Source organism: Diorhabda carinulata, chromosome X, assembly GCF_026250575.1.
Source record: "Diorhabda carinulata isolate Delta chromosome X, icDioCari1.1, whole genome shotgun sequence".
Classification (NCBI taxonomy): Eukaryota; Metazoa; Arthropoda; class Insecta; order Coleoptera; family Chrysomelidae; genus Diorhabda; species Diorhabda carinulata.
The window spans coordinates 53,579,268-53,721,662 of NC_079472.1; the positions used below are offsets into that span (position 1 = coordinate 53,579,268).

General features: G+C 32.2%; 5 protein-coding genes and 2 long non-coding RNA genes across 13 annotated transcripts; 4 read left to right on the plus strand and 3 right to left on the minus strand.

Moving 5' to 3' along the window:
- The first annotated feature begins 1,294 nt into the window (after positions 1-1,294).
- LOC130901991 (uncharacterized) lies at positions 1,295-47,078 on the plus strand. Of its 2 annotated transcripts, XM_057813756.1 has the most exons (15): positions 1,295-1,378; positions 1,432-1,565; positions 6,095-6,232; positions 8,007-8,065; positions 15,875-16,179; positions 17,232-17,421; positions 17,501-17,676; positions 21,303-21,471; positions 22,468-22,752; positions 22,864-23,007; positions 26,680-26,796; positions 29,888-30,055; positions 41,378-41,748; positions 44,783-44,981; positions 46,929-47,078. In XM_057813756.1, exons 2-15 carry the CDS (start codon positions 1,433-1,435, stop codon positions 47,040-47,042), a joined length of 2,568 nt encoding a protein of 855 aa, XP_057669739.1. In that variant the 5' UTR covers positions 1,295-1,378; position 1,432; the 3' UTR covers positions 47,043-47,078. The 2 variants fall into 2 exon arrangements, with proteins under 2 accessions (XP_057669739.1, XP_057669740.1); XM_057813757.1 differs by lacking the exons at positions 41,378-41,748; positions 44,783-44,981; positions 46,929-47,078 and adding exons at positions 33,217-33,482; positions 36,692-38,682.
- Positions 47,079-48,335: 1,257 nt separating this feature from the next.
- On the plus strand, positions 48,336-74,300 carry LOC130901995 (phosphatidylserine decarboxylase proenzyme, mitochondrial). 3 transcript variants are annotated; one of them, XM_057813764.1, is made up of 7 exons: positions 48,336-48,520; positions 64,168-64,289; positions 68,848-69,030; positions 70,112-70,350; positions 70,727-70,887; positions 72,479-72,648; positions 73,911-74,300. In XM_057813764.1, exons 1-7 carry the CDS (start codon positions 48,492-48,494, stop codon positions 74,222-74,224), a joined length of 1,218 nt encoding a protein of 405 aa, XP_057669747.1. In that variant the 5' UTR covers positions 48,336-48,491; the 3' UTR covers positions 74,225-74,300. The 3 variants fall into 3 exon arrangements, with proteins under 3 accessions (XP_057669747.1, XP_057669748.1, XP_057669749.1); XM_057813765.1 differs by lacking the exons at positions 48,336-48,520; positions 64,168-64,289 and adding an exon at positions 64,376-64,463; XM_057813766.1 differs by lacking the exons at positions 48,336-48,520; positions 64,168-64,289 and adding an exon at positions 64,411-64,589.
- Positions 73,625-75,066, minus strand: LOC130901997 (uncharacterized). Its single transcript, XR_009060347.1, has 3 exons — positions 74,849-75,066; positions 74,417-74,779; positions 73,625-73,814 (listed from the first exon to the last, which is right to left on the minus strand). It is a non-coding gene; the product is annotated as an uncharacterized LOC130901997 (long non-coding RNA).
- A 459-nt stretch (positions 75,067-75,525) lies between these two features.
- Positions 75,526-97,910, plus strand: LOC130901992 (helicase POLQ-like). Of its 4 annotated transcripts, XM_057813759.1 has the most exons (17): positions 75,632-76,037; positions 76,551-77,357; positions 79,026-79,204; positions 81,176-81,449; positions 83,198-83,403; positions 85,634-85,779; positions 87,674-87,798; positions 89,588-89,700; positions 89,761-89,915; positions 91,879-92,116; positions 92,452-92,572; positions 93,377-93,534; positions 95,539-95,634; positions 95,697-95,795; positions 95,858-96,046; positions 97,559-97,693; positions 97,747-97,910. In XM_057813759.1, exons 1-17 carry the CDS (start codon positions 75,656-75,658, stop codon positions 97,831-97,833), a joined length of 3,510 nt encoding a protein of 1,169 aa, XP_057669742.1. In that variant the 5' UTR covers positions 75,632-75,655; the 3' UTR covers positions 97,834-97,910. The 4 variants fall into 4 exon arrangements, with proteins under 4 accessions (XP_057669741.1, XP_057669743.1, XP_057669744.1 ...); XM_057813758.1 differs by having other exon boundaries at positions 75,526-76,037; positions 89,588-89,915; XM_057813760.1 differs by lacking the exon at positions 97,747-97,910 and having other exon boundaries at positions 75,551-76,037; positions 89,588-89,915; positions 97,564-97,685.
- A 236-nt stretch (positions 97,911-98,146) lies between these two features.
- LOC130901993 (ribosomal RNA-processing protein 8) lies at positions 98,147-103,952 on the minus strand. Its single transcript, XM_057813762.1, has 4 exons — positions 103,774-103,952; positions 99,282-100,510; positions 98,842-99,078; positions 98,147-98,379 (listed from the first exon to the last, which is right to left on the minus strand). Exons 1-4 carry the CDS (start codon positions 103,840-103,842, stop codon positions 98,169-98,171), a joined length of 1,746 nt encoding a protein of 581 aa, XP_057669745.1. The 5' UTR covers positions 103,843-103,952; the 3' UTR covers positions 98,147-98,168.
- Positions 102,386-103,667, minus strand: LOC130901996 (mitochondrial import inner membrane translocase subunit TIM50-C-like). Its single transcript, XM_057813767.1, has one exon. It carries the CDS (start codon positions 103,543-103,545, stop codon positions 102,508-102,510), a length of 1,038 nt encoding a protein of 345 aa, XP_057669750.1. The 5' UTR covers positions 103,546-103,667; the 3' UTR covers positions 102,386-102,507.
- Positions 103,953-109,354: 5,402 nt separating the features above from the next.
- Positions 109,355-113,994, plus strand: LOC130901998 (uncharacterized). Its single transcript, XR_009060348.1, has 3 exons — positions 109,355-109,636; positions 109,700-110,240; positions 113,637-113,994. It is a non-coding gene; the product is annotated as an uncharacterized LOC130901998 (long non-coding RNA).
- The last annotated feature ends 28,401 nt before the right edge of the window (positions 113,995-142,395 follow it).

The following is a 142,395-nucleotide window of genomic DNA, read 5'->3' on the forward strand; positions in this document are numbered from 1 at the left end:
TGTAAAACTTATAAAACAATAACAGTTACCAAAATCACATACTGATCTATTTCACCCTTTCACACTCATTCACATTTTTAGTTTTTCTTGGTTTTATATTTCATCCTCCACTTTCTACAAAGAGTGCCAACTCATCACCGATATCTCACATATGTTTATTTACTTTTTGGTCTTGTAAGTTCGACCAAGTAACTCATCAGAAGCTTCGTTTATAAAATTTTGTTCTTCTGGTGTACAAGTTTTTTCCACTTTAGATACAATTTTCTGTAATTGACGTTCATGAAACGCGCGTAATTTCAAATAATTCTCTACATTCAACAATTCTCGGACGTACCTCAGAATAGTATTCAACTCCTGGACACTGAAACAACGCGCCTAACAACTAAAACTCTAACCACTTTTAATCATTGTGAGCCACTTAGTACTCCTAACTTATTATTACTTTATAATACTCCTTTTTCCTTGCCTTAATATAGGCTCGTTTCTTTTCTTGCTCCTTTTCATGCTTTTATATTATCTTCTCTGTTTATTTCTTCATCTTATCTTTAACAGTTCTCTAATCTTATTAGAACATATCCCACATCTTCTTCCTTTTCTCCGGGGTAAGTTACCTCCCACCTTGCGATATGTAAGGTAATAGTTTACATCACAATGCTTTCTTTCTCTTCAGTGCGTCATGCACCTGATTAGCCCATGGGTCCATAATCCTTTGATTTCGATGTTCCGTCTACTCCGCCACCTTTGGAAAGTTTCCTCTCTCTTTTATTTGCAATTCTCGTTTTCTCTTTATGTCTGCGACTTTTCTTTCGATTAGAAAGTCAATAGAGACAATGTTTCATATTTAGTGCTGAAATATGCCAATAGAGTATATGTTCTGTAAACGATAACTTAATGTTTTTACTGCTGTACTAATCTTGAAAATTTTTGTGTATATTTTCATATTTATTTTTGGGTTTTTTTTTATAATAAATTTTGTGTGATTATCTACTTGTCTTATTTCTGAAGGTGTACATAATCATTCACCTTCACTATATGAATTCACCGATATTAACTTAATTTGGAAACATCAAAAAGTAAAATTATTCTGCTCAATAACAACAACGGAATGCTATTCAAAGCTAGAGCCATCTTGATATTCAGTTCGAGAGTAATTTAAGAAACTTTTATAGAAATTCGAATTCAAATTTACACTGAAATGAACTAACGCTCAAAAATACATGCTAGTTATTGGTGGTTTCTAATCTGAATCATCATTTTATTGGACTAAAAAGATGACACGAATTCAATGTTATGTCATAAATTTTCTATACAAACCGTCACTTCATTGATAAAAATTATAGGTACAAATTATGAAGTAGAATAAAAAGATTTTTTTCTTGTAAGTACAAATTTTTCGTATTGAATTTTTTGTATTAATTTTGTATGTTGCAGTATGATGTACGATCCTTTTATGATAGAAGAAAAACCCAAGCTTCATGAATGGAATACTTTACCTCCGCGAACCAAAACTGTAGAATGTGATTTCAAAATAGATAAATACATAAGGAAGGCTCAAGTCAAAAAAGGTAAAGTAACAATCTATTGCAGATAAAAAATTATTTTTAACTTTATGTTTCTTCGCTCACTCACTAATAAGTATGAAGATATCGGAATTTGAGGGTTCAAATACGAAAATTTTAGCATGTAAAATTCAAAATTTAAAGCTGTATTCAAGTTGAGGAAGAACAATACGTGAAAATATAAAGGATACAGAAATAAAAGATTGATAAATTGATAAATTTTTATCAGGAAATTAACATGATGATACATGACACTGTTTAACTTCTACAAAATGGAATATAATAGATAATAAGACGGTAAAAAGTCATAAGGTTGTCGAATTGTCCCTACAAACAGCCATCAGTTCATATCATAATCCCATCTGAAGTAAATGTTGAAATAATCAAATTGCATAAGTCTGCTTGAAGCAAGTCAAAAAATGATTTTTAATGGAAACAAGCAGTAATTATTATGAATAGCAAATACCATTTGAAAAAGTATATAGGACAAATATTTAAGTAGCAAACTTCCCAAAGAAATAAAAACTTCAAGAGAAGTATGACGACAGGAAAAGTTGCAGATTTTCCAAATGAATTGAATCATTGTAAAAATGGACGTAAGCAAATTGGATCCGTTTTTCTCATACATATTGAACACACTACCTCTACACAAACACGTCTGAGAAGATTTTTGATAATCAATTTATAGTCTTCATATGTTGAAATTAAACTAGAAATTTGTCATTTAAATTCCAATAGCGACTCGACAACTTTTTTTCAAAATAAAATGAAAACCATTTGAGATATTTCAAAAACTTTATTATCGGGTTGAAGTACATTCAAAACATTTATAAATGAAACTTGACTTCGCTCATATGACCACGCGGGCCCGTTTGCAGCGGTTGAATCGTTGGACCCAATTTTCCATGACTCGGCCACACATTTCGGCCGAAACGGCTGCTATTTCGCGTTCAATGTTATTTTGAGCTATTCCAACGTCGTCGGCTTATTAGCATAGACCAATGACTTGATGTAGCCCCAAAGAAAAAATGTAGAGGCGTTAAATCGCACGAACGAGGTGGCTAATCGACTGGTCCATTTCTTGAAATAACACGCTCATCAAACTTGGTCTTCAATAAATCGATTGTAAAGTGTACTGTGTGGCTTGTGACGCCGTCCTTTTCAAATCACATGCTGTCCAAGTCCATATATTCCAATTCGGCTCAAAAATAATCGGAAACCACGGAGCTATAACCATTACCATTCACAGTAACGTGGCGACCACTATCGTCGACGAAAAGATATGGTCCTATGATGCCGCCGGCATGCAAACAGCACCAAACAGTTACCTTTTGTAGATGAAGTGGTTTTTCATTAAGCATATGTGGATTTTCACCCGCCTAATACCGTATATTTTGTTTATTGACAAACCCATTGAGCCAGAAATGAGCTTCGTCACTGAAGATGATTTTTCGATAAAATTGATGATCTCGGCGCATCTTTTCCAGAGCCCAATAGGAGAACGTACGTCGCTTCGAATGGTCCATCGGCTTAAATTCTTGAGTGAGCCTGCTCTTGTATGGTTGTAAAGTAAGATCCTTACGTAAAACTCGCCATAAAGTGGTCTTGGCGATGCCTAACTCTTAAGAACGCCGTGGAATTGACTGATTTAGATCATTTGCTACGGACGTTTCAACGGCAGCGATATTTTTGACACTTCGACCAACCCGTAGTCTCACTGGCAAGGCAACATCACACAACGAATATGTAGACTCAAATTTTTTCACTAAACTTGTTACTGTCTGTCAACTAGATCGAGAATTACGACCGAAAATCGGAGTTAACGCTCTTAAAGTAGAGGCCACCGAATTTCTATAGGAAATTTTTAAGATTTGCAGACGTTTTTCGTTCGTGTACTTCACCATGATGAAAAGGTTATGTTTACTGAATAAACTGACAGTGACAGTTCGATGTTAAGTGAAAAGGTGCGTTCACAAACTAAATTCAAAATTGTCAACTCCCTATTGGAAAACCCCGTACATATAATCGTTCTTTGATTGAGCACTATCTTCAAATTTAAATAGAATAAAATGTATGTGAGATATAATCGAAATTTTTTATTCATTTGAAATGCTTATAAATGTGTGTATGTATGGAGTATTACATTTTCAAATATCTTTGCATCTTTGCTTGGCAAGTATCCAAAATATCCAAATTATATAGGTTATGTTGGTTTTGCGGACCATTGACTGTGACTTAAGAAAACTAGCCAAGGAAAAGTGACTGACACGTGGCTAAGTTCTGATAGAACCTCATGTTATCAGTTTCAAATAATTCAATTCAGGCTAAAAGTAGTTTCTTATCATTGACCTATAACGCTTGTCTTGACGGTTATGGTATAACTTATGCCTGGCATCTAAAATGCGCTTATGACAAAATTATCATCGAACAATTAGCTTTTCCAAATGTATTGGAAGCTCCCATTGACATATTTATCTGTGGCCGAATCCATTGAATGTTATACGCGTGCAGTCCCAATTATGAAAAGTATTCATATAAGCGTTACAAGCTAAAGCTACAGGATATCATGAAGCTTTGGATTTAAAAAATTAATGTTTTGGAATAGTTATTATTTTTCATTAATTGAGACAAATTCGAATTCAACATGCATAGTTAAGACGGGATCAATGTCTATCATCTATCGTTACCAACATTTCTATGTCATGCTGAGTACTTTTGGCACCAGTTAGATATATTAACACAGAAATTTTCTACATATGTAGGACAATTAATTAAGTTTCAGTTTACCTTAGGTTTCTGAAGACAAAATCTTGGTTATCGAAACGCGTGTCAAATGTAATATTGTGAGTGTTGGTGCGTCAGTAGAAATACGAACATGAACATATCTATTTGAGCCACATAATCAAACATGATACCAACTAATGAATAATGGTTGTTATCGACATACCTAGGAAATCAGATATATATCGCAATGTTACTTATATCCATATATTACAGATACGAGAGCTGATAAATTTACTCCTCCCCTTCTTGAGTTTGAAATAGTTGACCCCAACGTAAATTCACAAAGATGTGCCTGATACATTAGATGAAGCTGCAGTATCATTTGGCATAGTGAAATGGTGGATCGAGAGTTCAAATGAGGGAGGCAATCGTGTACAGACGAATATGCAAGTGCAATCTCGCGTTGCCGAATCGACTATTGACAAATTGTTGAATATAGAGGTACTTTGGGTTCCACGAAATATTAACAGATGCATACAAGTGAACTCAAGAAGACAATTGAAAAACTTTAAAATGCAAACTGTAGCAGAAGAGATCATGCTAACCGTATTACGAACTGCTGAAAGCGTAATTTTACTAGATTATCTGCATGTAGGGAACCACGATTATACTAATTTAGTTCAATGATTACGTGAAGCGATAAAAGAAAAATCCGGAGTAAGTTGCACCAGGTGTCCTCTTGTATCGGGATAACTCACTCAGTCGCAGAGCCGCTATTGCAACAGCAGCAATAGCGCAAGTAAACCTTGAACTTTTTGTTGAAGGTTTACAAACTGATTCCAATACTGTGTGCATGTGAAACGATTTTATTCAGATAATGAAGTCACATATGCTATTACACGGGTACCAACAGTTCGAGACTTTAGAACAAAATAAGAATAAAATCTTTGGTCAGAAGCGGAGCAAAGAAATTAGTCCTCATATATTTGAGCTAATGTTACAGAAGAAGTCGATATACCAAAAAAGATCGAATGGGTGAATCAAAGTTGATGATTGTTTTCTCTCAATATTGTGAACCTTTTCTGAGTTTCTAGGTCAAACTATTTATTCATACTACCTTCTTATTAAACTTCATGAAAAAATAATGGCCAAAATAACCCTCACTGTGAAACAACAAGTCATTGATAATGCGCTGGTTCATTCTGCAGTTTCTAATTAGTTCAGTATTAAAGGGAACAAGATATGTGTACGTAACAGCTACGAAAAGGAAAATGGTAGACATTTTGGTGGACCTGATAGAAAAAGACTGCAGTACTGTTTCCAAAGAAGACAATAATTAAAAAATTGAATGTATTTAAATTAAAAATAAAAACTTTTGTACCTCATATGAGCGAAACTATATGTCATAGACCACCATGAAGCTTTTAAAATAGAAGATAATCACTCATTATCACAAGATAGAACAAAACATATCGACAGCACAAAGAACACTAGAAGTGTAAGTTGTTTCCTACTACCAACCCTATTAAATCAGAGTTAGAAAAACATTTATGGCTGAAAATTTGGAGAGAATGAACTTTTTAGTAGCGAATCTCAAAATTTTATGTAGAAATTTTAGGTAAGTGAGACCTGAGTGAAAGCCTTTACAACAAAAAAGCTTGAGAAGGATATTCTATTTTATTTACTGTACTTAGTCCCCATACAAAAAATCGCGAGGGGCGACTCGAGTTTTCGTTAGCCTCCTTCATATGTTACTTCTTAAATTTAAGAATAATATCAAATCTCACATTTTTTTGATTTGGTTTTCATAGGTCCTTCCCCAATTACATGGACTGTCAGTGATATAGCTAAGGCCGGCTGCTTATTAAGTTGCCCTCCTCTAAAGACGAATTTTGAAGATGAGCAGGAAATGAGAAGAGTCTATACTTTGATTTACGATGTTTTTAGATGTAAGTTACTGTTTTGGATTTGAAATATAATAAAGTATTCAGTTTTTGTCGAGGTTATATGCGACGGTACAAGGAAGCCAATTATAAGTAGATTCAGGTACAATTTTCGGGAGAAATAGGAGAAATTAATTACATGGTTGGTACTGAGTAGTTTCAGCATGAATTTTCTGCCATTAAAATTATACAAATTTCAATTCAACTTCAACATAATTCATTTTTATTCAGACAAGAAATTTATAAAATAATTGATAATGGTACAAAGCCTTACTGAAGATATGAATCAAACAAAGCAAAATTTATCGAGTCCTTTCTACCCAGATATGAATCTCATTTTTTCCCGTTGGTTGAGTATTTCAATTTACATAACTTAGTATTTTCGTATCACATACTTTCATCGTCTATATTTGCAAAAACTGGCAGTGACAATTTTTCTTACGAACCATAATATTTGTTTGGATGACAGCCAGATAAGATTTGAAGTTAGATGTGGATAGAATTTTCTTTGAGTGAAAGTTTGATATTAATTTTGAAGAATGTGTGAAAGTAAAAACTACATATGATGGCTATATGAACTTATTAATTTCCGTTTGTTTTTAAAAATAAGTCGCGTTGTGATAGGAAGCGACTCTTCGAGTTATACACTGCAACTGACGTGAGGCTCCGATTTCTCAGTCGTCGCTGAGTTTCAAGTGAAAAAAGATCGATATTTCCATCAATCTTGAGCTGCGATATGTGGTTCGTTTTCCACAAGCCAACAAATACGGTATTGATGACATTTTTTTCTGGATTAGAGCAGTGAACACGGTGAACGCTGTATGAATGTCAGTGCCGTGTGACAATATTGGAGGAAATTCGTCGAAAATTGAAGGTAGTTATAAAATCAAATCGGTTTGTTACTGCAAGTTGACCGAGTTAATCAAGTGAATCAGAAGATAAGAAGGTTAACTATTAGTTTACATAGTTCACGGTTTCGTTTGTAGATAATTGTAACCAATCAGCTATGTGCGCGGTTGGTCCCAAAATTGTTGAGTGACAGCCACAAAATGAAGAAGAAGAACAATGAGGGAAACATTTCCTCATCAACTGTAGTTATAGGACACAAGACACGGGCCCTGTACCACAATCTAGAGACCTGAGAACAATCAAATACATGCACACGCTCTTACATACAAACAAAAAAAATTGAAGATTGTAATCAGCAAAAATGAATGTTTACGGACTTTTGAGACAAAAAAGATGCATTTTATTTTAATCTCACGGAATAAAGAACAACAATAGAACATATAGAGTCGTTTACTGTGAGGCCTTACATTGTCTCCGAAGAAGGATACAAAATGGTTGTAATCCAAGACAATGCACGACCGCTTAGTACCAAAGAACCTATCCAAACATTTTACCGTACGATTTTGTTCTAGCAGTAAGAGATTATCACCTCTTTTGAGAAAAGGACTACGTTTGGCTACAAATAGTTTCAAGTCAATGTAAGGATCTACCTCACTAGTGGCAGACATCTTAGCAAAGTGGTCTTACCATGAGTTAATCAATTTTTAAATTAGCTTTGTGAAAAAATAAGTATGACGGTACAAATATTTTGATGATAAACCAGTTCCTGAAACTTTTTACTAGTTACGGTTAGTTATAACTGATATTCAATAAATTATTTTCCATAATAATAATCTTTGACGATTAGGAACCTATCATCAGCATAGATTGAACAGTTGAAGACTTTTAACACGAAATGCCACCCTACCTTATAATGAATTTTATGTTCCAGATAAAAACGTTTTAACTCAAGCACTGAATGACGTGACTTTTTTTCAAACTTTCCCTAAGGTAAGAAATTTCTTATTATGTGATGCGTGACAAATATATGTAATTGGACTAATCTAAAGTAAAACCATAGGGACCTGTGTTTTTTGTTTACCTTGCCAACACGTTATTTCTTTCCAGTACAGACTATACATTTTTACGCGTTTCATTGTTATTTAGAGTATTAAACTAATATGTTTTTGTAATATTAAATAACGATATCCCTTGCACACCTCTAGAACCAAATAATCAACAGAACGAAGCTCAAGGCTACCATTCTACAGGGGGTTTTATAAACAGGTGATCCCGTCTCTAGGATAGATAGAAAATAGAGAAATATTTAGGGTTTGCTCAGTAAAATATTTTCGTAACGTCATCCGTATTCAAGATAAAGGGCGTTGAAGAAAAAAAACGTATACATATTTTTTACGATTTTGCCACAACTACTAGTAACATTATATTGAAATTTTATGCGAATATGTATGATACATCCAATGCATTTGCTTTTATGTCTGACTCTCATAGAGGGCGATAGTTACACGGTTCATACCAAGTAGTATTGAGGAACTTTTTCAATATTAGATTTATTAAGCAAAATTTCAAGTCCACTTAAACATCATTCCATTTTACAACAAAAAGGTATTCTTGATAAAATTCGATACTGCGTACAGTTTTCGGAATATTTTGATATCAAAAATATGAAGTAATAACCGATGCTGGTATAAAGAAGTGATAAAGCTAACAATTATTTTATTATTCATTAGTAAGCATTCAGCAGTTTCATTCAGTGCCATGAACGACGTTGTCGACAAACTGGGAATGTAAGACCTAAAAAAATAAATTCTAGTAGGCCAAAACAACAAAAACCATTATTAAAGAAAATACGATTCCAAATTTAGTTGATCAAAATATACCTAACAACTAGCGCAAGGAATGCGGCAAGACAAACAAATACTTGGAGGATACAGCTAGATCCTTATCATTACAGACAAGTTTAACACGTTGACTGCCAACTACAAAATAACTCATAATTAACCTCCCCGAGGAGATTTGTTTTACATAATTCAACTAAGGAATTGTTGAACTGTTTAAGAAAATCCTTCATTTTCTATACTTTTCAGTGATAATATTTGTATTCAAATTAGTATTTTTAATGATATAATATGATTAAATGAAATTGTGAAAATTTCATTGGCATTCAACGTGTTAAGAGTTTTTGCCAGACGATCTACCGGTTAAAATGGATATTTGTCAAACATTACAAGAAAGGACAGCCTTCAATCCAAATTTTTCCAAATGTATTCATTTTTTTCAATTCACATAATGCTTATTAATTAATAATTGCTAACCTTATCAATACTTTATACCAGCATCGGTTGACTTAGTTCATAATTTTCAAATCAAATTATTCCGAAAAGGGTCCTCAGTATCGAGTTATATTAAGAGTACCTTTTTGGTGTAAAATTAAATGAAATTTAAGTTCACTTGAAATTTGACTTAATAAATCTAATATTGAAAAATTTATGTTCAATACTACTTGATACGAACGGTGTAACTAGTGCCCTCTATAAGAGTCAATGAATTGGTTTGTATGTCAGCTTCCTAAACATATTCGTATAAAGTTTTGGTACAATGTTGAAAGTAGTTGCGACAAAATCGTAAAAAATGTTTGTTTCACAATGAAATTTATCTTTAATAGGGATGACGCAAACCCCAAATATTTTTTAGTTTTCTTTCTATCCTAGAGACGGGATCACCTTTTTTGTAACACCCTGTAGAATGGTAGGCTTGAGCTCCGTTCTGTTGATTATTTGGTGTTATTCTGACAGTAACTTTAATAATAGTAATTTATGCAATAAGTGCATAAAAGGGCACTTTTATCTCGCAATTCAATGAGTGATAAAAGGATACTTAATATTTTTTTTCTACAGCCCCATACAAAACTATAAGATTTAAGTAGAACTGTGGGATATTTTAATTGAGCCATCCTACGGAAAATTGAATTGAGGTAATTGTAGACAACGATATTGAGAAAAACTAACAACTAAATGATAAAATATTTTTGTTCCACTTCGCAATGTGAATATTGAAAATGAAATAGTTGTGTTGACTTATGTGAATTTTCGATCCAGCCACACTCGTGTTTGTTTTATTACCAGATAAACCTTCATTAAACAGTTTTATCATACTAGCGGTTTGCGAGCGCGCAACGAATGCATTGCGAACAAACCGCGGATGTGCCGCGAGGACGTCACGGACGCGTGGAAGAAATTCAACGTTTTCGTCGCGTGTTGGTTTTGTTACTTTGAAGACGCCGGAGACGAAAACGAAAGCATCGACGAATTTGGGAAGATTGATTATTAATCGAATGGAAGAATGCGACTGCTTTATGTTATTTTGCAAACTAATAAAAAATAATCCAAAAAATTTTTGTACTAACCTGCGAATGTCAAGACCTACATTTTATGAGTTGTTGCATTTATTACAAACTGACTTAAGACATGAAGTGACACTTAAAAAAGGCTCTTAATTACTAAAAGGTATGTTCTTAACACTAAATAAGTACACAGGAGATGCTTAAGTTGATTATACTTCGTTAATATTATTAATCTGTTAATTATAAGTTATCCACTAATTATCAATATAACGGTGGGTTTACAATAGCAATTATTTGACAATAAAAATTATAATATAAGATATATATATATATATATATATATATATATATATATATATATATATATATATATAATTATAAATTATATCTTCAGCGTTACTGTTTTCGTCATAAACACTTTGTGAAGAATTAATTGGCTGCAATTAATTATTCCGGGGTGGTTCTGGACTTATAAAATATCCTGGATAGTGTGGAGCATAGTTGTTAGACATATGCTAGTAATTTTCTCAAAACTCCCATGATCTCCATTTTGGCATCCATTTTATAGTCTGGAAGAATTGATTTTAAAACTTTAACCAGAGACAACGCAAAGTTGTATTCGGGTTAACTTTCGACACTTATATGTCCCCGTGTTTCGTTACGGACTGAAGTGGGGTAGAGCGTACGGGTTGGCGTTTGTAAGCGACAGTACAAAATGGCTTCCACGCTGCTGTTTACAGCGATCTCGTTGCGCGTCCACAACGGATTTGCTGCGAGTGCGCCGCATGATCGTTGCGCGCCCGCTTCGCTTTGAAGACGCTCGCAATACGCTAGTATGATAAGTGGTGAATATTTGTAATTGTCAAATTGGTCTCTTGATTCTTTTATGATGTAAAAGGTTGGTTGGAAAAATTGCTGTTATTAGTTCTTTGTAAAAATCGTGTGGCACAATTTATTTTTGTGTTGAGAGAATTGTTCTCATACTCTTCAGCAACAACTGGAAGCTATGCCGAAGTACGTCTAAACGTATGATCTGTATATTCTCCTGCATGAGGTAATCTTAAATATTGGGCAATTAACGATGGAAATTTCTATAAAAGTATTTATACCAATAATTTGTTTTGTACATTTTCCATTTCTTTACGATAGGAAGAAGTTGTTGCTGAATGCTTTTTCGGTCTCATATTAGCATATTTTTTATATAAATGTATTAAATTCATGTTTCTAAGTGTAAAACGCCGACTTGTGTGCTTTTTGAATCAGGAATCGTGAGGAATAGAAACTCCTCTTTGTTTTCAATGTCATTAATTTTAATTTTCTAAAACTCTTCGACAACATCGAGCTATTACTAGTATTAATGTAATCTAAGAATTAATAAATGAAGTAACAAAAAACTAATTAAATATTTTAAACATTAAATATTTGACGTCTGGAGCTTTCAATAAAAGCTTGTTTATTTCCTCTCTTGAGAATGTATTAGATTTTTTATGTTTGTACCCAACCAATTTTGGTTTCAGAAATGCTATTAATTTCGAATATTTACTTAAATCTACATTATTATCTATAATTAAGGTTGCTTTCAGTTTAGAATAGCTGGACTATAGTTTAGAGGACTTCAATTATTTAGACATTTCTTCAAAATAAGCTAATAGCAGGCGTTCTATAAAGTTGTGATTATTTTTCTGGTTCCGCCATTTCATAAAAGTGTTATATTGTTTTAGATAGTTTTCTCGGAATTTTCACTTTCCATCTTAACTATAATGATAACAAAAAGAACACAAAGTTCCTTCTTTTGAACATGTACGTTAAAGCTCATCTCCAAAATTTCCTATACGGGGACTTTAGCGAAGACGTATTGCTTTTCAAAAACCAGTATTTAATGACATTTTGATATTCAATTTATTTTATATTCACAAAAATCTTCACCACGACTAACAATTGTCAATCATAAAGTAAACATCTGAAATCTCTGAACGCATGCGCAAATATATTTCCCAACTTTTATTGATAAGTACTGACGTCTTCAGGTTAGGTCGGAAACTTTTCAGAAAACTTTTAAGTGTGAGGCTGAACAATAAAATATTATCTTCTTTCTACCTTAATACTTTTGAAATTTATTTTACCTTAGTTTATAACATAATATCTAAGTTCTCGGTAATAAAGCACATCTCTAGCGTCAAGAGCGATACTAATAAATATGTAAATAACTGTTATATACAGGATTTGTTATTATGGTATAAGGTACATTAATTTTTACGTTTTCTTCGTATAGCTTTTGATACAAGAAAATTTTCGGTTTCAGTCTGCAAAATGTTTCAAAAAGTTATTTGCATTTTATAAATTAGCTTTCATTTTTCGTCTATTCTAAATGCAAACATCTATCAAACTTTTGATTGATAATTTTTATACTTGAAAATAAAAAAAGTTACGACTGCTTTTGTCGCTCCAAAATAAACGACCTTGTTCGAAATTTCTCACGGCAAACATCGCATGATTAAATTGATGGGATCGTTTATAGTTTCTGTCAAAGTTAACGAGCAAAAGGCAAATAGTGCACTTTGAGGTGTTGGTATAAATACATTGAGTGCACGAATACATCTTAAAAGGTTTTAAAAGTTATACAAGGAATAAAAATGACGGTTATTTTACCCAGTTCAACAGACATTTTAGATCTCGCGATTTTGTAACTGTTCCTGCTTAATTTTCAGATCTAAGTCAGGAATAACTCAGATTTTGTCTATTTTTGAGATATATGATGATTAATTTGGTATATTTCACTATTACTTGTACAAAACTTCGATTTGCCTTGACATTTCAACAATACTAATTTTTTTGTTATATATCGATTTTTCTAATCCAAAGAAAAAAATTAAAATGCACTAGAAATAATAGGAATTGGGAATCATTGGAGTGATGAGTATTGCTTTGAAGCTCGTATGAATGGTACTTGGAGTAAAGTTGTCCATTAAAGATTCTCTGAAACTAAATGTCCTGCACCGTTATGGTGTAGAGTTCGATGTCGGCCAAAGATGTCGAGTGGTTATATTTCATACACGATATTATCGATACCGATAAATGTGTAACAATTCTTAAGAAATATTTGTTACCGGCGATGGAGGCAACTTTGAACTCACTAGAAGCTGCTCGTTAATAAGGCCAACAATATCGCACTGTTGGGATGGGACTGAGACTCTGACGTATTGTCCCATGGCATAAAGTAGAAAAGGATATACGCGCATTTCCTATAAGATGAGTAAAACAATTAAAACCCAGGCTTCAAGACATATGGCATATATTCACCACACAAAATTGTCAAAAATTTTCAAATTAAACGTCAAAAAAAATCCTCACAGTTTTCGAAGCTAAAAGTGATGTAACGAAATGGTAACGTTTAGCTAATATCTGTCTTCGCCTGAAATCTATTGATATATCAAGTTGGAATTTCTGGAACCATTGCTGATTTTCATACTGAACACACTGTTTACACTACCACTATACGAACACTCATATTTACACTGTCTGACGCGCGATTCGATATCCAAGTTATCATCTTCAGAGACTGAAGGTAAACTAAAAAGTTTTAGTTTCTGAAGACGATAACTTGATTATCGAAATGCGAGTCAGACAGTGTAGTTGTGAATGTGTGTTTTCGTATTGGGAATGTAGCAAAATTAAACACCAAAGTGTACTAACTTTAATATATTGCAAGCATTTGAATTATATATGTACATAGAATTAATTATAGAGATGAAGAAATCAATATTAAATTTTGAAAATAACAATTATATATAACCTATAAATTTATGTTGAATCTCACACTTTCAATTATTGTAACTTCATAATTAGATAAATAAAGAAGAAATCACGAGAGAGTAATCTCTGTGTGTTGCGGAAAATAGACATCGCGAGAAAAAGATATAATTGAAAAAAGTGACAAACATTGGAAAAAACTATAAAAACCGAAAAGATTTAGTTACAAAAATTAATAAAAAAGGCTCGGAAGTATTAGTTGTAATCGGAAAACCAAAGTTGAATAAAAAAAAAAATAAAATAAAACTCGAGTGTACAAGTAGTGTTCAGAGAACTAAACGGGAAATTCAAAACTTAATGATTAAAGGAATTGTGCGAGGACTCGAAGTTAGTACGAGGTGTCAATGCCAAATGGATTAATAAATGCAAAGTGAAACATATTGGTTCCAACTATTAACGTAAATATAAACATTTATCACTTAGATCGTCATACTAATTATTAGATATTGATAGGACAAATTTTTTTTTTATTTAAATTTACAAATTGTTAACTAAAGTAAATAATTTCTATAATCGAAGTAATATTCACATCCGACGATTAACGACAATTTGCAACAATTCTTTTAATATTTGATATAAGGGTGATTCCGTTCTAACTGTGATATTCAATGTCCTGTATTGTTTTTTTGTACTAGTCATTAATTAATAATCAATTAATAAAAATTTTGTGTTAATTGAATAATTCTTAAGATATTTAAACATTATTTTTATACAATATAACTTGCCACTTAAAGAAAACTTACACTACATCACTTGAATGTCAGTACCGTGTCATGTCCATTCCTAGAATTTACCGATAAATTATTAATTTTTTTTGTCGTAACAAATGATTTAAACTAATTACCTTATAAATTCTAATGTTTATGATCAAACTGAGGAAAATTGATGCACTTGTTGTTTAATATCTTAAGTTACCATGTCAGTACCGTGTCATGTCCATTCCTAGAATTTACCGATAAATTATTAATTTTTTTTGTCGTAACAAATGATTTAAACTAATTACCTTATAAATTCTAATGTTTATGATCAAACTGAGGAAAATTGATGCACTTGTTGTTCAATATCTTAAGTTACCATGTCAGTACCGTGGATAAATGAGTCAGTACCGTGGAACTCAAAATCCGACATTTGTGTCTTGCTCGTGATACTTTGAAGTTGTAGTAAATTCCTCTTAGAGTTTTATTTTTACAGTAAAATAGATGAATAATATGCATAAAAAAGTTAGAAAAGTTAAATTTTAAAATCTTGAAATTTTGAATACAAAAAATCACAGTTAGAACGGAATCACCCATAAATCATTATTTCGAATTAAAATAACTATTTGGGATCATCAATCAAAATTCGATTATCGAATTGTTCACATTATTGTAAAGACTCACGGAGAGAAAAAGTGTTATTTTTCAAACGTTTCAAATATCGCTACTTTGTTAATAAATACTAAGTACCTAAATATTTGGAATGCAGGAAAGTTATTGTTACTTATTTTTTTTTTCCAGCAAGCTAAGAATTATAGTTTGTAATTGTTGGCAAAACGATTGTTACAATTTTATTTTTTTAAATTTTTAGAGGCGTGTCATTTGAAACGTATCATTTTTGTTTAGTATTAGAACTAACAATAAAAATTTAATTTGTTGATATATTTCCAGCTATCAGAAAATGTACAGGTAGTGTGGTTACTTCTTTACGATCTTTATCATCGTTCATTTAACAAACGGGAAACCCAACTAGCCGCACTAGCTCATCAACTATTCGATGCGTACGGCTTAAGTTTTGCCGAAAACGCTTTATGGACGCAAAGAATTAAATTAGCAGCTGCTATAGCCAGATTAAGGATAAAAAATTCGGCACTCACTCTAGGTGAATTACTACCACCTCATCTTAAAGACGAAAAAGTTACCGAACAAGCTCAAAATAATCCAGTTACATGCTGGATAAATTTATATAAAACAAGGTACAGTATGAGAAATATCATTTTCCATTATTTACAATTCACATTATGACTATATATATTTTGACTTGTCGACCAGATTGTTTTGACAAGGGATCTCCATTTTCTTCTATTTTTGGCTATCTCTGTAGTCTCTTCTTATGTTAAGTTTATCTGTTGTAATTCTATCCTGATAGTTGTTCTCTATGTTCATACAGGTCTGCCTCTTTTCCTTTTTCCTGTTGGTTTATAATTAAACGATTTTCTGGTTGTTTGTTACTGGTTGCCATAGTATATGACCTATCCATCTCCATTTTTACTTCGAACTCGTTACGTCCTTTTTTTCTTCTTACCATATGTTTCAAAGGTGTTCATTAGGTATCCTATTTGGCTAAGCAATTTTGCAGACAACTGGTAGGCACCTACTAATAAACGTTCGATTTTTTTTAACATCTTTCGATTATACGCCCATTTTCGCCCCCAACAGATTCTAAATTGTTCTGGATTAGCCTATTAGTCTAATTCATACCATCTCTTCGAACTAGAAAACAACATAACATCTTAAATAATTTTTCTTTTCTACATTTACGATGTTACTTAATCAGTTATTAAAATGAAATCCGTGTTCACAAACGAGCATAAACATTCTTATACATTTTGTATAATAGAAACCATTGTCCAATTTCCATTTCGTTCACAAAATTCGAAGTTCATGGAGCTATCGAACAAAATGCCATTGTCAATTCCTTCTAAAAGCTTTAAGTGGTTCTATCAGCATAAGGTAAATCATCTTATCCCCACTCGTAGGTGCTGTAGATTTTCTATATTTCCATATCCTTGTACAAACAGGTCTGCGAACACACACGCTATTTAAAATCATCTCAAACCAAGCCCGTCTTTTGAAACAAATACTTTATTAGGGCCTACCAAATCAACTCAATCCAACATAAAAATCTTCTGAAGGTTAGGAAATGGCTACAAATACAGAAGCAGAAATGTCGTAAACGCGTTTCGATTCATAAACTCGTAACATTTATTTATAAATTTATTGATTTTACTATTGGAATTTATTGCAGGGACACCAAAGCATTGTGTGAGGAAATCGAAAAGTACTTTAATATAAAAATGATTTCGGATATCAGCAGATTGAATCAAAACAATTTCAAATGGGATCGCCACTGTCCTCACATCATAGTTTTTCATTCATCAATAAGAACTTTGTTAGCTAAAAGTAATTTTGTCAAAAATCATATTCTCATTGTACAAGTAAGTTTAAAATATGTTTATTATGTTATATTCCTATACTAAACTTGTGTTCCCATTATTTATTTGAAAACTATTTTAGGACAAATCATTTTGTTTGGGTCCAGCTACATTTAAAAAGTTAGTTACCGATCTAGAATTAACAGGTTGTGTGATACAAACACATATAAATTCTCCTCGAACAACAGCGTACTTAGCGTCTTTGTTAGCACAAAATGAAAAAATTAAGAAGTTGTTAGCTTTCAGTGCAGGTAGAAGGTAAATCAATTTTTGCAGTTCGATTATTATTTATTAAGTAGCCAAATCCAAATAAGTGTATGAAAATAGTAATCCATTCGTAATTATTTAAATATCATGTAGTAACATACTCAATTAGGAGTATTTAAAACGAAAAAATTACGTAAGAACGAAAATACGCCAGGAATGTCAAACAATTTTGGATTACTTCATGAATAATAGTGTAAGTTTTGCTTTTTAACACAAACATTTTGATTAAACGTGGCTTCATCTCCAAATAGAACATAGTCAAAAAATATTTCTATAGATTAACTTTTCGTAAAGCCCTCCTCCAAAATTCTTTATCAAAATAACATTAGGTACGAGGATATATTGAAAAATTCTTAGCCTACTATAGAACCAAATAAAATTTCAATGTCAAAATATTTCATTACTCAACATATTCTCCTCTTAATTGGAGACATTTATCACAGCGAACCTGCAACGTCTCTAGACCTTTCAAAAAAAATTTTTCTTCTTGCTCTGCAAACCAGACCTCCACAGCTTTTATTACCTCCTCGTTGGAAGAAAATTTACGACCTTTTAAATTTTTTTTCACTTGAGGAAAGAGATGATAGTCAGACGGAGCCAAATCTGGTAAATAAGGGAGGTGTTCTAGTAATTCAAACCCTAAATCACGAATTTTTTGCATGACAAAATGAGATTTGTGTGCAGCGGCGTTGTTCTGCAAAAACAAAACAACTTTGGATAGCTTTCAGCGCCTTTTCTCTTTAATTTTTTCCCATAGAGTGGTCAGTAATGTCGAATAGTAATCTCCAGTTATTGTTCTACCCTTATCCAAAAAATCAATCGTGATTACTCCATGGCAATCAAATTTTATCATATGCAGACGATATTGTATAATTAGCCAGGCCCCGAAAGAATTGCAGAAAGTCTATAGTAGATTGGTAAAGGAATCAAAAAGATTTGACCTCAGTGTGAATGGCGAAAAGACTAAATACATGTAAATGAGACGACACAGGAAGAATCAGGTGGAAAGCAGACCTTTCAGGACGGGAAACGAGAAATATTATTTTGAAAAAGTTGAGTCTCTGAACTATGTAGGTGTGTTGATTATGAATATGGATGAAAGAGCTAGAAAATCCTATAGCGAAGGGTAGTAGAATGATGGGGTCCTTGCAAATATTTTTAAATCGAAAGCTACCTACAAAGCAATAAAGATAAGTTTGTACAAAACAATGATTACACTGATTGGTCTGAATCGGTGTGAGTCCTGGGTGATACACACATCACTGCTAAAAAAATAGAAGTGTGGGAAAGGAATATTTGAATTTAAGCTCTACAATGAAATCTTCCCTATAAAGAACCGGGCTTTTTACAGTTGGAGGATGTAAAGTTACCCTTATTGAGAAAAAATTTCAGATTTGATGCATGTTTCGGGTAAAATGAAGTTTAAATGTATTATTTGTACATCTGTTGACATTATCAAACACGTTCATAATCAATCAGATTCATGCAATTGAAAAATAATGTCAACGATTCTTTTATAATTGAACATTATTCAAAAGTATATTTATATTGAATTTCCTCAGTATTTTTATGTTGCTTTCCAAATATTTCAACCCTTATGAAACCCACCTTCAGTGATCAAAAATTCCAAAATTGCAGTTAATTTTTTTTTTGCACAAATAATAGAAAAAAAAGATAAAAATATTTTTAAAATCCTTAAAATTTTTATTTAGAAAATAATACGAAAAACAATTTTGAATAAATATATTTTATCATCACAAATATCGTTCATGACAGCTGTTGTTTGATTGTACGCTCCACGTTTCTCTTTTTCCAATGTTCCAAAATTCGTGCTTCGAAACTTTGAAAAAAAAAAAAGCATTTTATAGGGGATTTCAAGCACATAAACGTTATATCAATTAAAACTTTTTTCAACCTCCGATTTTGAAAAGAATATAGCTTAAAGGGGTTTCATCAGCTACATTTGGTACGCAAATGCAAACTGTGAACTTCAATTTTTATGATACATAGATTTAAAAAAGCTTTGGCAAGAGAAACCGTACAATTGATATTTGAAACATTTTCTCGTAACATAAAAAGTTTTTTTAGGAAAAACTCCTTTTTTCAGGATTACGGAAAATGCAGTGTTTGATTTAAACAATTATTTTTTTCTAAAATAAGCATTCAAAACCGATCAAATCACATGGATCATATCAATAGTACATAAATAAAGATCATTACAAGTGGATTACGATTAATTCCAATTGGGGTGGTAATGGCGAGGGTATAATTAGTACATTTTTTCAATAAAGAAAAAAGAAGAAATCAGTCAACTCTTATGCAAAAGACTTTTGACAATGCTCATTTTAAAGGTTTTTCTATATGCTTTGAAAAAGATCTCTTGAAATTTTTTCAATTTATTTGAGGTTAAAGGTTCTTAATTTCGGTGTTCCCCAAAAATAGCCAGCCTTCAACGAGCAATAACTCAGTTATTACTGAATTTACAAAGGAGATTAAAAAACGTATATCTTTATTTCTATAATAGCTACATTTTTTATTTGATGATTTCGCTGATAACATGGAAACTTTTTAACTTCATTTAAATTCATGAAAAACGGTGAAAAATATATGATTTTTCAATGTAAATTGAGCAGTTTCAATCGTTAATAACTCTAAAAGTACCAGCTTTAGAAAAAAACTTTGTGGAATAAAAATTGCTTACACTTTTCAACCTTTCAGCACTTTCCATTGATCGAAGCAGTGCTGAAGTCTTCTTTGGTGAGTGCCTCACGACTCTGCCATTTTTTGCTTTACCGCTTCCATCGACTCAAATCGGGTCCTTTTAAAAGCAGATTTTATCTTCGGAAACAAAAAAAGTCGCACGGTGCGAAATCTAGTGAGTACGGCGGGTGTTCGAGCACTGGAGTGCGCGTACTGGTCAAATACTGTTATACAGATAGCGCGTTATGAGCAAGTGCGTTGTCCTGGTGCAAAATCTACGAATTATTCTTCCACAACTCGGGCCGTTTTTTACGAAATCGTTCCCGCAGTGTTGCCAAAACTGACAAATAATAAGTCTGGTTGATACTCTGACTCTTCAGTCATCACTATACCATTAATCTCGAAAAAAACGATTAACATTGCATTGAATTTTGATTTACTCTCTCGGCCTTCACTAAAGCGCTTACGCCACTAAAAAACACGCCCACGAGATAGCTGTATTAGTACAAATTGTTTATAAATCTAAAATTAGTAAATGTTGTCTCTATTATTTCAATTTTGTAAATATTCTATAATATAGTTATAACAGTCGTTCAGCTTAATTATTATTAAACATTAATAAAACAGTTTTATTATTTGTTTTCCAAAAAAGCTTTCATTTTATCTTATTGTTCGTCGAGTTTAAACTATTTTTATTCTGTGTAACTTTATTAACGTCTAACAAACAAAATATGAAATTTGTCAACTTTATCATCAAGACATAAAAACATTTTATAATTGAATTGGACATAGCGGAAGAAATTAAATTATTTTTAATATTTTAATAATATCACCAGTTTTGTTTAGATCATCTTACATAGTTCTGGTTACCTTTCATTCTGTTTAAAGCTGCTCACAAATGAATTTTTTTATTTTAGAAAAGAAGAGTATGAAAATTATTTCAATCAATTGGGTATGTCAAATATCAAATTATTTTCTGACAGACTCATTGATACTCCACCCGATGCAACATATATGGAAGAGGTAGTTGCTGTTTTCGCTACTCCTCCGAATAGTTACACAGCTGTTGTTGATCCTATAGATTTGGTAATTATTATCAATAAACTATTATATTTATTTAATATGAAACAACAATACAATAATAAATTAAATAATTTATTATGATTGAGGTTATTGCATATATTTAGTTTACTTCATCTCTTGAGAACCTCAAAAATTATGAAGATTATCTAAATCTTTATTATTAAATTCATACCTGTCTTTATTCTCACTATACTGTTCAGTTTCATTGTATTCATTCGCCCATGGTGTAAAGACAACCATATTTCTATTTATTTAAAAAAAATTTATGAATTAAATAAATCTCACCAAACGAAACCACTGTCTCTGGCAGGAATATTTCGAAGAAATTGTGTACATACAGCTTCGGCCAACGCTTCCTTTTCTGTACATATGCTTAAAAACCAAATAATATATAGCCAAATAAATCTAAATGTAATTCAGTACAGTAGGGTTCGGGAATGAAACGGGAAGATTTGTGGTGTAGGCTTGGAGCGCGTGGTGAAGGGATAGGGAAGACAGTCACAAGTCTGCCGGGACCCGAGTGGCTTGCCATTTAGTTTACAATGGAGGGTTGGGCGGGTGATCATCGCGGTTACGCAATTAAGGCTTATTATCAAAATGGCGAGAGTTTTGTGCAAACGCTTCGGGATTTTAGACGGCATTTTAATATACCGCGTAACCAATCTGTTCCTCGAGCAAACTGGATCGACGTCTAGAAAAAGATGGTAGTTCCAGAACGAACTCCTGAAAATATCGACAAGCAGTGTTAAGATGTCCACGTCGATCGACCGTCCGTCACACCACACGCCTTCGAATAAGTGACAGATCGGTGAGAAGTATCTTCGATATCACCCGTATAAAAATGGTTACTCTTTTATTTCCCATTAATGTATTAATAACTAAAAAAAATATCTTTTCAACAAATAAAATTATATACGAAATCTTCCCGTTTCATTGCCGAACCCTATGAAAGCAATAATAAAAAAAGGTTTTTTAATTATATACTGACACTTTTTTAAGGTGTGTAGTCGAGGAGGAGACCTCTCCATGTTAGAAATCCTCACTGAAACTGGTGATACGAAGGAAGCCAAAGAAAGAATCGCTAAAGTATTAGACGAACAACAAAAAACATTAAGATTCGCGATGTCCAGACCTCAAATACAATTTGTACTTTATGAAACGCATTCTGAGCTGGATGCAGAAAATAAATGTATGGTTGATAAGGCGTTAAATGAAATAAATGAAATAGCTAAATTACAACACGCAGCGTTACTAGGACAAGCAAAAACTATTCTATCGTCAGAAGTAAGTATGTTAAAAAATCTTTTCGCTAAACCACTGAACAATATATGAAAATACTATCTATTTAGATGAACCTGGAGGATAGTTGATAGGACTAGTATTACTCTTTTTCAGGACAAAGAAAATAAAGAAATTAATAATAACGAGAATACAAATGAGGAAGCTGAAGATCTGATAGAAGAAAAAGTACAAGAACCAAATGTTCTAGATAATATGCCAGAAGATGAAGGAGATGAATTTTTTTTAGACAAAATAAATGTATGTACATCTCAATTAACTTATCATAACAATCAATATTTGTTCTTTAATTTACGTTAAACCACAATAAGACCTTGTAATATTCTCCTTGTAATATGTAATATGACGGTTAAATATATCACTAAAGGCTGGTGTGGAGTGAGGTCTCTGAAATGTCAACTATAAGTATTTGCTTGGTAGGTGTGATGTATAATCGTCAGAGTTGAAATCTGTTTGCTTTGAAGGAGTTTCGCCACCAACCACTGCATTAAAAAAACTTTGTTTCTTCCAATAACGGTGTATGCAACACAGTGACATGGTCAATATTTTCTTTATTGAAGTTTTACGTTATTAGGAAGTGATTTATATTTGGGCAATTCTCATGAAATCTCAAAATTACCTATCAATAAAATAATGGAAAAGATTTAAATTAAGCCATCTTCATTTGCTCTTAAATTTGTACCATTTATCTTACTAGAAGTAGAAAATATTTTGGTTCCCAAAATAAATGAGTTTTGACGTTTTAAATGTGAGGGAATCGTATTAATCATTTTTTAAATATATTTAAAATTCGACTAGGTTCGACTAGATTAAAAAGTTCCACTAGGCAAAACTATACGAAAACCGTGTCGATTTAGTCTGAAAGTCATTAGCTCATCCCCTCACTTTTATTCAAAATGAGGAAATTACGGCATGAGAATGTCAAAATAAATCATAACCTAAAAAAATCTCTCAACATAACCTTTCGTTATCGGCTAGCTTTTGGCTACGATTTCTACCTCTAAAAACATACTTAACTACGCCATAAAAATTGAAATACTATATTTAACTTTTTATTCTTTCTTTACTGTGATGGAATGCATTTTTTTTAAAATTACAATGAAATCTTCTTCCAACAATTACTGTAACAAACTTGAAGTCAATTCGCCAGTCCGAACAAGTAACCGTGATACCAACTGTCAAAAACTAATGCGAGTATTATCAAAGTCCTCAAAAATATACCTACTTATCGACTGTTGGTAATGCTCTGAAGGAATGATTATTTTTCATGGTACAAATATTGAGTTAACATTATACAAGTATTTAATGACTTATGATACTAAATTCAGAGAAATTATGATAGTTTGTTGAAACAAGTCATAGTTCCAAGCAGATTTTTGAAAGAATGTTTAATAAACACATTAGACAATGTTCTAATCTGGATATTGGTAGTGAGAGAATGATTCTTCAGAGTACTATATATTTTTTATTCGCCACAAATGCCCGTACAATCTCAAAGTACATTTTAAGCCTTAATAATGTTCTGTCGAAAAAAAGGAACATCCTCCGTCGGTTAGCTTTATGCTGCTAGGACAGAAGTTTCAAAATTTCGTGAGGATTACCCATTTTACACTCTATTTTCAAACGCGTATTGACGAATTTTGACAGTTTTGTTAGATTTTATTGAAATTTAGTGAAAGAACAGTTCTCCGGGTCATTAACCCAACTGCACCTTATTTTATCAAACTTTTTACTGTAACACGGAATCTAAAGATTCCTGAGGTACTCGTACATCATCTCGAAAATGTCATTTCAAATATTCCATTTTAGTTAATTACTGATAAATTATTTTTATAAAACCTATTTGTCGTCCAGTAAATAATAGTAATTAAAACAACTCTATTTAAAGTAGAATTACTGCTCTACCTCCCAGAGGCTCTCGGCACGAGTGTTGGCGAGTGGAGGCAACCATTCACACTTTCGATTTATTCAGTTGCTCGCTACGTGTACTACAAAATGAAAGCGATTCAAATGACTGTGTTAGTTACTTTATGTGCCTACAAATATTTACTCACTTCACTTTATTGTTGTCCTTATAAGGATTTTTTTGATTCAAAGTGATAGGTTCAATTATTTAGTATAATTCCATAAAATCTGAGCAGAAATCATTACTCCACTCTACCATCATGGATAATCACACGCGTCCTTACTGTGCAACAGCCAACAAAAAAATGGTGAATTAGATCTTATATTTTATTGTCTCGTTTCGCCACATCACAACCTTTGACACTAAGGGGAGCAGTGGCTAAGTAAGGCGAGAGAACACGAACGCGTTGTATTCTTTTTCGCACTGGAACAAACACATAGACAACATAAGTCACGAGGAGATTGATGAGAATAAATGATTTCATCAAACATTTTACTGATAATGTAACTAATTTTCTCTGTGCCAATACAAAATAATCAAACATCCATTTTAGAGCCCATCTTGTAAATAATGCAATGTTGTCGCCTTTTCAAAGTTTCTTAAGTTGTTTTGATTAATTATTTTCCCAAAAGTTTAATAATCACTAATTGAATTGGTAAAAGGTTTTTTTTTCAATAATTCCTTAGTGGCTTTCTCAAAATATTACGAATTTATAGTTTATTCAAGGAGAACAATTGCATAGTAAACTTAGCATTTTCATTCACTTGAAATATACAGGGCCATTCACGGGAACCGGATGTATTTTAAAATGGGTTGTACACGGGCGCTCATGGTGGGAGTGACACGTGACTGGTATCTAACTTTTCCTTTATTCATAGCATTTACATTTCAGTCATTGAGATGGAGCCGTGGACGCTAGACCAACGCTTGTACGCGTATGACAGTTTTGTGCGAAATGACGAATCCGTAACTGCTGTTCAGTGAGATTTCCGCCGTCAGTTTAATATCCATCGGATTGTAAGTGTTCCTCCTCGTAACACAATATTGCGATGGGTAAACAACCTTCGAACAAGTGGTTCATAACTAAAGAAAAAACCACGGAGTCCCCAACGAACTGCTAGTACTTCGGAGAACATTGATATTGTTAATGAGTGACGAAGCCCATTTTCATCTGAATGGCTTCGTCAGCAAACAAAATTGTCGGTATTGGGCAGAAAGAAACCGACATCAGCTTCACGAGAGACCACTTCATAGCCCAAAGTCATATTTTTTTGAAGAAAATGACGCTGCCGTAACTGTAACAGCTGATGGTTACATTGCTATACGTTTTTTATCCCCGAATTACGAAACCTAGGAATTGATTTTCAAAATGTGATATTCCAGCAGGAAGGAACCAAGCGCACACAGCGAGGGCAACAATGGCTGTTCTCCGTGATATGTTCCCGGGTCGGATTGTTTCCAGATTCGGCGACATTCCTTGGTCCCTTCGTTCCCCCGACTTGAGTAGTTGGGATTTTTTTCTGTGTGGGTTTCTGAAATCGCGTATGAATAACAATAAACCTCGTACTTTGGAGGACCTAAAGATCGCAATTTGTCGACACGTCACCCAAATTGATGTAGACATGCTGCAAAGAATTGAGGCCAGTTTTTGTCAAAGGCTACTACAATGTATTGCCCAAAATGCTATGATATAACAAGTGTTTCTGAATCAATGAAACTTTTTTAAAGTAATAATTTTTTATGATTATTTTAAAAATATCCGATTCTTCTGAATGACATTTTAGTATACAGAGTCCTAAGGTTACCGCGTAACTAAGATTGAATGCTCATATCTTTTAAATTACCCCGTATAACATTAAAAAATATTCCTGTGCTGTATGTGTCGTAATTTTTATCTCAATAAAATTTCGCATCTCGTATGATAATTGAGTAATTAGACTAATGGGTACTCTGTATGTACGATCTTTCAATTTATGAAAAACAATTCGATAAATGTTTGTTTTTAGGTCCCCGATACAGATATATTCGACAATTGTCAATTACCGATACTTTGTCCGAGTGAATCTTGCAAAGGCTTTCAGAAAGAAGTTTGCGGTTGTTTTCTCGCTCTTTTGCAAAGAAAGGTAAGTATTATAAACTAAATAAATCAAAAGTATGACCATGGACTAACATATTAATTAATTAATTAATTAATTATCCCAATGTCATCAACAACTATTTCTTGAATGAGCCCCTTTTTTCTTCAATTTGCGTTAGTTTTTAACTTTGAACATCTTGAGATGCGGTTACGATAAAATAAAATGTCAAAATGAAAGTTTATATTGATTTTTATTTTATTTAGCCAAGTCATTTCAGGTTCTATCTGCGGAAAAATTCCTAGTGAGCTGAATTTTCGTATACACCTTTATTAAGGTGTTGTAATGAAGATGTAAAAAATCAACATCCAGAAAGTTAAAAAGCTCGAAAAGTCACGCAAATATCACGCGATTTATTGCTCGGAGGTAATAGGAGTAATTATATGAAATGTTCCTAGTAGAATGTTCCTGAGAAAGCAACTATGTATATCATGACGATGCCCTCGTTTGTTCACCACCTACGAGGTACCATGCAAGGCGGTTTGTTTACCATGGTTTCCCCCGTAAGCATAATTCATCATATTCAATAAAAGGTTTTCTTAATCAAGAATCAATAAAGTTTTATTCGAATTCAGTAAAATAAAATTTTTTTATTCATTATCGATGTCTTCAGTTTCTCTATCAGTAATAGTTGCTGACAAAATCTCGAGTGGACTAATTTCTAGATTTACATCTACATCTCCATTTCCATCATTTGTTGAGCCTGCAGCCACGTCAATATCCATAAACTTTACTTAAAATTTAACATAACATTTTTTAAATTTGAATTGAACGATCCTAAAAATTACCGAATTGGGACAATTTGAAGCTCGCATAGTGTCCTTGTCAACATTGCGCTATTTCACAAGATGATTGAAAATATTTCAAAAAATATTTTTCATAAAGAAAAAGGCAGAATCAGAACACGTCGAGTGGGTGGACGAAGAGAACGTTGATATAGAAAATCTGGATATAATCAATGTGTGTATAGCTTAAGATACGCAAAAGACATGTTTAATAATCCAAATTCTAAAATTTATTTATTTTTAATAAGACAAAAATGTATCAAAGCAAGTATAATCTTAACAGTCATATAATATGACATTAGATAATTTAGCTTGCAATATTTAAGTTGATTAAACATGTATAAGCAAAACATCGTTTTTAAATAGCTTTTTTGTGGTCTATATAACTTGTTTTCTTTTTCAAGAGGTTGTTACGTTTTCCTAGATAGACAGACAGGGTAGAATACGATTGTTACGGTAGCGTTACAGACAGACAAACAGGCCATGGAATTTTAAAATTTTAGCGTTACGTAATTTATGAACAGTCCCTTACAGTATCTATAATTATCTATCGATTGTTCTGAATTTGGAGTACCGTATATTACTAGTAGAAGATGTATTCTATCATTGACAATGACATCCCGAGGTCAATTTTCACGTTGGAATATTTCTGCGAAATTGATTACATCGGGTCTTTTCTCAAACATCTTCATGGCTTTCAATTTTCCTCCTGCAAAAAGTTCTATCACCTCCGATCATGGCATGTAGAAATAGATGTGGATATTTGTTGAGACAATTAGTCGAGTATATTTTCGTTACACCATTGTTTTTTCCTGGTTAAAAAGTTTAACTTTCTAGTTCAGTTGACGCAGTTCGACAAGCAGTAGCAGGTATAATGGGACGGGTCTTGCAACCATGAAATACGGAATATTTTCTAATCCTCTACAAGGCCCAGATTCGTTCATCTTTGGAATATTGGAGCTCAACAAGCATAACCAGATTTGATCAGAAACTTGGGAACACCAACTTCACCTGCAGACATCCAAAAGATCAATTTATCGGGAATTATTTCTTTGGAAAACCTGTAAACTTCGCTACCAAGGCACGTCTTTCCCGAGCACTACTACATGGCATCTCTATACGGCAGGTACTACTAGAAATACTTGAGTGTAATAGAGTTTACCCACTTGTGCATGCTTTTGACATAAAATCTGCCAGTGGGGGTCATTTGGATAAATTATACTAAATTTCACTAAGTTTCTAAACCTCTATAAGTACATTGAAAAGCAATAGAGCTTACGCCTTGCTGTACGGTATAAAATATCGTATGTGAGTCAGTGCTTTATTCTGAAAACGGGTGATTTTACACAAAAAAGCACATTTTTTGTAGATAATTCTACTAGGAACAATTTTTATAATAACGTCTATTGACCTCAGCGAGATATTTGTGAACACCTGATTTTCGTGACCTTGTGACCTCTATAAATTTTTTACTCGGTACGATATCCATGTCAATTTTTCAAACCTTTATTACAACATCGTAATAAAGGTATTTACATAGATTCAGCTCACTAGGAATTTTTCCGCGGGTTTAAAATGTCTAAAATGACTGGACTATATTATATTACACGCAAAACCCATAATATGACTGAAGACTGAACTAACGGCCGGTTTCATAATATATTTAAAGGTCGCTTGACATGGTTCGAGTCAACGTGCAAGAAATTGCACGCAATTTCTTGCGAGGTCAAAATATTGCATAGATGAATATTGCACATCGCGTGGCTCTTGTCATTGCATCATGATTGCAACTAACAAACATTCAATAAGTGAATTAAACAAATACCTAACATTTGTTTCAACATTTTGGGACCGGTTTAAAAATGATGATAACATAACTAAGTTATTAAGTAACGAAGTGAAAAAGTAGTCAGTGGATCACTGTCAATAATTATATCTGCTGTTGCCTTCGTTTTGTAGCCTGATGGGTAGGTTGTTTGTTAAGCCAAAAGTAACTGGATTTCTTCCTAGAATTGCCGCTTGCACGTAATAAAAATGGCATCAAACCGATGATGTTGCAAGTGCGAGATCTTGCATGAAACAATCAGCCGAACTTCATCTGCGCATGCTTTTGATCAAGAAATATTGCGTCTTTCATTGCATTGCACGTTTTATTACGTCATGTCTAGTGGCCTTTAAGAAAACTTAAAATTTAAAGTTCTCATTAAATTAAGTCGCGCGGTTCATAATTGCTATTTATCCTATGAAATTATGATAATAATAAATATTCAGATCATTTTAATCTCGTATTTTAGGAGATAATTCGTTTAGACGATAAATATATGATTAAAATGGCAGAAAATAGAGGACTTTTTGGTTCTAATAATAATTCTATTAAAACCAAATCCATGAGAAGTGTGCGCCGAAAAGCGGAGAAACCGGAAAAGCATGAGGTTGTAAGAAAAAAACTGAAAGAATGTGAGGTAATAATTTTTTAGATCCGTACTTATTAATTTTTTTACAAATTGAAATTATGATCACAAATCATAATTTTACGAAATCAATGTACTTATTACACACTTTCGATTTTCTGTGTATGGTTTTCTGATTAATATATGATATAATATGTATATATCAAACGAGGTATGATAGAAGAAACTGAATTAATTTTTATAATAGCAGTTTCTTACGCTGCATATATTCAATGTATTGTCAGTTTGCTACTAAAGCCGCTTTAGTGAGATTATTTTGTAGCATCTGTGGCCACACATGGATTTTGTAGAACGCATTAACATTAGGTTTTATTTGAAGTTGAAAAAAGTGCCATAGAAAATTACGAAATATGAAAATATGTCTTAAGTGATAATGTAAGGAAGCTGAAGACTGTTTACAAGTAGAAAATTAGTTAGTTAATGACGAAGAAAGGTCGGGAGATCCGTCGATATCAAAAACAAATGTGCAAAAAGAATACAAAAACTTGTTATTCGAAATATGTAATTGACAAATAGAACAATGAGCTGAATAACATGGAAATGCGCCACGTAGCTTACGATTTGAATCTATCCGTACAAATCTGCTTTATCTATTAGATTTGGTACAATACGTTTGTGGTTCTTCTCAAAAATATAAAATGTGCTAAAAGGGAAACGTTTCTACATCATTCCTGTAATCAAGAACGCCACGATAAAGCAGATGAAAGCTATTTATAAAAAGACGTAAATAATGGGTGTTACAAAACGTTCCAACTATTTCAAGGGTGAGTGAGGAGCAAACAAGGCGCGATGTAGGGTCATCTCGGGGTCATTCACTAGCGCGTTCCTCAAATTTTTAGGTGCTGTTATGTACACGGGAGAGCAACGCTGGTTTTGCGCGGGCGTATTTCGGGAACAATCGATCACTTATTCGAGGTCGACGGTCGAAGCTCCAAACAATACAACAATTGAAGCTTTGATCCGGATATTCAATACCACTGGAAACACTATTGGAAATTACATCACGGCCGTCCAAGGACAGCAAGAACGCCTGGAGACGTTCAGTCAGCAGACTCTGTAAGCCAACAGCCTCGACTCAGTTTCAGAAAGCGTGAGTCTCAACTGTACCAAGTACCGAGTACCAAGAGCAACAATTCACCGCATAATGCGATCTGATTACACCTAAAGGTTTATAAAATTCAGATTATACAAGCTCTACATGAAAATTATTACGTTATAAGATTAAATTTTTTGAATGCAATGTTAGAGAGATTTAACAATTTCAACAACCTGTTCTTCAGCGATGAGGCGCATTTTTATGTCACCGTGTGAGTCGCTATGTAATAAACTTCATTATTGGGCCCTACTTTTATAAAGAGAATAGAGGATATGCAGTGACTTTAACTTATGCACACTATGTCGACAGGATATGCAATTTTTTCGGGCCACAACTGTAACAATGTAAGTATTATAACCGGCTGATATCATTCCAACAAGATGGCGCCACATCGCACACCACTAATAACTCTTTAGCTGCATTGCACGAGTTGTTTCCAGAAGAGGTGATTTCACGAAGAGGTGATATTGAATGACTATCTCGGAGCCCTGACTTGACCCCACCTGATTTTTTCATGTGGAGTTATCTTAAGAGAATAAGGCAAATCCAAAATTTGACAGATTTAAGCAATAATATTAACGAAAAGATCAGGAGTATTCCCGACCATTTCTTCAAAAAGTTTTTGAAAATGTTCTCAAGCGGTTTAAGGATTGCCGTCAACGTGATGGCCGTCATTTAAGCATTGTCGTGTTTTTGAATTAAAGTTCAATTTCTTATCTTTAATTCATACTAATAAATACATATAAACATAAGTATAATGCATGTTTTTTCCAACTAACGTTGTTGGAATAAAGTACATTATTGGCTTCATCTTTTAGTCATTCCTTGTTATCTTAAAAATGAAATAAAAGATTAGTACTTAATGAACTATGAAGTCTTCTTACGTTGGAAAACATGGTTAAAACATTAATAAAATGTTACATGAGATTACTGAAATTGTAGCTTCACAAAAAGACGAAAACTATTTGTCGGATTTTGTCTTCTGTGTGAAAAAGTACTAACAAAGCATATTTTTTCGAAATACGATTTGTAAAGATTTATAACACTTTTTGAGGATTTTATATGTCCATCAAATAATTCTTTAGATGAATTTATTTTCTAAAGATGATAAACGCATCAGATCATGCACGATCTCCGTTTGTTATCGACGTTAGAAGGAACTTCGAATTCAAAGGAGCACAACAAAACTGCGTATCATACGTCAAAACAGAATTAAAATGGTTTAAGAACGATATTCCACTCTTACGAGTATAATGGGTCTTTAGCAACACTACCACCCACAGCATAACATGAAAAAGAACGTGCAAGATCAGTGGAAAAATTAAATTCCAAGCTTCGGAAAAGTTGAAAAAAGACGAGATTGTAAATGAACCCCCAGGAAAGTCCATGCCATTATCAAAGATAAAGATGATGTAACGCTATGGTAAAGGTCTATTAATGTTTGCGAAAGGTTGTTCATTTATTTATTCACAATTATTTTTATTACTGATTTTTTTAAAATTTAGTTCTAAACTAGTTTGTAATTATTGGCAAAATTGTTGATTAAATATAGAACAAACATATTTACAAGTCGGACTTATTTTTCTAAACTGTCTCTTAAAAGTTTAGAAGTTTGACGATTTAACATAGACTCGTAATTGTGAGATTGGTGTGGTGATAATTCCACTAACTTTCTGAATAGCCCTCGTATTAGAACTATTGGTTTTTGTAAAAATAAGTTTTACAACAATTAAAAGTATTGAATGAATAGTTTTGTAATTATATCTAGTGTTTAATTTCATAAAATTATTATTAATTACTTTCATATCGGTATTTCCAAAATACGCCATAAGATCTTATTGATTATAAACTTAAAAATTCGCTTAGATTTGAAAGACAGTACCAGTTTGACACGTGGAATGATATGAAAGTCCCTCAAATATCATTGTTATATTAGTGTATACAGATTTGAAAATTACCCTACCTTGTGCTCCTGTCTATATATACACGCAATTCGTATAGAAGGTAACGGAACCTATAAAGCACCAAACTCATAATAAATGTTTTATTTTTTCAGTTAGACCGGATAGCAACACCGACGTTCACATTTTTGCATCATGTTAAAAACAGCAACGATATTAATCCATGTCCTAAATACGTCCCTTCACCTCCAACCAGTATTTATAAAAGTTGGTGGAAAGAGACTTCTAGACACATCAATTGTCTTAGAAAAAGTTTAATCAAGCAGAAAATGGTTCCAGCACAGAATTCGAACAAAGGCGCTTCGTCTGTATCGTCTGAGAGTCAACATATTGTTGAAAAGTTTTCAAATCATTTTATCAGGTTAGTAGTAATAAAATATAATTTGAATCAGTTTTTTTTCCTATTAGCTCCACCCCTGGATAGTTGCCAAATGATAATATAACGTTTTTTGCAAGTTTTAATAATTTTCATACTGTTTGTATATTCAAATTTCTTTTAGTAACGATTGATAAAATCAGAATTATTCAAATTGTTGTGAACCAAACATTTAATTACCCAAAGCAACGAAATTGTGTGTGCTTAAAGTGACAATGTACGTAGTGTGGTTAATAAGTTCTTAGCCTAACTTAGAAAAAAAGGTGATTATTTTTCAATATATCGCTGTTCTGAAAGAACAATGACACAACTGCTAAAACTAAAATTTTACAGGAAATCAAAAAGAAGAAAAAAAAAATGATTTGAAATACTGTGAAAATAAATGACTGACAATATTGACAAATGTCAATGTATAACACACATTCTTTACTTTCATATTGACAGACTCCGAAGTACACAATATTAATATTTAACCCTAATTTCCAATTTTTAATCAATTATGCTATTGTTCCTTCAAAATTTTTTCTTACTTTATGGTGTGTAACTGTTAACATTCTATTTACTGTTTGTTTAAATAATTTCCAAAAATACATACATATTTATTGATTCATGTAATATAAAATGGTTAACTGATTAATAGGCAGAACCAGGGTGTACAGACAATAAAACAAAAAACATAAAAAAAACCAAAACACTTCCTTTATTTTATTCTTCCAAGAAAAAGATATATTTTAAATTACCATTGCTTAACATTAAAAAATTAATTATTATAAATAATAATTTATTAGTCCCCCTAAACAAAAAAAACACATAAGAATTTACAGAGCTTGATAAAACTTTGAAATCTTCATAGCCCAATTCGCTAGTTTAAAGAGGTTTCCTTCTTTTTTTCGCATTTCTGATCAACGAAACATATTGGTCAGGTACGTATACTGGTCCCGATTTCTTCGCCCTATTAACACATCTCTCAATAATACTGTTCACTCCTCCTCTTACGCACTCACTTCCTCAACTGGCACTTGCGGCGATGTTCTCCTGACTGGAGGGGGCAAACAGCCCATGTTTTAACAACGACACAACTACGCTCTAGCGTCCAAGAGTCGAAATACAAATACGTCGTTTTTCCACTATACAATTTATAGCTTTGTGATACCATTCAGCAATAAAACTCAATTACTCAAAATTTACGTCATTGTTCTTCTGGAACAGCGATACTATCCCTTTATTTCCGCACATTTTTTAAACGTCCAACTAAAGCTTCTAAGCCATATAAATATGAAGAATCTTTGCACGCATGTTCAATTTCATCGTCGCTGTTAAATATTTCTTCTCTCAACTCAGCCTTCAGCTTTGCGAACAGGGCCAGATCAGGGCTATATGATGAGTGTTGGATCTCTGTGAAGCCATATTCGTACACAGTACCCTTGGAAAGTGAAGCTGGGGTATTATCATAGAACAAGCGCAGCGCTCGGTTGATTTTGCCGCACCTTTTCTTCCATAATATTTTGACGCATCTGTCTTAGTAATATGCCGCATGCACGGTTGTCTAAAATTACTTAAAGTTAATCAAAAGGATACCCTAACAGTCCCAAAATATTGTAACCATCACCCTTTTGGAGCTTTTCGTGACCTTTGCTTTTTTTGTAATTGGCCGATGTCACTCAATCGATTTTCTTTTTGAATGTTGGATCATCGTAAAAGATAATAGTTTCATTACCCCTTACAGTTGATCGAATTACACTTGCCTGGTCCTCGCGGCAAAGCCAACAACATTCTACTCGACGCTGCTTTTGCACTGCGTTAAGAATTTGAGGCATCGCACTAATTTTTGTCATATTCGAATCCTCATGTAGGACACTTTGCTTTTAGGTGCCAGTCATTTACAATTTCTTCCATTAATCTAATATTTTCTAGATTAGCAACCGTCACAGGACCTTCTGCACGCGGGTATATATTTCGCGAAACGATTTTCAATTCTTTTCTTTTTGATTTGTCTTGGTATTAATCCTTCTTTAGTCAAAAATTGAGATATTTGACTGAGTGGCTGAATTGAAACAGCCAGTTAATACTTTATGTGAAGCTTGTTGAGACTTAATTAACGCGTGAGTAAAGGTTTTTACGAACGCACTCCATTTACTATATGAGGCCAAGCACTCGTGAACCGTACTTGAGCCAATAGTTACGTGACAAGCCGAGAGATTTCTACGAAAAAGGCATCCGAAAGCTTCCAAAGAGGTGGTCAAAAGTGTATGAAATGTGGGACGGAGACTATTTGGAAAAACTGTAAAAAATTTCAGCAGCAAGCGACCCGGGGCCCACTTGAGGAAATCAAAATTAGATAGAACTCTTTTAAATGTACATTTTTTAATCTCTTTAAAACTGAGAACGACCTTCTGCTTCACGTCACGTCACGAGCAATCGGTAGGCTATATATACATCAGAAAAAGTTTCGATCATATCTGATTCAACGATTAATGAAGCATTTTCAATGGAAGTAATAAATTATTTGTATTATTAATCAATTCAGGTTGAAGTTTAATAACAGAAAAGCATTTAAAAAATGATTTTACTTGCACTTCTAACTCATCATTTACATTCTGAACTCATGGATTATAGAATTTATTATTTAGAGTATAACATTAGTATGTGGATTAAATTACACTAATTCATTCATTTCATTTACATTTCCAAACAATTTTTGGAAAAAATGCATATTTTGCTGTAGATCCAATATTGCTTCTAAAATAAATAAAATTAGTAATTTTGCGGGGCGCCTACGTGCTTGGGGCTTGTGCATTCAACCCCCTTCTAGACCCTCTCTAAATCTGAAGCTGTTTGTAACTTGATAATAAAATTTTCAAATGTAAAGTTTTGGTTATATATTTGAACCACTCTCGTATCATTGAATATGTTTTTTATCAATAGATTTGCAAAAAGTGTCTCTTTCCATGGGATTCCATTAAGAATTATCCATGTCATTATCCAATTCCAAAACTTCACAAGTTTATATATAATCGTTTCAAAGGTAAGAGGGAGGACTTTTGTATAGCATTGTATCCATTTTCTTTGGGGAACAAAATTTGAATATCATCCTTGAAAAGTGGACAAAAACAAAATATTTTCATTGGATTAAAAATATTATTATTGAGTTTTAAACAAATAATGTAATCATTTTTAACAAAAAAATTTTTTAGGGTTGACGAGATTGTGAAAAAAGTAAACACAAATCAAAAAATACCCGTTTTTCCTAAATTGAAGCTGAAACGTAGCAAGATTTTCGAGAGGCATCGAGTACCTATAACAGTGACATATCTCAATTTTCCATACAGGTGTATTTATCAAAACGAATCAAATATAAATAAGATTTCAATGCATGGAGGACTGCTAGAGAAATATTTGAATTAGTTATTAAATATAAAAAACATATTTGCATTTAAAAAACACAAATTTAAATACTTCGAACGTTTTAACTTCCAAAATACAATAAGGAATGAAGTTAAGATTTTTTCCAAACTACTAATGGTTTTATAACATAAAAATTAAAATCACTCAATCAACATACATATCTTGAAGGTTTAGAATTTTATTTCAGGCATAAAGATTTCGATCAATGAATATTACAGTTTTCCAAAAAAAATTAATTTGTTACGGTAATTTATGTAGACTAGTTGAAGATTACGCATCTTAATAACGAGTATATTGACCAATCAACCTTTAGTAGTAAATTTATATTAATCCTTTCGGCAGTAATGGTGGCACCATTCACTTATCGAGCTCTAGACATAATGAGCAGTTGCTCTATTCACTTCCTGATATCTTTAATGTAGAGTATCTAGATGACAAATACATAAATGATTCCTATACTGAAGCAGTTCGCTTATTGTGTGCTATAAAAATGGATCTAGAGATTCTAAAAGATGTGTTTGGTAAGTACCTCTAATTCTACATTATAAAGAAGCTCAAGTATATGAGCCTCATAACTGAAATTATTTGTCTAAGACTAGTCTACATGATTTTTCGTGAGTCGAGCACATGGTGGTTCGAGCGCACAGATTATCAAAAAACACGGTATCCTCAATCCCTGTACTTAACTTTAAATGTTTATTACCGTAAATAAAAAAAATTATAAGAGTTAACAACAGAGTAACAAAGAGTTAATACTTATTAATGCCATTATAGTCATAGTCTCCTAACTTAACCTAACCTAACCTCGTTTTGTCTTAATGATTATTAAAAAGTTCGTATGTTTGCCCATCTCTAGGATTCACTTCGACAGATCAAATTTTCTTGTGCGCTCGTCGAATGATCTTTCGGATTCGACAGAGATAGTTTTTACTGGATGCACGAAATGTTTTCAAAATGTGCCTGTGCGCTCGATGCACGTGCGCTCCTAACACCCCACCAGAAAGAATAGATAAAATGTTATGTTACATCTGGTTTTGAAAATCTTCATATGAACAATAGCAAAATAATTAAAAATGACAAATCTCGGTTTTCTTTTTTCAGTTTTTTGAGTCAGTTTTTCTTATTACAGATCAAAAGTAACCCTCTAATATATTCTCATACCAAAATTTTTGATATTCTTCAAACATCTGTGAATGAAAACATTCTTTCGATTTATAAGGTATTTCGTGAATTGTCATTAAGGAAACAATTTAAATGTGAGTGCAGGAAATGAATCTCAATGAAATATCTTCTTCTAAGTTTTTAATAAGTCAAGCACATCATATTTTTTATGATTTTTATGATCTATTGCTTCAAAAAGTCCCGGTCACTAGTCATAAAATAACATCAATTCACATGTACGAGTAATCACTCTTTGGATTCCATTTGAAAATTTCTGAACAGAGCTTCATCGTTTGCAATAATTAACTTCCAATTCCAATTACCAGTAAGTAATTCTCTTTTCCAATGCATATACGAGGATTGTATGAAAAGTTTCCGAACTCATGTCATGTCAGCACCTATCAATATAAGTTGGGAATATATTTGGGCTTGTTGTGTTGAATATTAATAATGCCGAACAAGTTAATTCAATGTAACAGGTCGCACATTGATCAAACTTTATTTTATAAGGTATTGAACAAAACAATTATTACACTTGGTCTATTTTTAGAGTATAAATAAAAGTTTTTGTTAATATTGATTTTACGATAAAAATAAAACTAAATTATTTTTGAATAAATGGTTATTGATTTTACCTAAATCCTTCAGTATATACAGTGAGAATCCTATATTGATAGCAATGAAAAGAATTTTTCATTGAAATCACACAACAGTTTTTACTTTTTGGACATATAAACATTTTCTTTTTATTCTATTAACTTTTTAGCTTTTACGAATAAGTTAAATAAAAATTGTTATTCTTGTTTTGAATTAATTTTGAAACAGAAGAGATCTAAAATCAAGAAGATTTAGAAACATAAACATATCAAAAGGTCTAAGAAATAAGAAATTAAAGAAATTTATATATATATATATATATATATATATATATATATATATATATATATATATATAAATTGTAAATAAATCTTTGCCAGCTATATAATGAGCGGTTTCTTATTGGGAACGTGGCAATAAAACACCAAAGTGGACTAACTTCAATATATTTTCCGAGATTTCGAATACTTATGTATCCATCATCATAGGTCTTCTGCGTACCATCTTTTCCTTTGTCTTCCTTTTTTTTTCTCGTTTCTCCTTGTTCTATGTCATTAAATTTTTTTGTTGCTCTAAACCTGGAATCCTCTATTATATACCTAGTCACTCTATTCTCTTAGATCTTGTTTTTTTTTGCTTAATTCTGCTTCTTCAAATAGTCCTAATTTCATTATTTGCTCTCATCAGCCATAAATCTCCTTTCTTTTTACCGCCTAGTATCCTTCTAAGTATTTTTCTTACCCACATATCTAACTTCTCTTTCTCTTGTTCCTCTTCCACGTTTCGCCTCCGTAGTTTACTGTTAATCTTATTATTGTTTTGAATAGATGTAGCTTCGACTTTCTGAAGATTTTTTGGGATCTTATTATCGCTCCCTACTATTTACTTTCACTCGATATCCTCGCTTCCAAATTTTCTCCGTCGTCATTGATAACGACTCCAAGATATACATAACTTTGAACTTGTTCTAATCTCATTCATTTTTCTTTGTTCAGTTGTGTTGATATGCTTTGCTCTTTTCCTTTGTGTGCAGAATAATCTGAATATTTTCATAAATTTTTATAAATGAATCTGAGCTAATACAAATTTTTAGGCTTTTATTTACCATAAGCTGTACAGAACTATAGGAAAAGATTTGGACTGGCCGAAAGCCTAATAAAAGTTGAAAATTTTGTTTCATTCTAATTCCAAGAATCTCTTCTCGACAAATTCTATTGAAAATACTATTTTAGGTTCTTCCATATAGTGATGAAATCTAAGTTGTGTATTTTTAAGAGTTTAGTTTAGTTGCAACTTGCAAGGTTCAGTATGCACTGAATCAATGTTGTGATTATGGAAAATTTGGAAGTGGCGCGCAAAGGCCGAAAAATCGGTTCTTTAGCAGTTAATGAGAAAATGTTAATATTTAATTGTTTTTAATCCTTCACGGACAAACTTGTAAGTGTTGATGACACAGTGAAATTAGTTAGTACACTTAGTGATGGGGAATCTACGAGTTATTAAAGCAGAGAAATGTGGTGAGTTCCAAATAGCACGTTAGCTTCCAGGCAAACTACAATTTAAAAAAAAATCATTTGTAAAAAGACTTCGACGAAAACTGCATGCGCTCTTCTTTAAAAAAAATTCTTGTCACGGTTCGAAATGATAAGGATTACCATGAACAGAGTCGAAGCACAATATGTAAACTTTAAAAAGGAATAGGTTTTCGATGGGAAAAGGATCCCAGAAAATCTAGTTTAACAAAAAGAAATGTAATATGGAAAAGGAATTACCTAAATCAAAAACCAAATATTAAAAAAATACATGAACTTGATGAAATTGCAGAAAGTTGTGGAACGAAGGTGAATGGATCTCTACCGTACCATAGCGAACTAAACCCAATAAAACTGGTATGGGCACAGATAAAGGGAGAAGTTACAAAAATAAATTGTTTTTAAATGAGTGATGTTGTTTGTGGAGGCTGTATATAATATGAAGCCTTAAAACTGGGAGGAAGGTAGTTAGTCATATGATTAAAGAAAAGAGAAAATGTGGAAGCTGGATCAATCCACTCATTGTGAATATTGGTTTCACAACAGTTCATCTTCTGATTTGGATTTGTAAGAAGTAGCTCTACTTAAAATCATTCTTCATGAACTTAAGGAAATCAAAGTTCAAACCCTCATAACTATATAACCAGTATGACCCATACCTTGTGAAACAATGAAACATTTTTTTAGAAAAAATTGCACTTTTTTACCTTTAGCAGGTTAGCTAGGTGAAAGTATAAGTGTACACCCTATATATTCAGTATATTTATACAAATTTTCGAGGTGTAACTTGAAAAAATACTTTAACTAAAAGAAGTGATACGCCTGTGAATTACGAATGCTTCATTATTTCATTACTCTCTCATAAATAAAAATAGACGATAGAAGAGTGAATCTATTTCGTTGGAAAAGTAGAAAGAAGGAAAACTGTTTTTGAAAAAAATATGAGAAAGTGGGTTGAAATAATTTTAGAATTATATTTTATGTGTTATAATGTGTATAACACGGTAATTTTCATATTTTCAGGTGCTTTAGGTTAAACTTAAAGTTTCACCAAGTACGAGTACTATATGTCCAGTATTTAATGAAATTTCCAGGTTATTCTTTAAATTATCTAGTAATTAGTATTTTGGACTTCTTTTCAACTAAATTAAGTCTTGTCATTTTGAACAATCTATATGCTTCTAGATTTGTGATCCAGCCATTCCTTATCAGGAGTACTGTAGTTTCCAAAAAGAAGCATCTGAGGGTAAATTATGGAATCGACGTAACGAAAGACCTTATATTGATGATACAGACCACAGTAAATTTTATGTATCTAATATGGAAAATAGTGAGAAAAAAGATGCGATGGTAATGCACAATTCATCTGGATCTAGCAAGTTACTCTCTAAGCTTAATAGTGCCCATATCCGACAATTTGTATCGCCATTTTATAGACAATTTGATATTCTACCTCCGATCATATCGCCAGTTCTTGAAGCACGCTTACCTACAGGCTATTCAAAATTTTCAACAAGATTCAAAAATATGATTGTGCAAAAAACAGGATTGAAAAGGTAAGTTATTTTTTTTACAGACATAAACAACTACGAGTACGGTTTGAAAGAAAAAGAGGTTGACAACTCTTTTGCTGCGGTCGTGGTGATTAGATTATTATTTTTTGAGATGTTTCTAATATCATCTGTGAAAATTTCACACAAATCTAAAAGATATATTAATGTTCATACTCATATAAAGAAAACTGTTTTAGTTATTGAGTGAATATAATTTTAGCGTATGTATGTATGTATATATAAATTTGAGGTCTCGTATATACTGCGACCCAAAGGATCTATTGTGACCAACTTTCTGGCTACGATATTAGAGAACCCACTCTTTTTAAAAAGTCTAGAATATTGGACGGCCTTAATTGCCACAGATCTTCGTCTTCTATTTCATACGCACCCAGGTGCAATGCTCTAAAGTGCAACAAAATCTACACGCCGCGTTATCTACTAGGTCTAGCATCTTCAGGTGTTTGTTGAGGCGACAGTACCCCGATAGAACTCCTATTAGTTAGCTTACAGCTATTTTAGTCTACTTCGCTCCGGTGTGTTCTGGAATCCATTGTAATTTTATTTTTCTTGTCTAACTCGTCTAATTATTTCTCTAATGGTTGCTTCACTATTAGACAGGATGATGATCTGAACTGAACACATTTTCCAATTGCATAAATTTCTGCTTGAAAAATGCTTGGTGCACTACCCACTTTAAAAATAACTGAATAAACGAAGACTTATCCATATTTGCTATGTTAATTCAGTGTATTCACAACAATCACTTATCCCCTCCAACTTTAAATTTTTACAAGGAAAGCACATAACAATGTGTGGCATTCCACCGCACAATTCGCACAGATTGCAGCCGTTGAATGTGTCTTTTTATGGACCCCTGAAAGATGCAAATAGGCAACAGGCACATAAAAACATTTAATATCTAAAATAAATCCATAAGATGTTGCAAGTATTTAGCATAGATACAAGTTGGCAATATAAGTAGAGTATCTGGGTTTGGAGCCACGGGAATTCACCCATTGATCTTAAATGATCAAATGTTCAGACAGGACCGCTGATGGCACAAGTATTAGAACAAATTACTGATAATCAAGACCTCCTGAATATCCAAAATTTTGTAGATGAAAATTTTGTGGTATGGTCATAATTTCAGACAGATCTATCAAATATTGTTCAATGGTATGAATTGCTTGTAATAAAGATTTTGTTAATGAGCAAAGAAATCAGTTAATCTTTCTGTTATAACAACAACTCCAACTATTGTATCATCATCGCATCAAATGCGACTCCTATGAAAGTTATTTTCGATGATAAAGAAGGGAAAACTTTGACGAAATGCAATAAGACTGGAAAAGATAATGGATGAAGACCGAAAAAAGTTGTCAAAGAAAAGGAAAATATATTAAACCAAAAATTTTACAAGAACATGTTACGAAAAAGTTTTTCAGAGAGAGTGGACATGAAGTACACCTTCGCTCCGATGCCCTGACATGAAGTATGTGACAGTGAATGTCAGAGTGAGTTTTTGTTTATAACATTGCAATGAAAATGGCAAATTTACTAAATCGTGAAAAAAAATAGAGCTTGTGTTAATTGTTGGAGACGATTACAAAACACATAGAGATGCCGCAAATATTTTTAATAATAGACATCCACATAAAAACATATGCATTCAACGGAGTACAAAAATTTTGAATAAATTTAAGGCTAGTGGTAGAAGTATAGAAAATAAATTTAAGAATAAACGCCGAAAACGGATTGCGAATGAAGACACTGAATTTGAGGTAACGCTTTCTGTCGTAGAAGACCCAAAAATGTCATTAAGACAAAGGGCCTCTGCAATCCAAACTACTTCAGTAAGTGAAGATACAGTGGCAAATATTTTGAAAGGTAATAAATACCATGCATACAAACCGCAAATTGTACACAAGTTACTACCAAGGGATTACGATATTCGTTTTAAATTGTGCGCTCAGATCCAAGGAAAGTTGGATAAAGACCCGTTTTTCACAAGAACTATAATATTTTCTTCAAACGGAACGATTTCATTACAAAATTGTCCCTGGTGGTCTAACAGTAATCCAAACTTTGTGATAAAAACCCGGAACTAATATTCTATTTAAACGAACGTATGGTGTGGTGTGTACAAAAATAAATTAGTTTGAACTTTTTTTTCGACATTCCTCAAATGCCGCACAATACTTACAATTATTAGGAAATCAAGTAAGTAATTCACGACTTTCCGTACAAGAACGTATGCCAATTTGGTTCCAACAAGACGGTGCTTCCATCCATAGTACATTTAACGCTAGACTACTCCTCGAAAATATGTTTAATGGGAAGGTGATTCAAAGGTATTCAGATATTTTTTGGCCTCCTAGGTCTACTGATTTGACTCCGCTTGACTTTTTTATGGGGTTACTTAAAACAGCAGGTTTATCAGCGAGGACCATTTGATGATGTAGACTATTTGGAGAGGATTATTTCTGAAGAATTCCAAAAAATTACTCCAAATATGATACGAAAATTAATACAAAAGTTTGACAAAACAACAATTAAATGTTTACAAAGAGAATGTGGATATATCGAAGCGTTTGGACATTGAATTAAAATTTAATTATGCATTCATTATGTATGTAAATTGCAAGGTTGTTCAAGACCTGAATTTTCGTAATAAATGGCTGTAATTGAATATTTCAATATAACTTTTAATAAAAAACAACTTTACTTCATAACATTTTTCTGAATTGTAAAAAATAAACAGACAAACCTCGTATACTACTTTAAAAAATTAATATCTGATGGTTGCATTTTGACTTTTGGACCATGCAAAACTTTTTATTAAGAATAAGTTTTTTTCATAAAATAAAAAAGTTTTCCATATGGTTCCAACTTAAGTAGACAAAATGTAGACGGTAATCATCATGATAAAGTTGTAGTCAAGTAATGAATCTCTTGTGCCTGCATTATATCACTACTCACTTGCTAATATGTGATAATTATATTTTTAAAAAGTATATACTACTTACTCTTATAGATCCCGCTACTCAGCAAATAAAACAAGCAATAATAGATTTCAAATTCAAAGCGATGGTGACTTAAAGAAAGACAAGAGGAAACGAAATGTGTGTTCTCAAAGTACGGATAATTTTAAAAATAAAAAAATGGAATCAATTGTTGCCAGAGTATGTATACCAACTCAAAGTGTCTTAATGAAAAGAGCAACGAAAAAAATGGTAAACTTCTTATTAGTGTAATTTTTATCGTATTTATTTACACTCCTTTTATTCGTTGGGGTAAATTAAAAAGTCTCTTCCGTTCTTAATTTAATCACACACTATACACTATTTATAATAATTCACTTATAAATATCACTATTTAAAACTAAACTAACTGCGCGTACACAACTACTTATATATCCTAAATAGAATTCTTTAAACTTCTAGAACAAAAAAAAAACAAAAAATTAATAAATACACTTTCCTAGAATTCATTTAAAGGAAATACTGCTATAAAAAAAGTCTAAAAGGAAACATCAAAGGCGCGTCCGCCATTTATAAAAAGTAGATGAAAGTGGTCGCGTGAATATTACACTTTCATTATAGCTGGACAAGGCAGGCTTAAGGACCCATTTCGTGAACTTGCTCGTAACATTGTATATATGTATGTATGGATTTGGGGCCCCGTATACACTGCGACCCAAAGGATCTATTGTACCCCCCTTTCTTGCTGCGATACTGGAGGACCCAATGTTCACAGCTGATCCATTAATCTCACTCCTTTTAAAAAGTCCAGAATGTGGAATGGTTTCAATTCTTCGTCTTCTATTTCATACGCAACCAGACGTAGTGCTCTGGATTTCCTTAGTGTTTCACACTTCAAGAGAATGTGGATAGAGGTTTCGTCCTGTGTGCAACAAAATCTGCACGCCGCATTATCTGCTAAGTCTAGCGTCTTAAGATATTTGTTGAGGCAACAGTGCACCGATAGAACTCCTGTTAATATTCGTAGATTGTTCTTACTCAGATTGATACATTCAGCAGACCTACTCTGGTTATAGTTTCCCAAAAGAGTCTTTGCCTGTCTCAGCCCTTGTAGGTTGTCCAATAATTGGTTTTACTTCTACCCACCTTTTTGTAATGCTTTTTCCATTGTTCCGTAGCTGATACCACAGAAGAGTTCGGATCCGATGAAGGGCTTGTCTGCCCCCGCTTTAACGAGCTTAACAACTCACTAACTAGTCTGGCTCGGATAATGTCTTCTTCAACAACTACTTGAAACGACACAGAAAAATTTATCATAAGACAATAAAAGCTGTCAAAGATATTTATTATAAAAGGAGACTCGCCATGTTTCTAAAGAAATATGGTCCAATGTGAATGATCTAAGAAATAAGGTTTCTTTATCGAACATAATCTCTACTTCATCTGATAACCTCAATAATTACTTTGTGAATGAATGCTTTCATATCTCCTTGATGCTAATGCTAACTTACACAGTTTCTTTTTTGTGTCAGCAGTTTTAGCAGCATAAAAATACATTGCTGCCTTTTTTATTAAATAACACCACCATTGACATCGTTGGATCTGCAACATTTTCAGGACTTATTGTGGACAATTCCTTGAAACGGGAGGTATATATTGCCGCATTATCTAAAAAATTAAGTTCCTCCTATTTTGCTCCAAATAACTGAACCTCTTCAACAGTTTATTATGCCCTCATTGAATTGTATCTCCGATATACCCTTCCATGCCCTTCCCTTATGGGATACGTGTGGTGCGACTTAATTCTTCAAACTACAAAAAAGAGCCTTTCTTTGTAAATACAATTGTTCAAATACAATTTGTCACTTTTAACAGACCATTTCATTAATAGACAATTATAAAGATATTGCGTTTTCTTATTCATTGTTATATCTGAATTGTGACAGAAATTACAATATGTATCTGTTGGATGAGGTATAAAAATAATAATTCTCTCCTGAACAGTGCACAATGCTAGGTATAAGAACTGCAGCCTTTGGGTAATTTTCTAATATGCAATTTAAACACATTTCTATTTGCTTCGGGATGAACAAACTTAGATATTTCCAAATCCAATGTACCAACTAATAAATCATACAACTTTTGACTTATTGTGATAAGTTTAATCAAGAAATAAAAAATTCATTTCTATATTTTAAGCCAGTGGACATCCAAAATCAAGAAAATATTAAAAAAGCAAGACCAAGTGCCTTAGAATGTTCCAAACGAATTTTCTTTTGCAAATTATGTAAAAAAAGAAATCCGGAAGATTAGTGATGTTATATTTTTTCAAATAAATGCTCTCTCTTATATTGTTTTCAATTCAAATTTTTTCAAATATCGCTAATGTTCAATCATTCGACGGGATGATCGTCGGAATAAGCAAAATGTAACTGCGGACCAAAAGAATAACTACAAAATTTAGAATTGAAAAAAACATTTGTTCTAATAGTCTATTTATAGTTGAACACAAGTTGAAAACGTGAAAAATGAAGATAAAGGTCTCAAAAATATGAGTAATAGCTCATTGCATTCGAAATCACCTCTAGATGTTTTTAAAGGATTTTGATGCAGTTATAAAATTGCAATGTTATAACAAGATAAAAAAATGGTATTTAGTTTTTCGTTAATAACTCTAAAAATATCAGTATTTAAGCAATTTTGAAAAAAGCTCGTTAAAGAGGAGGAAATTTCCGATAAAAAGTTCCAACTTCCAGAACTCTATCTTCATTATTCATAATTTCAATTTGACGTTGAAAATAGGGCTCCGCGCGACTGTTACGGCATGCGTGCACCGCCGCTTAAGATTATTGACTAGACACAAATACCAAACCATAACTTCCCATACAAATTTTAGATTAATAAGAGATGTACACGAAAAATCGTTTGTAGCTATATCGTAATTTGAATGCGTTTGGGATAATACCATTTATTACTGATAATGTTTCAGTATATCATGACTCATTAGCATCATCATAGTTATTTATGTATCAAGTATTTAAAGTAGCTTTTTTTCCACGTAAATATTGTCAATCGCATGAGTCGAAAAAAGGCTTTTACACACGAATTGCATACGATATTTTATCAAAATACAGAATTTTAATGGCAATTTTCTTCATGCACTAGTGCGTAAAGTAAGTTTAATTTTTCGTTAAAAGAAACATTTTTATCGATTCCTCATAAAATATATGTGTATTAATATTTTTAACATTTTATTCAATACTAGAACAAATTAACAAAACAAGAGACGAATTCAATTAGTAACAATACTAATAGTAAAGATGCACTTTGTGCAGTTATTGTCACGTTACGAAGTTAATAATAAATTTCTTTACGCACTACTGCTTAAAGTTTGTTTTTGACACACTAGTACGTGAAATGAAATTTTACGCACTCGAAAATGTGTCCAAGTACGTAGTTTACGCACAGTAGTAGAAAAATATAATTTATTACACTCATACTACAAACTATGCAATACTATTTTCCATTAACTTGTAAAATAAGTTGCATATGTACTAATTCCAAATATAAGCACAGACCGTGATCATAAGAGATGATAAAAAAGAAGATTTCTCGAAGCATTTTTATTAGGTTATATTAACAATCACATTGTGTTATTGTCTTGAGTTCTTTTGTTCATGTTTTTTCTGTGTTGTTACTTCTAATAAAACTCTTAATTGGAGCATAATTTTATGTCCAGAAGACAACATTGACAAGTTGAGGATGTCTATATTGATTCAAAGAACTCGCATGTAAGTACATAATTACTATTTTTGTATAGAATAATGAGGAAACTTCATTGATGTTATTTAAATTATGAAAAGATGATTACGTATTCCAGTAATGTATTAATACAACGAATCAAAACAAATAGTATAAACAAAACATGTCGTAGTTAATACAATATGAATGTATAAAGTAGAATAAAAATTAATTTACTACTCTCCTCACCATGAAAGACTTCTGGTACATAATGATAAATATTTACTGTTAAAATTTTCAGTACACTAGTTACAGTTCTCAGTTTGTTATATGCCTTAACAGTTATTAATTTAATTGCAAAAAATTTGTTTCTGGCACACATTTTTAATGTTTATGAAACGTGTTTTGTTTTTATCTTATATTATTATATCAATATGTTTTTAAATTCAATACAACACATTTTTCTTAGTAAATAGTGCTATTCCGTAATTTTTGCTTACGCAGATTCCTAAAAACATTCAAAACAAATTTGAAATAAATACTTAACCTTAAAAAGAGATCTCAAATTCTACTAATACCCAGATTACACAAATTTTGTTATTTTTCTAAATACTGAAGCCTAATTACTGAAAACCAAAACCACAGTAATTACAATTAAAAAATAATTGATATTTAAATGCATGTACCCCAAAGAAGTTCCCACTGTACTTTGAAGTTACAGAAGGTTGTTCTAGGTTTACTCTACTTTGTTCCAACATGGCATAAGGCTAATAATAAAATTTTTGGGAAAAAAACTGAATAAAACGAAATTTAAGCTTACACCGCATTTTCTAGGTATCGAGATTCTAGCAGTTGTTTGTTCTATATTAATCAAAAATAAAGCATTAAGAAATTTTTTTTTTTTAATATTCAGAAAACTAATTTTTGAGCAAGCACCACATTTTCGAGATTATAATCATTGTTCTCAGTTGTTTTAAGCTTTTTCTCAATTATTCCAGGATATTGCTTTTGATAGAAATGATTTTTTAGAAATTTTAAGAAAATGGATTATATTATTTAACTAAATAAAATTACACTGCTACCTCAATTTTGAGAAAACACTTCCATATAAATTTTCTTGCTTTTTCTTAGATTTTAGAGGTTGTTCTAAGCTTGTTCTACTTTGTTCCCCATAGGGCTGGAAGAGAAAATTGAAATGAAAATCTGCATATTTTTGAATGAGATATTTTGGAAAATGTTAGAGCACCAAAAATGCAGTAACAGCTTGAAATTAAATTTGTTCCAAACTTCTGAAGAATAAATTGCTCGCAAACAAGCTATTGTATAAGATGGTGGAGAAGCCTCGAAAAATCTAGAACAACTCAGAACATTCAATATAATCCCATAATTGAGGAGACTGTGGGCTTTTAGTGAAAATTTCTAAAAAAGGTTTTTCAAAAGCAATAATTTGAAACAATTTAAAACAAATTTGTAAAAATAAACCTAGAACTGCTAGAATTGTGATACCTAGAAACTGTGGTGTGACTTGGTGACGTGATCATTTTCTCTAAAAGTTAGCTCTCAGCCTTATGCTTTAAAGCAATGTGGTGCCAACTTCTTGAGGGTAATGCTAGTAGTTAAGAAAATTCCACAAAACAAATTTATTTACCAATTATATGTCCATAATGAAGAATATAACAAATTAAGGGAAATTAAGAGAGAAATTACCAAAGTTATAAAACAATACTACCAATATCTCAAGTATTATTTTTTAGAAATCATAAAAGTATAACAGTATAAGAAGCAATTAGACCGTGTATAAAGAAAATCATAAATATTAGTTATAAAATATTATTAAATATTTTGAATTGGAAAATAACAAATATACAAATGCTTCCTACAAATATTATTTTAGAGTAATTAAAAAAATATATATTATAGCCATTTGTACCTTAATTTGGTGAAAACTAATCATATTATAGTCAAAGAGCAAAGAAAGTATTTTTATTAGTTTGACTGAAAAGAGATTTGATACATGAATTGTATAATGAAGAATTATGAAGAAAAGGAAATTTCGTGTTTCATTTACAAGTATATTCTATTCTAAATTTTAGATTTGAATGTCTCTTATAGTTTATGTCAAAAGTATCTGCTTGCTTTCTTAGTTCTTTATTTAAATTATTGCAAAACAACTATGCATCCAGCATTAAGAGAGAATTTATATGGCACCAAAAGTTTCTCTAGGGTTCGTCTTCTATTGTTCTATTTTAATCTAATAATGTCATAAAGATATTGCACAGAAGCTCTCTACTGCATTCATTGAGTCACAATGATTACGCACCATTAGTTAAGTCACAAAATATGAAATACCTGAGAAAATTAAAGATGTTCGAGTTATGCATTTCGAAAATGTAGTGATTGATATAATTAATTTGAGATCCATAAACTTTTTTTCCTAATAGAATACTTCCAAAATTCTACTAGTTTCAATGTACAGTGGATCCTCTGCTGCTATTCAAACATTTTGTTAGAAATTCGGTAGCAAATGTGGGATATAACACTGCAAATATGTGTAGACCCCCGTTGAGTCTCCTATTGGGGATACATCTGAACCTCAATAGGAGCAACTAAGAAAACTAAAAGCTCATTACAGGAACAGTTGGATTTACGAGATTCCTTCCAGGTATAATGTAGAAAAATAAGAAATGAAATTGAATAATAGATTATTAAAACATGCAATAGACCCATACTTGTTTGTTCTATGTTTATATTTATATAAAATGTTGATTTTATGACCTCTGTTAAGCTCTTTAAAGTAAGGTTATCGATTAATCACATAAATAAACATGTTTTTATATGACATAACCTATTTTTTGATTAAAATGTGTATAATGCGTTTCTTGGTACTTGCTATGGATAATGACATAATTTCAACAGCATTGATATCAAAGAAATATCAAATCCTCTCAGTATTTAATAAATACGTAATTATACGTTCAAAAACTAAGGCTTTCATTAATGCAGAAATATTATCTTATGTTATATTAAATAAATGATATATTTCTTTATAATTACATAAAATTCTTTTTATTTTAAAAGAAATTTGAAACAATCAAAAAAACTAATTTTAACAAGAGAGGGTAACATGCCTCACTTTTATGATAGTAGCTCCTGAACTTATTGACCAACAACCGAATTTAATCCACATCCCCAATTTATTCCAAATGAGTTTTTCTTTCAGAAACTGGATTCATATGAACAAATCAAAATATTTTTCAGGGGACAATGGTCGTTACTTTAATGTAAAAATACATAAAATGTGTAGTAATGTGATTGTTATGATCGTTCGAAATGTTATGAGGCTCCTAGTCAAACTTTAGTATTTCAAATAGTTTCATATGAAAGGCCACGGGGAAGAACGATCACAGTCCCGAAATTTTTCATAGTCTTGATGCTGTAATACATTATTTAATTACATTATAACAAATTAAGAAATGCATTTAGTACATTGAACCTAAACAAATTATTTAAAAAGTAAAAATAAATATGGCCCCTGATCGTTTTTGCCAGATAGCTACTGAGGAGGTTCATCAATTGGTGGGTCATCTACAAACTCAATATCATCTTCTTCAACAAGGGCAGGGACAAGTGACACAAGATACAAGACAAAAAATCAGTCCAAGTTTCAAATTTTACCACATTGCCGCAGTTAATTACTGTGAACGATGAAGGTTTGATTCCGCTGTTTCTGAGTACATCTCTCCTGTCATCGGGTGTCTCAGTGTATGATTTCTGGATCACAAGGCTCATACCTATTCTATTAATAGGTATTTGTCACTTTATTATGTATTCACCAAATAGTCTACTGTTGGTAACACTATGAAAGATGCCTATATAGCAATCGTCCATGTATTGACGATTTCCTATAATTTGTGTTTGTGACAACGATTTGTGCGTAATTATATTTGCACGAAGTAGTCGCTAGTTGGAGAAAGATGTGTTGGTATGAAAATTATAGTTTATATTGAAAATAATTGATAGAAAAGGGAAAATAAAACGATCAAAAAATTTCATCATTGGACAAAAAATTGTAATATCAATTTTATGACGAACGGAATAAGCTTGTTCTGAAATTTTCTGTATTCCCTCAATCAATTCTTTCATCAAAAAAATCTTCTAAATCTTGAAAAGCATCCATATTAAATATTTAATTATTTGTATAACGAATATTTCCAAATATATGTATAATAAACAAACAAACCACGATCGATGTATATTAAAGATTTCTACTAAACTCTTTAATTAACAGTTGTGACTGCCTAATAACTTATTTGGCAAATAACTCGATTTACTCGAAGGTTTACTTTATTAGAAGGTGAAGACACCGATTTTTTGTTATTCGGTAAATAATAGTTAGTAGGGACTTTATTGGGAAGTGAAGAAATCCGGCCTAAGTGATTTAATGAAGTCAATAACTCTTAATTTAGTTTCATTTGGTAGTTGATTTGGTCTGTTTTTTTGTTCCCCACAACCATTTGGACTTCACCAAATTGGGTCAACTGTTTCTTTAACGGCGGTTTGTTATACCGTGTAAGGCTTAAAAATCTTTGTGCCAAACATCCATTAATGTTTCGCTATCATCAACATGAGGACGTACAGGGTCCTTCACGACGAGCTGAATCGATATGTATATGGGAAAGTACTGCTACTAGTGTTCAGCATTCTGAAACTTCGTTATTTTAATTCTACATAAAATTTCAATACAACTTTATATAGTATGTCCAAATCCACCATTTTTTAATTATCTCACACCCTTAAACACCCAGCACGAGTTTTTAAGAAGAATCCATAAATGTTTGGAAGTTGGGGGCAACCATTTCGAACATTTTAATTCAATTTTTAATTTTTTTCTTCTTCTCTTAGTGTAGCGTTTTTAATTGACTAAAGTATTTTAATTTTTGATGCGTTAACTTTTGTTATTCGTTGTTCGCCATCGGCAGGTGACAATTAAAAACCATTAAAATTTCAGTTTTTTCAGTTTCAACAAAAACCGTTAATTTGAAATATGGGTGATTCCGTTCTAACTGTGATTTTTTGTATTCAAAATTTCAAGATTTTAAAATTTAACTTTTCTAACTTTTTTATGCATATTATTCATCTATTTTACTGTAAAAATAAAACTCTAAGAGGAATTTACTACAACTTCAAAGTATCACGAGCAAGACACAAATGTCGGATTTTGAGTTCCACGGTACTGACTCATTTATCCACGGTACTGACATGGTAACTTAAGATATTAAACAACAAGTGCATCAATTTTCCTCAGTTTGATCATAAACATTAGAATTTATAAGGTAATTAGTTTAAATCATTTGTTACGACAAAAAAAATTAATAATTTATCGGTAAATTCTAGGAATGGACATGACACGGTACTGACATTCAAGTGATGTAGTATAAGTTTTCTTTAAGTGGCAAGTTATATTGTATAAAAATAATGTTTAAATATCTTAAGAATTATTCAATTAACACAAAATTTTTATTAATTGATTATTAATTAATGACTAGTACAAAAAAACAATACAGGACATTGAATATCACAGTTAGAACGGAATCACCCATATATTAATTTTACTAACGAAGTTCCCTGAATTTAAAGCGTATAATCCAATGGTAAAGAGAAAAATGGGGGTTTCTATTTCAAAAAATTAAGTTTTCGAAGTTTTTAGACAGCGAAATTCAGCACAATTTTCTCAAATTTTTATCAAGGTTTTCACAGATTTTGAAAGTTGTAAGTGTTATTGTCCAGATCCCAAAAATATTAGACCTGACTCAATTAAACTAAGAAATATAATTTTTTTAGTTGAGGGCTGCATGTGTTCAAAAATTTCGAAAATGTGAAATAATTAAAAAATGGTGGACTTTAAGCATTTCTCACAGCTCGCCGTGAATGACTCTGTACACGATAAGAATAAGAGGACATTGATTACTTGCATGTAAAGAAAAACTGAAATGAGTTGACAAAGCTACTCAAGATTTTATGCGTAGACATAAAGTATTAGACATTAGAAGTATTCCAGGAACAGGTAGCAGATTATCTAGAATACAATTATACCAGTTTAGAAACATTTGTCAGCATGTGGTTTTAAACAAAAAAAAAAACTGAATAATCGAATGGAAATAACCAAATCCTCAAGGTTCGTTCGATGGCGACATGATTATTTGCGTCAGATAAAAGACTATCGAAGTTCTTATGGAGACATAATTTATCTAGATGAAACATGGTTTGACAGTCACGATGTAGTAAATTTTGGTTGGGTTGACAATAGTAAAAATTGCTGTTTGAATGGGCCATGTTCTAAAGGGAAACACATTATAATAGTACACGCTGGAAGTAAAGACAGTTGCGTGCCTAATGCTTCATTAATATCTGCTAAAAAAAATTAAAAACTGTGCAGCTGATTATCATGAAAATATGACAGCAGAATTATTCGAAAAGTGGTTTAATGAACAGCTTTTACCTGACATTCTATCACAATCGTTATTGACAACGCATCCTACCACTTGGGGCAACTCATTAAGATACCAAATAGTAGTAGTTACAAAACTCAAATTTTAGCATTAGAGTCTGAAAAAAATATTTCTATTTCCGTCAGGGCTCGTAAAAAAGGCCCAACAAACAAAGAATTGCTTACTGTTATTAAAGGTCTAAAGTTAGAGGAAATTTATTATATTGACAAGCTGTACGAAGAACAGGGTCATACTCTTCTCAGAGTACCTCATCATTATTGCATATTTAACCCTATAGAGTTAATGTGAGCAAACGTAAAATCAGAATTACGAAAATGTATTCAGTCTACAGAACTGAGTAAAGAGGTTGTAGAACGAAGTGAAGAAAGTTCTAGCAGCCGACCGCCAGGAGCTTCTCAAAAACATGTTATCAAAGAAGAAGATGAGTATGTGGTATCGCTGATTCTAGTTCAGGCGATTTTGACTACCATGATTATTTATAATGATACTTTGGAATTGAAAATTTTTTGTTTTATTTACAAAGAATTTTCGTTTTCCAGAAAAAAAAAAACGAATGGGGTACAAAAAGGTGCAGTACAGGCAGGTACATTTTACTCGTCTATTTACGTTTTATAAAGCCGTCCAATTTATAATGATTCGATTGCTTTTATACGAATACTTTCTCGTAGAGGATATACTTATTTTTAAAAGTATTCATAAAAATAATAAATTTATAAAATGAGGTATCTACGCCTATGGTAAATCAAACAAAAATATCGGCAATGTTGTTTATAATCTGCTATTGATTTAAGAAGAACTATACAAGTTTTTCCCAACTTGTATCAACTATTGCCATTGAGCTAAGCTCCTATTTATTAAGAAATAATGTACAAAAAAAATTATAGTTCGAAAATCACTATTGTTTTTCAAAAATTGGAAATTTATTGTTAAAAAAAGTCCTATATAGAATTGCTGTTAAGACATTTCAGTTATGTTGAAGATATAATATGATAGTCAGTTTAGCAATTAAATCATTATTCAAATCAATGTAATTAGAAATCTGTTTAGTTGACACTTTTGAAAACATATAACTTCTGTTATTATATTTGTTTCCAAAATATTAACTATAATTTGATAGACATATCAAACAGTCAAAGTTTAATGAGGTCAATGAGAAATTACACCATCTAACTTTTATGCAAAATATATGACGCAATGAATAAAACTCGGGGCGGATTAATTGGAATAATATTATATACACCTTGACTTATTTTATTACAACGTCTTTATTGAAGTCGCTTGCGACCTTTTGAGTATCACAACCTCTTTTGTATTTTTAAGAACAATTCCTAACATCCAATATTAATAAAGCAAAAAATAAACTGAATAATACATTTTTTCTACGTTTATTCAATAAACACAACTTTATTGAACTATAGTTACTGAAAAAAGTGGATCTTTATTCCACTTGTGCAATAAATATTTATTGCATTCATCTGTCATTATAGTATAGAGATCAAGACAAACTTAAACAGCCAAATGAGCGAAATATTTAGTCCTTTTTCTGTGAGGTCGTAATCAGTCAAAGAAATGTCAGTCAAAAATTAATTTTGACAATTAAACAAACAAAAAATGAGTAATATTATTGGAAAACTAGATGATAGTGATGAAGAAGAATTTGTTGAGACCCAGCCAGATGTTAGTGAAATACAGCGTCATTAAATTTATCACCTAGTAAATCAAGAAAACTGAATGAAATTCGATATAATTGTTTGAAAGAGTGGTGCTTCGATAAAAAGTTGTAAATCTTACAGAAATTGTGCTTCTTGCATATTTTTCAAAAAGATCCACTCCACTTCACATTCTATTGGCTTGCAAGAAGACATCGTTGTATCAATTCTTAGAAGCTTATTTCTGTTGGTAATCATGCGTGAGGTGTTCGCCCGAAACCGTATTACTGCAATTTGTTAATTAAAATATTATGATTGACACAATCGAAAGCCTTAGAAAAATCCCAAAAAGTTGTACTGGAGTGATGGCTGTTTAAGCTACAGTACACATTATTAAGGAGGAAGAATATAGCATCATTTGTGCATTTGTTATTTAAAAACCCAAATTGATGGGTAATAAGTATTTTATATTTAAATAGAAATGATAAAAGCATCCGTTTGACTTTTGACATTTCTGATCAAATCAAATCCTTTAAAAACATCTAGAAGTGATTTCTAATGCAATGAGCTATAACTCACATTTTTAATGTATTATCATTATTTTTATATGCTTTTCGGATCTTAGATTTTTGTATTTAATATTAGGGTTTTGTTTTCATTATTATTATCTATTTAAATTCATTGAGGATGATGGATTTTTGGCAACTATTTGAGGTAGACTATACAGTATCGATTAGTAAAATAAGTGCTAGTACCTAAGTTAAGACGAGAATTTGTGCATAAAGATTTACATGTCTAATATCTAAAGGACCTATGGTGTTAGCTATTCATTAAGGATTTATTAGATATTTGCTTTGCTCCTTTTTGTATTTCACTTATAAAAAATAAGGTCTAATAACTTAAACAAATAATGCTGGAAATATCAGCTATTAGTGAGGTTAACGTATATTTGCAAAGAACATACGATCTTTATCTCACCTTACCACTTTCATTAACAAAATTGCACTTTTCCCAATTACCTTGAGATGGCTATAATTATACCTATGCATAAAGGAGAAGATAAAAATCAAGCATCGAATTATCGACCAATTGCACTCCATCCCACGTTATCCGAGATTATAGAAAGATTGGTCAACAAGAGGCTATTATCATTTCTGATTAAATATAAAATACTTACTACACATCAATTTGAGTTTTTACGTAACGAATGCACAAATGATGCTATATTCTCACTCCTAAATAATATCTACTCTAGCCTAAACAGCGATAATTCCATAGCAACAACTTTTTGTGATTTTTCCAAGGCTTTCGATTGTGTTAATCATAATATTCTAATTAACAAATTGCAGTGCTACAGTTTCAGGGAAAAACCTCTCGCATGGTTTGAGTTATACCTTACTAACAGAAGTCAGCTTGTAAGGGTTGATACAATGATATCTTCTTGCAAGCCAATAAAATGTGGAGTGCCCCAAGACTCAGTACTAGGCCCTATTTTGTTTCTTCTGTTTATAAAAGACATCGCCTATCTAGACATCGGTGGAAAAATATGTCTATTTGCAGACGACACTAGTTTATCTTGAAGCAACCCTGATTTCACTGTACTTCATAGGACCATATCTAGTGACCTAATCACCCTTAAATCATGGTGCAATTCTAATATTCTCTGTCTCAACGTTTCTAAAACTAAAATTTTATGATATAAAAATACATTGCTGCCTTTTTTATTAAATAACATCACAACTGACGTCGTTGTATCTGTGAAATTCTTAGGGCTTGTGGTGGACAATTCCTAGAAATGGGAGTTACATATTGCCTCCTGTTTTGCGCTGAGATCAGTTTCCAAAGAACTGAACGTATCCACCTCCTTAACAGTTTATTATACCCTTATTGAGTCGGATCTCCGATATGTCCTTCTCTTCTGGGGGGATTAAAAATTCTGACTCTTCCATCCTTATTTATCTTTGAATCCCTTTCCCTAATTCGTAAGCACGCTTCTCCAATTTCACTTAGTAACGCGAATCACGACCTTTACTCAATTAGAATTAGGCTCAATATTTTACAATGCAAAAAATGCACAATCACTTACCAATTGAAATCAAATCGATATCATCTTTTCCCGCATTTCTCTATAATTTGAGAGCATATTTACTGGAAACTGCCTTCTCTGGGAGCGACGTCTATTCTAATAATAATTAATTCCGGACGTGCTGCATACTTCTTTGATTTTTGCTATTGACTCATATACGACTTATATACTAATTATCACCTATTACTATTACCTATAATTTTGTTACTCTTTTTGGTTTTTCTCTGTATATTATAATTTTATTATATTTGTATCTTTATTTAGTTATTTTTATGTTTGTTTTTTAGTTTTTACTAGCTTTTGTCTACAAATTGTGACAATTGTAACAATAAAGCACTTCTCTCTCTCTCTCTCTCTTTAGAAAATTGTGTGAAGTGAGAGAAATATATTTCAATTAATTTCCATAGGAATTCATTCAAGCAATATAGGCAGTTAGTCTGCTACAAGTTGGAGTAAAATTATCACATGCGCGGTAGTTTCCGCTGGTAATGTCTTCCGTTGAAGTCATTGAAGAAACCTATGGTGTTTTCATAAACATAAATATTATTGCAGAAATTCCATGACTAACGAGTCGCTAAAATGACAAAAACAATAGTTATCATTTATGTGACCCCGATATGGTCAAAAAACAAATTATGTTTCATTTGTGTGGACGTTTAAGTTTCCTAATTTATAGTATTTATTTAGTAAATAAGCTGGTGTTGCTATTTGTTTCGTCACTAGCTGTTTTGGAATGTTATCTTCTAAAGTTGAGATTGTATTTAACCTTGTTTTTATAAAATTGCATGTATAACAGATAAATGCGTGGGAAAATATGTGAAAGGTCAAACTGATTAGTGATAATTCATACAGCCAACAATGTTTATTTTAACGTAACGATTATGATAAGACTATCAGTAATTAAAAGTTTGTTTATATGAATGACACGAGATCACATTTCAAATGATGATCAATTTTTTTCCAGAAAACGAGTTATTTTTCATTCTAGATTGAAATTTATGTGGCACATAAAATAAAATATGTACAAAATTTGACATTATGGAAAATCACTTCAGTGCAGCAGAAACACGGATAGAATAATGTGGAAATTTACAAAATTTTCCATTTTATTTAAATATAATTTCAATAATCAAAGTGTAGGTATTCTACAGTTTATTTCTTCAAAACGTTGATAAATTAATGTTATGAATAAGTTTGCAAAATCGTTTCTTAGGCCGGCCCTGTCCAGCATTTTAAAAATTCGGTGAATTCGCGCGGCGTCTTTCACATTTTTTTATAAATAGCGGAAGATCCTTTTTCTTATAGCGGGCGGTTTATTTACAATATTTCTTTTAAATAACTCTAGGAAAGTCTATTTATTTGTTTCTTTTTGTTCTAGAATTTTGTAGAATTTTATTTAGGTATATAAATGGTTTGTGTAAATGCAGTTTTAGTTTTAAATAAATGATCGTACTAAAAGTAACGAATTAGTGATATTAATCGCAGAAATTATTCAAGTTATATTTATAAATTGAATGTATTGTATAGTGTGTAAATAAATTACGAACGTAATAGGCAGTGTTGATTAATTCACCCCAGGAATAGAAAGAGTGTAAATAAATACGAAAATTTTTGGTCGTTCATTAAAAAATGACTACTAAATAATATACAGTGTGTTTCTAAATACATGTGACAAAATTCAGGAGGTTATTGCTCGTATGAAATTAAAATGGGTCTTTCCTATAACAAAATTTCCTCATCCCACCCCGTTCCCAGAGTTTTTTTTATTTTTCGAAGTTCAATAAAAGTGGAAACTTGAAATTCTGCAATTTTCATGTACTCGAAAAGGACCAACTACGGGTATTTTTTCAATATTCCTGTACGGAGGGAAATTAGCAACCCTTACTATATTTCATATCAAAACTTTTTTATAAATGAAGTTTTATGAAATAAAATTATAACTTAAAATCCTTGTTTTATTTAAAAATGTTTCTTATTGATAAATTTTTTTCTCAAAACCAATAGCTACAGAGAAAAAAATTTTTAATTTTTTTATTAAATTGGCTGGAAAACGATAAAGATATAAAATGTAATATGATTCATAATAAATGTTGGAAATAACGACTTCTAACCAAAATACATGGACGTAGTTTACGTGTTATAGATTGCCGTACACGTTTAGAAAAAAAAATAAAAACTTAATTTTGGTCATCACCTTTTAAGGGTGATATCTCAGAAACGGGTGGGATGAGAAAATTTTGTTATAAAAAAGACCCATCTCAATTTCATACGAGCAAATACCTTCTGAACTTTGTTGTATGAATTTAGAAACACCCTGTAGAAGTAATAAATAAATATTTAATAAATATTTCTACCAGTCTTATTCTGTTAGTTTGTCTGTCTGGATGAAATTCTTTAATCAAAATTTCACTAATATTTAATGAACTTATTGACTTCAAATGTCATTCACTTCCTCAACTTTGATGACAATACGTGATTCATGAATCATTTAATTCAATTTTTATATGAAACTGATTATTCGAATTGTATTTAGTATTGTTGTCATTCTCTACTAATATGTTTGATAAATTAACTTTTGTTCAAAAATTTCAAAACGATTTCTTGGAAATTCCAAATGGGTTTTCAAAAGTAGCTTTGATATCTCAATTTTTCTTAAACGCAGCTTGTATGTAGTTCAGGGTATCATGTTTACTGAGATCCAAAGAATCTATTTTCTCCTTTTCTTGCTGTGGAACTGGGGATACTCAGTTTTTACAGCTGATCCATTAATCCCACTCCTTTTAAAAAATCTAGGATGTGAGATGGCTGTAATTGCCAGAGATCTTCGTCTTCTATTTCAGGCGCTTCCAGGTGGAATACTTTAGAGTTCTTATTTCATACTTCGAGAGAATGTGGATATAGGTTTCGTCCTCTACGTAACAGAATCTGCACGTTGCACTAGACTAAACCTAGAGTCTTTAGGTGTTCACTGAGGAGGCAGTGACCCGACAAGACTTCTGCTAATATTCGTGGATTGTTTTCTTCTATATCTAGGTCTTTCAACAGATCTTTCCTGGTTAGAGTTTTTCAGGAGTATCATTGTCTGTCACACCCCTCATAAATTGTCCAATAACTGTTCTTATCCCTATCTACATTCTTTTTCAGTATTTTATCTATTATTCTATAGTTGATTCCACAAAAGGGTTCAAGTCCTAAGAAGGATTTATCTTTTTAACGAGTCTGTTACCTATTTCGTTACCCTCCACTCTAGTGTGTATTGGAATCTATTGGATGGTAACTTGCATAATGTTGACAAAGTTATTTCAATCCAGTGAATCCCCACTTTTGTATCTGTCATCACCTCGTCTTTTATATGATATTGCTTTTTACCAAGCCATTTTTTCAAGTTAGGGAACAAAAAATATCTGAAGCAACAGGATCAAGTGAATATGTGCGGACTAGCAATAAATTGAAACACAGTCCGGTTAATTTTTTTGCAAAATAGCGGTCGAATGGGTAGGCCCATTGAACGCATCAACCGCTTCTTAAGATGTAGAAAAACGTTGATCTCGCATTTTATTTTTTATCTGCGGGAATTAGAAGAAATCATTGGGTGTCAAACAAGGACTGTACAGTGAATGATCCATCAAATGGATGTTTTTACTGATCAAAAACGTTTTTGTTTGAACTGATGTGTGAGAGCTCGCATTGTACTGGTGGAGAATGATTCGTCTTCTGAGATTGATTTCCCTGATTTTTTCGAACACTTATGGCAAACAAATGCTGGTTTATCACTCAGAATTGACCGTTTTACTGTGTTAGAATGGAACGGTGGAGACATGTCTAGTTATTTCGAAAAAATAGCCATCCATTTGATTCGAATTGCTTTGTGAGCGAACAACTTTTGTTGGCTGTGGATCGTCTCGAAAGACCCTTACAGTCGGTTGTTGTTTTCGCAGCCAAATGTTCATACAATATTAAATGTATGCGAATGGAACTAATGCCCAAGTACGCTTCAATCTCACGGTATATTACATGACGATGTTGCAATATCAGATTACGCACAGCATCGATGTTTTCTGATACAATATCCGATTTTGGACGACCCTCACGAAATTCACCAGCAAAACACGGTGGCTCGAGATGGTGCTTTGTCACCAAAAGTCGAAGCGAATGGATCGACACACTTCTGTTGGTTCAGTCCACGTCAAAAGTCATAGAAAATCATCACATGAAAAGATCGTGATTTTAATTCATGTTTTGACCAAGATGAATGTTCCAAATATCTGTAAACAACTCAAATAATACTCGTATGACAACACGTTCTGAGGCGTTCACTATTAAAAATGTCAAACTTGTAGGTCACTTCCCACGAAAGCATTGTGGTTCGTCGGCGCTTATAAATGGGGTGGTTTGTGTTTGAAGTAACCCTGGTAGAAGGTCTCCTGGTTCCCTGCGCCTGCTTCATTTTTTTGTATGCTGGGCAGGTTTCGGTATGTCGAAAATATCCTTTCGACTACAGGGGAATTCAGGAAGGTCAATAGTGAATAGTGAAGAGTTGGTTCTAACGATAACAATTATGTTAAGTGAAAAACAAGTAAATATATAACAATGCCTACTTACTATAATAAAACCAAAAAAGTATAGGTATATGTGTAGTGTACAAAAATCGAGTTTATATGTGGCATGAAAAGACTATTCAAAGTTAAAACAAAATGTCTCATGTCGCACACGCCTTATACAAAAAAAATTACATCAGAGGGTTAACCTCCCCAATGTTCTTATTTCCCAATATATCCTAATTGAGTATTCATAAATAAATTATGTTCATATCTGGATTCTATCTAAACACCCTCGTCTTTGTATTTATATTAAAAAAATCTCTCACAAATTGACAAATCCAAAAGTTTTTCATACGTGAGGGTGCTAAACCTTGTCCTAACTTTTAAGTTTGGTAATGAAGGAACTAATACAATTAAGTAACAAAAAACTAAGAGCAACCCTCGTTTTACGGTTAAAAGGATCCGAACATTCGGTTCAATTTTTAATGCAAGCTATCTTTTGATTAGTATCTAGGTTTTAATTAGTATTTATCAATTACGACCCGCATACTTTCTGTCAGATTTATGTAAAATTTTGACAAATTACATCAGAAACATGACTGAAACTAACAATATAACAACTGTAATGTTAGTTGTAAACCTTTGAAAAGTCATTTTCCGTCAAACCGCCTAAGTATTTCCATTTTTTGTGGTATGTATATCATAATTTCACAGTAATAAGTACCAATAGTAAAACTAGTTAATTCAACGATAATTGGTCTCGAAAAATCACGTGTGTTTAAAAGACCTTAATATTCATTTGTACTATTTGATTCTAATAATTTCTTAACGGCATTCGTTATTTTAATTATTTGTTTATACTTCTGTTGTTGGTACATATTTATTAGAGATAATTGAATTTGCTTATTTTAGGCTTTATAGACGTATACCATTTAGGAACATCGTGTTCGTTTCTCCAAAACCGACTATAAGTTCAAGGTTCTTCCTCACACCAGCTGTCAACAGAAGTTTATCTACTACGAAGAAATCTTCAAGTAAGTCCAACTACGATAACCAGAGGTTATTATAGGATAACCTTCTATTTTTTCGTATATATAAGTATTAGAATTCTGACATATTTCTAATACTGTTGTGAACATTCTTACAATTAATTATGGAGAAACTAGATATCGAATTGTTTTATTTGATTAATCATCAATCTGCAGAAGGTTTGATAGATTTTTTTAGTTTGGTAAACGCTAAGTGGTGATAGAATGTAGAATTTGAAGAAATATTTGTGAGTTGAAAGATGGTGAACTATCGGTAATTGGTCAGTGTTAAGATGTTTAAATAAGGCAGGTATCTTAGAAAAAATTGAAATATACTATTTTAAAATATCAAATATTGAACTACTATTTATTACTTATTTATTAATTACTTGGCAATCGAAAACCTGTTTATAAGTATATATAAAACAAGAGTTTCGACTAGCATTTAACATTTGAGGAGAAATAAATGAATTGCGACTCGTGCTTTAGTACTGTACTTTTTCTACGAATTTTGTTGTTCTTATTATAAATTTATTAAGAACAGTTTATGCTTTCGGATATATATCCGTGCTACATAGGATGGAAGTGATTCCCTTTCACTCTTCTATTTTTTGCTTTCGTTTTCCAGTCCTCTGCGTACCATTTAATTGGTCTCCCTTTTTTTCTTGCTCCTCCTTGTTCTATGTCCATCATTTTTTTTGTTGGTCTAAAATCTGGCATTTTCTCTATGTGACCGAGCCCCTCTATTCTTTTAGATATTATCATTTTGCTTAGATATCTACTTCTCCAAATAAATTGCTTATTAGTCGAATTTTTTAAGGAAAAATTAGACTATTACGGTAGGCATGACTAGAAGAAAAATGTTTAAGCTACAATTCTTATTTTCGTCTCTCGAGCAATTGCTATGGGTCCGATTTGGTTCAAAATTAGCATACATGGCTTTTTTGGCGGCGGATAGATGTTATTAGAGTTTGGTTGGAAACAAATGAATATTTCGAGGGGTCGCAGTGCAAAAAAAGTGATTTTTGACCTTTGCTCACATCTGCAGGTCAAATGAAAAGCGACTGAAAAATGAAATTTCACATGTAGGTTTTCCATCTCCACCCCTCTCCATTTTATGGTCATTTTTGTTATATTTTCTTATTTTTTGGCTAGAAAAAGTTTAACTAGAGGGTTCGAACTTCACATGCAAGTAGGGGTGATGTTGAAGAATTGTCTTTCTCAAGTTCAAAGTTTTCTTCTTCAGTTCTAGCACAAAACGCCCGAAATCATTTTGATCGTTGTAATTGTTGAACTGGACCGCCTCCTATTTAATGAATAATACGTGATCGTTGCTAGGGTGATTTTTTTTACTTCCCATTTTCGAAATTTCTTGTCATTATGACAATTTTTTCTTTGTTGTCAATTGGAATTGAACATGAGGGTTCGAGACTACCGGGTCTATTGAAATTATGAATTTTCATTCGAGAGAGAGAGAGTTAACTTGTGAAATGAAAATTTATTGAGGAATAGCGAATTTGCCATATAAAGAAATAAGATTGAGAATTGATATCATTTCCAAGAAATTCATTTTATGGAAAGATTTGTTTGTGTATTAGTTAAATTCTTCATTCGACGAAAAATTCGACTTTCGTGATGGAGCTCTGCTGCTCACGGCTTTTTTTTATTATTTGTTATTTTAAACCATAATTCTTCCTTTTTACCACCTAGTTTCCTCCTGAGTATTTTTTTCCCACATATCTAATTTCTCTTCTTCTGCTTTGTTAAGGAACCACGTTCCACATTCGTTGCTCCCTATGTGGTTTCGCCGTTTTGGAGATTTTTTTGAGGAGATTATCGCATTCAGTTCTTCCAAATGTTTACTGCCCTTCATCATCCTTGCTTCTAAATTTCCTTCCTCGTCACCGTCGTTCTTGATAACCACCACAAGATCTACATAACTTTCAACTTATTTTAAGGTCATTACTTTTTTTTATTCAGTTTTATTGAAAAACTTCTCATTGCTCTTTTCGTTGACTCGAAGATTCCCTGTCTCTGCCGTTTCTATGAAGGCTCTGCAAAGTTCCTTAAACTCATTTCCCGATATTGAAATGATTACTACATCGTCCGCCTGTGCCAGTAGTTGCGTTGTCCTTATGTCCCTACTCTGATCACCCTATTGCGACAACGCTAGATTCAGCGAGAAGTGGCCAGTGCGCTAACCATGACTCAGTCTTCTGTTTCCAGAGTTTACCGTCGTTACCAAAAGACTGATAAGTTTTATCGAAGACGCGGTCCTGGAAGAAAAAGGTGCGCATCCGATAAATCGACCCCTCACTGGTGTTCAAGTTCAACACGAGCTCAAACTTAAAGCAGCTAACCATGACCTAAAAACGCCAGATAACCTTAAGCCAAAAAGGCCAGCTAATGGCCCCAATTCAAACCCAGCCCGTCCACGTTTCACCAGAGAACACGTTAATTAGACTGACGAACAATGGGGTTGCGTTGTCTTCTCAGACGGAAGTAGAGTGTCTCTGCATGGTTGCGATAGAAGTCCACAAAAGACCTGGAGAAAGATTCGCTCATTGTTGCATAAAAGAAAATGAGACTTTTGGAGGAGGTTCCTGGGTGGTTTAAGCGGGAATTTCAATGGAAGGAAAAACTGAGTTGGTTTTATTAAAACTGGCGGTGAAGCGGGGAGATTAACGGCGAACCGAAGCATAGAAGAAATTTTAGGGGATCACGTCGTTGATTGCGCCAGGCTCATCAGCGAAAACTTCATCTTAATGCAGGACAATTCCCGTTCACATTCTGCAGGTTCCGTACAGCAGTATTTACAGCATGTCGAAATTGCCGCTATGGATAGACCAGCGCATAGCCAGGTCTTAAACCGTATCGAGCATTCATAGGATGAATTTAAGAGAAGTTCGGTCTAGAAATCCTGCACCGGCTACGAAATTCGACCTTAAAACGACGCTTACTGAAGAATAGGATACCATTGAACAAGATCGAGTATTGGTATTTTCTTTACTGTTAATTATAACCCTTTTTCATTGTTTAATATTTCTTTTCGTTTGACATTTTTTCTTTATCAAAGAATATCTAAAGCACAACATAGATCTCTTATTATGAAGCTAAGACTAATGGTTTTGAGATGCTGAATTCAGAAAAAGAATGGGAGCTACAGAGTTTCCACTGCAAGCGTGCGATATGAATCCATTTTTTTGTTCACGACTGTATTTTCATGATTCGACTTCAATATACGCAACAAGTAACTAAAGTAGGAGGTAACTACTTAGGTATTAGAATCAAGTTAATCTTATCCGATCTAGGATTAAATTACCGCCTTATTATGAACGTTTTAAATCAGATAAAGTTATAAGCACACTAGCAGATCCGGCCACGCGTTGGTGTGTCTGACTGATTTGATTTGAAATAATTCTAATGACAATACAATTGCTCTCTCTTCTGCTTGTTTAATGAAATTAAACTGGCATCGAGTTGTTACACGTTCTTCACAATTTTATGATATACCTTGCCTTGAATTTTGAATGTTGTCTCAAAATTACGACCATCAGATGACAAATCACAAGCTTTGGATGCTCCAAAACGACGTCATTTGGAAGCAAATGATTATGATTCATTTGAAATGCCAGAAAGAAGGGATTTCAAAGGTTCAGGTGGAGTAGGGGGTGGTGACAATACAACTTTTCCTGATGCGCAACACATGCCGGGTGTTTCATTGCGAAATTTTAACGCCTGACAATAATTGCATATTTTGTCCATCGCACCAATAGTAACAAATGATCCACTGTTACTGCGCGGTTGGTTCGATGATTTTCTCGGTTTTGTTCTCTCTATATATATATGAATGCATTTTTTTGTCGACAATTATCACGCTGTTCTCGTGCACGAATTTAAGCTGTGCGAATTTTTTGAGCTGCATTTATTTCTGCTCTTTGTTCGACTGATTCATAAGCTCTTTCAACACGTGCATATCGAGTCTTCTTGTTACGGGTTGGATTTTTTGGGTGGCATTTTAATAAAAATAGTAATTGAATTTTCAATGTGAATTAATTTTGCTGTTCCCTGAATAACTAAGTTAGAAGTAAAAAAAATAAGTAATATACGCAACAAAGACAAAATGATTTGAAAGAAGCGCCTTTAAGTGGTATAGGCAAAATAAGACATGTATAGTATGTAGTCTAAGAAAATATATCACCTTAAAGTGTGGCGCCATCCATGAGGTGCAAAGGACAAAATTTTACAGTTCTCTGTAAAGAAATTCGCCTAAGGCGCCATCTATTCTAGGCTTATGGCAACTACTTATTAATTATTAAGACCATTAATTTAAATAATAACTACCCTATCATTTAAGTTTGACCAAATTACATATTCATGCCATTTCATTAATACCAGTTGACTCGTTTTTGAGTTCATTCGTAACATACACACGGACACTGAATTTTTATATATTAAGATTGAATTAGTATAGTTCTCCTAAACACTCAACTCACAAATATCTTCTATATAATCTTACAAATTACTTCAAGTTATCATTTAGTGATATTTATTTTTAATATAGATGGAACAGAATGGCAAACAGTATTAAAACGCTTTTTACCAGTTGGAATATGTTTAATAGCAGTTATGCAATGGAGAGCATTTAGGAAGAGACAAAAAGAAGGACCCGCTAGGCAATGGGAAATTAATTGTTACTGTATGTTACCTTTGAGGACAGTATCAAGATGCTGGGGATATATAGCAGGTAATTTTAAACAATTTTCTTTTTGCTATAAACTTGTACTATATCCCTTATTACAATTGGTATGTATCATATATGTTATTGGATATAATATTAAGATCATATTTTTGAATTGTTTGCCTCTGTTAATTATATAGGGATAGCTTAATATACTGCCTTTAAAAAGGTTTTCAATTTTCTATTCACACTTTTTTTTATTTTAGGACTTGAAAAACTGATTTCATTTAATACAAACAAGAAGTATTATTATTATTAGATTATTTATTTGGTTCTCTAAATATGTTTCATCTGAGAAAATACACTGTATGAGTAGATGCTCTGGCAATCTTTACATATCCCTATTAAATTGCAAAGTTGCACTGCAAAATTAAAGTTTATTATACATTGTCTCAACATCCACATCTAATTTTTTAGTTTGTGAATTCTACTAAACTCCACTATATTGGTGTCAAGCTGAATAACATATTTGGTTCTACTTTCTTATGGGAAACATTTCTTGCTTATCCTTGCAATGGCAAGATATTCTAAAACTAGCATTTCTTTTTCATCTCCACAAAATTACACATGATGGATTAATGTAATTGAACATTAATGTACAAGAACCTCCAGATAATTTTTTTCTCAGTTTTCTTCTTCATTCAAAACACTTTCCTATAGGAGCGTTTTTATACACCACAGAAATGCACAGATTGCAATTGAATTTAGTATTTATAGATGATCAATGATTCTATAATCGGTATAATTATCATAATAGCAATAATGTAAAATCAATTTGATCTTAATAATATATTGTGTAAAATTATTTGCCAAAAATTAATAGACTAATAAATATTTCGATTGCATGGCTTTTTTCTTATTCCATTTCAAGTATTTTTAGAAATAATTATAATTTTTGGCAAATGTAATCTTATTTCTGTGTAATTACCTTTACCTTATCTTTCAGAAACAAGGATGTGTCTCAACTGACGAAATCGCCAGTGAAGGTCCTTCGTTTTTGTGTTTGTCACAGGTTATATTCTATTTTTATTTGAATTTCTAAAAGTATGACAAACTAAATACATGTCCTATTCTTTTAATATTATAGATGTAAAGCTACCCGAACTTTTGAGACCGCCCGTATACAAAATGTACTCCAGTGTATTTGGTGTTAACATTTCTGAAGCTGAAAATGAAGATCTAACGTCTTATCCAAGTCTGGCAGACTTTTTTGCCAGATCTCTGAAAAATGGAATGAGACAGGTTGATCAAAGCAGCTGTCTCGTATCACCTTGTGACGGGACGGTCCTCCATTTCGGGACAGTTGATACTGAACAAGTCGAACAGGTGAGCTCATATTAATTTTTAGTTAAATCTGATTTAAAAAATCAGTTTCTATGTTCCCTATATTTTTATATATGTATACTTCAAGGTATACACTGCAACCCAAAGTATCGGTTTTGTCCCCTTTTCGTGCTGTTCCACTTGGGATGGTCAGAGTTTACAGTTTTGATGTATTGATTCCACTATCACATCAAGTTGTGGGTGGTTTTGAATATATTAAGCTGAAAGTGAAGTAAATTGGTCTGTTAAACTAAATATTGAAAAATTTATGTCAGCATAACTGTGTGAGACTTATTTAGTGTAATATATCATTTTTTGTGGCAATTTGTTTTAATTCTGAAATTACCAAATTCTATTTTTTTTTCTTAATTTGTTTTAGGTAAAAGGGGTGACTTATTCACTAAAAGATTTTTTGGGAGAGCAAGTTACAAAAATGCAAAAATATAGCAGTGACTTCAAGACATCTTTATTGCATAAACCTCTCGAAGGCACTACATTGTATCAATGTGTTATATACTTGGCACCAGGCGATTATCATAGGTAAGAAAATTGTACAAAATAAGCTGCTAACTCATAACTAGTATCCTTCTTCTGATGGTTCTGATATGCCATCAAGATTCTATAAGTAACATCTACCTCCCCTGGGAAAATGAACGATGAACAAATATTCATTCCAAATCACCATTGCAAAAATAAAATTCATTTGTTTTGTCGTTTAGAAAACTGGAATATACATTTTAACACGAGATTTTTTCCAGTGACTTCGAGGTTGGAAGTCAGCAATTTAAATGCTCTGTACTAGGATTTTCCATATATCATTTTTACTGATTCCATCGAATGCTTTTTAAAGACCCATAAAACACAGTTGTATCTCTCTCTTTTCTATTGTAAATGTGTTGAAAACAAGTCATCAGATAAAAAAATTAACAATTAGATAATTAGAAACCATTGGAAAATTTGTTCTTCCATAAACATTTAGCAGACTTGTCAAGAAAATAAAGTCTCAAAAAGCTGTTGCCTTGGACAGATGTATAAACACCATACATGATTCTAAAAAAACTGATTGTGAATAGGAAGTGATACCATGGTGGAGCTGTATCTGTATACTTTATACTGGTTCAAAATAAGACCTTCCCATCACTTCCCTCGGGTTCTTTGTCCTGATGAAAAAGAACACTTTTGCAATAAGCTCAATTTTCTCATTGATGTTGAAATATTTCTCATGCGTCTCAAAAGAAATATTGAACAAACCACTGATTTATAATAAATAGTACTTCATTATCCAAATAAAATGTTTAACCAAGTGTTCTTCAAGTTTTGTTAACAACAGGTAATCGCTTGAGCCAGAATCGGCTCTATATGGTGGATGCTCAACCAACTCAAACCCTACCTAAGCTATTGCGAGATGCAATGGTGGAGCTGTGATTGGGTAATTTATACTGGTGCAAAATAAAACCTTTGCATCACTTGGCGTTTTTCTTTAATTACCTTATATAAGTTTGAAACTAAATTGGCATAATAAACGTCTATATATAATTGTATCCCCCTTTGGCAGAAAATCTACTAAACTTTGTCATCGAGACGCGATGATGAGTAATGTTTGTGATTCATAAATAGGCCAGAGGCGACTTTCGTCAACAATTTAAATGGAACGTACCTATTGTACACATGGGTAATTAGTTATTGGAAATATACATATCTAGAATGACAAAAATTGAAAGTGTTTTTCTTCACTGGTAGTTTATTAAAATAAAAATCATTATTGAAGATATAATTGAAATAATTATGGTTGTAATGAGCAAATAGAAGTTTATATAGAAGTTAGAATAATATGAAAATAGATCTTTTAATAATGATGAACTATCATCGTTGGAATTTGGAAAATATAGGGGATGTACTTTTGAATATGTTACCAGTTCTGCACAATCTTTTTTCTGATCAAATTATTTAATCCGGTGTCTACAATCAACTCTCTTTATTCCGATGTCTCTCTTTTTAGAAGCCAATCTACTGCTAAAATACTTCAGATATGACTTAGAACTACATGTCAAAATCTGGTGTATTTTTGGTAGTTATTAGTTTCAATCTTCCGTGAAGTGTATATTTTCTCACGTTTTTCTATTTTTTATAGATTTCATTCTCCGGCGGAATGGAAACCTACACATCGAAGACACTTTTCTGGACAACTCCTTTCTGTAAACCCCAGTATAGCAAGTTGGCTACCAGGTCTATTTACTCTTAATGAAAGAGCTGTTTATTTAGGACATTGGAACTATGGATTTTTTTCATATACTGCAGTTGGTAAGTTATTTTTCATGTATTTACATCACTTTTATTGTAAAATCAATATATGATCACAACTCAATATAGAAAAATGCACATATATCTTTAGCACTCATATTTTATTGTAGTTTAAACTAGCTCTATATATACTTGTAGTATATTCCTTTAAAACAAAAATTATTTTCATCCATACCTTGGGAACATAGGTTTTTAACATGGGAAATCAGAATATCCTAAATACTTGCTTTCTAAGGGAATATAATGGAAATTTTGCTGACAATATTGCTATAAAATAATTATTGAGTTCGAAACCAGCGAATTATAATTTTTAATATAAATAGCAATTGTTTCCTTATTAGAAATCTTGTCCCTCAGTCTCTTATTCATATTATTAAGTTATTAAAATTTGAAAATGGAAAGATAAATTTAATATGGAAAAAAGCTTGGGTATACCGATTATTCTCAAGTTTCTGGCTAAGTTACTTAATTTATCATATAGCTTAATGTTTAATAAAATTCAACCTCACTTGACGCCTCCATGAGACCTTTCAAGAATAGACGCTTTCATTGCCTGCCAACATATTGAACTACAATTCAAATTTCCAACTTCTTCACGTAAGAAAGTTGTAAAAGAATTGACTCGAGGATATTCACAACATCATCTAATTCCAGGTAGCATGGGTGTCAAATAAAAGTAACATAAAAATTCAGTGGCAGTGTTAATACTTTTAAGTCTTTTCCCCTTTTTTTCTATGCTGATCATATTTACAATTCTATTATAAAATATATATTTACAGTACTACGGGCATCTAAGGCCCATGACTTATTTTTCTTTTCTCATCGGTCTTCAACTGATTTCACAATTCTTCTCCACAAGTTGCGATTCTGTACTTTTGCGCTGAAACTCGGTTCTACCTCTCCAATATCCATCAAAACTTCATCCAACCATTTTTAAATTAGTCTTTCCCTCTTCTACCTCTTTCTTCTTCTTCAATGACCCTTTGAGCAAATCTATTTCCCAGCATCCCTTCAGTATGCCCCAACTATCTTACTCATTGAGCTTTTACGTAACATGTTATTGAGGGGTATTTATACAAATCCTTCAGTACTTAGTAAGTTGTTCTTCTCCAAAGTTCTTCACTTGTTTTTATTGCCCCAAACATTTTCCTCAATACCTTCCTTTCCTATATAATTAATTAAAAAACATGAAATTAAAAACGTTGATATGTACATTTTCTGTAATTTCTTGTCATAAAATTAACATATTTTCATTTTTTCAGGTGCAACGAATGTTGGGACAGTGAAAGTTTATTTTGACAAAACTCTGCAGACAAATAAACCATACAAAAATCGTACTAAAGAAGAAATATGCTTGGGCAACGCCGTGGAATTGAAAAAAGGTGATATTATGGGCGAATTTCGTATGGGTTCTACCATCGTTTTAATATTTGAGGCTCCATATAACTTTAAATTTTCCATCATGCCCGGAGACAAAGTCAAAATGGGACAGGGAATTGGTTGTGTTCATGAACAACAAAATAAATTCGTAGATAGGTTAACAAATGAAAGAATAGGTATTAAAACTGTCGAATAATTTAATATTTAGATTTGTATATATTTTTGTTATGTATTAAATCATTGTGATATTTTTTTAATAAACGAAAAAAGAATTAGTAGTTTCAATATTAGTAATAAGAAACTAAAGATTGAATTATTGCACATTGAAAAAACGTTCTGGTTGCACAGAACTATTCTATAAGAGATAATCCGAACGACAAGGACTTACACTGTTCTGAAGCGAACCAACTTGACCAAAACCGATCAATGTATTTGACCTCATATCCTTCCATTTATGATTTATTGAAGATGTTTATATCAATAAGTATCGATCGGCGCCTCAAGAACAAAAATGGTCGTTGGATTATACTTATCTCCTTGCAACTGCCATGTATTAAAAGATATTGACAGAAGAGTCGATCGGCGTGTCGTGACTGTTATCGATCGTTAACTACCATATTAATAACTTTCATTTTGCAAAGGTTGTGATTTCATTCAAATTGAGCTGATGTTATCAGCTTGCCTCTTCTCATTTTTATATGGTGTGTCAAGGGCAATGACAAACTTAGATATTCAGTCAGCTCATTCTAACCTAAAATTCGCTTGATACAAAAATGGAATAAAAATATGGATGACAGGAATGTCATCAACCCCGACTTACTGTTTTTCAGCTTTCTGATGATGCTAGATTCCCTATCTTGTCGGAGGTTTCATTTGATCACTGCTCTGGTCATAGTCAATGCTCACGGTTGCTTTAGTGAAAATTGGATCGTTCTGATTAAGTAGCTTCTAGAAGCAGCTGGTGCATCTTTCAACTTCTTTTGAGGGTCAGTTAGTAGATTTCCGTCGGGATCGTTACAAAAGGTAACCTGAGAATTGCATCCTGCGTTCATTCTTTTTAGTTCGACATAAAATTTAAATGATTCATCAGCGTCAAATACCTCCAGCAATGCTTCCTGTTCCTATTGTTCAAATGCTCGTTTCTTATTACGAAACATGTTTTTCACTCTGCTCCGCTTTTTCCTATGCGCTTGTATTGTGCTCCTTGTCTGCTTGTTTAATTTTTTAACTTCTTGAGTACAGCTTCATACACCTAAATGATGGTTCCCAAATAGAAGTGGAGATTGTGTCTGCTGGGGAATAGATACTTTTATGAACCACATAGTTGATTGGTATTATCTTCAATCGGATTAGACACTACCAATTATATATTTTCGAATATTTATTTTCCGAATAAAATCTCTGTAAGAACGAACATACCTAATTTCATTGAATTCTTATAGCCACACAAGATTTTCAAGAAAAAAGTCAAATTGACTTGTTGAATGAAACAATGTTGTTCATTGTATTCGAAAAAAGAAGCAGTATCTATTTTTGATAGGTTATGTTTACCCGGTTAACTATAATAAATTTCAAAATATTATAGAATATATGGTCTTTCTGTTATAATTTACTGTGTAAAAACATTATGGAAAACTGTCCTTCTGTTTCAAAAAAGGTAAAAAGTGGAAGTGATAAAAGAAAATGTGAGGAGAATTACACAGAAGAAACAATAAAAAAAGGTCCTATATTAAAAAATAAAGTGTCCAGCTATGTTCACAGAACTTCAAGTGGTTTTAATTCCTATTGCGATAAAGGAACAAGCAGCTTTGTAGAAAATTCATCAGAATCTATCGTTGATGAAAAACTTGCGGTGCTTTGTTTACCGATTAATCATGAATCCAAAAAAAGAAAAAGTGAAACATCTACTGATTTGACAGAAAAAGAATTATCAGAAGATACCTTTGATAATACTTTGGACTCTGTGAATATTAGTACATTAATAGAAGCAGAAATGGGTAAAACAGAAGGTAAGAAAATTTTTAATGTAAGAGTATGTTAAACATTCTTTAGTTATAATGTACACATAAAAATTTGATCAGGACATTTTTCTATTTTGATGTGAAGAATTTTCTGCTAATATTAAGGGGTCAATAGTAATAAAAATTAATTACCCTCAGTGAATTTGAAAATTCAAGAATCACGTTGATTTTGAAACCATTCATTTTCAATTTTATTGTATGTAATTTTAATGTCTGATATCTATTAAGTATTACCTTAATTTCAGTATATAAGTTTTTAAATATAAATATTAAGCTATTTCTACTCATAGATTGAGATTGGCTAGATATTCTTGTCTTCATATTCTTTTGACTTAGAGAGAGATCCTCTACTATATCTAAGGCTGGGGGATGCAACCTCCACTTGTTCTATATTACAAGAATTTTTTACAATATTAATATTTCAAATCTAGGTCTGCAAATAGTAAATAATTTTCAACTACTTTTACATATAATTTTCAATAAATACCTATCAATTTTCAGCTAAATTTGGAGATAATGATGGATTTGATGCTTTTGCTAGTTACCTGGGTAATGCTTGTGTTTCAACAAATGTAAGTAAGCAAATAACAAGAGAATGTCCACAGAATGATGATGATGATATATTTCCTTCTTTTCCTGATACTCAAGCATTGCAAAAAATAGAAGCTAAATTAGAAGAGAAACTCCCCAATCACAACACTGAAAATAATAAACGAATAAATGAGAATAAAAATGTAAACAAGGATGAATATAGTAAACAGAAAGTTGGAGATGAAAAATCTGCTACACCTTTGAAATTATGCTTCCAAGAAAGATTGAAATCTAAGGAAAGTGTCAAAGAAAATAAGATAGACCAAGAAATAGCAGAACGATCTATTCTATTTGAGAATGAACACGTTACCACAGAATATAGAAAAGAAGTTAGTGAATTATTTGAGCAGATTGAGAATTCTATATGTGCAATGGGAGAAGATGAAATAAAAGTTAATGTCCCAGAAGAAATATTAGATATAATATTCAATGAAAACAATGAAGCTTTCTCCAATAAAACAGATAGAGGAAATGACAGTGAGGAATTACAACTTACTAGTTCTAATTTAAATTCAAGTTTTGGTACTCTTATTAGAAAAGCACTTATTAATAATTCCACAAAAACTTGTATAGAAAGAAAGAAGAAACAAATTGAAACATTGAATTTAAGCTCTAGTGAAGCATATTCAACATTTTGTAGCCTGGGCCCTTTCTTTGGACTGCCTTTACATGTTAAGAATCTAATCAAGCAATTCAAAGGAATAGAAGAACTTTATGGTATGTTTATCTGATTTTTAAATTTTCAATGTATTCTGTATTGAGCTATCTCACAGCACCATCTAAATAAATAACAGAGAATGCTATATCCCCCTGCTGCAGGATTACATGACAAAATTCTATCTTATTGCGAGACTTTCATAACCACAACATTTCTATACATAGGCACTTGTACATCATCATAAATTGAGTAACCTGCCATAATTTCAAGGTAAGAAAGATGAATTTATTAAAACAATTATCATATTTCACTATTGAAATATAATTCTCTTGTTTCAAATTTCCCTGAGTAAATGGTACCATATTGATAATAAAAATGTGTGATCATTTGAAGGTTTTTATACTTCATGGTATTCTATTGACTAAATGATTCAGACTGATAAGAAGGTCAATACTGGTTAATGTGAACTAGGCATTCTTCTGACTTAGTTATCCAACATTGGCTTAACTGATTTATTTGCCAACTTTTTTATGTCATTTACCATGGTTTTAACTCCATAGAAATTAACGCGTCTTCTGGAGTGACCCAGGACTCAGTACTTGGGCCACTATTATTTTTAATATTTATAAATGACATTGTCTACATAAACCCATTAACTCATAGAATTTCAAATGTTTTGATTATAATTACATACAAAATTTTTATGTTTTTACTCTCTATATGGTGTGTAAATCCAAGGAAAAATAATGAAAAGATCTATTTTGAATAAAAAGTGAAAAAAATGATGTTTTTTGTGTGTATTATACAAGTTTGAAGTTAGCCGGAAAGCTTCAAGGAAACCAAACCCATTTATTGGAGACATTGCAAAAAATAGAACTACCCATAGACATTGTACAGAAGAAGTTGAAGAAATTAAATTACTAGAAAAGAAAACGATAAGGCAATAACAATACTAAAATTGAAAGATAATGATGCTTTCTACAAAGTATGCTATGCTAATGAAAAAATAAGCATTGTCAGACGATCAGCAATGATTGTAAAGCTTTAAGCTGTGGTCGACTATAACATAGGCAAATCTTCTATAGATCTTATCAAATAGCAACATTTCTTTGAAAAGGATGTTGAAGGAGCATAGGAAAATTGCTATTGAGATGTTATTTGGTACAGAAATGGTAAATGCCCATATTCTTTATAAAAGAATAACAAAAACGAATATAGCAATTACTTATTCTGAAATTAGTGTAGCAAAGAAGTTACTGACGAAAGAAACTACGGATGTTTCTGATTAAGAGACGCCAAAACTAAAAAAAAACCTATTAACAAAAATCATGAAAAAACAAAAGGATCAAGTGTAAGGTAATGTTACAAGGACCCAGAACGGTTCATCCAAACTGGAAAACATATTTAAATATGGTTCCTTGGGTCGCGGAGAAGGTTCGAAATAAAATAAGTCGTGGGGTCCATAGGACGTCGTTATTAAAAATACTTATATCATAATTGTTTGTTAATTGTTTTCTAATTAGCTGAACTTGTAATAGAATTTTTTATCCACTTTATTATTGGTAGCAAAATTATATAGCCTGTTATAATGTCATTATATATCTCCTCTATTGACATTTTTTCGCAATAGTTCAGTTTACTTTATAAAAAAATATTCGAGGTAGAAATTCGTGGATAACCTCACGCGGGTTTCTTTATTTACTATCTGTACACTTTTATTCTTTTAGATTGGCAAGAAGAATGCTTAAAACTTCCAGCAATAGAAAATAAAAAGAATTTGATATATGCTTTGCCCACAAGCGGAGGGAAGACCTTGGTAGCTGAAATTTTAATGTTCAGGGAGTTACTGTGCTATAAAAAAAATGCTATTTTCATTTTACCATATGTGTCCATTGTTCAAGAGAAGGTATGTAATATTATATCTCAATGGTATAATTGGTTCAATTTGGAAGTTGTTTTATCACTTAGTAGATATTGCCATTATTAAAAAAAATGACTATGGGACATACATTAGAGAAGTTATGTATTCATTCATGAAGTAGGTCACGATTAAAAAAAACAACAGGTTCTACTCTATAATGGAATTATGGCTGACAGCTTCGACGAAGAAGTAAGTTTGTAAAGACCTCATCAAAGAAGCACGTTGTTTTGGAAAATTACACTTTACCTTCAGAAATTGATGTATTTCTAAAAATGAAATACGATTAAGACAAAGTTGATCGTCATCTGGTGCCAAATTTGATTTCTCAAGTCTGAAAATGTTCACAACCAGAATGTATTCCCTAATTTCTGGAAGCTTCTACAACTGTTTTTGACTAACTCTGTATCCACTTCAACCTAAAAACGATCTTCAGTGTCTTTAAACGCATCCAAAACTATTTGAGGAATTTTATGTTCCAACAACGCTTATTACATTTAGTTAGACTAGCAGTTAAAAATATCGACGTTGTTTTAAAGCAATGACACTTTGAGAAGACGTAAAATTGGATTATATTCTGTCTATTATTTTTATTTATACTTCCTTCGTTTGTACTTGTTCGTTCATTTTATTCATACTTGTTCATTTGTTTTGTTTACACTTGTTCCTTTGTATGTATTAGTTAGGGTAAAAGCACCAATTGTTCACACTAATCCAAATGTTGACACTTCAATTTCAAAATGTAAAAATAAGGTATTGGGTCACTGTAAGTACTCGAAATTGATATCATTCTGCTGATAATAGTGTAGCTATTGTAGTCGGCCGCCTCCACTAGTTATAACATCTGAAATAAATCATCTGGCTGATATTGAAACCGATGAGCGCTGTAGCAGATACTCCAGCGACGCCAACTTTGTCCTGCATCTTAGTGAGGTGAGTCAACAAATTTAGACTATTTAAGTGAAATATTGTGAGTAAAAATTACCATTTCACATCCTCTGCTCTATGAATAACATAAGGAAAAATTCGTAAATCATGAATGCTGTAAATTTCAATAGAAAACCATGGTTAAATTAGGCGTATCTTCAAACAGTGTATTCGACCAGGCAAAACAAAGTCTACATTTCTGTGTTACTGTGCCGTGAAAAGGAAGAAGTTGGATGAATTAATGAAGGAGACATGGTTGTAGCCTAACAAAAAACGTGAAACGGAATGTGTTTGCCTACGGGAATCATCTTCAATCGGTCAGCAACATACAATACAAACTGCGATAAATTTGTGTTTCCCGTTTTTGTGTCTGTTCCTCTTTAATTTAATTAGGTAGGTATGTTGAAAATTCCCATACTTTCTTTTCGGAAATGTCACATACCTTCTTGAAATTTATTTTAACATGTTCTGAATGTAATTTGTTCATTTAGGCCTTAAGTAATAACTTGAGGAAAGCGAAGGGTCAATATTTAAATTGGTGTCAACGTTAGGAATTGCAAATGTCAACATTGTATGCAAAAAGCCATGTTTGAAAAAATTCGTTTGTGATAACAGAAAAAACTGTTTTGGTTCTAGTCCAATACGTGCATACTGTTCACAATGAACTCACAATTCATAATAACTACCTAAAAGTTTTATTTTCTTGATCACTTTTGAAGAACTCGGAATTGAATGATTTGTCTTTATTATATTGTCAAAAATTGGTGTTTTTACCTTATATTTTTCTTGATGATTTAATTAAACAATAACAAATATATTTAGTTTTCTTTGCATTATCTAGTAAAGGGCAGTACAACAGACAAAGGCATAATATGCTTAATTATTTGATTGAAACCTGGACATGTGGCTAGTTTCTCATTTATTTTGAGTTAAGTGGTCTTTAGGCAACTAATACAAGAATAGTAATAAGAGGATACATCTAAAATACATCAAGTATTTGAAGAAAAATATACAGTTTTTGTTTTCCTGTAGGTATGGGCTATATCACCATTTGGTGTTGCTTTAGATTTTTTAGTGGAAGAGTATGCTTCTAGTAAAGGAGTTTATCCGCCCAGACAACGACGAAGAAAAAATTCAATATATGTAGCTACAATCGAAAAAGCTTTAGGTATTATTAATAGTCTAATTGAAACGGGAAGGCTACATGAGATAGGTCTCATAGTTGTCGATGAATTTCATTTAATCGGAGAAGATGGACGAGGATCTATATTGGAAGCAGCTCTCACGAAAATTTTGTTTTTAAAATGTAAGTAATACTCAACAGGAACTTGATGCCATTGAGATAGTACATTTTCTCAAAATTTGCTGAAAAGAACAATTAGAAAGTGGTGATACAAACCATTAGCCTTCTCAAACTTCTATGGAAACATCATCTAAAATTGATGCAAAATCATTTTGTAAAAATTCTTAATGTGTGGACTTAACAGTTTACCAACTATTTCTGTTCACAAGTTTACGTCGTTTATTTTGGGTTTCATCAATTTTTCACCAACACATAAATGTGAATTACAAAACTTTCTATACAAAGAATGTACAAACAAGTTTCTCTGGATAATTTTCTACACTTTAATAAGTGGTACACAGAATGGCCGTGAATATGATCGGCTTAGACGTTCATAAAATTGATAAATTAGACTAGAAAAAACTAAATTTCTGTCTTAATAAGGCTTGAAAATGTTTTCTCTTAAAAATTAGATATGACAAAACCATTCTTCGACCAAATTAGACTCACAGAAGCCATTTTTGGCCACTTAGAACTTACGAAATTCATTTTTTGGCAAATTAGATTTAAAAAGCGAATTTTTCAGCAAATTAGAATTTAAGAAATCATTTGTATACAAATTTGATTGGGACAAGCCATTTTTTGACCAAATTAGACTTTTCAAAGCTATTCCTAAACCAAATTAAACTTAAAGAAAACAATTTTTGTCAAAATTAGAGTTATGAAAGAAATTTCTTGCCCAAATCAAATTTAAAAAATCAACTTTTTACACAATTGAACTTTGAATAGCAATTTCTCAACCAAATCAAATAAAAAACGCCAAATTTTCACAAGATTAGCTTAAGAAAAGTCATTTTTGTTGAAATGACGTTTATGTTGTTTATCCAAGCAATTTATTTTAAAGAAAGCAATTAAAACAAGTATATTCTTCATAAACCATAACGGCTCTTTTAAGAATTAATTGGGTAATGCTGTTTATAATAATAACCCATACTGGAGGGAAATTAATCAGTGTCAAAGTCTACCAAAGATTACCACAAAAAATTAATGATGTTTTTGCATTTTTTTCAATTTTTGGATTTATTTCGTAATTTTGGATAATATCATTTAAGGTCAAAAAACCCATGGATAATTGGAAAAAATAATGATATATAGAATATTCATCAGCATCTGAGGAATATGCTATCGATGTCAACACCAAGAAACTAATTTTCTTTGATGGCGAATTGATTTCAGTCATTATCAAAAATTATAAAGAAAATTGATAAAAACTCACAGAACACGTAATTAAAGAAGAATAAAAGTTGTAGGGCTTGAAAAAAAAATTGTAAAACTATTTGTTATATCTAAGTTGTAATTTCTGGAATCGTTGGTGATACTCATACTGAACACACTGTTTACACTACACCAACACTCATAATTACACTGTTTGACGCGCGTTTCGATAACCAAGTTATCGTCTTCAGAGACAGAAGGAAAACCTGTAATTGTTAGTGTTGGGGTAGTGGTAGTGTAAACAGTGTGTTCAGTATATTTGTTATATCTCTTAAATCTCATATATTACTATAATAAGAGCCTACAACTACAATCTAAATGAGATTTTCAATGTAAAAATAATTCTAACTATAAATGTTACACTGAACTGTCTAATGGCAATTACAATTTACTCTTGGAGAAACAAAATATTTGTTGAGACACATATTATATATTTTCTATACCTCTAAATGGAATCTTCATATTGCCCGAAATGAATTAATATTCTTTACTTTCAGCCAATATACAAATAATTGCCATGAGCGCCACTATAGGCAACGTATCAGATTTGTGTACATTTTTGAATGCCGACGTATATACAAAAAATTTCAGACCAGTTGAGTTGGTTGAATATGTGAAATGTACCAACAACATTGCAAAGATTAACTGGAATTATAAAGACGAACAAGATTTATTGGTAGATCAAAAGAAAATTGATTTTAAGGTAACTTTTCCTTTACAAATACAAACCATATAACACTTATTTCTGAATTGGAAAATTTGTTCTAATAACAATTAATTTTTGTCCTAATTTTCCACCAGAAATTAACAATTTGTATTATAAACTGATCAGTAACAGTATTTTAACAATCCAAAGCATATTGTCGATTATAATCATGTAACCGTTCATAAAATAAAGAGACCTTTCATCACTTAAGGAGCTATTACTTGAATAGTGATAGAAAATGTATCAAAAATTATGAGTCACAAAACAATTTTGCGGAAAAACTCCCTTCTCGCTTTCCAGTGAATAGGAATCTTGCAACAGGACGAATCTAAAAGCTTTTCAAAGGAATTTAACACAAAATACAGTAATAAAAAGGAGTGAAATTGAAATACCATTAATAGAGTATAACCATGACTTCCCCGGCAGGAGACTTCCTCAGGAAGTGGTATTCTATATAGTCTATATTCTATATAAAAACTGGTACTCAGATGGGGTGAACAATTAATATTAAATTGGACGCCACTAGCTTTTGCACAAATGACGTTAAAAATTAATAAAAAAAGTCGGAAAAACTAGAAACACCTTATAAATTAAATAAAAATTAAACTAGAAACAATCCCTGGACACTATTATCCAAATTAATATTTATTGCTAAGACTGGGACTTATCTATTGAAATCCAGGATGGTTGCAACCCTCAACTGAATTCCCAGTTGTTGGAGTTGAGTTGAATTTGTTTGTTTGTGGTGTAGCGGTTGAGTCCTTTGAGTGTGGTTGAAACTCCAGCCTGTCGTCTGTAAAACAGCGGGAAAAAAATAAAATGAGGAAAGAAACGGGAACACATATAGAAATTATTGAAGAAAGAACGAGTAGAAAGAATAAATTTGAACAAAAGGAGCTTATACTCTAACATATAAGAAAAATCTGAATTTATATTTTTTAAATATAAATATGTTCCCAAACAAATAGAAAATAGGAATTTATACATAGACTATTACAAAATTTGCTCAAAACAGAAGGAAATCTATAAAGATAACTGGAATTTTTGTGAGCCCAATAAAAAAAGCAAAGAAAAACTTACCAGCGAATAGAAAGAATGAAATCACCACAAATTTAGTAAAATTTACTTTGATTTAAAGTGTAGGGAGTGGAAGGTCGATAACGAATTAATTTCTTCAAAAATTTGAATGTTGGAATAAATAAATAAGAAGTGACTACTTTGCCACAATACGTGAACAAAGGAATATTCAAAATGTTTGATTACATGTTACAATGGGGAAACAAAATCATTAAATTTTTTATAAATGGTCAGAAACAAACTGGAATACTAATGTAAGGGCCCGAAATAAAACACTGAAAGCTTAAATAAATATCCAAGCATATTACAAGCCGAAATTTATACCATTCGGAAATGTATCCAGTTCAATAATAACAATTATGGAAAACAAAGAAATAAAAATGGCGTCTGATAGCCAAACAACCATTAAAGTACTAAGCTCTTCTGTAATATGTTCCAGAGTGGTTTCGGAATGCTTGGACATGCTTAGCGAAATAGGGAGGAATACTTTAACCTTTAGTGGGTATAAGGGCATACTGGAGGAATTGAACTATCAAACGAAGGGCTGAACCCATTTTGAAGACGAGAACTCTTTCGAACCAGAATATTGAAATACATAAATAGATCAATAATAAATGAAGAAAATATTGGACTACTGGGACAACACATTACAGCCTGAATGGATACCTCAAGAAACTCTGGTGGTAAAACTTAATATTAAATAAACAACTAAATTTACCTGAAATAAACCTGGCCCATGTTAAATCTATTAAAGGATGTGGAATAAAAAATCTACTAGTTTCAGAGACAATCCTCAGAAACGAGTAGAGATGGGGGGCACAATAGATCTTACATGTACTGGATGGGTGTACTGGATTGAATTGAAAGACTTATCTAAACTGAAGCTGGCAGATATCTTAAAGTGTCAATGAACCGTAGGAGTATTGTACAAACTTAAAATATTGGTTTAATCAATGACAACTACATGATCAAATTTTTGGTTGATTACTCATTTGCTCTATGATTAAGCAAGTGTGGAAACTTCATAGATTAATTCAAATACAGACAAATAGAATTATTTAGGTAAAATATTTTTAAAATTATTTAAAATAAAATAATCATCAAGTACAACGTAATGTCGGATTTGAATTTATTTTAAGTTTATTTTTAGTATTCTGAATCGATTTTGAAGTTAGATCCAGATTTTTTGGGTGGTTTAGTAATGGAAGTTATTCCAAATGGGTCATGTCTCGTGTTTTGTGCATCTAAGAAGAATTGCGAAAATGTAGCTAATTTATTATGCAAAATTTGTAAACCGTAAGTGATGTTTCCTTTTTAATTTTCAAAATATAAGAGACATACATATCAGTTTAATTAATTTTTATCTCAATGAACGTATTAATTTTTTTAAATTGAAAATTATAAATTGGTGATAGTTTTTTGTTTGTGCTCAGATTCTAGTGAATAAATTTTTCTAAGAATTTTTTAAAACTTTGAAATTATGTATCACTGTTTTCAGATATTTTTCAAAAATGGACAAATAGTAAAATCTTGTAATTCGTAATAAATATAATTAATAGCATTAAGTTGCACAAAACGAGATATGATCAAGCAAGTATAACATCACCTAATAAGTCGTGTGACTGACACACAGATGGCGCTAACATTATCAAATACTTATAACGTTTATGAAATACCAACTTTCAAAAGACTATGTATAAAATCTCAGGACATTTCGATTAATCAGGATTAATCAGAAAAAAGTGAGAGCCATTTAACTGAAGCTACTTTTGTTATTTTCAAAACAGTTTCGTGTGTTAATTTAGCATTGCTTCTTGATAAAAGAAATACTGTAAAAGCTCAGCATCGGCTTCGATAGTATTATCCAGACTGTGCTCAATCAACAAGAACCAATTGTTATTGGTTTGCTGAATTTAAACGTAGTTGTAAAGACAGTGATGATGGTGAAAGTTCTGTTCGTACAATTGAGGTGGTTACTTCAGAAAACATCAAGAAAGTCCAAAAATTGATTATATCTAATCGTAAATTAAAATTGCGTAGGATACCTGAGGCCATAAAGATATCAGAAGGCAGTGTCTTTACAATTATGCATGAACATTTGACCATGAGTAAGCTTTTTTCAAAGTGGGTGCTGCGTTTACTCACAGTCGATCGAGAACAACAACATGTTGATGATTCAGAGCAGTGTTTGGCAATGTTTACACGTAATAAATCAGATTTTTTGCGTCGATTTGTGACAATGGATAAAACGATCATTATCTGAGTGTACTGCAGCCGGTGAACCACGTCCGAAGCGTCCAAACGCATAACAGTTAGTTGGGAAGGTTATGGCTTCAGTAGTATGGGATGCACAAGGAATATTGTTCATTGACTATATCCAAATAGGAGAGACAATCAATAGCGAATACTATATAGAGTTGCTGGATTGTTTGAATGCAAAAATCAAGGCAAAACGGTCTCATGTGTTGAAAAAAAAACCACTGTGTCGCGAAGATAATGCAACGATTCACAAGTCGATGGCAACGATGATTAAATTAAACGAATTACACTTCGAATTGCTTCTTCATCTACCGTATAGCCGAGATCTGGCCCCAAGTGTCCACTGATCTTAAAAAAATGCTCACCGCGAAGAAATTCAGCTGGAATGAAGAAGCACTGACTGAAACTGAAGCCTATTTCAAGGCAAAAACAAATCCTTCTACAAGCACAACATCAAGAAGTAAGGGAAGCGTTGGAATAATTATATTGGTCTTGAAGAAGATTACAATGATGAATCAAATCGATTTTTAGCAAAAAATGTCGTTTTCTTAGTTAGTCACACGACCTATCGAGTGATGTGTTATATATAATATAATTTTTTCTATTTACTATAATCTTAAAAATACTTTGATTTTGCATCACTTGCATATTCTGTGTAACTGGGGTTCAAATAATTAAACATTAATTTATTCAGAGTGGGCTATTGATTAGATTTTGAACAAATGTTGAAATAGGAACAAAAACGATGTGTTTCCAGCATATTCTCTAAAATTCAGTGAATACTGCCACATATTAGGGAGGACTATTAGCTGTAGCTCAGTCTATATTTTTGATTCATCATTACAACAAATGCTGCGTTTGTTATACTACTAATTTATATTATGGTAATTATTTTTTTACACTAATTTAATACATTGTCTCATATTTTAAGGGATCTCAAAAAGCACAAAAAAGAAGAAAAGCAACAACTGTTACATGCCCTAAAAGATGAAAGTGGAAAACTGTGTGATATTTTATCGATTTCTGTACAATATGGTATAGCGTATCACCATTCAGGTAAGTTTATAAATCAATAATAATTCACTAACCTTGTCATACCTTTGTATATAATTGCTTGAAATATCTTAGATCTAAATTTAAACTTCAGAAATTATTAATTGGAAACATTTATGGCAATCTTAAACACACCTTAACTTTATACTTTGAATATTGTGTCCAGTAAATTTTTACATTATAGTAAAATAAAAATGTCTTGAACTTTCTTCTCTCTCTTTATGAACTGGTTTTATTTTTATTCTTTATCGTGCCGTGACTAACATCCGTCAAAGTAGTCCCCATTTAATTGAATAACATGTTTCCAGTAGTATTAACAGACTTGGAAGTCAGTTTTAGGAAATGCCTTAGGTGTATACGTCACATTAGTTTTAACCAACTGTTGTCGAGCGGCGTTTCTTAGCTGAAAAAGAGCTAAACGTCACAGAGAACTAAATCGTGACTTTACAGAGACTGGCCAAGTTGTAAGACTTCAGAATTTTAATGCAAACAATGCATCCCTAACAATGGACCACCAACAGTTCAAGAATATATCACTAGATTAAAAAACTTAGCGACAGATATCAGTACGGAAATAACTTAAAAATTTTCTTGAAATAAAATTGGTTCAGAGTTTTAACAATATTCCTACCAAGACCGGTGAAATGACTGTTTTTAAATTATCAATTGAAATTTCCTACATTCAACGTTAGTAATTCGCCGTTAAACTTTACGACATTTCCTCATATATATGTATGATACATTTGTCAATATTCACTTATTTTTTTATTGTTTATTTTCTGAGAAAAATCTGTAGTCTGTCTTGTAGATTATGTACTCTTGAATAAAAAAATGTCTTTTTATAATGGTAAACTGGCTATTGGTTTGCATTCAATATTGAAAATATAAGTTGTGAAAGACGGGTCATCTGATCGGCTTCGGTAGGAGTAGGTATACGTGAAGTATCGGTAGGAATAGTGTTAAAGCTGTACCTTGTTGTGACTGTATGTGTAAAGAAATTGATGACAAAAACACGTTTAAGGAACTTTTGTCACTGGACGTGACAAAAAAGAAAACAAATAAGCTTCCCTTCTAGAAAATCGTCATTGAATTAGAGTAATGTATTGGTGCTGTGATATTATTTGTGAGAATGTAAGAGACATTATAGTTTATATAATATGACAACAATCAAAGAAAATAGCCTACATCATCTTCAATCTTCATTGTATAACAATCTTACAATTACTTGCACTTGTTTGCAATACAGAAAACTTTGCTTTTCATATTTTTTCGTTTTTTTAAACATAATTCAAATAACATTTGATTAATTTTTTTTTATTTTTGCTAACTTCATGTTACCTTAATTTCATCTAATATTTCTTAAAACACATTGCACATTTTTGTACCCTTTACATAAAACTATAAATCATCGTTGAAAGGATAAAAAAGCAAACAATTTCTAATAAAAAGTGCAAAATATGATGTTTTTTGTTATGGTCCATAGGACCGCTCTGTAAACTTTCCCTAGGCTCCACAAAAAAGCATCATTTTTTCGCACTTTTTATTTCAAATAAATTTTTCTTTGGATCCACACTTTATAAGGAGCGTAAAACTACAAAAAAATTCTTTTGACCCAATATCATCTCAGTTTTCACTGTGAAGATATTTTAGAAAATATTTTTCGAGATATATTATTTTGCTACTTTCTACTTCTTATTATTCAAGTATTATTAAACTACAATATATTTTAGCTCTCTTTGGTAGGTAAAATTTGACTAGTTAATTGTATTTGTAATATTCTATTCATTTATAGGTTTAACGAGTGATGAGAGACGTATAATAGAAGAAGGCTTTAGAGCTGGATTAATATACGTAATATGCTGCACCTCTACTCTTGCTGCTGGAGTCAATTTACCTGCACAAAGAGTAATATTAAGATCTCCTTATATTGGAAAAGATTTTATAAATCTTTCCCGTTATAAACAGATGGTAGGAAGAGCAGGAAGAGCCGGATTAGGAGAAACGGGAGAGAGTATATTGATATGTCAACCACTAGATTTACCTAAGGTAAAGGACTTGTTGATGTCACCTATGAATAAAGCTATGTCCAATATGCATATGAATGATGGAAAAGGATTAAGGTGTGTACTTGAAAATGTGGATAATCATAAAACAATATAAATATTGCAGATAAAATTTTTTAACTTAGAGTTTCTAGATCAATTGGTAATAATCACACTGATTGTAATGTTTACTACCACTACATTTACACCATATGCCTCACGTTTTGATAGTTTTCATTTGCAATGTTAACAAAAAGACTATAAAAATGTATAAAATAATACATAAAAGTAAGAAAAGTATATACATTCACTATTTTATTAACTTTTGATGTACTGGGAAGTTGATAGAAGAAATTTTACAATAACGTCAAAATAAAAACTTTAAAATTATGAAACTGTAGTTTAAGAAACAAATTTGGAACAATAATGATAGGATCTTGCCTAACAAACACTCCCGGTATGTTACAGTATTAATAATATAATAAATAATTTGCACCTACGCAATATTGGAATTTATTCTAAATGTTTTTACTGCTCAAATCTTTGAAAATTCTGTTTGAAATATGTTATTGCAAAACAACTGTATATAATATATCGCACCCCTATTTCCATTGTACCATTAGCTCATAAATGCTAATTTTACAAGAAAAACAAAACAAGAAATGTTTCCTGGATCTGTTAACTCGGTACTTGGGTGTACCAAATTCGGTGCACATACAGTTTGAAGATATCTTTACTGGTTTGTGATGTAAAATCTATAGAAGCTGTAAAAAAATAATTTTTGGAATGATATGGCACTACTGTTACACTGTTCAATTTCTCACTGAAAGGTGCCGCAAGGAGCATCCGAACGAATCCCGGAGGAACTAGTTGCTCACACAGCACCTCGCCTATACGGACGATGTTGACATAATGGCACGAATCACTCGGCTCTTTCAGGGACGATTAAGGAGCTGGATCGAACAACTGAAGCAAGAGAACTCAAAATCAATGAACCTCTAGCGATAACACTGTTCAAATTCTCACTGGAAGGTACCACAAGGAGCATCCGCACTAATCTCAGAGGAACATATGCTTCTGGGCAGTCCAGAGAGTGCTCAAGTTTAGGGAACATAAGATCTTACGAACGATTTTTGACCCTATTTTTGAGAACAATGCGTGAAGGATCCGGAGGAATGCTCCTCTGAGACAGATGTTTTTGGCGAGCCATATTTTATGGCATTCACTTGAGGTGACTGGAACACGTGGAGAGGATACCTTCTGATCGATACCAGCGCAGAGCCATGTATGGAGTACCTAGAGGACGGCGATTGAAAGGAAGACCCCGCCATCGCTAGTTGGAGGACGTTGAGGCGGATCTGAACCGTAGTGCTGTTTAAAGAAGAAGAATATGACACTTTTAGTTTCATGTAGTAAAAAAACCCAAAAATATTTGAACTAAAAATAGTAGCTCACAAAAGTTGTGTTTAAACTTGTCCGGTTTAATTAAAGAAAGAACAATTTGAGAAAAAAAAATAATATTGACGTGGGAAGGCTTCAAATAAAGATAATAAAGCCTTTGTTTACCTCAATCTTTGACTTACTTGTGTAGACTGGGATCAAAACCAAATTAGAATCATTTTTTTTTCTTCCTCTTTTCCTTATAACCACCTCTTGGAAATCTTCACACTCATAGGAGGTTTTCACTTGAAAAGAAAGGGGTTTTTCCTTCTGGTATCTCACGACTTTTATATCTGAAGATGTATTCCATTATTTAAATTTTGAAAATCATTTCGGGTTACAGCTACAGCTACAGTAAACAGAATAAATAGAAGAATGAATAATAGTATATTCCAGAACCATTCTATGAATATTATAATGTGCTAATAATATGAAGAATAATCAGATATAAATGCAATTATTATTTTAAAAAAGGATTTTTATACTATTATTTTTAATGAGGTAAAAACTGGATCTTATGTCATTTTATATATAGAGTTTGATAGAAATATTTTTCATATCACACTTACCTTCTAAACTTTTAATGTTGATATTTTTACAGGCATTTGCTCCTAAGTTGCATAAGCTTAGGAGTTGCAAATACCAGAGTACAATTGCAAGAAGTAGCAGCTCACACATTATTGGCCGTTCAAAAAAATGTTCTTGATGTAGATATTAAAAAAATAACGGATGCAGTAATCAAGAATCTTTTTAAATTGGGAGCCCTAAAGGATTATGCTTCTAAAGTGAAAGAAAAAGATATTTCTACTGGTTTGGCTGATGTTTCTGTTAGAATGGATGTAAGATATAATACCGCTATAAAAAATAACATTACTAGCTTCTTTTGAGATTACTCGTTGAAGGTGTAAAAAACTTTCTTTTCAGTCATATCATTTAGTACTAGTCTCACTTTCTACTTCGAGAGTCCCAGAGTTCTATTAGAAATAATAGGATAACTAATTAAACTTACTATATGCACATATACCAACAAACTGGCGGCAACTAGTGATCATAAATCTGTAATCCCACTAAAAAACTATATGTGTCAGTAACTCACTTATGTAAATTGTTAGTCGTTAGTACACAATGTATTTTATGAAATTATTGTTCATTTATAGTAAAAAATATTTTTCAGACATCTCTTCAAGACACACCAGTAAGTGAAAGTACAGAAACGCATAGCAAAAAGAAGAGAATTGTGCTAACAAATGATACTAAGTTAGTGGTTAGCGAATTAGGGTGCGCAGCCATTAAAGGTTAGCTATAATTAGATTACACAGTTTTTGATATATAATATACGAGGTATGATACAACTACACTTACTCCAGTAAATTAGCAACGATCCCCAAGTAGCTCTACCTCAAAACTACCATTATGCCAACAATCTGTGATACTGGTACTATTGTCATGAATTAAGATGACCAATCAGCAGTATCAGTTATATATCCAAAACATTTGATGGCTGATATCTAACACCTATTGGCCTCATTTATTACTCCTATAATAAATTCAATTCTTTCTAGTGCATTTTCCTTGGTATTATAACGAAGTTCCATCTAATGTTTTGCTATCTTCCTTAAGTGGTCTCTCCTTTTTTTAAGTTTATTTATGTCTATCAATTTATTGTTCTTTTCGTTTTTAATCCCTTATATTTCTCATCAATCTGTCTTCATTCATATGTTCATACCAATTGCCATTTTTATGTCTTGAGTTGGTTTTTATCCCATTACACTTAGTTTCAGACAATAGTCTTCTTTGATATTTTCATTGAGTGTATTTTAGTCTCATATTTTCTTTTAATTAAGTATCCAACTTTCTGCTGTATATGTTTTACTATTAGTAGTATTAATTTTAGTCGTTGTAATGTATGTAATGTGTTATAATGTAATTCCCCAAAAATATTTGAGAAGGCTTTAATATCATTTTTTAGTAATGTCTAATTTACAATGAAGTACTTCAGGAAATATTAAACAACTGTCAAAATGGGTTTGCATTAAATAAAATATATATTGAAACTAAATAAAATTTATTCCCAATTATCTGTTATTAATTTATTTTAGGCGGATTGGAGCTTTCAAGGGCGCATATGCTGTATGAAGATCTTTTCGAAGCTCAATCTTGCTTAGTTCTACAAGGCCACTTGCATCTATTGTATTTGGTTACCCCTTATCAGACTGCGGATCAAATAAAACCAAATAATCAAGTTTATTATGAAGTGGTATGATATTTAAATAACCGTTTATATTTCTTCTGTAACCATTAATGAATAAGTGAGTAATCACCTTTAAACCTAATTATTGGATTTATTCGAATCTTAAATGTCGTTTTAAATTAAAAAAATATATTCAACCAGTTAAGTTCAAGCTTTTTATGGTGCTCCCAGATACTTCCGTAGTCTGACAAAGATAACAAAGACAAAAGTGGTAAGTCACGTTAAAATACAGAATGGAATGTCTGACCCATTCGAGATAACAATAGGTGGGAGGTAGAGTCACTTGTTGGCCTTGCTTACGCAGACGTCCTGACCTCTGGAATCCTATGAAAAGGAAGGGAAACGTTTGTAAATTTTGAGAATGCTCCAAAGAATGTGGAATTGCAAATTAATGCAAACAAGACAAAACTCGCAGGGCTAGAAATGCGGATGCGGGTCAAACTACTACAATTGGAGAATATAACATCGAAGTGGTGGATGAGTTCGTATACAGTCTCGTTAAACCCGAGTAATGACGTTAGTAAAGAGATAAAAAGGCGTATAATGCTTGCCCCTCTATATTATTTCGGACTGTCAAAATACTTACGTAAAACGAGTCTTTCAAAACCTACAAAGATCAAAATCTGTAAGACTTTAATTAGATAAGATGGAGAGACGGAGTCTCTGAAGATGCTACAAAGATTGGTGCATCAAACTGGATGGTCCTTGCAAGAAACCGGAAAGGATGGTGTTCAAGGCTAGAGAAACTCAATGTCCTCCTGTAAGGTTATACCGCAAGATATGATGATCCATCTATATTTAAGGTTAAATTATAATTATTGTTATATGCATAACTAAAATATTTTGGAGCTTAAGTTATAGGTATGTAATTATTGCCCATCAGAAGTTGGTTGGTACATAGCGTTGCTTAGAAGAGGGAAACAGATGGATTGTGGAACAGAGATGATAGTAGCTACGACGGTGTGGATGTATTTCACAAAGCAAAATCTTCATTACTATGAAAATATATATTGGTACCATTTTTACGTGGGACTGTACAAGATATTAATGGCAAAAATGTATAGATACCCCGCCTCCTTTTGCTACTTTGTACTCAAACCTTATGTGGAAGATAGAACTGCCGTGCTTTAAAATTTGAACGAGTTTGAACTCTACTAAAGCATTTGAAGGATCAGAATTGTTATGTTTTAGATGAAAAAATCACAATTCTCACAAGTTTCTTCATATTCTCCTGTGGATTAAGGATATTTACAAATATATCTACTTTTTTAAGTTAAAGTGAATATTTCACTTCACGTTATAATCTGAATTTTATCTCCAAAGTACTAATTCTAAGGAGCTTACTACTAACACCGAAATTTAGTTTTACAACTCAAACATAAGCTGATTTGTTAATATAATTATTCTATATACTAAACCTTGTCCATAAAATTTTGTCACATATTATGACATCTCGCTTAAGAACGTCTGCGGAACCTAGAGTTGGACAATACTATTACGGATTCCGAGAACAGATTTTCATACTACGCTAGATCCTTAAGGAGCGATCCTATCAGCGATTTTATGGCGGCATATGATTCTATCAAAGACCAGGACCATGAATAAATACATATATCAAAAACTAATTGAACTGACAAATATGTCGATGTCAAAGTGATATGTCACGTTAAAATACAGAATGAAACCTCTGACCCAAACGAGACGACAGTATGTGTCAGGCACAGTGACGCACTGGAATGTCTCCTGGAAAAAGTAGTTCGAGATGCTAGAGATACCGTGTTTTGAAATTTAAAAGTTTTTTCATATATTTTCTGGTAGATTGGGGATTTTTCATTTCATAATCTGAATTTTGTATCTAAAGTACACAATTCTAAGGAGCTTACCACTTGAGTTTTACAACTCAACTATAAGCTGTTTTATTAAGATAATTCTTATATATGAGTGTATACAAATCAATTTAATCCATTTATATTTGTGATGATATGTTGAACATTTTATTCTATTTTTTAGTTTACCCGATTAAAGCCTAGTGAATTAAAAGTAGCAAGAACTTTGGGATTAAATGAATCCGTAGCTGTTAGAATGTTATCAAACAATCCCATCAAGGTATGTAGAAAACTTGATTTCTATTTAATCGATCTGTTGAAGATATATTTCTAATTATGTAGACTGTACCAGAAAGAGTATTAAACAGATTTTATTTAACATTGATGCTGTACGATTTATGGAACGAAATACCAGTTTTTCAAGTATCAGAAAAATATCAGGTTAGTGTAGATTTGTTAAATTTAAATTTCGTTCTTCAATTTTTTTTTTCATTTTATTATAGATCAATAGAGGTATTGTACAGAATCTAATGACGGCCGCTGCCACTTTTGCATCAAACGTAGTGAACTTTTGTGAACAATTGGAAGAATTTTGGGCTTATGCTTACCTATTAAAAGGTATGAGCCAGAGATTATCACACTGTTGTGTTAAAGAACTATTACCTTTAATGGACCTTCCAGCTGTAAAACAGGTAATGGAAATATGCAACAAGTTTCAATATAAGCATTTAACAATAACACTATTTTTACCACCGTTACACTTATTCTTTGATCAACTTAGTCGAGATTTGATGTCGAAATTTTCACAATTACTTTGACACTATAACTTCCTCAGAGCTTAAAATCAAACACAAACTATTATTTGAATTATAATGCACCCATCGTTGTTTGGAAGCATTTTTTTTGTATGAATAAGCTTGTCGCAAAATATTCTAGACTTAGGAGTTTCATCCAATTACTTTTAGGATCTGGCGGTATCTTATTTCTGATGATGCTTTTTGGCTGGGAAGAAACCACCAGAGTGCATCTTTTTGAATTCCGAATTTCTCACAGGAGCATATTCTTACAAAGAGTTCTGGCAAATAAAAGTCGTTTGCGTTCTTTTTCTTGGGAGTGTATTTGCTTCTTGATTCCTGTGTGACCAGAATCCCAGGCATTATTTCTGTTTATATCATCAAGTTTTTAGGATTTATAATTAGAAATGAATTAAAAAACAGTGTCATTAATTTCGACGCAATTTCGGAAAGACTATGTAAAATAAGGTTACAGGGCAAGTACAGGAAAATAACAGAGTTCTATGAAGATATGGCAAATGCACTAGAGATAACCCCAAGGTACGATATAAAGATGGTGGTAGGAGATATGATTGCTAAGGGGGAATGGAAACAATATACAAGAAAGTAACAGTAAGCACGAGCAAAGTATCGAAAATGGGAAGTTACCAATTAAGTTCGCTATGTAACATGAAATTAAGAAAAGCTTCACAAGCTTTGACCATAGAGAAAAGCATAAAATAACATATATTTCACCAGATGGGAGGACTAGGAACTAGATTGACCATATGTTAATAGAAAGAAAACATCAAAAGCTGGGTCGTTTCCACAAACGCCGAAGAAACAAAACTGGCTATATGGGAAAGAAATGTATTGAGGAAAATGTTTGAGGGAACAAAAACAAGTGAAGGGCTATGGAGAAAAAGAACTGGACTCATCAATAACAGGATGTATAAAAGCCCAAACAGTAAGTTCGTTGGGCATACTAAATGGATGCAGGAAAAGAGATCTACAAAAAGGGTCATTGAAGAACGGGAAGGTGGAAGAGACCAAAGAAAAAATGTTTGGATGCATTTTTGAAGGATATTAGAGAGGTAGAACCGAGTTACAGCGCAAAAGTAAAAGTAATAGTAATTTTTTATAGCTTTGCAAAAAAAGTTCAATACAAAACTTTAGTATTGATCCATGCTAATATTAATCACACCAAGTGGTCCGTGCTTCTTTGAAAAAATATTCTTATTCTACTTAAATTACATGTGTAAATTCCATACTGCTATCTTTATCACATTGATTAACAATAATATAATAACAATCCTTTTTAATACAATGGATTGGTATTCATTATACAAAAAGATTTAGTTGAGGTTTTATTTTTTAATTAAATGGCACTGCCTAATTCATAAATAAAAATTAATAAGAACTTTTTTTTAGAGTAGAGCAAAGCAGTTATATAATGCCGGTTTTAAAACTTTACAAAGCATCGCAAAGGCGAATGCAAATGCATTGGTGGAAAATATAGAGTTTATGTCTCTTAGAGTAGCAAATCAACTTATTGCAGCATCCAAGGTAATACTTCACTTAAAATATGATGATTAATTTTAACACTTTTATTTTTGTAGATGTTGCTTCTTGAGAAAGTTGAAAACTTAAGAGAAGAAGCCGAAGATGTTCTAGATGGCGTTGACGTACCTAGAGATAGAGTTTAATATAATTTTGAATACTTTATACAATTTGAAGGTTTTAGTTTTCAATTTGATAATGAATAAAAAAGTTTTTAAACTGATTCAGGATTTTTTTTATTAAATATAGCTGTTGAATTTTTAAAACCAATAAATTTATTTGGCTCAAATTTATCAATAGACCGATAAATAAAACAATGGTAACACCTGTATATTAATCAACAAAGTGAACAAAAAATACTGTTTTTTTTTAGTAATATTGATAAGTGTTATGGTATTAAAGTATACAATTTGACGACCAGCTTTTCAGTACTAAAGATTTTAAAATTATAAAATAAAAAACAGTGAACAATAAAATTTAATTATCTCTTCTTGTACAAACAAGGATGTAAACCTATAGTTGGCAATTTGTTTTTGTGTTTAATCGGTCTCTCCTTTTTGAAATCCAAAAAATAGAATAAGTTATTTGATAGATCTTTTAAGGAGTTCTTGAATCCATAATAGCTAACCCCTTTGATAAAATCATCGATGTTTTCAAATCTGCTTTCTACTTCAGCAATTTTTAAGATGCCCCTGAAAATAGAAAAAAAATGTTTTTATATCAAAGATTTCACTGTATCCTTGATTAGGAAATATATAATGTGCTTGAAATTATTTGCCACGATAACATAAGGGCTATAGCTGTACAAGAATTTGTTTTTGGAATGAGACAATAAGCAATACAAAGTACTTGAGTACTCATCGTGACAGACGTTTAACTTGGTAAAAAGACATAATTATGAAAAGGAAACAACTTTGCAAAATTTAAATAAATCTATCCATAGATTTAGTACATTTTTATATAACTTAAAGGGGTATATTCACTCTTGCATGTCTATTAAAATCAACTGAATTATTTAATATCCTACTTTGGTTAGATTGTAATTATAACTGCAGTTTATAAAGAAAAAAATTAGATGTACAATCAGCTTTAGAAATTGATGTATGCACAGAGTCTGGAAGAACTTGTATAACATTTAGAAATATATTCCTTACCCGACTTTTAACACCCTGTTGGCTTCTAGCAGATAGTCTTTCAAATTTGTTCCCATAAGTGATAGACAGAAAACTGCCACGTCCACAGAATCGTTGTCTAGAGGTACTTTGCACATATCACATTCGATAACTGTATCATCAACAGCTACTAGATCAAAAGAATGTACTTTTTGATCAACTGACTTTGACAATCTTGCATCTCCACAACCGAGGTCGGCCACGACATGACTATGGGGCCTTCAAAAAATAATATAAATTTTCTTGATTATTGGTCTATGTGGACACATTTATAATACGATTTCAATAGAGTTATAATTTTATGAGGTTATAAGTATTCACATGGAATTTACTAAATTGTTTATTTTATTTTTGAATGATGTAAAAAACTCAGTAATAAACTTATTATTAACATTGAATGTAGTAATTGTGTTGCTACTTACATTTTTTTTATACTCTTGATGATTACATCTAAAGGGTTTAGAGGCCACATTTTAACTTGTTTCCTATAACCATCATGATAAGCTTTGAAAGCATCCGGATCAGTTTGAAATAGTTTTTGAGCTTCTTTACTATCGGTAGTATAAATTTGTTCATTTATGAAACGAAACCGGGCTGCTTTCAATTTTTCCATCATTCTTTGTCTCAAACTAAGTTTAGGTTTGGTTTCCTTGACTTCTTCAAGAACATATTTTAATTTATCATAAAATTTCTCTTTCTTTTTATCTCTATTAGAACCTGATGTTTCTATTGCCCTTAAATTTCTCTTTGGGAGTTGATTATTTATTTCAATTCTTCTACTCGTTTTTTCGGATTTGTTTTTTAGTTTTTTGGTATTATCAGGAATTGTTTCAACTATCTTATTATTGATATCTTTGAAAACATTAGACCTATTTCGTTTCTTGTTTTTTTCTATATTATCTTCCTGCGTATATTTTTTTGACTTTGTAATTTCTTGATTACTGCTGTTAACTTTGCCTTTTTTATTTTTCTTTATTGAATTACTATCTAAAGGATTGCTAGAACTTTTAATTTGCTCAGTTAATGTATTGCTGTCTATTAGTTTTTTCAACCGTCTCATTCTTCGTTTTTTACTTTTTGTTATTATCTCTTGAGCAGATTTTTCTTGTAGTTTTTGAAATTGTTGCTTTTCAAGTTTATTCGGTTTATTCTTGTTGGTAGTAGTAAGGTCATTATTTGTACCAATTTGTGAATTTTTCTTTTTATTTGTTAATAACTTTTTACTGTTGGTTGTACTTTTTAATAAATTAGTTACCTCCTCAGATTCTACATTTGAATCAGTCAACTTATTAACGACTGTATGCAATTTCTTCAATTTTTGCTTTTTAATTGTTTTGATGTTAACAGGTGCATCAGAAGAACTAGTCACCAAATAATCATTTTTTTCCTTTTTATTTACATTTTTATTATCGCAATTAAGCACATTGTTTAAATGTGATACGTCTATGTCATTTTTAGTTAGTCCTTTCTGCTTTTGTTTCTTCTTTTTAACTTTTTTTATTGGTGATTTGATGAGATTAATAGTATCATCAGACTGTAAATTCAATTTATTGGCTAATTTTGAAATTTTTTTATTAACTTTGAAATTAGGTGATTGTTTCAACTTTTTCTTTGCTTTTTCAATCAATCTTGATTTACTTCTTTTTTTCTTCTGAAAAAAATTTACCAATTAATATTGAGAAAAACTTAAAACATTAATAACATATTTTATAAAAGGATGAGAACTAGAGGTATACAATTTTTTTTTTATTTTAAAGAATTCTTAAGGAAGATGGAATCTATGATAAGGACGGGAATCAATGGAAGTTTATTATTAGTGGGATATTAAGACTAGTACCCCTCATATTTTACGCACATTGGATGATTTATCATCTTTCTTTATTATGACCACTATACTGTTTCAAAATCTCACGTGAAGGAAATCTATAACAACATATAGAGGATGGATTCTTACCACTAAGATTTATTTAATGACATTCTCTTTCAAGTAACCCACCTAAGCAAAATAAGAAGAAGGTTTTAAAGCAAAATTATTGTAATGTAATGAACAACAACCATTTTTACTTGTACCAAATGTGATGTTGCTTCAAGTATCAATGAAAGATAGCATACAGTGGTGAAATTTTGAATTTCTGTTGCATTGCGAAATCCACAATATGAATGGAATACCTGTTACCTATATTTGTTGTTCATTTCAATTTGTGGATTATGATATTATTTTGTTTCGTTAGTTTTTGGATTTTATTTTTACCTCTTATTTGATTTGTTGTAGTGAAGTGTATAAGCTGAAGCAAATAGTATACCTATATATTTTCCACATTATACTTTCCTTCATAGCTTGATATATACTAATGTATTGAGGACTTCTCAGATTTTTGTTTTTATGTCTCATATGTTTGAACTTTAGATTTTTTACTTTATATCTCGTCGCTCAAGTTCTAACACCACATATGTCTAAAAAATGCCTTTTTGATTTTTAAATATCATTTTATAAATAATCGAAAGACCTTAAGACAACTGATTTTACTTCGTGACATTACCTTCCATTTTCTCTATATCATGAACTCTATAGTTTTCAAAATTAAAAAAGAATATATCATAAATTTAAACAAATAAGATTAGAAAGCAACCAGAATCGATACTGTGTAAATAGCCTTCCAGTCAGCATGGATAGTTTTCCCGTTGCCATGCTGAAAAGGTTAATAATTTTATGAAGAATTTCATTTAACAGGGAACTAATAAGTATATAGCTCTGCTAGATAGTTCTAGATCTGCTGATGAAGTTCATATGATACAATCTAAAATTTGCTAGAAACAAATAGTTACTGTAAAGGACATAAGCTATGATAGTAGACAGATAAGAAAAACTTCCCCTTTAAAAGGGTATAAGAGATTATCAGAAGAAAACACAAATAACTGCAGTTATGGGAATTGGATACACTTATGGTGGTATTTTTTATTCATTCTACATTATTGACCAATGTTAGTTCAGACATCTTTGATGATGATGATGTTTTGTAACGAGCACACATTACACTATCATTACACCAACATTGATTGTTTTTTTTTTGTTAAATGATGTATGTTTCGATAATCGTATCATCTCAAAGACAATAAATTAACTAAATAAGTTATCGTTCATCATGAATACTAGCAGGAAGAATTTAAAATTTTTTAAAAATTGATAATTAAAAAGTCGTCTAGGAAATTATTTTCGTTGGCTTTACCCAAGCTCTTTTTTTGCACATACAACTATTTCTTTTTTTCCAAATGTAAATAATCTACCTATTTCAATATACTTTAATCTTCCCACATTTTTCAATGACACTGTATGAGTCAAATTAAATACCACCAAACTTGCCAGTTCACCCACATTGTAAATTACCCAATTAATTTTTGAAAAGCTTCCACCAACCTCATAGATTGCTCGTACTCCTAATCACAAAACCTCATGGGCAACGAGAAGTAACATTTTTCTGTACAGAATGAAAAAATCTGCCAGGTAGTAGAATTCACAAGCAGTAAATTTTTTGTGAACTTTCAACTTTATTGTAAACAAAAATTTTTACACAGTTTTATATAATACAACACTGACAAATTAATTAAGGTAATATTTTATAAAATTAGTAATTTAAAATAACAATTTGTTCATGTGAAATAATCAAAGACTTTCTTAGAATTTGGAAGACTTCTAGGTAGTTTGGGTTGCTCTTGCTTTTGTTTGTTATTTTCTTCATAATATTGCATTTGTTTCCTACGAAACTCTGTTAATGGATCATCATACTGTTTATAAAATCTTAAGACTTCCCTAACGTCGTCGATTTCGGTATGTGCTACAGTCATTAAAAATGATGTCAGATCTACAAGAGCAGTATCATCATCATTTCCTTCCCATCTGGTAACGTTTAAATGGTTGTCAGGATGAAATTTAATAGATTCACTATTCCAATCAACAACGATAACCTTTTTCAAGTCTCTATTGAGTTTATCAAGATTTTTAACATGATGACCATCAACAAAGTGAGTGGAATCTCTAACAAGTTTATACGAAATTAAACCTTTAGGATCAAGGGCTTCAATTACAGGGAAAATGGTCATACCTGATTCTGATGTGAATATAACTATTTCATATAAACCTACAAGGTTTTCTAGCATGTAATCTAAACCTGGACGTTTCTTAAATCTCCAACCTGTTTTATATGTCCAGTCGGCATGTGCTAATACATCTGTGAGTCCCAGAATTAATGTATAAGGAGGTTGATAATAAGGATAGCTTAGAACATCTGGTAACAGTTTGTCTCTAGAAGGTTCTTGAAAAAATAACGTAAAATTCTCGATTTGTTTAAATAAGTTTTTCAAATACTGCTTCCAAGCTGGAATTTCTAATCCATTTTCATCTGGTTTTTGAAGTTCTATGAATACATAGGTGCCTGCTACTATGATAGACAAACCCAGTAAACCAAATGCAAACTTAACTTTTCTTGTTATTCTGCCATAGTCCACTATTTCCTTTCTAAGAGAATCTTTTCCTTTGCAAGATTTATTAACAGCAGTATTTGGAACACTTTTATTTGTAGAATTATATCTTTCTATAACAAGGTTATTGAGAGAAGAAATATTAAGTTTTTTGTTAGCAAAGATAATTTTCAAATTTCTTCTTGCAAAAATACCTATTGTTCCCCACATACTAACATAACTTTTCAATGATCTAACATGAATTTATGAAAAATGTGACAATGTCACTTTGACTTTTGGAGCATTTGGAAGATATATAATTAGACAAACATAAATTAATATATATATAAAATTTAATATGTATTATGATTCGTCCAGTGTGTTAAAAGTAAATGTCTACTATAATCTAGTTTAAACGCATACTAGATTAAAATCTGAGATATTTACTTGCTAAAATACCTTGAACAGCTCGTCAAATATGTTGTTGTCTGCATCCGCGTCCCATTTTACACTATTGAAAGTCTTCATTTTGATGAAAATGAAACAAAATCACATAAATATCTATAACAAGATTCATATATAAACAATTCTAACCTTAAAACAACCAGAGTAATTTCGCCTGCTTTTTTATTGGAGGCTGGATTTTCTTCTTTTTCAAGATTATAAGTGCTTAACAAGATCGGTAACCATCCAACATAATTTTAAATCCTAATTCATCTGAAACTTTATATAGAAAAGCATGTATTGTTTTACCAAATCAAGAGAACTTACTTTTTCTTCAAGTAATGTTACTGTATCTATTACTGTTTTACTTCTCAATCTTCATCAATTCACATCTTGCTCACATAGTTTGCATTCCTTTTTTCCGAATATCCCTTTCTGTATTACAGATTTTGGCATAACGGAGCCAGTACTAGAAACGGAACCTTCATAGGAACTCCTAGAAGAAACTGGAGTCATCGACATCCTGCCAGAAGAACAGTTCGGGTTCACAAAAAAACGAAGATAAGGGATAAGATACGAAGGAGAATGGATAAAGGCAGGAGTACCACAATGAGCAGTTCTCTCTCTTGTATTCTACAACATCTACGCAGCAGATATTCCCAAGACTAACAACACTCCGTCGGCCCTTTACGCAGACGACACTGTCATAGAAGGATCCAACTGACTACAATAACACGAAGACTTCAGGAACTATGGACCAAATTGATGAGAAGATCCAAGCAATATTTTTAACAAAGAGGAGATAGATACCAGAAGACACTGTGAATATTACAAGAGAAGCAATCATCTAGATCAACAAGGGTTATTTGGAAATCATCCTGGACTAAGCACCACATCGACTACCTATTGGATAATACACGGAGGGCAATATAACTAGAATAACTCAAATCAAGAGGATCTAAGCTGGAACTGAAGATCAAGTTCCACCTCATCAGAAACATTCTGATTTCCATAATGCATAAGTCGCCGGAAGAAGCTCCAAGCTCAACAAAGTATTAACCTGAGGTAAGCAGTTAACGCCACTCAATACATCAAGACCCAGCAGATCTACCGATTATTGTATATGAGATATAATGGAAGAAATTATTAAAAGAAGATTTTAAGAGCTGAAGACCCACCTTAACTGAGGGAGCTAACATGAGAGAGGACTACGCCAGGCGTTCAAGACCGAGAAAACGGCTGGACCTCCATCAGCAGGAAAGATAATTAGAAGAAAACGAACAAAGATAAAAGGGACCACCTATCAGAGATCCTTTCAATCCAAGTATGAAAAGGATCTCGAGTATGGTCAGCTTTATCAAGTGGATTCACTCTTCAAAGTCGTTTTTGGTCGGCTAATATTTTACCCTTTATAGAGGATGCGAAAAACACGAGCATGCCAGAATTTAAGAAAAAAACAAGTGTATAGCATTATTCTGTAAAAAAGAAAAAATTAGCTTTACTTCACTAAATTTCACTAAAATCATGGGAATAGTAAGGAGAGCGAGCAGCAGAGAAGGCTGGCGACGCCATCAGAAAAGATGCAGTGGTGGAATGCATCGTTTTTTAAGGAATGCATTTTATTAGGGCCTGTTTGACTTGGTATGTGTCTGGTATGGAGATATTGAGTTAAAATTAAAACCATATACTTAGATCCACAGTCCTTTAAAAAAATATAAGGCCGTTTATGTCGCTAAAACGTATACTTCGACACTCAAGGGAATCAAAATTTATAGGGTACGAGTCTTCTCCATTTATATTAAACTGTGAAATTTTGTCACTAATAGCGTCTTATACTACGAGTACAAGTGAAGGGATAAATATGAACTTTACATTTGTAATTAAATCATAAAAAATATAGTCTTTTTCTAGATTGCTTGAAATTTTTACTAATTTGTACAAAATTAAAATTGTATGTAAGGGCGATCTAGATTTTGGATTGATTTAACAGTTTTATATATGGTATTTTGTCAAATCGGCTGCAATAGCACCAGTTTAAACGGATTTTTAATCATTTTTTTGGCGTATAGTTTTGTATTTACGACCAATAATGATAAAACAGTTACCTTGTCTTACGTTTAGGTAGATACCAAATAATTTTGGTGCATGCAGTACTTAACATTTTGCACATTGACGCGGATCGACTAAGTCCTTTTCCCCAGTTTTGCCACATACAATGCGATACTATTCATTCTTATTTTAGTGACCATTTAAAAAAAATAACAATCTTTAAGCAGTTAGCTGTGATTGGAGTTGAGTCGGTTATTATATCACAAAGTTAATAGAGCATAGGATTTGCAAATGAAATGTTTTCAAGGACGCTGGATGAATGCAATCAGCTGACGAGTTGCTTCTGTGGTTTTTTGAAATTTGAAAGTTTTTTATACCCTTCAATATTTGTCTACTATTGATTCTCATGGGCAGCGTAATTGATAGGTTACTGAGGTTTGCGGTTTTTATACTTTTAGGCATTTAAACATAAAATAACTTATTAGTACTAAACTTTAGGACAAAATTGGTGTGATTGTAGAATTGAAGCACAAAAAAGTAATTAAAATTCAAAGCTCTTGTAGATCATGTTTTAAATTATATCACAAAATCATAGAATATATCACAGAAAGTTGAACTGGACATTCAGAAAATGTGATCTAAATCTCGTTCTGGGTTATGATCCGCAATCATATACAAAAAAATCTGGAACGGTTGTGTTTCACAGATATAGCGAACTTCAAACACTTCACTTAATAATGAGACAGTTGTCTGTAGGATATGGAGTGCAGAGAAGGAGGAACATCTCTGGGTTAAAAAATTTGAGGTTATTTTTGATGGGAAAATAGGTGGCGCTGATTATAGAGGGTATTCGCTTGAATTTTACGCGCTGATTTGAAAATAACTGTATAGTAATGCTTTAAATAATGCACCGTGATAATGAAATTAGTAGTATTAAGATAATGAAACGATTAACAAAACAGAATCTCGTTAAATTAACTTTATTATTTAGCTATTTATTTGGTTTAGATAATACATATATTCTAATATGAAAAAAAAGTAGAATCATGTAACAATAATGAAATAGTATAAAAAAAACATTTTGGTTGATTAAAATAAAATATTGAACTGAATAAAAAATAAAAATCTAATAAGATATTAAGGATTGCACAGCTTTTCACATGAATATAATGAAACGTCAGTCACAACTTTGATAATTTCTTATACAGATCTCAATCCCATAGTACAATCAGCGCCACGTATTATCCCTACAGAATTCAGACCATATTTTAAACGTACCGTCCATAAGAGATGTTCCTCCTTCTCTACACTCCATACTGTAGGACCTGTTCCTCGGCTACTATCTGATACCTTGAGAGAGGGAGACGTCTGCTCGGAGATGATCCAAGATGCAACAAATTTTTAATTGTTGGGTGCTACATGCGCGTAATGATTTCCAAAAGGCAAAACGAGTAAAAATCGCGCGAGAAATGTTACAAATGTTAAAGAATAGGGCTCATCGTAATCTTTTTAAAATAGTAGTATCAAGTGTTGAAACATGTATACCATTTTATGATTTTCCTTCCCGCCTGGACAGCCATTTGTGAATTCACGAAGTTCACCCACACCAATAAAGGCGAAAAAGCGAAGGTATCTCAGAAAAGTTATGTACTCAGTTTTTTTCCGTAGTACATGATTAATGAAAGCAATTAAGATTAAAGATCAACTTACAGTTATATCAAAATAATATACCACAAAATGTAAATCTCTTGAGTCAGTCAATATTGCACTGGAAACAGTTCAATTTTTCGTGAAAATAATGATAGTAATAATAATAATAATAATAAAACGTTAAATGATTTTATTACCAATGTCTCACTGCCCAACTCCAATTTTAAATTTTGTTGCAAATTTTTTCTACGTCTCTGAGAACAGAATATCAAAACATCAGTCTTATTCACATTGAGCTTTAGAAAATGTGGAATATTCAAGAATATTTGACATATCTCTATTTAGGTGTGTAGCTGCTACATCTGGATCTGCAGAATAAAAGTAGTAGAGAGTGTCATCAGCATATGATTGAATGTGACAGTGCAACATATATCAAAGACATATACGAGGAACAAAAGCGGACCAAATATTGAACCTGCGGCACACCAGATACTATTTCGCCAGCCTCAGATGAACTGTGAAACGTGTAAACTCTCTGCCTTCTTCCTTTCAAGTAGGATTCAAAGAATTTACAAGATACAAGGATGTATTGATATCTAGTTAGCCTAGACCAGTTCCACACACAAACAAAATATTGCGTTACCATAGCAACGAACAATAACTTATTAGAAGTGTCAGTGCAAAGTTTGACGTCAGAAAAGTAAACCAGAGTTACGCAATAAATTAAAAGAACAAAGATGTATTTGAAAGGCTTAAGAGGTAAGCAGATTTACGAAGATATGCTTAATACCCTCGGTGATCAATGTCTTTTGTATACGACCGTGAAAAATTGGACTGCAAGCTTCAAAAGAGGTAAATTTTCCATTGAAGATGATGACCGATCGGGAAGGCCAGTTTCTGTGTCAGTCCCCGAAAATATCGATGCAGTTCATGACATGATTTTATCAGACCGTCGAATTGGGCTAAAACGGATATCTCAAACACTGAATATTTCATACAAAAGCGTTCATCATATAGTTCACGTCAATTTGGACATGAGAAAAATTGCTGCAAAGTGGATTCCCAAATGTTTGAATATTGACCAAAAGCGTGCAAGGGTAGAATCATCGAGTTCGATCTGTGGATGAGAATTGGGTACATTTCGGTCCAGAAACAAAGCAACAATCGATGGAATGGCGACACTCTGGTTCTCCAAGACCTAAGAAGTTTCGTGTCCAAAAATCCGCTAGAAAAGTTCTTGCTTCTGTTTTTGGAGATTACTATTTGATATTACTGACCACTCTACGGGAAAAAATTAAAGAGAAAAGACGCGGAAAGCTATCCAAAGGTGTTTTGTTTTTGCAGGACAATGCCCCTTTACACAAATATCATGTTACCTTTTAAAAAGGTGAAACTCGCTACAAAAGCTTTTCTCCAACGAAAAAGTAACATAAGCTTTTGGAAGTAGTTTCACCTCTTCTTCACTATCTTATCTAGAGAACTACGTACCTAGTCTGCAGTTTATTTATTTTTTTTACTACTGTCTCCCTATTGGCTTAAGGATCAATAGATTTGTACTTAATAATTAGTCTATCGAACGCAGCGTTTTTCTTGTTGCGGTCGTGATAATCTTTACTTTTCTTATTCCACAAACGTCCGTCTACATCGACGACGATTTATCGAATAGATTTTGAACCTTGCTCCGATGGCTTGCACTATCCAAAAAATCTGCACCGATTTTTGAACATACGTTCAATAAAACTGCGCAAATGAAATATGCAGTTCGTTAGTATAGTTTTATCGTTGCCTTGTATACCGGCCATAAGCTCGGAAAAAACTGCGAGATTCGATTCCCGAACTATTGATAATAAGTACCTACAAATATATACGGAATCCTCGGTGGGCGAGTCTCACTCGTACTTTTATTTAAATTAGAAATTAATAACGTTAACCATGTGACAACGTACTTGTCCTTAAAGTGACATTTATAATCTTTAGTATAGTAAAGTTTAATGTGTATAATGATTAAGGCAGCTAATACCTTTAGTCATCTGTCAAAGTAATCATAAAATTGATGTTGAAACGGAATATTTTATCTTATTGTTGAATGGGCAACCTAACATAATGTAATAATGAAGCCGATTTAAAAAAACCTTAAATAAAATGATAAATTACACGTAACGAAATTTTTAAATGTCAAGTAAGTACATTTTAATTAGGTAAGTCTGTTGATGAATACTTTTTTTTATCTTTTCAATTTTAGGTATAACATCAAGACTGGTAATCGAACAAATTGATGTGTGTTTAGGCTATTTGACTATAATATCATTACTATGCCTAACCATTGTTGTAGAGTTTATTTTCCTAATAGTAAAGACATTAACAGATTCAATTTTATTGATATTACATCTCATTTTATTGCCTATATATTTAATACTAATTGCCATTACACTCCCAGCAAGACTCTTATTTTTTGTCGTTAAAATATTATTGATTCTTTTTATATTTTCTGCCATGATACCTTATTATACTTACGATTTATTGGTTGCAATCTTTTTAGGATCCAGATTGAGAAGCTCACAGTTACAATAAAATTTTAAAAAATACCTACTTCTGACTTTAATCATTTCATAACTCTGTAGGGAGGAATATATTTTACTTTAGAGTCTGATGATAACTTTAAATAAAGATGTTTAGTAGTCGAGTGAAGGGCAAGTGGAATAATATATTCAGTAGAAGAAATATCAACATAAAGTTATTTCATGGTTACTGGAGGGAGAACAATCAAAACGGAAAGAAAGGAAGTAAATAAAACATTATAACTTTGTTTAAAAACTTTTTTTATACATTTTATACATTTATAAAAATGACTAATCTTGTCTCATAAATTGCGAGACTTTATAAACTGGAATACAAAATCCAGAGTCCAGATTCTAATATTTATTAGAAAACATGAAACATCTTAGAGAAAATTGTTCGGTAAAATTTTAGGAATAAAAAAAACTTTTTATTTATACATTCGCGGTGACTTCGTTTTTTGGCTAATAAAATCGAAAAATCTTCTGATTTCGATGAATTTTTTTAAATCTTCGTTTTTACCGGGGATTTAAGGAAAAAAACATGGGAAATATCTGGAGATTTCATATATTTTTATGTCTTTAAATGTGATCATAAACGCACTTCTTCGTATATAATCGTTCAAAACTTTTTTACAAATCATCAAACGCATCAAATTTAAAGTTAAAGTTAAGTTAAAGTCTACGGAAGTTGTGAAAATTTCGGTGGACATCATCAAGCCATCATCAAGTACCTATATTTAAAAGGGTTAAGAGGTAAGCCGATTTACGAAAATATGCTTAATCTTAACTGAAAAAAAGTTTAAAAGGTCGTAAATTTTCTTCCAACGAGGTGGTAATAAAAGCTGTGAAGGTCTGGTTTGCAGAGCAAGAACAAACATTTTTTTTTCAAAGGTCTAGAGACGTTGCAGGTTCGCTGTAATAAATAATTTTGTTTGGTTTTATAGTAGGATAAGAATTTTTCAATATATCCACGTATGTGAGAAAAGGTCAATTTTAAGAGGAATTGTTATTATTTTTATTTGTAAAAACATGATAAATCAACATTTTTGTATAATTTTTTTTTTCAATTTGTTCGTTTTTTTGTTTAGATTATGAAAAAAATATAACAACTTCATTTGATTATTTTGAAAAAGTTATCAACAATTATACGTGAATGAGTGCAAATTTAAAGCCCTGAAACCAATATAAGTTTTAATTTTTTTTATTCCCATAATTTGATTCGGAAATCCGCCATAAAAACGAAAATTTGAAAAAAAATTAATCGAATTCTAATGATTTTTCAATTTTCTAGAGCAAAAAAACGAGGGGAGCGCGAAAATATGAAATTACCAAATTTAAATTAAAAAATAATAGCTGTAATAATAAACAATTAAAAAAAATCTAAAAACTACATAAGTAGGTAATCCTATTAATGAACTGATCAAAAGTTTCTAGAGAAGAAGAAAAAATATCAACTGTGGAAAGGTCACAACAATTATTGTTGTAGGCTTTACAGCAACGAAATAAAGGAGTAATAGATTGAAAAACAATTTAAAAATATTTGTGTTTAAAAAAAGATGATCGTCACTAGAATAGATATAAAAATGAAAAATATTTGGAGATTGTTCAGTAAAAAAAATTCGTAACGCTATCTATTAATCCAATGAATTTGTTTTTATGTCTGGCTTTCATAGAGGGCGCTAGTTACACGGTTCGTACCAAGAAGTATTGAACATAACTTTTCCAATGTTAGATTTATTAAGCATCATTTACTTTTACACCAAAAAGGTACCCTTGATTACCGTTTGTTTACCGTTTTCCGAATATTTTGACTTGAAAATTATGAAGTAATAACCGAAGCACAATCGTAAAAAATGTGTGGCATTACGAAAATTTTTTACTGAGCAAATCTCAAATATTTTTCTGTTTTCTATCTATCTTAGAGACGCGATCACCTTTTTTTGAAACACCCTGTAGAAAAATTTTCACAATGTGTAAAGGTCTAAACGTGCTTCAAGAAGTAAAAAATTAGAACAGGATAGGGGTCGTGACGGACAAGGTAGATACATATGATGTCAGATGCTGGTAATAATAGAGCTGAAATTTTTTTTAACAATAACAAAAACGTGGGCGCTCAAATTTTATATTAATTTCATATTTTAAGGATAGTACATACATGTATATGCCCTCTTATAAAGCGCCCATATTTTGGCATTGTCATAATAATTCTTTTACAACTTTTGATGCCATACGTACCAATCTTGTCGGCCACGAACCTTATTCTGTCCTTATTTTTAACTTTTCAGTGCACTTTTAAACCTTTTTAAAGTGTGGATTTCAAAAAAGCTTTTTTTATATAATATATTATTTTTTTTGTCTTTGTGATGGTTATTAACCTCGAAGGTCATATATTACGAATTGAAATGAGCTCAGACCGAGGACTTGACCGTTAGTTTTTAAGCAGGTCAAGTCTTGTATCATAGTTTTAAGTGCCAAGTAGTTAGTATAATTAAACCCAGTGTGATTAAAGATATTGTACATTTCCATCCTTTATTCCCGATTGGGGTAAGTCCGTATTTACATTAATTCTGCAGGCGCCGTACCACATACACCACATTTTGTTAAATAATCTGCTCCAAGAATAATTTGTAATTACTCACATCAGAACCAATTACTGAAAATGTTATAACCGAAATTTGTACATTTATTGTTACTATTAATAGCGCCAACTATTCTAATCTATACAGAAAGTATAATTGTAACTATCGCCATCTATTGGTGAAATCATGAACAACTTTACTTAAGCTAATTACCACTAATTGGTCTATTATTTCGTGGATTTTCTAATTGAATCATGTATTGCCATCGGGAGTAAGTAAGCAAACAAAATTTTAAGTTGATTGGTTAACGTCAAGCTACTTAAATATTGCTTACAAAATTTGTATAATACTGGGATGGTCCCGGAAAAATACTATTGAATTAGAAACTACACAATCTAAACAGCAAATGTTTCAAGTTTAAAGATGCCACGTTGCTCTGTATTTGTTTGGCAGCCATCAATATTGAACGTTTTCAGTGAATTTGTAAGCATGGAAAAAATTGGTCATCTTTATGTAATACGAAAGGCTTTAGCCCAAGCCATATAAAAACTGAACTAGATTCTACTTTAGGTGATACTGCTCCTTCGTTATCAACAGTAGAATATTAAGTAGCAGAGTTTAAACGCGGCCGTATGACCTGCGAAGACCATCATCGTAATGATGTGGCAACTGCAGAAAATCAACAAAGCATTACTGGATAATAATGGGTGTCGCGTTTGCTCGCAATGGAACAAAAACAGCGCCGTGAAGATTTTTCCATCGAGTATTTGGCAATGTTTCACAAAAATACAGCCGATTTTTGCGCCGTTTCATAATCATGGATGAAACGTGGGTTCATCCCTTCATGCCCGAGACAAGAGATCAATCACAACTAACGACTGAAAAGGGAGAACCGGCTCCAAGGAAGGCAAAGACCGTTCAATCTGCAGGCAAGGTCATGGCGTCAGTTTTTTGGGATATGGGTGACATAACTTTAATTGACTATCTTGAAAAGTATAACTATAATCAGCGAGTATTATGTGAATTTATTGCAACGTTTCAGCAAAGAAATCATGCAAAAACGGCTGCATTTGGCTGAGAAGAAAGTGTTGCTTTATCTAGGCAATGCACCATCTCACACATCCGTTATTGCAATGGCCAAAATTAATGACTTAAAGTTGGAATTGCTACTTCACCCACTCTATACGTCAGATTTAGCTCCTTCGGATTATTTTTTGTTGCCAGACTTGAAAAATTGGGTCATCGCTAAAACATTTTCTAACCATGAAGAAGTGATGCCGGCAGGTAATGGCTATTTTGAGGAGCTTGACGATTCTTATTATAAAAACATTGCTGGGACAAGTATATATATGGAGCTTAAAGGAGGTTACATCAAATAATAAATATATTTTTTTTCGAAATTTTTGTGTTTTTTTTTGTTGGGTCAGGTACTTCTGGAACCATGCTCGTACAGACAGCGTGAGTTGAATAAGTTCACCAACTCCAACGTTCATAGAGGATTAAAAAAATTCTAAGAAACAAGTAGAAAAGATTTATGAAGGAATGAAGTAAATGATGATGTTTAAGAAGAGCGGCTTTTTACTGTGAAAAATACTTTATTTTCCGAGTTAATCTTTTTATCACCCTTAGCTCTTAGTCCAGTGCGTTTAAAGTTCTTTCCAAACCACCTAGAAAATAATCTTTCAGATATTTGCTTGATGAGATAATAAATCGTAACGCATTTCGAATAATTTTTTGTCGAAAATAGTGAACAAATGGAGTGAGACATTATCGTGATGCAACAAAACTCTTTTTTTCGGATTCGAAACGTGGCAGCGAATCAGAATATAATTGCGAGTTATCGTTTTCGTTTTTCTAAATAATTCATGAATATTATCTACATAAATATATAATAGAAAAAATTCTCGAAACTCTGAATACTAAACATTTTCTAACTTAAAGGGCTTTCCATGTGTAGAGACAATACATTCGTTGCAGGGCATGGTTTTTTAAAGGTCCAAGATTAGTCCCTTCAAATAGTTGTTGCTTGGTGCTTGTATTTGGAGGTACTGTGACCTTGAGGAAGGCTCATTCGCTACCTGAGAAAAACAAAATTTCTTGATAATAAAAAATTTTGTTTTAATAGTTTAAGTTATTATATTTCTTGTGGAGTTTGAATCGTATGTTACAGTGGACATTTTTAAAAATGACATTTTCAAAAGCTTACGAAATTTGTAAAACTTAGGTATTGACATTTTTCTTTGAATTAATTATGTTGTGTTGATTAGATATCAAATTATATATTTGTAAGTTATCGTTTTCTTCGTATTTAAGTAACCAATGAAGATCAAATTTTTGGTAACCATGACCTTATTGTCCGACAAAACGACTTACACTCGTTCAATGTTTGGATTTAATTTTTGTTTTTTCGGTATACCAATGTACACAAATTACTTCAATTGTTTTGTTATAAAAACAGAAACATTCACTTGAATATCCAAATATTCGTTTAAATTCACAACCATAACGAGCTTTTGATCAGAATTAAGCAATCGGTATCTACCTTGCAGATACCTATTTCAAACGTATCCTTTTATGAAAGAACATGGATTATATTAATTATTTCTGGAAAAGTTACTGACAATGATGGTTCCGAACTTTCAGAATAATTAGTATTCATAAGTTGTATTCTAAAGCAGAAAATCACTTACAAATACAAGCGCGTTCAGAATTATATTTATATATCATTTCCGTAGTATCTTCAATTGTTTTTTTTCTATGTTTTACACTTTTATACAATTCTTTTTTCTTTATATTCACCCAACAAGAAAACAGCTCTATCATAAGTAATAAAAATAAACTATGTACAAGATTTATATAATATTTAGACGAATGGTATCAGGAAATTGGTGGAAATTTACATTCAAATCATGGTAGTGTTGTCAACTTCTGAAAAGTCAATCTTACATTTAACGTGAAATTATACTTGTTATGTAGTTTCCTAAGAAACTTGTAAAATCTCCTTATAACGAATCAAAATAATTTTCATTGACCCTTTGAAAGAATTGATTTATAAACGCCTATGTTATATACCTATCTGTTGTAAATACTGAGCTCATATCTAGATGTTGTAGATCGGTATGGCGCGACATGTCCTGAGAAAAAAAAGCAATTGCAGCTATGGATGTGAAACACATTGCTATGCGACATATAAGTCTTGACCAGTTTTTTTCTTTACATATAAAGATGAGATGGTTTCTTGAAAACCTCAACACTGCTCATATCGATCAACTTGGAATGTCAGATATACGAGGCATTTAGAAAATACTTAATAGCCTTTTTTAAGTTATTTCCTTCTAAAATATTTTTTATAATCAAACCGTATTTATATGGTCTCTGACAGTTTTACTTGAATTGTTGTAGTAGACAGATGTTTATTAATTATAAAAACTTTATTGTCTTACAAAACATAAAGTTATGAAGGCCAAATACAATTAAGAGTTTCTACTTTTTTTCATATAATATCACATCCATTTTTACAGGGTGTTTTAAAAAAAGGTGCTCGCGTCTCTAGGATAGATAGAAAACTGAAAAATATTGGGGGTTTGCTCAAAAAAAAACAAATATGTTTTCGAAGCTGATACATCCAATGAATTTGGTTTTATGCCTGACTCTCATAGAGGGCGCTAGTTACACAGTTCGTACCAAGTAGTATTGAATATAACTTTTTTAATATTAGATTTATTAAGCAAAATTTCAAGTGAACTTAAACATCATTTAATTTTACACTGAAAAGGTAGTCTTGATAAAACACGATACTGTGTACCGTTTTCGGAATAATTTGATTTGAAAACTATAAAGTAACTCAACCAATGAGACCCCATCGATAAAACGGATACATTTAAAAAAATGGGACAATTTCTTGTAACTTTTCACAAAAATCCGGTCTTATCCGTATAGGATATTGTTTTTCAAAGTTAAATAATTATGGGCATTGAGCTATTGGAGGCTTTAATGTGAAACAAACAATAATTTGATGATCATGTATTGCGGCTCTGAGACTCAAACTGTTGTTTGCTTCACACTAAAGCCCCCCAATACCTAAGTTGTCCATATTTGACCGATTTGTAAAGAGAACGGCACTTAAATATTCTATACCCTATCTTACTCAAGGGGTTACCCCGTCCTGCCCTACAAGTGAAGTAAGATTCGGAGATTAAGTTATTTTATTAAAGTTGATATTTCTATGAGAAGACTTATTTTTTGTTTTGACTAATTATAATTAAAGGGATAAAGACTAATTATTTTCTTAATAAAAGTTCCTATATTGTGTAATTAAAAACTGAGGAATTTATTTATGAAATACCTTCCCCATCCCACCTAGTTATCATATTGATTCTCTTCTCTTGTAATGATCTCTAATACTTATTTAATGGCTTCAATGCGAAACCGCAGGTAAAAGCTAGTTATAAACGTGAACATTTATTTTTTGACTGATTTATTTAGGATAATTAACAGGTAGTCAATGGAAAAAACACTTTTTTAAGTGTTTTAAGTCAGTTAACTTGAAAGTTACAAATTAAAAAATATATATACTCGAAACGTTTAGTTATATTTATATTTATCAAAGGAACAAATTTGCTTTAATATATCTGGTGACGATTTTAAGTGCGTATAAAACGCTTGGCATGTTTTTTTATATTCACCTTAATTATCAACATCGCCTTTAGAAGAAAAATTTGTTACTGGGTTTTCTCAGATGGCCACAATTAGTTCATCATAGAAAATACTCTTTCTACTGGATCATTTGTAGCAGGCAAAGTTTTCATGCTGAAGATTGTTGGCTTGAAAGTGTTTGAATATTTCCACCTAACGAGTTTCCGTGGAAACATTTAGATTATACCATTCAGTTACTTTCTGCGATGTAATGTAGTTAAAAGTTAACGAAAATTCGTCAAAAACTTCTGCATCTTTATTACAGTCAATATATTCCTTTTCAATTAATACATTCAGAGATTTTTGAACGTATTCCCCTTTTTTAAATCTACCCAATGAACTATCTTCATTTCTTTGGTAAGAAGAAGAAGAAGAAGAAAGTCCACTGCTCCAGATATTCACGGCTTGTTCCATGAAATTCTGTAGCCGCTCTTTTCATAAACTTGTCAATAACATTATCTTCCAATTTCACTATTAATTGACGGACCATAAATGGAAGAAATTGACTGGTCTGTTTCTGTGTCAAATTGTGTTTTGATTGATTTCTTTTGCAGCTTCAATTGCTGATACTGTCTATCCTTCCAGTTTCGATACAACTTGATGAAAATTTTCCGACTGACAGTGTAAAAAAGTCACAATTCGGATGTGAAATGATCTTCAAAAAAGTTTTTTAGTAACAGGGGAAATTTTTCAATGCTCAAAAAGTAGTTTTTTATTGGATGATACATGTTTAAACCCTCTCCAAGGCAGGAATAAGAGCAAGCCATCTGGTTTTGCTATAGCCGAGCATTTGTTGATATTCCGTTTCAGTTTAGGCACAAAACTCCTTTAGAGCTTCAACTCGAATCGTGTAAATATAAAAAAATTAATATATCTTCACAATGATGTTTTCGTAATCTAAGAGTAGCCTGTCTACAGCTGATTTTATTGCTTTTATTGCATTGTGAATTACATGGGCTCCACATCCAATGGTTTTTCCTGAGATGATTATAATTTCGTTGACACATTGTTAGTTCCTCGCCTAGCCGCGCCTCCGAAATTAACATTGGCATTGTCTTCTTAAAATGCCATGACTTTTGCTGTCAAATTATTATCTGTCAATACTTGACTTAAATTGAAAAAAGCGCACTAGAATAGGGTATATTTTTTTGTTACCATGGTCTAAAGCATCGTTTAGTATTGTAATTTAATTGGACTTATCAAGATGGTCTTTTAATTCTTTCATCGCTGTAGGCGTCAAAACATTCGCTACAATAGCTTCTGATTTCGTACGCGTGCATGTAAATTTGGGATCAAAACATGATTGAATTAATTTCGACCCACAATCATTAGAGCGAAAACTGTGGTTTTCTTGTATCGTGTGATAAGCCCATACAAATTCTGCCGCGGCGATATACAGATCCTTTAAAGTTGGTGTGGATTTCTTGAAAAAGGTTAACACCTAAGAACTAGGACAGCGGCGCGATCGGCATTTTTATGTTAATCAGGCTTCAAATGTTGTTCAGTATCACTGGTACCAATGTGGGAAACGCTAAATTCACACTTTTCACATCTGACATCTGAGGTTGTTTGCTTGATAATCGGATATTTTGCTTGTAAGTTAACATTGAACGAACATTTACGTTTTGGCATTTTAACTTATGGTTTCAAATCGAAAGAAGTTATTTACAGGGTACACGAGTATCAAACAACAACAAAACACAAAGTACACAAAGCGCGAGCGGTCTTCGTCACTCTCGGCTATCGTCGCGTCGACCCACGACACGGTCTCGCTCTTCTCGCACACCGCTCGCCTCCAGCCGGCTCGTCTACTCAAATTTTCGCGCGGTTTCAAAAAATGGAACAATTTGGCGTCTCAGAGTTCATTTCGGGGACACCGGAACACGTAACTATAAAAAGGGACAGTCCTGTTCAAAACGGGACGTCTGGTCACGTTATTTATATTATAAAAGGAGTTACTATTAACTACCTGAAAAACATTCAGTATTTCCTATTTTTCCATAATAATAATCAACTCATACATTTCGAAAGAATGACTTTCCACGTCATGTCAGAAGACAATGTCTTCTCCACGCAACAAAGCCAATTGTTTTATTTTTTAAAAATATTTTTAGCCCCGAAGTTCGACCGAAAAATTAACATGAAAATATTCTTTTATAGTAGCAACGAAACAATACAGTGTTTATGTTTCATACACGGCTTCTGATCGGGTTAAATAATTCTCATGGTAAACGAGGGAATTGCATAGATTGTTCACGGTAAGTTGAGTGTTTCCCTCATTCAAAATCCGGATATTAGACTCGATGAGTCGGTGATAGTCACAGACGTTAAATATTCATTCTATTAAGTTATTCTTTATTGTTACGCTTTATAGTTCCTTGAACTCAATAAGTTCTTTGTTCACTACTGTTTTATAAAGCATTCATTATATATGTGCCTCCCAAAGTATAATAATACTTATTACTCACGAGTGAATTATGGTTCTTTCTTCACTGTATTACATCCCTTTCTAAGGCATATCTAACTTGAGATTATCATTTACATTTTTAGTGCTTTTCTAGACCCTTGACTTTAATCTTCTTTCCCACTTCCTTCGGTCTTTTATAGCTTCCCAAGCTGCAGTTTATTCCCCCTTACAGTTTATTCCCGTCTTTCTTTGTCATTGTCTCTGTTTTTAATGTATAAAGTTGTATTGTTTGTTCTATATAGTGAAAGATGGAGCCTGTTATTTGTATTTTACTTTCTCTTATTACTATTTCTAATATACAAGGATAGTTCAAATGTAAACTGGAATTTTGCTGTAAATAAAAAGAACAAAGCTGAATATCTCGGCTTGTTACCTATCTCCGCATTGCTTTAGAATCGTAGTCCGTACCTTTTTCAATAGATCAAATAAATAATAGTTGTATAGCAACAAATCGGAACTATGAGAAGGGTGTTCCAATGTTTCTTAACCTGCCATCATAAGCCAACCTATAAGGGGTCTGACATTGTCATGCAGCAATATCACGTCGTTTTGATCTATAGACTAGTTTCATCGTGTTTTTTAGGAGCTTACTACAAAACTGTGTGTTAAGAAATCGTTGTTCAGTGATAAAATCAACTGCAATTACTCCTCTAATGTCACAAAACAAGGTATACAACACTTTTCCCGTTGGCAGTGTAACCTTTAAGTTGTGCGCCTTAGTCTTTATTCCTCCACTCCATAGACGTGCGTTTACTCCCCGGAGTATAGTGGTCTAACCAAATCTCGTCAGTGTTAAGTATTTGGTGCAATAAATTTTCTTCTTTCTCTTCATACCGCTGCAAGACACGCGCGCAAACTTCCCAGCGTGTGAATTTCTGCAAAAAATTCAGAAGTCGTGGCACCCATCTGCCTGAAATTTTGCGGTAACCGAGTGGCTCATGAATTATTTGCTCGATACTAACTACGCTGATGTCCCATTCTTCAGCCATATCGCCTACAATACCACAACAGTCTCCCAACATGAGTTTTCTAGAGTAATTTTCCATAAATTTCCGCGGATTACATATTATCTGCAACCAAAAACAATCCTTCTCGGCGAAGGCTGTGAGTACACTAAAAAGCGAGGTTCTAGCATCCACTGTAGCAATTTTTCGCGCGCTTATTCCATAATTCCGGTTTAAATTTGACCCTCCCTGTAATAAAAATAGGTTCATTTAAAGAGAATCGCCTTGTCTTAGTCCTTAGTCTTTTTCCATTCGATAAATATTGTTTTTCTCTGTATATTGAGTTGTAAGCCTGTTTAAAATTAATAAAAATTAGATGAAGCCATACATTTTGTTCGTAACAGTTGTTCTGTACCAGTTTTAGCGTTAATATTTTGTCTCCCCCAACTATGTTGTCTTCATGCTTTCTTCAACTATTTTGTATAACTTGCCGATTATTCTATATACTGAATCTATAATTTCCGAAATCCTAACATACAGTAATAAAGTTCAAATCCTAAATACTATATTATCGACGTACGATATTACCGACCGTCAAGTCAATATCTATTTAATCTATATATCCAATTCAATTGACTATAGTTTCAAATGTTTGGAATTTTTAAGGTTAGGTACCATTGTTTTCAACTGTTACTGAAAGCGTATGTCTAAAAAATGTCTCGAAAGCGTAAATCTACATTATCTAAAAATTCGCCACGGGCCCGTGCAGTAAAAGTTGCACGAAATCAAGAATCTTCGGTTCATGCAGAGCTGAGGAGACAAGAGCAAGCAAGGCGACAAAGTGATTTGAGAGCTGCTGAAATACCGCTTCAGACCCAACGTCGTTTAGAAAGACATGCTCAGCTAAGCAATAAAATAAAGTTATCATATTGATATATTTCTATAATAATGATTTCTGATACTTATTTGATGGATTCGATGCGAACGAAGCAGCGGGTAAAAGCTAGTTTTTCATAAATTATACAAATTTGTGCCTTCCTCCTAATGTCTGGCGTTTTCTCCTCTCGCAACAGCCACATAAATTGTAAATATTCTTCATCCTATTCTATGATTTCTACGGGAATTCCATTTTTCTCGGTACTTCTATTGTTTTTGAGCTCATTTATAATTATCTATACATCCTCTTCTGTTGAAAATTCTTCTCCACCATTTTGTATCTCTTTACTCATTTATATATCTTTTTTATCGCTATTCAATACTTGTTTAGAATACCTCACCCATATGTCTAGTTTGTCCTTTGTGTCTTCTAGAAGCTGGCCTTCTCCCTTTGTACACTAATTCTTTCTTGTCGTTATATGTTTTCTTTATAACTTTGTAGAAATTCTTAGGCGCTTTATTAGCATAGTAATCTTTCATTTATTATATAAATTTTTTAGTTGTTTCTTTTTTTTTAGTTTGCAAGTGCGTTTTTAAGTTTATCATCATCAAACCATTCTTGTTTTTTTATCTAGGAAAGGTTCGCTGCTTGTACTATCGCCTTTTGAATCTCCTCCCATTCCTCTTTATTTTATTGTGTGACGAAAGTTCTTTTTTGAATTTCGGTACAAGCAGTATGTGGTCACGATTTTTTGTCCTACCGTCTGGGAATATATATTATTTTATGAATGTCTTTGAGGTCAATTATCAATTGATTTTTTACCTCCTTCATTATGTTTCTCATTGGTATTTCAATGTTTATTTAACTTTTCATAGACCTCATTTTTTATTCTACTCTTTTATGCTAGAATTTTTGCATTTCGCTGCGATAAAATCAATTCATTCACATGTTTGCTGAACAAGAATAAAAAAATTGAAAACTTAACAAACTTTACGCTTTGATTATTCGTTATTTAACTCACTCTGTCGGTTTGTTTCCATGAAATTTTCTTCAACGTTTAATCAACTAGATATTTCGGATACTTTTTCGATTTTCCATAAAAAATTGGCAAAATATCATGGGATTTAATTTATTCCATTATTATATGAAACAGAAATACTTTTTAAGTTTTATTATTGTTTTTCTCTTGGTGCTTTTTCTGTGTAGGACTAATCCGCGTCACAGAAGCAGACATACTTTGTGCTTGGGAGGCAAAAATGGAGTTCAGTAAGGGCCTTATCATACTAGTGGATTGCGAGCTTCTTCAAAGCGAAGCAGGCGCGCAATGATCACGCCACGCAGTCGCAGCAAATCCGTTGTGGACGCGCTTGGAAGTTATTTTGTACTTGTAGCCTTTTTTCAGGTGTCACTGATCTTAGATTTGTGTCTTCATGTCAAGTCAGTTTGTATCAGATGTGACAACTAATAAAGTGTAGGTCTTGACATTCGCAGGTAAGTACGAAATTTTTTTAGATTAATTTTTATTCGTTTGCAAAACAACACAAAATAATCGCTCTCTTCCATTCGATTAATTGATAATGGGTCCTCCCAAATTTGTCGATGCTTTCGATTTCGTTTCGAAGTAGCAAAGACAACAGTAGTGTTTGTTCATTGGAATCCAGTTTGTTAATGAGTTCATTGTGCGCTACAAACACGCGACGAAAACGTTGCATTTTTGTCAAGCGTTCGCGACGTCCTTGCGGAACAATCGAAGCGTATTCGCGACGCATTCGTTACGCGCCCGCTCCGCCCCGCAGCCGCTCTCAAACCGCTATCATGATAAAACTTTAAACTATTTTCTTACCGTTGAAGTTGATGATGTTGAATTCCCATAGTATTTATCATGTAGCCTTGGTTGGAGTTTTGTTGCTTAATGGATAATGAATATACGAAATTCACATTTTGAATTTTCTCAGATCAAATTTTTCAATTACAAACTTTCAAAATAAAAATATTTCACATATAAGATACGAAACGATTTAGAGACTAGTATGTACACATATAGCATTTGTGTAGTTTAAATAGTAAATTACTAGGCGGTTGACAGTAACATGAAGTTGAAAATTTAAGCAAAGTGGAACCAATATGTTCATTAGAAATTAGATTTTTGACGTAACATGTATGTAAGAATAAAAACATTTAGGTTATAAATTGAAACACTTGTAGTCTCCGACTACACAAAAACAATTTTGTGATGAAAATTGCCTTGAACGGTCATACAACTCTGGCTCATACTATTTATGTTCTTATCAGTATGCAAATCTTATTCAATCCAACGCCAAGTTTGTATATTTTCTTTGATGTAGTCTAGAAAATAGTACAATTAGTCTATCCGAACCCCTGGTGGGTAAATGGAACTGGAATAGGAGTGTACGGACCCAGAACTAAACACTCCGAATGTCTGGGCCACGCAACAAGCATTTTTCAAGCAGAAAACTCTCTCTATCTTGAGCTAGTCTAAATAATTGTCCTGCTTCTCTCATCCCAGTCCATTTTCTAATATTCTTCAACCAAGAAGCTTGTTTTTCATCCCAATTCCTCTATTACCTTCCGTAGAGGAATAACCAGACTAGATCTGCAGAATGTATGAATCTAAGTAAGAACAATCTATGAAAACTAACAGGAATTCTATTAGGTCAACCTCGACTGTCACCTCAACAAACACCTGAAGATTCTAGGCCTAGCAGATAATAGGGCGCGAAGGTTTTGTTGCACAGAGGATGAAACCTCTCGAAACGTGAAACACTAAGGAACTCCATAGCACTAAACCTAGGAGCGTATGAAATATGACGAAGATCTCTGGCAATTAAAGCCATCCCACATTCAAGACATTTTGAAAGGAGTGGGATTATTTGATCAGCTATAAACATTGGATCCTCCAGTAATGCAGCAAGAAAGGCGGACACAATAGATCCTTTGGATCGATCCCAAATCCATACATACATACGAGCACATAACTGTGAGACCATCAGAATGAGATGCCTTATTTCGTACATCCCTATGACCACACAGAAATGTTTCAAATATACAGGGTGCTCAGGGGCTTGATGCAAAAAAATCGGAAGTAGGAAAACCAGATACGGCTTATGCCCAATGGTTAACAATCCGTAAGGAACAACATATTAAATCTAAAGATAGCAAATATGAATTTTTCAATCGATGTTTTTACAAGAAAGTACTCTTTTTTATACTTGTCAAGGGAACCGTTCGCTATAAAGAAACTTGGACTCTGCTAGAGTTGCTCAGTAGTGATACACCATAAGCCAGATAATTGCGGATCAAAGCATAACGTGATTACTGCCACTAAAGGAGGACAATAAACTCATTGCAAAAAGCTGTGATTCCCCTCACAGATTCCCCTCTGGCATCTCGTTTTGTAAAGCTAAATGTTATTTTTTTAGTTTTTGCCTCGTTTAATTTCAAATTATTTGAATTAAACCAAGATTTGGCTACCTTTAGATTCTCGACGCTGACGTTTTCGTCCCCTTTTATTAGGAATGTAGCTTCGTCGGCGAATAAAACTGATCGACATTTGAGAGACGCTGGTAAATCTTTTATAGAGCAGAAACAATAGTAGTCTCAATACTGAACCCTGAGGAACTACATCGCTCACCAATGCCAGAGTAGATTCACAACTATTGTAACTTATGTAATGCTGGCGATTTTCCAAATCAGATTCAAATAAGCAACAAAATGTCTCAGTTCGCTCTGTCAAAGGTTACTAAGCTAAGTCACACATAATGGCACACGTGCTTTAACCCCTATCAAGATCCTCAACTATGCTCTCAATAACGTTCAAGATTGCCTGACTGTTATTATGTTCTAACCTAACCTAACCTAACCTAACCTAAGTTTATTTTTTATAAGTATTTCAAATATTTTAGAGATCGCAGGTATAATAGCTATGGGCCTATAGTTGTTAACAAATTTGAAGTAGTCACTTTTAAACACTGGAATTATTTTTGATATTTTCATTACCTGAAGCCAGTTTCCCTCGTTTTGTTGTATAAGATTGTCGAAGGTCCAACCAGCGAATTTAAAGCAACTTTAAACACGCCTAAAATTAATAATTTTGCGATAAAAAATTATCCGGTACTCGCAATTAGTTACCGATTAAGATGCGTCCTCGATTTTAAATGCAACAAAATCAGTTTTTTTTCGGTAAAACTGCGCGGCTCCGCTTACTTTAATTAATTTTTGATTGTTTTGCGCTTCTTTATATCATAACTGCTTAAAAATTTAAGAGATACTTTTATTTATGCCCGGGAGCGATGCGGCCTACTTTTTTTGGCTTTAAAATTTTAAATGTAAGTACCGTAACCTTTGTCTATCAAAAGACTGGCACTTATACAACAGGTGTCCGACGGTTTCTTTTGGTTCCTTGAAGAAACGACAAGAGCTGTCCAAAGTTTAGATAGTAGTTCACCGGAAAATGTCCAGTGGGCATATCAGTAACTCTCCTTAACTCATCTTTGCTTAATGAAATTGCTTTGGGAACAGTTGGTAAAATAAGATTCTCTTCGATTGTATTAGTCCATGTTTCTTCTCGTTTTTCTACTTTTTTATGAACATGACTTGATGGCTTTTTAGGAAAACTATAAAAGGTTGTGGTTCTATGAAAGGAGATGTCTTAGTTCTCTTCGCCAGGTAATCGACTTATTCATTGTTATAGTTAAGTACGCACATTAGAGTAACTTTAACTGCACTCAATTTTTTATTTAATTTTATAAGAGTAAAGTGTGCTATATGAATAAATATCTTTGCATTGCATTGCGGTAGTTACGAAGATTATAGAAGGTTCTAAGTCCATTGGGATAGTGAGCTTGGTTCTTGGGTCATATATTCCCATCCCTACTTGTCTATTTTCCTTTTACGAGTCATCATCAATATCAATGAACCTCGTGGAGGCGCAATCTTTGCATTTATCTATTGCTGTCGACTTGTTATTAGGGATTTTTAGTTTTTGATAAAGCATAGTTTGGGAGCTGGGAGACATGGCGTGATCATATCTATGGGCACCTTATATTCCATATATACCCAATCTGGTTACATGTCTGGCCGTTAGCTAAACTTGTTGCACATTTAATTCAAATTTGAATCATTCGATGAAAATCTCCATGGTTTGTCAACGAATAACAAATCTTCGTTTTTTAATAAAATGTATTCTTCGATTAATGCTATAAAAGTTTTTGAAACAAAGCTGGATGTGGAACGGAGAGAAGTTTTCGCAAACAAAGCATTACTATTTTCCTGCACTTAATGCACAAACTAATTTTTATTAATTTGTTTATAAGAGGACAACTACCATGATTAATATACAAACTCCAGCTTTTACACAGTGTTCGGTTAATAGTGTAGATTATTTTGGTACAGTTACAAGACAATAATCTTCACTGTTCTATTATAATTTATCTGAAAACACTTCCATGTTTTTTTATCCAACTTATTATCTAGTTCATAAATTTAAACTCTCTATCTTAACTTTATGGTTCTGTTTCAGATAAAAAAGTAACTTTTTCTTTGTATTTTTGACCAGGTAACTAAGGAATAATCAAGAAAAAATAGCATTCCATAAAAACGATGTATTTTGAATAACGATAAAAATTCATTTCGAACCACGAAATAAGATTTATTGTTATTCAATTTTTGTTACCTAAATACAAAATTCATGTAATCCAGAAACAAAAATATACGAATTTATCTCGATCGGAAAAAATTTCTCCATATTTTTTAATAACAAGTGCCATTTTTAGTTATCCGAATAAATTTATTCCCAGCTGTTGAGATATAATACAGAAACTCACTAGCCCCTACCTTAACGCCACTGATTGTACAACTTCTTGTCTCTTTTCTTGTAATGTTTCAGAGGCCATTTAAGATATTTGACCGTTCATTCTGTTGCTATGCTGTTCAAGAATGACCTTGAGTAAAAAGGCGCGGGCCCTTTTCGTTTCAGTACTTCAGACTCGAAATTACCCGCCATGTTTTTCTTTTTTTATATTCTCATTCGTTACGATGAGCTTCAGTTGAGTAAAAAGGTTTATTTCAATATAAAATCGGTTTTTATGATTACATTATTAAATTGATTTTATAATTTTTAGATTCTAATAAGATATGGCAGAGTTATAGAAACTTATTTTATTGAGTAAATGGAGCAATATACAGGGTGTTCCACGACTTGCTGCATGGATTGATCAGGTCACCGCCTTCCCCTGAATTAAATGGATCCATTTTTGGGGTTTTTGCAACACCGATAAACATAAGCAACAAAATTATCGATATAATAAATTTCCATTGTGACGTTATAGAGCGGAATCTTAGAATGCTATTCCAAGTTCAAAGAAATATCCTCCGCTACTTGAAAGTGAATTCTAATGTAGAATAATTTTTATAATAAAACCCTTTTTCGTTACTAATCTCGTTATTTAATAGCCAGACCTCGTACTAATTCGATGGGGCGATGTTCACAGTGATCAGGTGATTAACGCAATATTTTAAGTCTTCTTCTTTTGGTTTTCCATCTAGACTGTGATTGATGATCACACAACTACAATAGCTCTTTTTTAAGCTATTTCTACAAATTTCTTATCTGCCTTTTGTCCATAACCACTATAAAATTGGGTGGTAATATATGTATCATTCGACTGATGATGCTGAAAAGCAGCTCTTTTTTTCACAGCCACGTGTGCATTAAGTCGTAGATTTCATATTATTTTAGCCTTTTTTCTAATTGATGTTATCATTTTTCACTCAGTTGAAAGGCTAAAGGAATATTTTGCCTTTGAATATTTGAATCTTTATTAAAATTATTTCGAATTTGATTTTAGTAAATTCTTTCTAAAACCTAAATCATTTAATTTTGTCAACTGAATAATTCAATTTTTTATTATTAAAAATTATATATATGTTACATAGGGGGCATAAGAATTTTAGAAGGGGCTAGGTTTGTATTTAAATTATTCAAAAAGTTTCAAATTCTATTTGTTTGTTCAAATGACTTCTTAAATTCATTTAATTAAAATTATTCAGGAAGTTATGTATGATGGTACCTAATATTGTTGTAACGTCTAGACTACAGTCAACATGACTTTCTTAAAGGTACCCTTATTTTCTCAGAATATTGTGTGCCTGGAAAGCACCGAAAGGCACCTTTTCACGAAGTCTGCATTAATTGGGTGCCATAGAAGACTAATGAAACTTTTTTTTTAGATGACCATATATAATGATTTTGTACGGCTATACTTATTTTTCTATAATTCATGGTTAAGGTATTTGTCATGACAAGGGAGATAGTAAATTCGGCCAGATCGTAAGCAGAGGAACTTTAGTTGTAGTGAATTCGGCCAGAGAAATATTGGAATGCAATCAGTAACAAGCTTAGGTTTGTTCCCCCTAGGCCCCTTTCGATGTGCCGTCCTCTTTGATCAAATTGATTTCACTAATTTTTATACAATATTTTAATTCGAAATAAACCTATTTTATTGAAGAATGAGTCATATTATACAGAACGAAGGCTTGGACCATAAGGCGCTTAGAGGATTTCGAAATGTGTATCTTTCGGAGGATGCTGAGAATTTCCTGGACCACTCATATCAGTAACGAAGAAGTAATACAGAGAATAGGCACCGACAGGGAACTTATAGAATTAATAAAAACTCGAAAAACCCATATATGACAAATACAGACTTTTGCAACTTCTAATCGAAGGGAAAATAGAGGAAAAACATGGTCCTGGCAGACGACAGGCTTCATTGCTGAAGAATATTCGCAAGTGGACTTGTCTAGACTTTCAGATGCTGCTAAGAAGGAGCAGAGACAGAAATGACGTTAGTCATAATCATGAATATAAATAATATAAATGCATTATGTAGATAAATAATAAATATATATTTTTTATTATCAATCAATTGGAAAATTTCTTTTTCCTGGCTCTGGTCTGCGCAAAAATATCAATTATATCATCATAATTTCTTGGATTAGTTTAGCTTCAATAGAGGGTAACGGAAGGGCATTTAGTCTATTTTGGTCCATGTTTGAGCGTAAATATGTTTTCACTCTTTGTAAAAATTCGGAGAGCAATGACCACATTTCGATAAACATGCTCCGTGATTGCAATATATTTCATATTTTTGTGCAGAGCCTACATCTCCCGTTTTTGCTTCTTTGAGTTGGATATAAATACAGAAATCATCAGAAAACTTGAAATTTTGAAGTTTTTCATATGAAGTTTTACGCCAGGCTAATTATAGGTACATTCAGAGTTTATAGAATAGGGTAATAAACATTTGTACAAGAATTTTCTCGCCCATAGAAAAGTATTCTTTCATTTACTCGTAAATTCTCTGGGTGAATTTTTTTGTTATAACGATAATTCTCATGAGCTCCAGATACTACCTTGGCTTTCTCTTTATTTCCAGAAAATTGTCTCAAGTTTGATCTTCAGTAAGTATAGTAACTGTTCTCCTCAATCAGAAAGACCAGGAAATATCTTAAAATTCTGTGAGAAGTTTATAATATACTTGTAGTAGTTGCAGACTTGTGTCGAGGAGTGAAGAAGAGGCGCAATTCTAAAATGCACAGAGATCTGCTTTCCGCCACTACGCTTTGTTATTTTAGAAAATAAAAGAAAGTATCTGAATATTACAGTGTTAAAAACTTCCAATCAAACCGCTAGAGCAATTTTGCCTTAAAACTGCATCTCTTCAACATACAGTTTGTGTAAGAATTGGAGAAAAACTATTTAATTTTAAAAACAATATTCGTTGATACTATGTGGTAACTTCAATAATATTTTGTTCTCGGACGAAGCCCTCTTTCACTTAAATGAAAATTTCATTAAACAAAATTGTAGATCTTGACTTGGAGAAAAGCAATTAAAATAGCAAAGATCATTACATTCTACAAAAGTGATGGTTTGGTAGGCAATGTCTTCGAAGAACATAATTAGTACAATGCGAATGTGTCATACTTCCAAAGATATACCCGTGAATAAAGAAATGTTCTCAAACAAATTGATCTCATGGAGAAAAGATATTCCGAGACCTCTTCGCAGCCCAAGCTTATTTGTAGCTGATTTATTTTCAAGAGTTTCTCTTAGGAGTCTAGTCTACGAGAATAATCCAAGAACAAACTTTCAAAGGAGAATAATGGCAGCCAGCTGAAAGATATAATTTTAAAGAAAGAATTTCCCATTTTAAATAAACATTAGTTTGAATGTGTTTTCTTTATATGGCACATTCTCTATAAAAGGATTTTAATAATTTAAAGTTCAAACTAAAACATAATTTCTTCAAGATTCAAGTTTTCGTGAAAAGATTTTCAAACAATTTATCATACATGCAACATATACAGTTATGTTCTTATGAAAATATTTATAAATATGAGAAATCTTCTGGTATGAATGATTAATTGAAACATTTACTCAATTATCTCACAATTGACATTTTAATCAGACTTCCTTATAATTGTGAACATTATTGTTGACATATTAAATATCAAAGTTATTATAAAATTGATTATTTCAACAATATATTCAAATATGCAAATCGTTTTATCCAAAGTCTTCATAATCTCATAATAAAATATAATTTTGACTTATGAAAACACATTACAAGTGCAAATTATACTGTTACGAATGAGTAAATGAGTAGTTATATTATTGATTTACATATATATTTAATATCAATCTCGTGTGGACGACACCAGTTGTGAAGCATATTGAATTTATGTTTCTATAAATTTGAAATTTATCGATGTCTCAGCTTTCACTTTGAAGAGAAGAGGTATAATGGTTATTGGTTCATTAAACTTGAAAGTAATCCAACTCCATGCAATGCTTCATCTTAGTCTTTTTCAAAGATCTCAGTATAAAACGAAAAAAGCTACATGTTAAGGCATAATCTACTGCTCAACATTATGCCTTGTTATTTGAATATCAACCTATAATATTCAGTCCCAATAAAATTTCTTTTATTAGGACTACATTGCGTATTTACAGCACTCGCCCTGAGACTCGAGCCACCAACTTGTACACACGTGAGAAAAGTTGAACTTTAATACTATCTCTTGTCTCGATCCTCCACTTTATTAAAAAAGTAACGTAAAATAATCATGAAACAGCTATTGAAAATGAGTTGTACAATGGTTGCTAATTAAGTTGGATATGGTTTTGTTGTTTTCAAAATATTCTGCATTAAGATCAATACATGTTTGCATATGTTTGAACCAATTATCGAAGCATTTTTTCGATAACGATTGAAATACCTCCAAAACATGTGATTTGAAAGTATCATCCGCTTCTTCAGGTGTAGTAAACTTTGCAATTTATTTTTGTTCTGCGGAATAAGATGGAATTATTAGGTGCCAAACAAGGATTTTACGGCAATTCGATGTTTTAACTGTTCCAAAACGTTGTAGTCTGAACTTAGTGTGAGAATTTGCAATGTTGGTGGTGGAGAAGTGAAAAGATTCGTTTTCTGCGATTGCTTTCCTTGATTTTTTCGAACACTTCTGGAGTACCATTCAGAATTAACCGATCGACCTGGCTCTGACGAAACGGTGGCAACATTTTCCATTTTTTCCAAAAAAAAAAGCAGGCGACAATTGCCTTCAAAGTGCTTCGTGCGCGAACAGCTTTTGTTAGTTTCGGGTTGTTTTTGAAGACCCATACAGTCGATTTTTGTTCAGTTTCTGATTCATATGCATAGATCCTCAATTCGTAGCCCGTCACGATCTCATAAATGTCTTTTGATGCACCGCCATAGTATTTTTTCTGCATTTCTTTGCACCAATTGACTCACATTTTTTGAGCGGTTGTCAAATTATGCTGTATCAAACGTGAACAAATCTTTCTTCATCCAAATTATTTTTATGCAATATTGTATGTATGCGAGTGGAATTAATGTCCAAGTATGTCTCAATTTCACGGTATATCACATGACGAACTTGCAATATCAGCTTACGCACTGTATCGATGTTTTCTGGCACAGCCTATTTTGGACGATCTTCACATTTATTCTATAGCGAAGTGCGACTACGATTGAATTCGGAAAACTAGCGAAAAGTCATAGAAAATCATCACAATTCACATCAGTGCTGCCATATTAATAGTAGCAACCCTCGTATCATGTTATGGATATCAGCATTATTTTGAACACTCAACTCGTAGTTTGGGCAATTTTTTTATGTTAATCTGATGTACTATATCCCTTCACATCTCATTCATATTATAATTTTTTAACAATCACACAGTATTGTGATTCATTTATACGAACCGATAATTTCTTTAAACTTTGATAATTTTAAATAAATAATTTGAAATATCTGGTTCGATATTTTTGCACCAATAATCATTGATTTTTTTTAGTTATTTTGTTCCGATAAATGTAATTATTCAAGAATTTACACAAAGAATTCTCAAATAGTTTATTTCAATCATAACTCTATTAAAAATATTTTATTTGTAATCTAAAGGTGAGTTAACAGTTTAAAGAAACCGTCTTAGTTAAATCCAAAATAACCTCAAATTTATGTCAAAATTAAAAAAATTAAATATTGTCTCCCGCGAAAATTAATTCCAGCAGAAAAAACTCCTTGGCGTGAATCTTCACAAATACCAAATTTGGGACAGAGTGATACGAAGATATATTGAAAAACTCTAGCCTACTATAGAACCAAACAAAATTTCAATGTCAAAATATTTTATTACTCCAAATATTCTCCTCTTAATAGGATACATTTATTACAGCGGACCTGCAATGTCTCTAGACTTTTCAAAAAAAATATTTCTTCTTGGTCTGAAAACCAGACCTCCACAGCTTTTATTACCTCCTCGTTGGAGCCAAATCTGGTGAATAAGAGGGGTGTTCTAGTAATTCAAATCCTAAATCATGAATTTGTGTGCAGGGGTGTTGTCCTGCGAAAAAACATCTTTGGATAGCTTTCTATGGCAATCCCAAAAAATTAAAGCAAGTACTTTTCCAGCAGATTTTTGGATACGAAACTTCTTAGGTCTTGGAGAACCAGATTGCCATTCCATCGATTGTTTCTGGATAGTAGAATTGTACCCAAGTCTACATCGTTTTCAAATCGAGCACAGATCGAACGCGATGCTTGCACGCTTTTGGTCAAAATTCAAACATTTGGGGATCCATTTTGCAGCAATTTTTCTCATGTCCAAATTGACGTGAACTATATGATGAACGCGTTCGTATGAAATATTCAGTGCTTCAGATATCCGTTTTAGCCCAATTCGACGTTCTGATAAAATCATGTCATGAACTGCATCGATATTTTATTTTCCTCTTTTGAAGCTTGCAGTCCAATTTTTCACGGTAGCATACGAAGGACATTGATCACCAAGGGTATTAAGCATATCTACGCAAATATGCTTACCTCTTAACCCTTTTAAATACAGGTACTTAATGATTGCTGGATATTCCAATTTTTCGGTTTTCACAATTTCGATGGACATCTTTTTTCTTTTAATTCATTGCGTAACTGAGGTTTACTTTTTTGACGTCAAACTTTACACTCACACTTCTAATAAGTTATTGTTCGTTGCTATGGTAACGCAATATTTTGTTTATGCATGGAACTGATATAGTCTAACTAGATATAAATACATCCTCGTAACTCGTTCTTTGCGATATTCTAGCTATTTAACTGTTTTTTCTTTTTTCTTTCTATTTGGTATAATAATACTTTTATTCAATTTATTCAATTTTTATCAAATAATTTCTTAAATCAAATTCTCGTTGGTTTGTTGTCCCGTAATATTCCCGATAGTCTCATACGCTGGTATAGGTTTCTCATTCTCACATTTGACTTTTTATAACATAACATTGCCAAGGTACTTAAATTTTTATCGTGACCCATTATCAAAAACCTACCTGCTCAAGACCTTTTATACCATTTCGTTTTATTTGTAGTCCCAAGAGAGAGGAAACAGTTAGTTTTAAAAATTGAATAATATTTATTTATGTTTCTTCATTCACGAATTTGAAATAAATAATTTCTATTATGGTAATTCTGGACGTTTGTCCACAAAATTATAAAGTATAATAGTATATTTGTCAATGACTGAGTAATGATAGCTATTACTCATGTGGATGAACGTTGCGAGTGGTGTAATTCATCCGAATGAAGAATGGCCAATACTCGCGAATAAAGTTCTATACTTTATCCAAAACTTTTATAGAAAAAAACAATATATTATCAGGATTTGACAATATGATAATTATAATAGTAATATTTCGATAGTAACCAAATATGGACTACCGTTTGGGTTTTGCCTCAAAAATGGAAAACTAAGCTAAGTAACATTATTATATGCTTAATATTAAATATATTATTAAATTGAGCATTAAACAGAAATGCAAAATATACGTTAAATATGGAACAGGTACTCATATATGAGTTACACATAAATACTTAGAATAATCACGTAAATAAATATCATGAATGTTTAACTTATGAAAAATAAACTTTCTTTAGTAGCTGCAAGAAATTACTTAATTTATTTGCAAAAATCACATATCCATGTGTCAAACTCTGGCCCAACACAGTCGTTATATGACCAGAGATCAAACATCTGACCCACAGTTCTCTTCCAGCGTTCCCGAAACAAGGGAGCATCTGGTTCACTATATGATTTGAACTGGATATCTTTTTTACCTTCACTTTCTTCAGTGACCCCGGTTTTCTTATCTTTTTCAATTTTCTTGTTCAATTTCTTCTTATTTGTTTCAATAAGGTCATTGTTATAGGGCGACGGAGTTATAACCGGACTACATCAGCTTTTCTACCTTTATTAGATGTCCTCCTAGTTTTTTTTTGGCACGGAATTTATGTCATAAGGAGATTCTAGTCCTAGACTGCTGTGATCAATTCCGGAAGATGAAGGTTTGCTGTCATATGTTGGTTCATGTCCAGTTCCATAAAAATATTTTTCTATTTGAGTACCAGGTTTCAGTGGAGGCGTATTTCTGTCTCAGACCTAGCTAATATTTAGAGGACAATTGTCATAGCCCATATTTGAAATTCTTTACCAAAATCAACTTGATCGTGTACTTAACAAGTCATATATAACAAGCAATAAATCGACAGACAATCGTAAAATTATACAATGTTATACAATGTTTTGCACGCAGATTCATGTACTTCTTGCAAGATTTCATAATATTTTTCGTGTTATTTTTGTTTCTGTATCGAGAGTTGTTTCAAAATCATTTACATCGCCAAGATTCAACTTGTGCAGCTCATGCTCATACAAGCCCCCATAATACCAAAAATATATGTAACCTACGGAAATAATTTTTTGTATTATTTTTTACATGTATCTCTTCAAAAACTAAGAGAAGTTTTGATACATCCACAGTATGTCCTATGAACTATTTCCTTAAACAAATAATTCATTGGACTTTCATGGAATTTTTTTTTTCGCAGGTCTCAAATTTAACTAAAATAGAAACCGTCGATGATCCGCTGAAGATATCTGAAGATATCTTCAGAAACGTTTGAAACGATTATTGGAAATCGAAGAAGACGCTTCTATACTCAAACAAAAAAGTTTAAAATATTTTTTAATAAAAGAATAAAATGATTGACAAGAAAATTAATGTCATTGTTATAAAAGCGTAGGCTGCTCAATATTAATCGTTATAACTCCTTACTAGTTTTATTTTGAAAGAAGAGAGAGAGAGAGAGAGAGAGAGAGAGAGAGAGAGAGAGAGATAGTTTTAAAACAAAATTTGTCGTACGAAGCGTCCCACGCTTCAATCACAATAACATTAATTTTCTTGTCAGTCAGGCTATTCTCATATTAATGATTATTTTCTACATTTTTGTACGATATAGATTATGAAAGCGTGTTGTTTAGTTTTTCCAAATTGTATTTAATTTTTTATATCTGGATTCGATCAATAATAATATTGTTAATCATATATGACTAGAATATCAGGTGATTTCCGGAATTATTTCTCCGTATAATTATTTCATATACTTCACCCATATATTTATGGGTTTGACGACAAAATAATTTCGGTTTTGTAGTATAAAATAAACTACTTTTTTTGTTAACAAAGCACAATCAAACTGAGCCAGGTGCGACTGAAGGTCATCGTCATTTGTGAAAGTTTGACCATTTAAATCATTCGAAAAATAGTTCGAAATAAATGGTAATCAGATGGTGCTAGATCAGGGCTGTATGGGGGATGTGGTATCACTTCCCAGCCAAGCTCCAATAGTTTCCCACGAGTGGCTAAAGACGCGAGGGGCTTTGAATTATTGTGCAACAGTAGACAATTCCGGCCGTTTTTCTTGGATTACTTTATCCAGTTTCATTGATTGTTCCTTGGAAGCAGGTTAAAGAAGCATAGTTTTTAATCAATTGGATATTTTTCATTCTTCTCAATGACCTTTTGCCATCTTTCTTTCAGCTTCATCATTTCGCGCTCATGAAATATCTGGTCCTTATCAGCAAAAACCTGAACCAGTTGGGATTGAAGGTCATAGTCATTTTACCATTCAAATAATTTTCGACGAGTTGCCAAAGATGAGTGAGGACTTGCATTATCATGGTGGAACACTGAACCTTTCCGATTTAACAACTCTGGCCGTTTTTCTTGGATTGCTTTATCCAGTTTCATTAATTGTTGACAGTAAACATCAAAATTAATCGTTTAGTTCCTTGGAAGCAACTCAAAAAACACAACAACTTTGTAATCTCACCAAATTGATCGCATGAGCTTTTTTTGTTGTTTTTGAGCTTTATATGTGGTGTATGCTGGTTCATCGTATTTGCTTCATGATCGTTTTCGAGCTATGTTATTGTACAGGGACCATTTTGCATCACCAGAGATGATTCTTTTCAAGAAAGTCAGTTTCATTTCGTTTGAGGTGCATATCACAAATGTTGATTCTTTGTGTTGAACGAATTTCTTTCAATTCAAAATATCAAGCTTGTTAACTATTCCAAGACATTTTAAGAGTTTTACAATTATTCGCAGCCTCTCGAACAGTTATATGACGATCCTCTTCAATTATAACTTTGATTTGGTCATTATCATTTTTAGTAGGCTGACTAGAGCGTTGCTTATCTTTGAGGGAAAAATACCCAAAGCAGAATTTTTTATACCAATTCTGACATGTGCGTTCTGTTAAACAATCAGTACCATAAACTTCACATATTTCTTTATTAGCCGCAGCCACTTTCTTTCCGTTTGTTCGTTTCTATACCCCATTTAAAATTAACCCACAACTAATAGCTTCAATAAAAATCACGCACTACTCGTTTTTTAAGTTACGTTATGAGTATCACGTGTCAAACTGTAAAGTATAACACTAACATAAGTTACTCAAAAAATAAAGCAACGCTCTCTATCAGTAAAAAGCAAAAGTACTTAGTTGCCAGCCTAATATAAGGCCCAGTGCGCACTGCGATTTTTACTGCTCGAATTTTTTATCGTTATTTTGTAACACTTTCAATACTATAGGAGAAACGCCGCGCTGGCGGTAAATAATTTGCGCGGAAAATTAATTCCGCGCGAATGTTTTGTGCAGTATAAAGTTGTATGAGACTGGCCGCACAGCTGACTACGCTATGGACAAGATGTCACGTGCTTCGTCTCCCGCCAGATCGTCAAACGCGCAGAAAATACCAAAAGATGACGATATTGAGATAGAGCAATTAATCACGCTAATTCACAGCCTATGTATAATTTAGTTGACGTCTTCCTCCTTGAATAAGGTGCAAAACAAACAAAAGAAAACTTTGCTTTCCTTGGATGAAAGATTGATCTCGCTGCGCTGCGAGACCAATTATTGATCTAAGATTGCTTTCCTTCAATACGACAATTTTTATGAAATAGCTTTTTTCCAACTTCTATCTTGATATGTAATAGCTGGACCAACTAGTCGTAGTAAATTATCGAATGATGTAGTACTCATTCTGTAATAGCAGAAAAACTGTATTTTCGTAGCTCTTGATATTTTATGAAAAAGAATCATGGGTCTTAAGGCCGTAAATAGATGAATCCAATGTTCATAACATCTTTTAATACGTCTGTTACGTTGCCGCCATTTTAGACGTCCATCTCAGTCGGGAACTATGTCGAACTGGCGAAATACGTACGAAATTTTATTCGAAGTACGTATTAGAAGTCACTCCGATGACGGAATATAAATCGCGAGAAGAAAATTCGCGCGGCGAAAAATCGCTATGCGGACTAGGCCTAAGACTCTGCTAGTCAATTTTTAGCAATTAAGTGTTTCTATTGGAATACACCAAGAATTTAGATGAACCGCTGCATAATTAATCGTGTAGTTTTGCATCTTGTGGACAGTCGAAGCTCAACTGATAATAATAATTTCAATGAATAGATATTTCCTATTATTTTAACGTCATATCAATTACTCACCTATTTATTCCATTTTTTTGGCTACGTTTGGCAAAAGATCGTTAAGCTGATATTGGGAAGGACTATGGCGAGGATAATAGGACAAATTTATGAAATTATGGTATTGCCATCTCTATTTGATAAATGTGTAAAATTTTGAAAGAATAACAACCAAAAGTTTTGTTATATGCTATCCCTAGAAATCTGATATGGATAATGGTAAGATTCCAGGAATTATTATATTGTCATTGGTCTTCAATGTGTTAAATTTCGAAACACGACAAATTTAAGTTATAAATTGACAATATTTAAAGTGAAAATGCCTTCAACCCACTTCGAATAGGTTTGTGAAAGTTATCTTTCTTTGATATTGAGAGTAGGTTAAAATAAAATCATATGATTACAATCGCTACAATATAATCAAAAACTAAAAAATTATGAAAAATGTGATGGAATTTTGAGCACTAAAAAGAACTATGTTAAATAATGATGTACTAAACACACCGTTTACAGTACCACTAAACCAACACTCACAATTACACTATCTGACGCCAGTTTCGATAATCAAGTTATCGTCTTCAGAGACTGGAGATAAACTATTCAAGAATTTTTAACTTTTAACTCAATGAAGTTGTTTAACTTTTCAGTTGTGATAAACTTATTTATTTATTCGATTTTTTAATCATTTGAATCCAAATGTTTAATTTTGTACACAATATCTTTCGTATTTCCCCATGGAAATAAATCTAATTATGTAATATCAGGTGGTGGTGCTGGCTATTCTATCGATCTTCGCCTCACCATCCACCGATTGATAAATATTGCATTGATGAAGGTAATGGATTCTGATCCAACTTTCTAAAATCAAATTGTACTCTACTGGAATTTTGGAGTTTCCTGGATTGGGATATAAATTTGGCTGGAAGTTATAATGTCAACAAGTACTTCAAAATAATGATCGCCATTTAAATTGCTTTCAACGAAAGAGAGACCAATGATGTGGCTTCCAAAAATCCCTGCCCAAAAAATAAGTTTTTGATGGTATTGCGCTTGTTCTTCTTTCATCCAGTGGGTCTTTTTCGTTGACCTATAAGTAAAAAACGTAAAGTCTTCTAATTGGATAATATTGTTATTCAACATGCTCATCGTTCGCTTACAAGAATAAGTTCTATCAAAATCGTCTTAGCTCTAACCTAACCAATAACTTTTAGGTAGACATCAATTTATAGAGATGCTTTTTATTTTCTTTTGATATGTTATTTATCGATGTATGGATGACATTGAATGTAGTGGATGACTGTTTTCCCGATATATGTGGGCTATTTTCAATCTGGAACATTTGAATTATTCACTCAGTATATTGGTAGCTACTTAACATGATAAAACTATTGACATTATTCCTTTTACTACTTTTTCATTAAATAGGCGATTTCCAACGTGTTGTGTTCGTATTTTATTTGTAAAACTATTATTTTGTACATTTCCCGTAATATTACTATTCTTCAGAATTGAATTTAATGAATTTTAAGCTTAAATTATATTAAACTGACAATTTAAAATAACAAAACAATTTGCTGAAGCATTTTAAACAAACTTACGTTGCCTATCTGAGAATAATAAAATTACTATAATATTATATATTATACTATATAGAATATATTTCTGAAAGGCTAATGAAGAGACTTTTCAAACGATACATCACAAGCTTATGCTTCTCATTACGAAAATTGGTGAAGGTACCAGTCATTCGAAGTGGGTCAAAGGTAGAGATTATAATCACGCTCAAGAATGCCAATTTTTTATTTAAATTTGACGGGATTTTTCGTAAATACAAGATTGTATTGTTATCTAGTTAGACTATATCAGTTCAATGCATAAACAAAATATTGCGTTACCATAGCAACGAACGATAACATATTAGAAGTGTAAGTGCAAAGTTTGACGTCAAAAAAGAGAACCAGAGTTACGCAATAAATTAAAAAAAAAATATGAAATTGTGAAAATCGAAAAATTCGAGTACCGAGCCATTATCAAGAACCTGTATTTAAAAGGGTTAACAGGTAAGCAGATTTACAAAGATATGCTTAATATCTTTGATCAATGTTCTTCGTATGCGACCGTGAAAAATTGGAGTGCAAGCTTCAAAAGACGTGAATTTTCCATTGAAGATGATGACCGATCGGGAAGGCTAGTTTCTGTGTCAGTCTCCTAAAATATCGATGCAGTTTATGACATGATTTTCTCAGACCATCGAATTGGACTAAAACGGATATCTGATGCATTGAATATTTCACCAAAAGCGTGCAAGGCTAGAAGCATTTCGTTCGATCTGTGCTCGATTTGAAAACGGTGTAGACTTTTTAAACCGAATTGTTACTATGGATGAGATTTGGGTACATTTCTACGATTCAGAAACAAAGTAAGAATCGATGGAATGGCGACACTCTGGTTCTCCAAGACCTGAGAAGTTTATTGTCATGGAGTAATCATGATTGATATTTTGGATAAGGGTAGAACAATAACTGGAGATAACTATTCGACGTTACTGACTACTCTACGGAAAAAAATTAAAGAAAAAATATGCGGAAAGCTATCCAAAGGTGTATTGTTTTTGGTCAATGCCCCTGCACACAAATCTCATGTTGCCATGCAAAAAATTCGTGATTTAGGGTTTGAATTACTAGAATAACCCCCTTATTCACCTGATTTGGCTCCATCCGACTATCATCTCTTTCCTCAACTGAAAAAAAGTTTAAAAGGTAGTGAATTTTCTTCCAACGAGGAGATAATAAAAGCTGTGGAGGTCTGGTTTGCAGAGCAAGAAGAAACATTTTTTTTTAATTCTAGAGACGTTGCAGGTTCGCTGTAATAAATGTATCCGAATAAGAAGAGAATATGTTGAGTAATAAAATATTTTGATATTTAAATTTTGTTTGGTTCTATAGTAGCCTAAGAATTTTTCAATATATCCTCGTATATACAGTGGCCAGATTAATGAATTTATTCCATTCTAAGCTTGGTTTACGCAGCCAAAACTAAAATCAACATTGAGCTAAGTTTTCTTGTTGGTAATTTTATGGTTTGTGCAGTAAATCAAGGACAATTATGAATAACTGATAAACCAATAGAAATTCTTTGTATAGGTCCTTTTTGACATACAATTGGGGAAAGCTTCTGACACTGTTTATCAGTGTTCTATCGTCTAAAGGATATTTCTGACTTTTTCTGATTTTTTTGATATCAGTTTTAAAAATGAAGTACCACGGTGAAAATTGGCGACATAACGCGAATAATATTTTCATAATTAAAGAACAAAGATGTAAACAAAACAATAGCACCAATACACACTGACCTGACTCATTCTGTGTTCATAACCTCAAAAA

Excerpts from the sequence above, each read along its gene's own strand:
- LOC130901991 (XM_057813756.1), top strand. The coding sequence starts at position 1,433 with ATGATGTACGATCCTTTTATGATAGAAGAAAAACCCAAGCTTCATGAA. Across the intron at positions 16,180-17,231 it reads ATAAATTTATATAAAACAAG|GGACACCAAAGCATTGTGTG; the intron begins GTACAGTATGAG and ends AATTTATTGCAG. Across the intron at positions 44,982-46,928 it reads AAAGAGCAACGAAAAAAATG|CCAGTGGACATCCAAAATCA; the intron begins GTAAACTTCTTA and ends CTATATTTTAAG.
- LOC130901995 (XM_057813764.1), top strand. The coding sequence starts at position 48,492 with ATGTCTATATTGATTCAAAGAACTCGCAT. Across the intron at positions 64,290-68,847 it reads TACTACGAAGAAATCTTCAA|ATGGAACAGAATGGCAAACA; the intron begins GTAAGTCCAACT and ends TTTTTAATATAG. Across the intron at positions 70,888-72,478 it reads GCACCAGGCGATTATCATAG|ATTTCATTCTCCGGCGGAAT; the intron begins GTAAGAAAATTG and ends TATTTTTTATAG.
- LOC130901992 (XM_057813758.1), top strand. The coding sequence starts at position 75,656 with ATGGAAAACTGTCCTTCTGTTTCAAAAAAGGTAAAAAGTGGAAGTGAT. Across the intron at positions 76,038-76,550 it reads AGAAATGGGTAAAACAGAAG|CTAAATTTGGAGATAATGAT; the intron begins GTAAGAAAATTT and ends ATCAATTTTCAG. Across the intron at positions 92,573-93,376 it reads AGGGTGCGCAGCCATTAAAG|GCGGATTGGAGCTTTCAAGG; the intron begins GTTAGCTATAAT and ends AATTTATTTTAG.
- LOC130901996 (XM_057813767.1), bottom strand. The coding sequence starts at position 103,545 with ATGTGGGGAACAATAGGTATTTTTGCAAGAAGAAATTTGAAAATTATC.
- LOC130901993 (XM_057813762.1), bottom strand. The coding sequence starts at position 103,842 with ATGAAGACTTTCAATAGTGTAAAATGGGACGCGGATGCAGACAACAAC. Across the intron at positions 99,079-99,281 it reads ATCAAGAGTATAAAAAAAAT|GCCCCATAGTCATGTCGTGG; the intron begins GTAAGTAGCAAC and ends TATTTTTTGAAG. Across the intron at positions 98,380-98,841 it reads AACAGGGTGTTAAAAGTCGG|GGGCATCTTAAAAATTGCTG; the intron begins GTAAGGAATATA and ends TTCTATTTTCAG.